The sequence below is a fragment of the Primulina eburnea genome, chromosome 11 (genome assembly GCF_022965805.1).
Source record: "Primulina eburnea isolate SZY01 chromosome 11, ASM2296580v1, whole genome shotgun sequence".
NCBI lineage: Eukaryota > Viridiplantae > Streptophyta > Magnoliopsida > Lamiales > Gesneriaceae > Primulina > Primulina eburnea.
In genome coordinates, this window is record NC_133111.1 from 1,358,183 (window position 1) to 1,492,798 (window position 134,616).

The 134,616-nt window shown below is 34.5% G+C and overlaps 16 protein-coding genes, 1 long non-coding RNA gene and 1 pseudogene across 31 annotated transcripts; 12 read left to right on the top strand and 6 right to left on the bottom strand.

The window, feature by feature from the left end:
* Positions 1-3,693: 3,693 nt before the first annotated feature.
* On the bottom strand, positions 3,694-6,679 carry LOC140805743 (trihelix transcription factor PTL-like). The gene is made up of 2 exons (XM_073162032.1): positions 5,977-6,679; positions 3,694-5,147 (listed from the first exon to the last, which is right to left on the bottom strand). The coding sequence occupies exons 1-2, from the start codon at positions 6,372-6,374 to the stop codon at positions 3,929-3,931; spliced, it is 1,617 nt and encodes a 538-aa protein (XP_073018133.1). The 5' UTR covers positions 6,375-6,679; the 3' UTR covers positions 3,694-3,928.
* A 6,216-nt stretch (positions 6,680-12,895) lies between these two features.
* On the top strand, positions 12,896-15,258 carry LOC140805198 (uncharacterized). Its single transcript, XR_012112290.1, has 4 exons — positions 12,896-13,249; positions 14,466-14,713; positions 14,934-15,000; positions 15,138-15,258. It is a non-coding gene; the product is annotated as an uncharacterized lncRNA (long non-coding RNA).
* A 1,340-nt stretch (positions 15,259-16,598) lies between these two features.
* On the top strand, positions 16,599-22,230 carry LOC140804614 (pyruvate kinase 1, cytosolic). Its single transcript, XM_073160679.1, has 16 exons — positions 16,599-16,808; positions 16,898-16,994; positions 17,080-17,177; positions 17,325-17,480; positions 17,795-17,872; positions 18,291-18,422; positions 18,847-18,927; positions 19,043-19,114; positions 19,255-19,344; positions 19,782-19,926; positions 20,174-20,262; positions 20,544-20,639; positions 20,784-20,851; positions 20,948-21,047; positions 21,452-21,511; positions 21,767-22,230. The coding sequence occupies exons 1-16, from the start codon at positions 16,740-16,742 to the stop codon at positions 21,917-21,919; spliced, it is 1,584 nt and encodes a 527-aa protein (XP_073016780.1). The 5' UTR covers positions 16,599-16,739; the 3' UTR covers positions 21,920-22,230.
* Positions 22,231-34,483: 12,253 nt separating this feature from the next.
* Positions 34,484-37,068, top strand: LOC140804858 (putative homeobox-leucine zipper protein ATHB-51). 2 transcript variants are annotated; one of them, XM_073161010.1, is made up of 3 exons: positions 34,484-34,781; positions 35,409-35,755; positions 36,642-37,068. In XM_073161010.1, exons 1-3 carry the CDS (start codon positions 34,685-34,687, stop codon positions 36,864-36,866), a joined length of 669 nt encoding a protein of 222 aa, XP_073017111.1. In that variant the 5' UTR covers positions 34,484-34,684; the 3' UTR covers positions 36,867-37,068. The 2 variants fall into 2 exon arrangements, with proteins under 2 accessions (XP_073017111.1, XP_073017110.1); XM_073161009.1 differs by having other exon boundaries at positions 35,406-35,755; positions 36,642-37,064.
* A 377-nt stretch (positions 37,069-37,445) lies between these two features.
* LOC140804478 (probable glycosyltransferase At5g03795) lies at positions 37,446-38,751 on the bottom strand (annotated as a pseudogene).
* A 3,909-nt stretch (positions 38,752-42,660) lies between these two features.
* Positions 42,661-44,111, top strand: LOC140805000 (protein RGF1 INDUCIBLE TRANSCRIPTION FACTOR 1-like). Of its 4 annotated transcripts, none has more exons than XM_073161180.1 (4): positions 42,661-42,802; positions 42,941-43,123; positions 43,294-43,509; positions 43,731-44,111. In XM_073161180.1, the coding sequence occupies exons 1-4, from the start codon at positions 42,800-42,802 to the stop codon at positions 43,893-43,895; spliced, it is 567 nt and encodes a 188-aa protein (XP_073017281.1). In that variant the 5' UTR covers positions 42,661-42,799; the 3' UTR covers positions 43,896-44,111. The 4 variants fall into 4 exon arrangements, with proteins under 4 accessions (XP_073017281.1, XP_073017282.1, XP_073017280.1 ...); XM_073161181.1 differs by having other exon boundaries at positions 42,690-42,717; XM_073161179.1 differs by having other exon boundaries at positions 42,706-42,843.
* A 7,079-nt stretch (positions 44,112-51,190) lies between these two features.
* On the top strand, positions 51,191-53,163 carry LOC140804803 (probable 2-oxoglutarate-dependent dioxygenase SLC1). The gene is made up of 5 exons (XM_073160938.1): positions 51,191-51,213; positions 51,463-51,744; positions 51,903-52,150; positions 52,314-52,647; positions 52,746-53,163. The coding sequence occupies exons 2-5, from the start codon at positions 51,490-51,492 to the stop codon at positions 52,986-52,988; spliced, it is 1,080 nt and encodes a 359-aa protein (XP_073017039.1). The 5' UTR covers positions 51,191-51,213; positions 51,463-51,489; the 3' UTR covers positions 52,989-53,163.
* A 2,202-nt stretch (positions 53,164-55,365) lies between these two features.
* LOC140804198 (uncharacterized) lies at positions 55,366-64,347 on the top strand. Of its 2 annotated transcripts, XM_073160047.1 has the most exons (20): positions 55,367-56,265; positions 56,901-56,972; positions 57,092-57,296; positions 57,378-57,477; positions 58,087-58,182; positions 58,289-58,378; positions 58,502-58,708; positions 58,806-58,887; positions 58,963-59,022; positions 59,106-59,158; positions 59,258-59,424; positions 60,709-60,922; positions 61,020-61,077; positions 61,171-61,227; positions 61,329-61,574; positions 62,350-62,414; positions 62,542-62,598; positions 62,689-62,782; positions 63,594-63,734; positions 63,820-64,347. In XM_073160047.1, exons 1-20 carry the CDS (start codon positions 55,735-55,737, stop codon positions 63,952-63,954), a joined length of 2,730 nt encoding a protein of 909 aa, XP_073016148.1. In that variant the 5' UTR covers positions 55,367-55,734; the 3' UTR covers positions 63,955-64,347. The 2 variants fall into 2 exon arrangements, with proteins under 2 accessions (XP_073016149.1, XP_073016148.1); XM_073160048.1 differs by lacking the exon at positions 63,820-64,347 and having other exon boundaries at positions 55,366-56,265; positions 62,542-62,593.
* A 2,663-nt stretch (positions 64,348-67,010) lies between these two features.
* LOC140804178 (phosphatidylinositol 4-phosphate 5-kinase 9-like) lies at positions 67,011-73,041 on the top strand. Its single transcript, XM_073160021.1, is given in 10 exon segments — positions 67,011-67,029; positions 67,740-69,130; positions 70,263-70,430; positions 70,905-71,070; positions 71,220-71,330; positions 71,544-71,731; positions 72,026-72,092; positions 72,094-72,184; positions 72,322-72,484; positions 72,620-73,041. Coding segments are annotated over 9 exon segments (2,502 nt in total). The 5' UTR covers positions 67,011-67,029; positions 67,740-67,859; the 3' UTR covers positions 72,897-73,041.
* A 1,003-nt stretch (positions 73,042-74,044) lies between these two features.
* LOC140805090 (small ribosomal subunit protein bS16m/bS16c) lies at positions 74,045-76,883 on the top strand. 3 transcript variants are annotated; one of them, XM_073161276.1, is made up of 4 exons: positions 74,045-74,246; positions 74,508-74,553; positions 75,926-76,098; positions 76,405-76,883. In XM_073161276.1, the coding sequence occupies exons 1-4, from the start codon at positions 74,114-74,116 to the stop codon at positions 76,416-76,418; spliced, it is 366 nt and encodes a 121-aa protein (XP_073017377.1). In that variant the 5' UTR covers positions 74,045-74,113; the 3' UTR covers positions 76,419-76,883. The 3 variants fall into 3 exon arrangements, with proteins under 3 accessions (XP_073017377.1, XP_073017376.1, XP_073017375.1); XM_073161275.1 differs by having other exon boundaries at positions 76,462-76,883; XM_073161274.1 differs by lacking the exon at positions 76,405-76,883 and having other exon boundaries at positions 75,926-76,345.
* Positions 76,884-77,536: 653 nt separating this feature from the next.
* Positions 77,537-80,655, bottom strand: LOC140804313 (serine/threonine protein phosphatase 2A 57 kDa regulatory subunit B' beta isoform-like). 2 transcript variants are annotated; one of them, XM_073160235.1, is made up of 3 exons: positions 80,056-80,655; positions 79,097-79,950; positions 77,537-78,074 (listed from the first exon to the last, which is right to left on the bottom strand). In XM_073160235.1, exons 1-3 carry the CDS (start codon positions 80,264-80,266, stop codon positions 77,772-77,774), a joined length of 1,368 nt encoding a protein of 455 aa, XP_073016336.1. In that variant the 5' UTR covers positions 80,267-80,655; the 3' UTR covers positions 77,537-77,771. The 2 variants fall into 2 exon arrangements, with proteins under 2 accessions (XP_073016336.1, XP_073016335.1); XM_073160234.1 differs by having other exon boundaries at positions 79,097-80,654.
* Positions 80,656-83,702: 3,047 nt separating this feature from the next.
* LOC140804792 (uncharacterized) lies at positions 83,703-86,534 on the bottom strand. Its single transcript, XM_073160924.1, has 5 exons — positions 86,099-86,534; positions 85,785-85,885; positions 84,685-84,801; positions 84,502-84,603; positions 83,703-84,077 (listed from the first exon to the last, which is right to left on the bottom strand). Exons 1-5 carry the CDS (start codon positions 86,346-86,348, stop codon positions 83,907-83,909), a joined length of 741 nt encoding a protein of 246 aa, XP_073017025.1. The 5' UTR covers positions 86,349-86,534; the 3' UTR covers positions 83,703-83,906.
* A 3,986-nt stretch (positions 86,535-90,520) lies between these two features.
* Positions 90,521-92,471, top strand: LOC140804550 (heavy metal-associated isoprenylated plant protein 3-like). Its single transcript, XM_073160595.1, has 5 exons — positions 90,521-90,654; positions 90,780-90,924; positions 91,019-91,260; positions 91,521-91,611; positions 91,800-92,471. Exons 1-5 carry the CDS (start codon positions 90,646-90,648, stop codon positions 92,339-92,341), a joined length of 1,029 nt encoding a protein of 342 aa, XP_073016696.1. The 5' UTR covers positions 90,521-90,645; the 3' UTR covers positions 92,342-92,471.
* A 16,326-nt stretch (positions 92,472-108,797) lies between these two features.
* LOC140804928 (UDP-glycosyltransferase 86A1-like) lies at positions 108,798-110,637 on the top strand. The gene is made up of 2 exons (XM_073161086.1): positions 108,798-109,380; positions 109,659-110,637. Exons 1-2 carry the CDS (start codon positions 108,846-108,848, stop codon positions 110,555-110,557), a joined length of 1,434 nt encoding a protein of 477 aa, XP_073017187.1. The 5' UTR covers positions 108,798-108,845; the 3' UTR covers positions 110,558-110,637.
* Positions 110,638-112,153: 1,516 nt separating this feature from the next.
* Positions 112,154-115,983, top strand: LOC140804419 (UDP-glycosyltransferase 86A1-like). 5 transcript variants are annotated; one of them, XM_073160434.1, is made up of 7 exons: positions 112,154-112,801; positions 113,216-114,099; positions 114,442-114,536; positions 114,610-114,838; positions 114,939-115,000; positions 115,115-115,485; positions 115,574-115,983. In XM_073160434.1, exons 1-3 carry the CDS (start codon positions 112,270-112,272, stop codon positions 114,520-114,522), a joined length of 1,497 nt encoding a protein of 498 aa, XP_073016535.1. In that variant the 5' UTR covers positions 112,154-112,269; the 3' UTR covers positions 114,523-114,536; positions 114,610-114,838; positions 114,939-115,000; positions 115,115-115,485; positions 115,574-115,983. The 5 variants fall into 5 exon arrangements, with proteins under 5 accessions (XP_073016535.1, XP_073016534.1, XP_073016538.1 ...); XM_073160433.1 differs by having other exon boundaries at positions 114,627-114,838; XM_073160437.1 differs by having other exon boundaries at positions 112,155-112,801; positions 114,446-114,536; positions 114,627-114,838.
* Positions 115,984-116,796: 813 nt separating this feature from the next.
* LOC140804714 (uncharacterized) lies at positions 116,797-119,307 on the top strand. 2 transcript variants are annotated; one of them, XM_073160808.1, is made up of 2 exons: positions 116,848-117,128; positions 117,248-119,307. In XM_073160808.1, the coding sequence occupies exons 1-2, from the start codon at positions 117,085-117,087 to the stop codon at positions 118,770-118,772; spliced, it is 1,569 nt and encodes a 522-aa protein (XP_073016909.1). In that variant the 5' UTR covers positions 116,848-117,084; the 3' UTR covers positions 118,773-119,307. The 2 variants fall into 2 exon arrangements, with proteins under 2 accessions (XP_073016908.1, XP_073016909.1); XM_073160807.1 differs by having other exon boundaries at positions 116,797-119,307.
* Positions 119,308-119,912: 605 nt separating this feature from the next.
* On the bottom strand, positions 119,913-125,920 carry LOC140805086 (OVARIAN TUMOR DOMAIN-containing deubiquitinating enzyme 12-like). The gene is made up of 11 exons (XM_073161272.1): positions 125,762-125,920; positions 123,102-123,511; positions 122,839-123,005; positions 122,509-122,582; positions 121,916-121,970; positions 121,604-121,678; positions 121,421-121,494; positions 121,279-121,327; positions 121,100-121,184; positions 120,764-120,820; positions 119,913-120,182 (listed from the first exon to the last, which is right to left on the bottom strand). Exons 2-11 carry the CDS (start codon positions 123,415-123,417, stop codon positions 120,121-120,123), a joined length of 1,014 nt encoding a protein of 337 aa, XP_073017373.1. The 5' UTR covers positions 123,418-123,511; positions 125,762-125,920; the 3' UTR covers positions 119,913-120,120.
* A 3,427-nt stretch (positions 125,921-129,347) lies between these two features.
* On the bottom strand, positions 129,348-133,098 carry LOC140804736 (serine/threonine-protein kinase PCRK1-like). 2 transcript variants are annotated; one of them, XM_073160840.1, is made up of 5 exons: positions 132,701-133,098; positions 131,414-131,803; positions 130,613-130,873; positions 130,325-130,447; positions 129,348-130,137 (listed from the first exon to the last, which is right to left on the bottom strand). In XM_073160840.1, the coding sequence occupies exons 2-5, from the start codon at positions 131,801-131,803 to the stop codon at positions 129,619-129,621; spliced, it is 1,293 nt and encodes a 430-aa protein (XP_073016941.1). In that variant the 5' UTR covers positions 132,701-133,098; the 3' UTR covers positions 129,348-129,618. The 2 variants fall into 2 exon arrangements, with proteins under 2 accessions (XP_073016941.1, XP_073016940.1); XM_073160839.1 differs by lacking the exon at positions 132,701-133,098 and adding an exon at positions 132,290-132,685.
* Between the last annotated feature and the right edge of the window lie 1,518 nt (positions 133,099-134,616).

Genomic DNA, 134,616 nt, shown 5'->3' on the forward strand with positions numbered 1-134,616 from the left:
TAAAATATAAGCATAACTATAATTGTTGTAACCAATTTGTTAAGTATATTAAAAACATCAAAATAAAATAATAAAAATATAGCTATTATTCTTGTAAGCAATTTGGGTATGTTGATATTGAATAATTGAGTAGGTTTCTTGTGAGACGATCTCACGAATCTTTATCTGTGAGGCAATGTAATACTCTTAGCATAAAAGTAATAATTTTCATGGATGACGCAAATAAGAAATCTGTCTCACAAAATATGACCCGTGAGACCGTCTCACACAAGTTTTTACCTGAATGATTTTATCATTCGATCCATCAAATCCTGCAACAAAAATCCTCATTTGCAGGTAAATAAAAATATCAACTCGAAAAAAATAAGTTTACATAAATTAGTACAACTTAGCATACCTAATTGTAAATCACAACTATATATAAAAAATGCAGGAATTTTTTCCATCATTGATAAAATCTAGAAAATTTTGAAAATGCGTATCATCAAATGATAAGAAAAATTAATATAATTACAACATTTAAAAATATGAGATACTCACCAGATTCAAGTCGCTCAAAAAAATCTAAGTCTTCTTCTATTTTACGAGTAAATATTCATTTCGAAGTCAATCTTGAACACAAACAAGAGTTTGAACCAATTTAGGAGTCAATGAACTTCTAAATATATAAAGTGTTTTTCACTAACTTTTGGCATTCTGAAAGACCTATAACTTTTGGTATTTTGTCGATTATTGAAAGGACAATAACATTTGGTATTTCGAAATGTCAGTTTATGAAAAGATAATAACTTTTAGTATTTCGATAGGTCACCGGACATTTGGAATTTGAAATGGTCAATCTTTTTCTTATTGTGCATATCGATATGGTTGACCCGTTTTACAGATTAGGATCCGTAAGACGGTCTCACATGAGACTCATTCATGAAAGAAACACACTCAACCTGTGCCCGACAAGGCGATTGTCTTTTACTATCTTACCGTGCCCGGAACTCTGTCCTATATTGCTTGAATAATTTTTCAAGTTATGAAACACATCGATTTGTCATAGCGAACACGCCATGTAAGTACCGGATTCCTACTGTTCAGGCTCTTCAAACAAGGGTTTCAGTTCCTCGATCTTGGCCCCCTTGATCGACACTGCTGTCGCATGTATTTAAAGAGTGAAACCCGAGAATCAGAAACAGTTTTTTGTCAGGTTAAGATGGTGGGATCGGTCAAATAAACGCTTCGCTTTTGGTGTATGTGATCACCCTTTTATCTTCTGACAAAATCAGCAAGAATTCGAGAATCCTACGCAAATCCAGAGGAAAAGAAACTTTCGAATCCTGCGATCGAAATCTTCTGGGATTTTTGCCAGGCAAACTTCGAATGGGGACCAGAACCTGTCAACCGTTTTTACTTGGTGATCATACTCGACTCGGAGGTTAGCCTGATTCTTGAAGACATGGAGCAAGAAATACTGGAAATCAAAGAACGTGTTTCCCCTAGGAAGATGGCTGAATCCATTCTTCTTTCAAGCAGGGAAAGCTTCTCAGGCAATGAAGTGTACTCCACCAGGGCCAAATTCTGCGAAAACGGGACGTACTGGCACGACGTTTTGATCACGTGCTTGGGGGACGACGGGGTTGACTTTGAAGAAGAATCCAGCGTACATGTACGTGTACATGGATAAGAAGATGGTGATTGAAGTGAAGAGATTGAGGTGGAACTTTAGAGGGGATCAGACGATTTTCTTGGATGGATTGTTGGTGGATATGATGTCGGGGCCTTCATGACTGGATCCTTAGGCCGTGTTTGGGATGCTGGGTTTTCGTGTTTAGGACAAGGGGTGGATTGGATAGCAGATTGTAGTTGGAGGAGAAAGTTTTGCACAGAATGGAGAGGAAAAGGCTGGATTTTCGTTGCTCATTTCCGTGAGTGTGTGTAATTTTTTAGGACACCTCTTCTTCTTTTTTATCTGTATCCGATTAAATATTATAGAAATGGAATGGCATTAGTCCAAATAGGCTGGATATTAGATGTACAAAAACCTGGGCCAATAATTTGATGGCCCAAAACAAATTTAAATATACTGGCATGTGGGCCCATATACTTTGTCGTTCTCGTGTTTGATGTTAGAAAATGAAATAAACATTGATTTTTTTTTTTCAAAAAAAATTAATACAAATTAAATGACACCCAATTTCTCACGTGAGTTTGGAGAAGGATCTCCTCCATTCTCCACATAAAAATCTCGCAGCAATTAAAAGTTATATATATATATATATATATATATATATGTGTGTGTGTGTGTGTGTGTGTGTGTGTGTGTGTGTGTATCTTGAAATAAAAGAATAAGGAAAAGCCAAAAATTGCGAAATTGGGAAATGAAAGACTATATTGTGGAAAGAAATGACAAGTTTTCAGATGTGTCAGTATTTAGTCTAAATCAAAAAAAATCTGCAAGTTACCGCTGCTACCAATTTAATTTAAGCTGTAAATCCTCCCTTTGATTAATTTGGTTGTTTTTGCAAAATTATCTGACCAAAATAGATATTTGTTGGCAAAAGTTATGAGTTAGTTAATTTTTCATTGTGAATGGTAAAAGGTTATCGTCTGTGTATGATTGAGCCCTTTTGTTCGGTTTTCACATCTACTATTGGAAGTAATTTATGAGTAGGGCAGTGGGCAACCTCTGCAACACAAGAAGATTAATTTTCAGTTTTCACTGTGTGGAATTTATAAATCTTATATATACACGTACATATTAGTATTTCGATCCTACGTTGTTTGCTTATATAATTCGTTTTTAACAAAAAAAAAAAAAACGATACGAAGTAACATTTTAAAAAATACAAAAAATATAGCATTTTCGTCAATAAATAATCACAAAAACGCACATCATTTTTATTATTTTAAAACAGGCTAGTAGTATTTTCGTAAATAAAAAATACCAAATGCCACGAAGGGAGTGTTATTTATAGAATAAAAAACATATAATATTTAAAGAAAGATGAGGTCGTATCAAATGACTAATTTCCCTAATATCTTGGTTTTGTTTCCATTCATGTATCCACAGAGCTTCATGGTATCTAGATATGTACTTAGAACAAAATAATAATAATAATAATAATAATAATAATAATAATAATAATAATAATGCTGTATATGATTGGTAGGTAAGCAATCTATTTCACAGAATGTGATGGAGAGAAAATCATCAAGATTTAAATTATCTTTATTCCTTTCTCGTCTCCTTTTCAAATTATTTTTATTAAATGTTAAAAATGAATTTCAAAAGATATTCTAAAATTTTCAAACTTTCTATTTTATTTGTCACATCGATGTAAAATTGCAATAATCAGTGATCTATGTAGTTTAAAGTAAAAAATTGTGTGAGAAAGATTTTTTATTTGAGTCATCCATGAAAAATATTATTTTTTATTGTGTATATCGGTAGGATTGATCGGTCTCACGAATTTTCCGTCTCATAAATAAAAATTCGTGAGACCGTCTCACAAAAGACCTATTCTATACTTAATTGACCACACAAACATAAATTTTTTTTAATAATCAAATCAAAACTTTAAAAGATCGTAGAATGATATTGAATTTTTTCCAAACCAAAAAAACTCAAATCACGTGTATTTTTTTAATATATATATATATACAAATTCAAAACCCAAAATAAACATCATGGAAAGCTTATAATTCTGCAGAAATAAAATTCTACAACGTATATCATTAATTAAGTGGATTCCCAATATCTCCAAAATAAAATTACAGCAAACAAAATAAACTAAATTACCAAACAACACACACATCGATCAGCCTTAATTCTCCAACAATCTCCAAATTCCACAAGTAAATTTCAATCTAATAAAGTAATCAGAAACAATATGTTTGCTGCAAGTTATCTTCAATTAATATAATAATGCCATGTAGAATTTTAATCCATAATTCTCCCATAGCCATCCCCCATAAAGTACCTAAAGCAGCTATCGCTTGTTGCGATGATTCCTCCATTACTGTTATTATACGGAGAATTCCCATTACCATTTACGCTGACAGGATTATCAATCCCTTGTTCGCTTGTATCACTGTAAGCTCCTCCTGTTGGATTGCAGATAGATTCATTATTCTGATAATTATAACCGCAGATTCTTGAATTCTCTTTCCTTTTCTTGTTCATTGCATAATTATTGACGCTATCCCACTTGTTTCTGCACATCAAGCCAGTCCTGTCATGACCAAAACAAGCCATTTTGTGTGATATCTCATCCCACATAACCTCCTCTCTGATCCCGTTTTGCCGAAACTTTACTTCCATGCCATTTCTCAAATGAACCAGTCTAGTGATCTCGGATTCGGGCCAAACGTCTCCGCGTTTAGCAGAATTAGTCCTCGTTTCACTACTTTTATCGTTTTGATTTTCGCTGCGGCCAGTGAGGTCTTCATGCGGAGAAGCCCTGGATTCTTTTCCTGCCAGTTTTTGCAAAGCACTCATTAAAGTGGCATCACGGGCTTCCATCCATGCCCTTTCACTGGCCCAAAACTTGTGCTCTCTCTCAATTCTAGCTGCATCTTGTTTCCTCCATTCCTCTTCTCGAGTCATTCTCTCTTGTTCCTTGTGCTCAATTGTCCTCAACATTTTCTCCATCCAGGATTCTTGTTTATCCATCAGTTTCTTCATTTTTGAATCAATGAAATCTTTGATCTTGGCCTTCCAACTGTTCTTTCCCTTTCTCTTCTTCTTCTTTGGTGAATCATCATCATAATCATGACCGTTGTTTCTATTGATCCCTACATTTATACCAGTGTCGTCTGATAAATCTGTATCAGAATCAGAAGAATTTGAGAGACCAAGGCTAGTAGTTTCTGAGAGCTTCAAACCCGGATAAGATTCTTGATTATAAGGGGAAACAGTGTTCTTATTTGGAAAACTGTAATGAAAACCTCCACCATTGAAATGGGTTTCGGATACTGAAGCTGCTGAGTGGTTATTTTCTCCATAGAGAGCTTCAAGTTGCCTAAAGAACCTGTAATGCTTCCCATCTTGCCTTCCAGCTTTGCCATCTTTTGTCTTTTTGTAATACTTGTACAAATTCTCGAACTTCTCTCTGCATTTCTTGCCACTCCTCTGATATCCATGGTCTTCAGACATTATCCTAACATTCAATTTTTTTTTAAAAAAAGAAAGGAACAAAAAATATTACTTACTGAGCACTGTAATATAAAAATGAAGATGTTGCAGTAAAATAACCCTAGTTTCGTGAAACTGGTCTAAAATTTAAGTGATAATGACATTTGCTAAGAATGGGCAAACTCGTGTGAATTCTAAGATTAAGTCGTGGAGACAAAACTCATCTGGGAAAATGACAATTCAAAATTTTGCAGAAGCTGTCAGTGAGAAGAAGTGATGTTGCTACTCATGATTCACGTCTTTTAATGAAAGCGAAAAACAGAAAATTTTGTTTACTATAACACCCAAAAGATCGGCATTTTTTGCAGCAAGAAAGTAGTATTAGTTCTTGTCCAAAAAAAGACAATTGCAGAAGTGATTGTGAGGTTACATCATAGAAATCGGATGATGAGGTAAAAGATAAAAGTAACACTCAGGTTCTCGAACTTAACTTCAATAATGTCACTCGCCATTAATTTCTTCAACGCAAAAAACAAAAACGAAAGAAGATTAAATATTAATAAAAGCAACTAATAAACTTGAATCAAGAAAATCAATAAAAACCAATCAGCAGAAAATTGATCATAATAGAAACGTGACAGTTGCCATCATGATTAATTAACACCCGAGTCAATTTCATATTTTCGAAGATTAATCAAGTGCAAGAGTGTGCTGATATATCTGATGTATAGCTAACAACATCATGGATAAATAAATACTTAAACTAGCCAACTCGGATTTGATCTCAAGATCTTGAAGAGTGCTTTGTGAGAACTATGAACTAAGGAATTAGGTCAAGTACATGTGCATAGTACCTCGAAACCTCGTCCCACAACGGACCCTTTTGATTTGCCTCCTTAAACTTAGGATCAAGCCGCGATCTGATCTCAAGAAGAGTAAGGGTCTCTTGTCTCGGCCACCTCGCCGTACAGCTCTCTCCTCCTCCAGCTACTGCTGCAGCCCCGCCGCCAATCTGTACACCAGTTGCCTCGATCTCAAACCCACTAAACCCAGCAGCAGTGACACTGGCACTGTTGGTAGAATCAAAAGGAAAATCGTGATGCATCCCTCTTTGAACCATGAGCGTCTCATAGTGTTGAGATGGGGTCAAACTCCTGTGTGCAGGAAGTAGCTCCGGAGGCGGCGGGAAGAAAGGTCTATCGCTGATGAACTGGCGCAAATCAGCCGGCATCCCGTATTGATCCTCCTCCATGTGAACAAATAAATTTCTTTAGGAATAGTAATTATGAACCAAAGGGAAAAGCGGTTTAAGTGAAGCGATGGCTAAAGGAGCGGTAAACCCGGATCATGTTCTTACAGAAAAAGAGAAGCTTTAAATTCATGAAGAGTACAATGGACCCCCTTTATTTGTTTCTTCTGCTACATCACTGTAAACTACGGTGTCTCTTCCCTCTTCTGTATCTATCTGTGCGTACACTGTATGTATATATTGTGTAGGGTTAGGGTGCATACATCGTTGGTGCAGCGTACAAGATAACACGAATTTAGGGGGGTGGGGAATGAATCAGGAAACACGAATGTCAAAAGGTAATCAGGTTTTAAAAAACAAAACGGGATGCATTAATCTTTTCCAAATATATATATTTTAACAAGCTAGGTAAACTTCAATCTTTAACATCTGAGAGAACGTGTGTCGTGCATAAGCCGAATGTTTTTAAACTCTCAATTTATTTTTTATTCATTGTAATGAATTGAAAAAACCATCTAAATACAGAGTAATTTCAATTTATTCCTCGAATCCAACCCAAGAGAAATTTGTGTAGAGTTGGATTAGGCACAAATTCAGCAAGAGGTTCTCGAATTTCATCAGATATATCTATCTGTTTTAAAATATTCGGAGGTTATTATATAATTTTTTTTTATGAAACATAGCCTTGGAGTTGTATGCCAAAAATACTTAAAAGTTATATTTGAATTGATTGTTTGAAGATAGATATTTCAAGTCTATAATAACAAATCGATTGTTTTATTTGTAGAAATCCATTTTGTAATAGATTCCAAATCTCAAATAGTTATTTTTTAAGTCGTAAATACATCACGACATTGAGTATTTTAAATCATTATTTCAAATATTTCCAAATTATTTAATTCAAACGCAAAATGTGGATAGTTAGTTAGCTATGTAAAATTTGTACCATAGACACTACCGACATTATACAATAAGCCTATTTTAAAAAAATATATTCATTCGGCAAATAAGAGTTTGCCGAGTGATTTTGTTACATTAATTATCGAGGTTGATTTTAAATAGTTATTCGATAAAATTAAGATTTAACGTTCAAATTGCTACCAATATTTTCACAAGAGGCCATCTCATTTGTCTTAAATGAAATAAATAAGAAGTACTGCTACCAAATTTAATGTTTCTTTCAGTTCTAATATTAAACCCTATTCTTAAAGATTCCTGTTTTTTTCCCTACCAAATCTTCAATTAACCGGACGACTGCCACTACCGATCACTTTGCATGTACATTAATTATATAGAAAATAATTAATACCTTTCGAATTTATTTTTTAAAGCCATAAATGCTATATAAATAAATAAAATTTAAATATGGAAAATATATTACTTATTTTTTGTCTTCGACCATAAAATTGTCCAGATATCGATCCTTCTCCAAACAAAAAAATTCCAATTTGGGCTCTAGGATATATATATATAGTCTCCAAGTATAATTCTTTATGGACTCATTTATTTTATATTATTTAATTAATATAATTAATCCATCTCACTGGTCCAGTGAGTTTCGAATTATCAAGTGGTCTATTGCAAAATATCAAGGAAAATTTAAGGTATCTCAAATTTTTTTAAAGATTAGTTTAGAAATAACTATGACTTAGATTAATATTTGGAATTACTCAATTCAATTTCTCAACGGAAAAAAAAAATTTCAAGCTCACTTAAACATAAAATATAACTAGTAAAAGATTCGCATGCGTTGCATGTGTTATTATTACTTTTAATTTGATCAAATAATATTAAACAATTAACATACAATTATATTCAATTTAAAAGAGTTATTCGATTTAAAAAGAAAGATTTGTTTATATTTTTTTATGTAAAATATGGAGTGACTTAGAGAAGTTTTTAGTAGGGAAATATTTTGGTGTCCTCTAAGTTAGTTAATCTAAGAGTATCATATTTAATAATATAGTATAGATAAGTTAATGATAAAATGAAGATTCGATTAGTTATTACTTTCTTTTGACATATGGATTATATATATTTTCACAAAAACATATGTCCCAAATTCATTGCATGTATTTGATCATAGTATCATATTACATCTAATAATATTGTCTGTTCGATTTGTTGATAAGATGATAAATGATATATAATATAATAAAATTATATATTCCGATAAGTTACTGTTGTGTCACTAATATTTTGTAGAACTTGGTCAAACATTAGACAAAATAAGGATAGATGATCAATCAATATTTTATTCTCCGTATCAAGTTGGTGGTACGCAAAATATTCATTTTATGATGGAAAAAGATTTTTCTTGTTATTAAATATACATGGTATTCTCGACTGTTATTAAACAAGTATACTAGCTTGTTTACCATATTTTCATAATTTATGCTTATACTTTATTTGATTTAAAAATCTTCACAGATTTATGTTCCCTGAGTTCGAGGTTTCAATTGGTTCCAGTCCTGGACTCACTGATTAATAAATTGTAATTTGCATTTTAAAATGTCCGTACAGTCTAATTATGCCCACTAAAAAAAGATAGTAAAAAATAATAAATAATGGTCACATATATCTAGAATTATTGTTCTCATGCTACAAAAAAAATTAATTTAAAATTATAGTGTAATAATTGCTTCCAAATTGGAGAGATGCTCCTCACTGAACGCAATCATAGCATTCCCAAATAGGAAGGCATGTCTACTCATAAGTTTTGTATGTATATATTTAAATCAATATACATGCATACATCACAAACTTAAATAAATAACTCGAAAATAACTAGTTTAATATATATTTTTTTAAAAAAAACTGTATTTTTTAATTATACAATTATAATTATTTTCCAAGTTACTTGCAGCTACTTGTTAAACTCGTCTTGAAACATAATATTGTCTTAAAATTCGTCACTCAGAAATCGAGTTGGCGACCTATGATAAAAAAAATATACAACAAATTTGATAACCTAACGTGATACAATATGTTTTAAGAAAGATTTGAATTTGCGATATCAAATCATATAATGATCTATTGATCTATATAATATTATAAAAAAGATGAGAAAAAAAACAAACAATCGACAATAGCCTCAATTTTGGATGGAGCTTTAGACTTTATGATGTGCATACACATTTTTTTTTTGACATTTAAGTTCCTGCATTCACTCGTCGATAGTATGATCGTGCCTATAAATACCTTCTATTGAGATCTCACCTGATCACACACCCCATAAGAACAATATTATATTATTTACATAAAATTTGAGTGTTTACAAAGTTTCAAACGAAGAGGAAAACATAATATTCACAATCATTCCATGATCAGAGCTGATATTCGTTCTACTTCTACATATTGTTTATGATCGATGTGTGCAACATGCTTTTATATATATCTCAGAAGGTTTTAAAATTTCAATAAGAAAGGATCCAGAACTAGCAGTTTTAAATAGAACTTGTCGAAAACAAAAAATATATATCGGACCCCGTATTGAATCTGATCAGTTGCTGCACACTGATCAGTTCTGACTCTGCCGGTGTTCACTGACGTTTGCCCACGTACCAGTATTTAAATTTTTCTCTGGACCCTTTTCACTCTTTCATAATTCGGACCCCATCATTACTTTCTATCTACATTCTTAAATTAATAAAGAGAAATTTCAATTATATAATGATAAAAAAAAAAAAAAAAAACCCATGAATCACGCTTACGTTAAATTTCACCGTCACTCGGTCCGGTTGCAAGAAAAAAAAATCCGCAAACCGTGGGCCGATCGAGCAATCCAACCAAGTTGAGATTCGTACTAGATTGAATTTTTGGGATTATTATAATTTTAGTTTGAACATAAAAAATAAATAAATTATAATGCTGTGGTATCGTCGTATCATCAAATTTCGAATCACCGAAGGTCCCGGCCAACTCAAAAGGTGTCACATGCTCACTCGCATGCTTTTGTTTTCAAAACAAAAGTAGGTATATATGTTTGTTTTGCAGTAATAGAAAATATAATTTTTTTATTTCTCGTAAAGTGAAAGTAACATAAATTAAAGGAAAAAAAAACATTTTAATATTTTACAATCAGTGAAGAAATCAGGATAATTGGATAAAAAATTGAAAATAATATTATATATATTCCATATATGATAAAAAACGGTGGTTGTTAGTCAGGGCCCCATGAATTTCTTTAAAAATCGTGTTCCCTTGGTGTGCGTCAAAACCCATGAACTTGGCAAATCAGTCATTATCCCGTACCAAGTTGGAAATTATTAAAATGCGATTATCGATTTGAACCACCCCCTGGATTACACGCTTATTTACGCATACATTCCATGGCTTAATTTATAAGTCTCTGTATATACATCGTACATACATGTCAAAATATATTATACCATGAGCACTTCAAAATAAATCGATCTCATTTGATGCGACAAATGCCAAATTACCAAATTATCGGTTCAAATACATAGTTAACGAATTGTGACGCCTGCAATGCGTGTCTTTCGTAGAAAAATTAGATAATTAAATAGTTCTTAGTATCTAACTCAACCCCAAAAGCTAACTCAAGAAGAAGGATCGAGACAACTAACGAGTTCTTTAATAAATAGTATAGATTTGTATTCAAAGTCTCTATTATTTAGCTCCGTCCATAATAATTTATTCAAGAAACTTTTTATAACACTTTTTTTAATGAAAATACGTACAATTATAATGCAGTACCACACATAGTAGGTGGAACTAAATCGGATAGTGCTCGCATGGGCTTAGCTCAGTTGGTCAGTAGCAGTGAATCTTGGAGCAATAACCAGGGATCGAGTCTCGCAAGCGGCAGTGTGGGAGTTAAATTCCCTCCAATGAGGGGGAGCTCCTTGTGCGCGGCGTAGCATAAGGTCTAGCTGCTGCTGGTTGGCTGAGTCACCATGATTTACCTCCTCTCACATTCCTGTCTGGCCGGGAATAAGGGGCGCCTAAGGTGAACGATTTCACCTTTTGGAGCAACTAAATCGGATAGTGCATGTTTCCTATTGTGGTTTTATTTAATTTGAGAATAAATTCCACCATGGTAGGCATTGTTAATGTAAGGCCGACAATAAAATTTCTCAATATAAAAATAACGTTGTTGGACATATGATAATTTATTGTCAAACTTTAATGCGTCTTTTTTCTAGATTCTCTAATTTAAAGTGGTATTATATTTATACCTATCTAAAGTGAAATAGATGTTTACCGACTTCTCAAAAAATAATATTTCTATTCTTTAAAACACCCAAAATATGTACTTTCGTTAGGCTTACTTCCTGTAAGATTCAAACAATTCATCCAGGTTGCGTTTTGATTGAAGGGTCTGAATTTGATAAAGTATTTCGAGGGAAAACAAGAAATGACTGTATTTGGATGATTTTGAAATCCTTCACGATGATTCAAAAAATAATTATATGAAACTTGAAATTAGTTGTCAAGTGGATTTGCACAAACAAATTAATAAATACGCGATTATGAATTTGAAATCTCTAACTTCAAATTTATCATGACTTTAAAATATACTATCATTATGAACTTGCAAATGCCATGATAATGCACTGTTTATATACTTACAAATTGTTAGTTCTATGTATATTAGAATCACAACACAAATGATACGTGTGAATGATATAATATATATAATATCACAAAAACTATGATGAGACTATCTTATTTATAATAGTTAGTTAAGAAAAATATGGAATATTATGAGGGAAATTTTGGGGAAAAAAAATTGACGTCTCAACTATTATATATATAGTAAATGTATATTTTAAAATAATTAGAAAAAAATGAATTAATTTGATAAGATGATTTTGTCTGTATACCTAATTATTCAGATTCAAACTTGTTGGTGGAATGATTGTAAAGTACATATGGATTTTTTTTACCTAGTCCAAATTATCATTATTATTTAAAAACTGTGTCTATCTCGTGTTCATGTATACCACCAACCTTAGCTAACGTGTATTTCCTGTTCATGCACGTTATAATCAGAAAAATACACATGTAATCCAATTACTGCTTTTTTAACAATAATAATCACCAAAAAGCTACTAACCATTGCAGCAGAATTAGGGGGAAACACTGTCCTGCAGGCCCATGAAATGTTAAATTCCATCAGACAATGTAGCTTTTAGCAATGTCAATGAATTTGATGACAAGTTCTTGTAATTAATACCATTTTCTTAGCATTACTTACAGAGAAAGCTGCCATCTTTATATATCTAGCTATGGGGAAAACACTATCTTCTAACACCTAGCAATTATGACTAGTTTAGGAAGTAAGTTTATATACATACACATATATTTAAGTATTTATTATTTTTATGTTTGAGGTGTTACAGTAAGGGTGGGGCAATAAGTACTGTTCAAATTCAAAAAGTTGGGAGACCAATTCTGTGCAATTGTGCATATTGAGGATTAGATCTGTTTTAATTTTTGGGTAAATATTAGGGTTTAAATTTTTGACAGATTTTGACCAGTGAGATATAACGTGTATGTTCAATTTGGAAAGTTGAGGAAGCAAATTTGAAAATCGAGGGACTAACCTTTACTTTATTCCCTTTTTTCCTAATAAAGTTCGACACCAAACAATTTCAGCCATGTTAGCAAGTTTGACCATGGATAAATGAGAGGTAATTCTCCAATCTCCACCATAGATCGACTCTAGATGCTGCTGCTAATTTCTTTTAGTACAAGCGGAACTTTATCACAGACTTTTCTAATTTTTTCCGAGGCGAGCTGCTAAAATATTGCAGAACAACACCAATAGCTGTAATAGGAGGTTCATTCTCGCCAGGATTAACAGGCCACAATATAGCAGAAGCTGCGGCATGGCTGTGCTGGTTTGACAGGTGAATTCGGTCTTATATGCTTCATGGAGTAATTTAAATAAGATTTTATTATTTGAGTTCTTGGGTCAGTCAGGTCATCACATTGGTCATTTCAGACACATGGTCTTGGAAATGAAGCGATCAAATCCTCTTAGTGTAGAGAATTAGTTCTAATGTGTATGACTATATTCTTTTGGATTTTATTCTTATGTTATGTATTGCATTTGGAAGTTGACTCAGTTCTCATTGTCTGTGTTTTACTTTCTAATGGTATTGAAAGAGGGGGAGCAACACTCTCGGTCTAGCATGCACTAACTTGACCTGTTCATGGCTAGGCCAACTTCTCGTTTGATCGATTATTTTCAGGAGCTGGTTTAATTTAGATTTTAAGTTGAAAAGATGTGTATATTTCCAATGGGTATATATAAATTAATGGAAGCATTGGTGGTACTCTAAAGCTTCATGTGTTGTAAGCAGGGACCACTCATGTGTAGTTCCTGCTTGGTGGAAGTTCTGCAGAGCAATCTATGTATCTATATATCCTGTGCTTGTTTATGTGATTGCATGCCTCTATTGAATACTTCATAGTTATGTCTGATATCAATGTTCTAAGAAGTGCAAATCGTTGGAGAAAATTTAAAAGTGTGAAAAAATGAGCAATTTTTTGGTCGATCATATTAAGCGTATAAAAAAAGTGAAAAACGAAAAATTTAAAGTTAAGGTTGTTTTAGATAATTAATATTTAATGATATAACCTTTTATATACAAAAAAATCCTAAAAAGCATATAAAATCCTAAATTTTGTATCCAATCTTTCTTTTCTTTGCCACTAAGAATAACACTTGAACCACCAACAATGGACAAAGGTTTTACTCCATACATATATATTTGATATTTTGAAAGTTGTGTTTTCGAAAGTTTGAACATTTATTCAAAAAATTTGTATGTTTATGTGTTTTTAATTAATTATTAATTGACTTGTTATAATACAAATTATACCAAAACCTGAAAGCACGCTTATTTCGTATTAAATCTACTCAAACTTGTAAAGCTTGAAGTTTGATCGTGACGTTTCATTACGGTTTTTGGAACCTTGACTGATATTTCTGTTATTGTAAATTATTGTTTGCTGATGAGAAAATTTTCATTTTCCTTTTCTGAATCAATTTTTGTGTCTCAGGTTAAAATTTTCTTCTTTCGTTGGCATTTGCTGTGACATATGCTTTATTATTTGCAGGTTTCCGGTGAAAAGCTTGTACAAACTATTAGCGAGCTCTTTGGCGATGCAAAACTTCTACAAGCACAGCCGTGAAGCTTCACTGCGAGCATATCATGGTTTGTCCCGTGGAATTGTTGAAAACGTGTGGAGGAGGATGCTGCAGTTGCGCATATTTGAGCAGCTGTGGAGTAGAGATTAATAATGCGGCGCAGAGAAGCTAAACGTGAATGAAAAGGCTCTGAACTAAAGTTCTTCCCATGTTTAACGTAAGAAATCAGATTATCCGGTGCATAAAATTTTCACCCACTTTCCCTTGTTCACGCAGGAGGTTGTGCTGCAAGTGCATGTGTACTTGCTCTCTTCCATGTTTTGAAATACATTATCAAGTACAATTAGAACTGATCACACTTTTGATCATTGCTGACAGCTATTTTTTCCCAAAAAGCAAACAAATGAACAAGGTTTTGAAATCATATGTAATTTCAGAGACACTTCAGAGTAGCAGATGAACGAAGATATTGCAGGTGCTTTTACATGTTACAAATATCTGGAGGTAAGTTTTTCGATTTATTTGCTAATTGTGAATCTTGGATTGCTTTGATGATACACACCCCCTTTTGCCTCTTACTTCTGGAGAAATGATTCTACAAATGCTAATTATGTGGTTTAAATATGTTCGTATCGATGCAGAAGCACTATGTACCTTAATTATGTCTGGAAAACAGTTCCCCCGCTTTTCAGATGAATCTCTTCACGGAAAGAATTTGACCGTGTTCGAATTTTCACAGGATGCTGCGGCGGATCTGACTTTCTAGGTATATATCTCAAATGGAATAGCCAGAATTCCTTAGGTTTTAAGTAACTTTTGTGAAAGAAATATGAGATGCAAGTAAATTGCATGCAATAATTGTTTGAGTTTTGTTTATTTGTTTTAGTGTTTTGGCATAAGAATTGCATATGCATGGTAATTTTGTGATTTAATTATAAACAACAGGAGCAATACACTGTAAAACTAGAATAAATGTTCTCGAAATTAAAAATATATTTATTCTTTGTACCAAGACAACAGCTCGTTCACCAATTAATGCAACTGGGAACACATGGATGAATACTACAAGTTGTGAGTTGGCATTTGAATTTGCGATTTATTTAGATTTTAGAAATAAAAGTTTTGTTGTCGACACTTGTCAAAATACTCGGATGATTTGTCTTATTTTATTTTAATTTAATTTAATTAATAATCGTGTGATATAAGTTATTATTAATTATTATAAATATAAGTTATACGATTGATACAAATAAAAAATTAATTAAAATTTTGATATAGAGGTATTTCGAGAAAGTTGTGTTTGGACCATAAATTTTTAATGCTTGGCATGTAGCAGTTTTCATAAATTCATTTTTCTAATAATTTGTTTCGAAATGAATAATTATATTTAGATAGAAAAATTATTATAGAACTATAGTGATAATATATTATTCATTTTAAAGAAAGATTGAAGGTATAATAAAATGTATACTATATCATGAGATACCTATACAAAAATTTCAAACTATTACAGTATTTTTTTTAATATAAAAACTCTCGTGAGACGGACTCACATGTCAATTTTGTAAAACAGATATTCTATATGGATTATTCACGAAAAAATATTATTTTTTATGTCAAATATATTACTTTTGAGTAGGTCTCTTGTGAGACAATTTTACGAATCTTTATCCGTGAAACGAGTCAACTCTATCGATATTCACAATAAAAATAATATTCTTAGCATAAAAAGTTATACTTTTTCATGGATGACCTAAATAAGATATCCGTCTTACAAAATACGACCGGTGAGACCGTCTTACGCAAGTTTTTGTCATTACTTTTTATTGTAAATATGGACATGATTGATCCGTCTCACCAATAAAGATATATGAGACCATCCATCTTATGAAAACCTACTCGTTTTTTAATCTTTATTCAAAGTTTTGAATTTTTAATCAGATAATGTGCACGCAATGGAACGGTTGTTACTATCAGAGAAAGGGTGTAAAATTATATAATTAATAATTAGAATAAAGTGTTGTGAATTATTGAAATATAATTAATAATTTAAGGAAATTGGAATCATTTTTTTAGGGAAAGTTTTCCCCTTTTGCCTCGAGTCTTCGGGCAATAATTCATTAAAGAGTTTGTGACCTTTTGGTTCTCCATTGGCTGCTGCTCCTTTCTCAACGTAGAACAAAACCAACATATTCCAGATTTTGCAGAGAGAGATTTCTCCGAGGAACTGAAAATCGACAAACATGCATTCGAGTCACTTGCTTCTCGAGGAGCCAATTCGGATGGCATCCATTCTCGAGCCATCAAAGGCTGTAAGTTTTTGTATTTGTTTTTGTTTTCCAGATCTATGTTTGTGTGCGGATTTGCGTTTCGCTAAATAATTTGCCGCGCGCACCTACAGAGCTTCTTTCCGGCCTTGGCGAAGATCGTGGGGACGCTGGGACCACGCTCTCGATCCGTAGAAGTTATTTCCGATTGTCTGAAAGCTGGAATGTCAGGTAATTAAACTAATTTTTTTTCTTCCTGTTTCTACCTTCGTGGAATGCCTCTTATTGTTATTGTTGTTACGATTTGAATGAACAGTGGCTAGATTTGACTTTTCATGGGGAGATGCTGAGTATCATAAGGACACGCTGGAGAACTTGAAGATTGCTATTAAGAGCACTAAAAAACTCTGCGCTGTATGTGCATATTGTGCGTGTGTCTATATATACATATACACACTATAAAGTATCTTTCTGTAATTGTATTGTCATGTTCATGATTTCTCAGAAATATTTTGTTCAATGAAAATGTGAAACATAATGCCTTAGTTTTTAACATTTTAGGTCATGTTGGATACTGTGGGCCCCGAGTTACAAGTTGCTAATAAAAGTGAGAAAGCTATAACACTTATGGGTGACGAGAAGGTTACTCTGACTCCTGATCAAGGTCAAGAAGCATCATCTGAAGTGTTGCCTATCAACTTTACTGGGCTGTCTAAGGTTTGTATGCTGGTTACTGCTATGTCATTACCGCTTATCAGTTCTCAATGTTTCTAAATCATGTCGTTTGCGTATTGCTTATCGAAAACTGTGAATCTTATTGGACAGGTTACCCAAAACGTTCGGAAACTCTCATATTTTCCTCTTATCTTATTTTTGTTGCTTATTTGGCTCATCATAAAAGAAAATTTAACTTCTTGTGGCCAAATCAGAGACATAGTGTGAACCTTATCTAATAGTTTCGGGAATTGAGGCTTTCTGGTCGGGTTTTTTGGATTAGTTTGATCACTTATGATAAATTTACTTATTTGCAGGCCGTGAAGAAGGGAGACACCATTTTTATGGGGCAATACCTATTTACTGGAAGTGAAACAACTTCTGTTTGGCTGGAGGTATGAAGTGGAGATTTGATTTCGCTGAACTCGGTTTGTTTACAGTGTTGTATAATTTATCGTAACTCTACCTTTTAATGCATCTGATTTTGTTGATTTTTTTCTTTATTTTTACAATTTACTTTCTCCTTGAAACTTTTTTCCAAACATGAAAAAACCGCAGAATGCACACAAAACATCTAGCCTGGATTGTGAATAAAATACAGGTTGTTTATTTACATTTAATTTAATTCTTGAAGTATGTGCTTTCTTAGATTCCTCTTGTCTTTTTTTGTCATGCTGGAAGTTCTCCTCAATCACTAATAGAGCAGTCCGTTGACATGAATGTAAATTCTGAGATTGCTATATGTTATGGATAAATCGTCGGCTTTTTTCTTTTCATTATTTGAAAATGAAATTTGTGGATTTGGTTGGGCAGGTGGATGAAGTACAAGGAGATGACGTGGTTTGTGTCATCAAGAATTCTGCAACCTTGTCGGGATCATTGTTTACATTGCATGCTTCTCAAATTCGTATAGACCTTCCTACTCTATCTGACAACGACAAGCAGGTGATCTGCGCCCTAATTTGTGCTGTATAATTATCTGGTCTTTTCTAGGTCCTCGTATCCATGAGGGAGAATTTTGAGGGGTTACTCATTGAACTTCACAATCTATTGTCACCTTCTTTTGGTGTAGTTTTCGTGTGCCACTTCCTCCAAAATAAATTGTAAGAATGAAGAAAAAGTGTGTAACCATCTAATACTGATATTTTTTTTTGCAATTATTCTACTTATGAATCACACTAGTAAAACCAAAATAAATGTATGATGGTATTTAGATTCGGTAATATTTAGTATCAATCAAAACAATTAACACAGTTGCGTGAAAGCTTACATGGCAGAACTTCATTGTCTCGTATTTCTTGTCATACATGATTTTATCTATTTCATTTATTATTTAATTTTATATATCTAGTATTATTTTTAAAATCAGGTTATCAGCTCGTGGGGTGTTCAGAATAAAATCGATTTTCTATCTTTGTCATATACACGTCATGCGGAGGATGTTCGCGAGGTATAATTAAAAAGGTCGAGAAAGCCTTTTGATTCGTTTATTTGGTGAATGTGCCTCTTTTGTGTTTTCCCAGTCATTTGTTACTTGGTCACTAATACTTGTCTAAAAAGGGCAGGCTCGCAACTATCTATCCAAGCTTGGTGATCTTAGCCAGACTCAAATCTTTGCTAAAATTGAAAATGTAGAGGTGAATATTGAGGCTCCCTTTAGTTCTTTATGTTAGATAGTGGAGGGATTTGCATTTCCTTCTTATTTGAGGATGGATTTGTAAAACGAGACACTCTGGATAACTCATCAGCGTACCCTTTTGGCATCCCCTATTTGCAGGGTTTGACCCATTTCGATGAGATCCTACAGGAGGCAGATGGCATCATTCTTTCTCGCGGGAACCTTGGCATAGATCTCCCACCTGAGAAAGTAAGAGGTTAAGTTTTTGCAAAAACAGCTTTGTCAGCTCGCCAATGCTGTATTTTATGTTTCACAGTAGTTCTGTGCCATTTATTGAGAGGACGATTCATTGTTCTGTAGTAGCCAATTATGCACTCAATAGATTTTTTCGTATATTGTCTGAATATTGGTCCTTCATTAACTACACTATACTTTAAGGAGAATCTCCTTTGAGATAACTGTATTACGATCTTTTTTTGCACCACGGATCAGTTAATTCCATGTGAGATCATATGTGGTTACTTCAGTTTGTAGTTATTTGGTTTTGTTTCCAATTTTATTTATTTATTATTGTGCATATATATCTTAATATATCCCCAGTAAGAATTATGGCCGCTTTTTTAACTCTTCGGAACCGATCCACCTCCTTAAAATATTTAGCAGCAGCCTTTTTTCTTTCTTTGCAGGTGTTCTTATTTCAGAAGTCTGCTGTTTATAAATGTAACATGGCTGGAAAGCCTGCAGTTGTTACTCGGGTTGTTGATAGTATGACTGACAATCTCAGGCCCACTCGTGCTGAGGCAACTGATGTTGCTAATGCTGTTTTAGATGGTTAGTCTCTGTCTAAAATGCTTGAAAAGAAGTTTGTTGTGCTTGTTCTCAATTAATACTACTTTCATTAGCACTTATTTATTTGAGGTTTTGATGTTGTTGGATTCGAGGGATATGTTGACAGGTTTCTTATTTTGTAGCTTCATTATTATGCATGTTTCTTTTAACTAATATACTTTATTTGTCGATGCTTGAGCCTGTCCATTTGTCAACTGAACAATATTGACACTAAATGATTGTGTTTCAGGATGTGATGCAATTCTTCTTGGTGCTGAGACATTACGTGGACTGTACCCCGTTGAAACAATTTCTACTGTTGGCAAAATTTGTGCTGAGGTAAAACCTTAATGTGCGTTGTCGTTATCAATTAAGTTGCTTCCAGTTTGTGGTTTTATATCACTTAATATTTTTATTTAGTCCCCTCTCCCTCTTATTTTTATTAATTTTTGTGTTGGGGATGTTAGTGCTTCTGCTTCTCACTTCCAAAAGTTTACAGAATACTTTGTTGAGCGCGTCACTTATTAACAACAATGTCATTCTGTTGGTTGCTTTTAGTGTGGTACGCAACCATAATGCGTTAGCTAAATATATTATCTGTTTTCCACATTAATTCACAGGCAGAAAAGGTATTCAATCAAGACCAATACTTCAAGAGAACTGTAAAATATGTCGGTGAACCCATGACTCACTTGGAATCCATTGCCTCCTCTGCGGTAAGAATAAATTCTACAGAAGGATGAGAAGAAGAAACTAATAGAAAAAAGGAAAAGTGATTATATAAATATTTTGTTGTTGAATTGCTATGTTCAAATATATGCCTTCAATTTAATGAATCACTTTCCGCATTTCGTCTTTAGGTTCGTGCGGCCCTGAAAGTGAAGGCATCTGTTATAATATGTTTTACCTCTTCTGGAAGGGCAGCAAGGTTCAGTATATTTTGTGACTGAATCTGCATTTAATATCCTGAAATGTTGTGAACGTATGGTTCTAACTTGACTTCACACTTTGTCTTTTTATGCAGGTTGATAGCAAAGTATAGGCCGACCATGCCTGTTTTATCAGTTGTTATACCTCGGCTCAAGACAAATCAATTGAAGTGGAGTTTTAGTGGTGCATTTGAGGTCTGTCCTTTATTTCCACAACTTAACTTTGTCGACTTCCATTTTAATGGTTCTATTCCCAATCGCAGAAGCTTGCTTTTATTTTCTGGTTTTACCGTCAGATTTAGATTGTTATTATTGACATTGTGTCAGTGCGAAAGGATTTAAAAATTCTATACTGGCTTTTGGGCATTATAGATCTGATACAAGAACATTGGTACTCCAAGAAATATATTCGTTTATGGTCCAGTAAATAACATAGTTTGTTCTCGTCCCTCATTTGCTAAATGATCGGCTTGGTGTTCCACATGTTCTCTCAATCCATGCCATTATTTTTCTTCTTGCTTCACTATTTTTCTCCTGATATTTTTATTCATATAACTATGTTGCAACCGATGCTGATGGATTTAATTTTGAATTTTCAGGCAAGACAGTCGCTCTTAGTTCGTGGTCTTTTTCCTCTGCTAGCTGATCCTCGACATCCTGTGAGTTTCTCGTAGCTTTATGTGGTGCAATGTTTTTAGTTTGCCATATCAGGGCAGACGGTTATATCATGTACTAGAAGATTCGAAGTCGTATATTGCTGTTGCACCAATTTGTTAATTTCCATAGCATCATTGCTCATTTTATCTTTTGGTGCACGCTCTTGGTTTTATCAAGATACAACCACCTGTTTTGGCATATAGAATTTTGATAAATCAGCTTGATGATGGCTGACTAAATGTGGTCTACAATTGCAGGCCGAGTCAACAAGCGCAACTAATGAATCAGTTCTGAAAGTCGCACTAGATCATGGAAAAGCCTCGGGGGTGATCAAGTCACATGATCGAGTCGTGGTCTGCCAGAAAGTTGGGGATGCATCTGTAGTCAAGATTATAGAGCTTGAAGATTAAATTATTGTTCTGTAATATAGTTTTTGAGCGATGTCCCTCGCATTTTTTTTTTTTGCAATGAATAATAATAATCTGCAATTATCCATACGTATCATAAACTGGGATTTGATGAATATTCCATAGGTTTGACATTTAATTATATACTTTATTTGGCAATTTAATCCTGAGATGGGAAACTGCAGTTTTGGAGAATCGATTGGGAGCCTCGTAGTTGTTTTGATATCGTGTAGTTTGTGAAGGTTTAGTTGTGAAAACGCTCGACTTGGTCTATTAAACTTCAGTGCATAAGTGAATGGTTTGCTCACTTTTAATATGGCCATCAATGTGGGTTTGTCGTCCTGTCAAACAATTTAAGTCGTTTGGTTGAAATTATACTGTCCCGTTCAAAATGGGCTTAAACTGCCTAGGCCATGAGGGTCGCAGGCGGGTAACGCGGGTTGGCCTGTGGGCTGAGAAGAATGAATATATTTATTGTCGGAATGTTTTTGTGCTATTATTTTAGATATAACATATAAAAGTTTGAAATCAAAAATTAAAATTTTTATTTATGAAATGATAAATTTAATTAATTATATCATTTTTTTTTCAAGACTTCCCAACTTAATTCGCAATCTTATGTTATCTTTTCCCATTCTGTCTTCTTGTAAAAAATCACTCACGAATTTATATATGTCACGAAATTCGGACGTTATGGTATATAGTTTAAAGAATTAATAGATCAGAATGCAAGGTTGTTGTTTATTTATTAATTGAATATGTTTTCTCAACATGCTGATTAGAAAAATTGTGGTTCCAAAAAAACTTACAAAGTTGAGAAAGAAATAATTTATAGAAAAACATCTCAACTTAATTCAAATGCTGTGATCCCTTTGTTTCTTTTCTTTATTATTATTATTATTATTATTTTTAAATTATACTGCCGCTGTCTTTTTCAGCCGACAAAACAAAACTGTAATCCAAAAGGAACAAATATCCGTCTGCCTTTTGCTTTACAATGGAAAGGCAGAAGGATACGTATAAAGATCGAAATTTCACCTGAGGATGTATGTCTATACTTTGCGGCACTCTTTGCTTGCGACACGCATCCATGTCCAATGTCCTGACCACAGATGTCGGAAATTCCAAGGTTTGTTTCGTGTAATTTCATTGTCATTGTTATTATTATTGTAATGTCTTTCTTTCACCGTCGACTGCAAATTTAGCCTCAGAAACAAACACAAATCGAAGGTTCTCCTTCAGTGAAGCTTTACTTTTTTTTTTCTTTTTCTTTTTTATGTGAACTGCTGCGTACGATTACATCTAACCATTTCTTCTAATTGAGTTGGCAATACAACGCACGAATCTGGGCCCTTGATTCTGATATTGGCTGTGGACGTAAAATTCGAAATAGAGGGACATTTCGTTTTCGAGATTTTGGGCTTTGACTAACTTTTAGTACATATGAGCCCATTTAAGAGTTGAGAGGCCCAGTATCTAAGCCCATTGATGGTTTTTTGACCTACTATCCATAATTTCGTCTTCTCGTTTCAAATTTTGACTTTTTCCTAGGGACGTCAATTGGGCGGTATGGCTAAACCCAAGATCCGTCTCATTAATAAAATTTCGACCCATTACTCACCCCACCCCGGTTAAATATTCTTTGGCCATGTCCGGCCCCAAATACGAAACAGGGCGGGTTAGACCCATGAGACCCGAATATTTTTAAAATGGAAACATTAATCTTCTTTGAGAGATACATTGAGGCTTGAACCACTAGCATTAGCGTATAGTTATGGTGGTGCAGGCCGCATGGACAGTAGGGCTTTATTTATAATTGGTCTACCTATTTGGATAATAAACTAAAGCCCAACCCAAAACAGAATCAGAAATGTTTATGGTTGAACCTTGAGATGAGATACTAAAAAAATAAAAATTAATAAAACTAAATCTTAGAATATTTATATCCACATATATGGGACGGGGATGGGGCGGGTATTATAGGACCCATGGCCCGCCCCATATCCATACGGGTCTGAAAAACTGGACACGAGACCCACCCCATGACCCATTTAGTATGCCCAAACCCGTCTAGATGGGGCGGGTCCATTTTTACCCAGACCCATTGACATCCCTACTTTTTCCGGACTAATTCATCGGTTTTCAAAGAATCTTTTTTTTCAACACACACACACACACACACACACACACATATATATATATATATATATATATATATATATATATATATATACACAGAGACGGATTTATGCATGGGCTGTACTGGGCTGGAGCCCAGCCCACTTTTTTTTTAGCGACGGTTTTTCAAAAACCGTCGCTAATATTTGCGACAGTTTTAGTAAAACCGTCGCCAATGTGGATCGGCAACGGTTTTAATTCAAACAGTCGCTATTAGCGACCGTTTTTTTAAAAACCGTCGCTAATAGCGACGGTTGTTTCAAAAACCGTCGTACATCAATGTCTTAGTCCAATCAAGTCCCGTCCATTTACAAGGATGAGACCAAATTCATCCCATATCCTCTGATCTGCCCTACCTCAATTCTACAAAATTTCTCTCCCTAGTCCCAAGCCCTTTAGCGACAAAATAGAATTGCTGACTCCCGAAGAAATCGAATTGCTCATCGGCAAGGCAACAATCCAGGTAAGAATCGGCTATACATTTTTTATTTTGTTTTTTATAGCTTCTCTGCGTGATTTGTGGTTTCTTGATTGTTTGTTGTTGAGTTGTTAATTGACTATTACTTGTTTATTTGTTTAATAATTATTTTATTCTTGTTTAGGATTATAACTTGAAGTATTTCAAAATGGAACATTAATTTTGTTTTGACATTACCTGTGTTTACTGCCACTATTGAGCAGGTTTTTTCAACAATGAAGCATGTGAAGACGGCACTTCGCAATAAAATGGAGGATGAGTTTCTTGCCGATTGTTTGGCACTCTATATTGAACGAGATTTACCTAAACATATTGATGTAAATTCTATTATTGATGAATTTTATGTTTTAAAATCTCGTAGAGCACAACTTCGTTGAACGATGATCCGTCCCTGTATATATACACACACACTTGCTTGTCTCATCACCAGTTTTAATTTTTTGGAAAAAAGAAAAAAAAATATATGATTTATCACAGTGTATGCAATTGAAAACAAACTAAATAGTTAGAAACGAGAAAACATAATTCAAACTTGTCGACCACTATTTGCTTGATTTTTAATAAACTCAAATTTTAACTTGCTTCACAAAATTTGTATTTAATTATAATTTTTTTTATGTATCCATAATAATTAATTTTCATCAGTTATTCACACACATTGAATTTTGAAAACAAATATGTTCTACATCCCTATATCCTCACATCCCTATCCTCACATCATGGCTATATATATATATCGACTTATCATCTTATAAGTGGTAAAGTAGTTGCTGTTACGCCAATGCCTTCACAAAATTCATTTGATCTGCTAGCAATATTTAGCTTCTTAGGATACTGTTTGCGGCTAAACATATATATATACACACACACGCGCACACTAACGATATTCGAGGTCGAGTAGGTGATCCAATGCTCTCAAACTTGACATACATGCACACTCAATAGTAGTACTCATCGAGCAGCTAATGAATCTAACCTGCTTAATCCAAACCCAACTCCTGTCAGGTTATGGCTGAACCCATCCATCATCACATGCACCCCTAGCTATAGCTACGTACTCATACAACATGTTTGATTAAATTCTTGCGTTTTGAATTTAGCTATCACAATATAAGTCAGTGATTGATATATAATGAGTTTTGGTGAATTTTATGAGACATGGACAAGTGCATGCCTCTGGTGGTTGAGCGATTGAAGTACTTACAAATTACAATTACATCACCCCCGATTAACATTTAAGTAATGTCTGCGTTATTTATGAAACAGTTGGTGTGTGTATGCACATATTTATACGTTGCATAAATTAATCAATCCTAGCTAAGCTACATGGACTTAGTCTCGATCATCAGCCTATACTTACGGTTGTGTTTGTGTGAGTAACGGGTTTCTCGAGCCACAGGGTTTCGGATGGCAGTCGTACAAGAAATCGAAACGTGTCTGATTGATCGATCAACCATAAATTTTGGCCGATTATGCAGTTGAAAATGAAGATACTATGCCACTGTGTACTGGGATACGAGTCGGAAGATTACACGTTTGACTCAAGTTTTACAAATAATTAGAGTTTCGAGTCATCATCAATTATCAACGATTTTAATTTGAATTCATTAAAATTTACGCAAATCTTTTGAGTTGGGAGTAGTTTAAATACATGAGATTAATTAATATAAATAGTATTTTAGATGAATTTTCTTGGTCCGCTGGAGTCAACTAAATACGACCGATGAATGTAAGGAGTGATGCGTGTATTAAACTTGTTTGTTGGTCGTTGAGGTAGAGTAATGAATTGTGCTTAATAAACTTTATTTCACAACCAAACTAGTAAATATTTTTAAATTATATTATATGATGACTGACGTATATGCATATGTCTCACATTTAATTTTGCTATATCATTTTTATTTTTATTTTTTTGCTTTAATGAGGCGCGTAAAAACTGACCAAGAATTTGAATTTACAAATATATAAATAGCTATATATGAAAACAAAAGTTCAATATGTGAGACTAAAAACCCAGTTTCCCCAGTAAATATTTATTACATGTTTTGTGGACTTAAAAGATCAAGAGAAAGTTTTATTTATTTATTTATTTTTAAAAAAAAATCTATTTTGAAAGCCTTTATTAGCAGTTAACGCCATAGTGATTTTATTGATATTATCTATTTTGAGAAGAATAGGGGATCTCCAAAGCAATTATCTCTTTCATTATTGGAGAAGGATGGTTAGCATAATTACGAACATCATCATTGAAAAACAACTTATTGGAATCCAAAAAACGACTACAAGTAGTAGACAAAAACTTGTGTGAGACTGTCTCACGGGTCGTATGTGTGAGACGGATCTCTTATTTGGGTAACCCATGAAAAAGTATTACTTTTTATGCCTAAAAGTATTACTTTTTATTGTGAATATGTGTAGGGTTGACCCGTCTCAGATTATGATCGGAGACGGTTCACATGAGAGCCACTCCAAGTAGAAAGGTACAATTCAATTTAATTAATTAATAAAGTAAGAGCATAAAATTAAAAATATTAATATTTGTTGATCATCCATAAAATATTTATTTTATTCATCATATATAATGTCAACAGGGATACTCAAAGAGGATATTTTTAAAATATAATTTATGAATCATAAAAAAAATAACTGATTATATATTAAAAAATTCTTGAAATTTAAGAGATTCATAATGTGGTCGATGGGTTTTCAATAACCTATAAATTTTATTATGGATTAAATTGCTATGAATAACCAATAACTCGTCTTCTTTATTTACCCTGAATCAAAATATATTTTAAAAATAATGGAGCATATAGTTCATGGACCATTTCATGTTACATGCTTTATGTACCAGAAATAAATAAATTATATAATTAATATTGAATTTAATTTCTTTTTGGTTATAATTAATTATTTTTTAAAAAAAAAATCTTCATGTTCGGTTCTATTTTACTTAATCCATTTAATCGGTACAATTACTAGGTGGGCAGTTGCACCATCCGTTTAAGTTGTTGTACAATAAGACGACCCCCCTCCCCCTACGGAAACGGCGTGCCCCCAATTTGAACGGACATAAGACTTAGGGATCGGCGCCTTTGTGCCTCAATCCCTATTTAATTTATTTCTTTAATTTATATTACTATTCTTATAATAATAATAATAATAATTTTAATTTTATTTGCAACAACTTGCATATATGCTAAACGTATATTGTGAGAGACGGTCTCACATGTCGTATTTTGTGTGTGAAACGGCAAAAACTTGTGTGAGACGGTCTCACATATCGTATTGTGTGAGACATACATCTTATTTGGGTCATGCATGAAAAACTATTACTTTTTATGCTAAACGTATTACCTTTTATTGTGACTATCGGTAGGGCTGACCCATCTCATAGATAAAGATTCGTGAGACCGTCTCATAAGATACACTTACTCTTGTTTAAGGGACATGAATCAAATACGAGCTATGTTCCTTTGTCCCAACCCAGCCGCCCGATTTTAGCATATACGTTGCGATTCAGTTAAATAATTGAATGCGACAGCAGTAAAAATAAAAGGATTCAGAAGTCAGCAGAAATAAGATTAAGAAGGTTGAATTGATCATCAGTACACGAAATTTAAAACAATTCATTAATCTTGGTGTATATGTGTGTGTGTATATATATATATAGATGTGTGTGTATGTGTACGCGCGCGAGTATATTTGATGACGAGTCTTGAAATCTGTCATTTGGGGGTAGGGTGGTGTTAAAACGTGGCAGTCTGGTGTATACTGATTCCTTGTTTGCATCTTAAGAAAACCACCCAAAGCTTCATCCTCGATTCACAGATTGTTAATATAATGGACCAAAGGGCGCAGCAGTCGGAATCTTTGGATGCATGCATGTCGTTAAAATTGTACTACTCTGAACCATTTTAAATTAATTTCCTGCTATACATACATATATATATCTATATCTATATATATATAAATATAAGATTGAATTGTGAATTTACTCTATTGTTCTTATCTTTATTATTATCTATTAATTACAATTATGCTTTATCCTTATTATTTATTTACTAATTACTAAACTTTTAAATTCAATCCTTATTATTAATTATTAATTACAATTATGCATTTACTCTTTTGTCCTTATCCTTATTATTTATTTACTAATTAATAAACTTTTAATCCTTATCCTTATTATTTATTTACTAATTACTAAACTTTTAAATTCAATAGCCGAGATTAAAATTTGTTTTGTGAAAAAACCTTACAAATAATCTATATCTATCTATACTAATCTATACTAATATAAATATATGAATGTGACCTTCATTTAATAATAATCATTAATATATATTTTTTTAAATCAATTTTCAATATATGATGCTAAATACATATTACTAAATGATATATTATCTATTATTAATCTATTAAGTATATGACTTTCATTTGTTAGCTTACTATTATATTATTTTTTTGTTTTACAATTTGTCATATTAATGGTGTTATTTAATTCATTTTTTTTCTTAGTTTAATAAGATCATTAATAGTGTATTTAACTCAATCAAACTAATTATTATTTTAATTTACTTTAAATTTAATTTTAGTTACTTAAATTTATACATTGTCATCAAATAATAACAGGAAGACAAAGGGAAATGATTCGGATTGAATAAAAATAAATTATTTATAAATATTAATGTCATACAAAATTTCTTTCTCCCATTTAGAATAAAAATATTTTCAGACTCTTTAAGTGTCAATAAAGATATGTGATTGAGAGAAATATTTGTCTTTAAGTGATTTCAAACATTGTTTTTAAGTTATTTAGTTAATTTTTTTATAAATGCTGCTAAATAAATATTACTAAATAATATGCTCCATTTGATCATTTTGTGTTCTTGCAATGAGAGGAGTTTTTTTTTACCCTAGCGTTAACATGTTTGATTGTTATATGTCTTTTGTATTGATCATGTAATTGTGTTTGCATTGTTTATGTGATTTGTTTGTTTGCACAAAGAAAAGAGAAAACAAAATCAAATATCCAACAAAAACGGTTATTTTTCAATTTTTTATTGTTGAGATATTTTGTTAATTTTTAAACACATAATGCATGTTTTCTGTTTGCTTAGATTACTTAGTTTGAAGTGACTTAGAAAATATTAAAAAGATTGAAATATTTATTCGTTTTTACCTTATGTCTCATAATATCAAGAGATAACATTTTTTATTTATTGGGGCAAATGTATTTTCAAACTTCTGTCTATAAATCAATATTTAAATTTTTTACGACATTATTATATTCTCTAATCAATTTTTTTTACTTAAATTGATAGAAGGCATTTTAATTTGAGTTTTTATGTTCTTGCTTATATTATTTTTGTAATATTATTTATCATGAAAATAATAGGTGAACTACAAAACTTGGTAGGTCTAAGAGTCTTCTGGTGAACGACAAATATGGATAAATTATTAAAATATATATCCAGTAGATTTTTGACATGCGATTTTGCTCTAATTCAATGATTATGCATGATTATAAATTTTAATTATATCACAAGTTAACGCATGTTTTGTTGTTGCTAGATATATTTAGTCAATAGTCTAATATGTTTCTATGGTTTAAGAAAAATTGTGTGACTTTGTATTATATTATTACGGCTACTTTTCTAAATGGTTTTATTATGATTTCAAGGCACTATTTTTCATGTGTTTTTTAAAGAAGTGAAATGAATATCTATAAAACGATGACATTAATAAGGCTTCTTCTCTTTATTTGAAAAAAATATTGGAAAATTTATACAAATTGTGAATAATATGAGTTAATATTTAATTTGAGAGTGCTTTATGGTTTTTATTGTTCGTATATACTTCAATTTTTTTGTTATTGTGCTAAATAAATTATTTTTAACCTTTGAGTTATAATTTTTTTTCTTATCGAGGTTGTTTGTGTTATGATTTTTTTATTCGTTTTGGTTAGTATTGTTGGCGGTAATTGATTTTTCTGATATTATATCATGTGTCTTGTTGTTTATATAAAAATAAATATGAGAGTACATCAATCAAAGCCACGTATTTTGAGTCTTCTGTTCTACGAAGAGAATAGTAAATGGTTTCTGTGAATTATATAATTTCTTGGTTTTTCATACATATAATCTATGAAATGCGTCAAATTTTGAACAAAAAAGTTTTGACAAACATAGTTGATGAAAAAAAAGACATGTTAAATAAAAAAATAATGTTGTGTATTACTATGTTGGGTGCGATAATTGTCCCTGCTTGGTAGAGCGGTCGAACCGTGGTGCTTGAGCTGTTGTGCGGTTTAAAAGATTTGAGTTGCACAATTACTACTAGCTATAGCTTTTGGTAAAACGACAAGCGATCGGTCTTACAATTGGTATCAGAGGCAAGGTCACGGGTTCGATTCGCATTGATTGCAAGGAGTGCAATTATTGGGAGGAAGATTGTTGGATGCAATAATTGTCCCTGCTTCTTGAGCGGCCGAACTGTGGTTCTTGAGCTGCTGCGCGATTTAAAAGATTTGAGTTGCACCATTACTACTAGCTATAGCTTTTGGTAAAGCGGCAAGCGTTCTGTCCTACATACTATGTCCTAATTTCTGTATGATATAATTCAAGCACATTTTTTTATAGATATTTGAAATTAGGTCTAATTAAGTAACATGAAACATATACATATATATTAAATCATATTTAAAGCAAAATGTTAAGATCAAGAATGATTCAGATTTAAATTTCAACGAAACATAATGAATAAGGAATTGAAGAATTGTATGTGTACGTTAAGTGTTATATAATGATTATGTTGCTACTTCATGGTTGTGCGACATATGAATGTCATATAAAATGTCAATATTTCTCAATAAAATAGTTTTTTTCAAAAAGAAAAAAATTATTCATTTAGAAAAAGAAATACATGAAAAACAAATTGTGCATAATTCTCATTCTATTTATAATGGTATGAGAACAATTCTAAAACTTTGTTGACACAATATAACAGATCAATTCTGTGCATTTTATTGAGACATTGAGTCAGTTTCACTTTATTTTCTCCAATATTATCTCGATATATTTCGAGGTGATACGAGATTGTTTTTGTCTCTTTTTTTAGTCAAAGTGTCTAACTAGCTAATTTATAACATATATGATGGTAGCATAGAAAAATCCTCGTCAAATAAATTCACTTAACAAAATATTGAAATTCAAATAAAATTCTACAATATTTCATCAAATTAATTTTGACTAACATAAAATGCTCATCAAATCTAAATGGTTATATTATTAGATGAGATATTGAATAAGACAGATACTTTGACATATATTTGAATGATATCTCATATGCATATCTTAATAACATTATTCGTATCTCTTCTCAAGCTTTTTAAAATACAATAATTAATTTTGTATATCGTTCCACAAGATATAAAATATTATAAAACAAAATATAAACTCGATAGAAGAAAATTTGTTTTGTTTCAATGAATAATATAATATTATGTTCTAAACGCAACAAATGAGATTGAAACTATATCATCATCATGACATGATGCTCGCAATCATTATTTCAAAGCTTCCAAAAAATGACGATCAAGATGACTTTCTTGAATTGTGTCAAATTAAATGAGGACACAATTCTAAGATATAGCCATTTGAAAAAATTCAAGTATTTTTCTCACACTGATTGAGAAATAGTTGTTAAAAATTTATTAACCTTACAGCTATATGTTGATAATATGATACTAAATATATAAAAATGATATCACAAATATCACAATATTTGAAGAAGGTGCAACACCATTCATTGGTTATGTTGTTGAAGAATATATAGGTTATAAATACTTTTAGTCACAAGTGAAAACTTATCACGACTAAAAGCATTTTTTCTTAGGAGTTATAGTTGATTATTGTCAAAAGCTGAAAAATCATTTAACAACAAAAAAAATAGTCGGAAAAATAAGATTATCAAATAAAAACAATATAGAAAATCGAAAAAATGTCGTGATAAAGAAGCAAACTACGAGCATGTCAGATCCCGGATAAGGATTGTAAATTACATAATAGATGTTAAAGACGATTAGATACTTGTTGAGCATATCAAAATAATTATATTTATATTATAACAAACTACGACAAAGAGCTGTTGAGTTGTCAAAATCAACCAAGAAGCATATTGGAAAGTGTGTCAAGTGGATAAGATACTTTCTCTGATTTATATACCGTCTATGGTCATGATTTTTTTATTTTTTATGGGTTAGTTTGTTTCAGTTGATAAATGTTAATAACCATGTTTTAATTCATTTAAATATTATTAAAATTTCGTACATATATTTTCAGTAGTTTAGTTTTTTACGTGCAACGCACGTGCATTTTTTCTAGTATATATATATATATCTATATATATTTGAGGATAAATATGTATAAAACGCCCTAAAGTAAAGTTTAAAAAAGAAGAAATTGTTTACAACATTGTAAGAAAAAGTAGGCAGGAGGCGTGAGAAAGGGTAGGCATATTGTCAGCTGCAAAGGACAGGATTTAATGGGACAGATTACGACTTTGATTCTATACGACACATTCTCCGCATTTCTAATTTGAACTTCCAATTCCAATCCCTTTTTCTCTTAGGGCACCGCGTGAATATTCTGTTAATAACTCTCCTCTCATCAAAAATATGGTCCCGAGCCAAATTCATTAATTACTTACCCATTTGAACTTCATTTAATTCAACTTTATATTTATGGTCCACTGTCCACTTTACTCATTTTTTTATTTTTTAATTTTCAATATCTTTCTAATATTTTTAACATTTTACAACAAATATTACTGAAAATAAATAGTATTATTATTTTAAAAATAACTTATTTCCAATATTCATTAAAATATTATTAAGACATTAAAAAATATGTTGGAGTGTGATTGATGAGTAGCAATATGTTGGATGAATGAATAAATTTGTAGAAATTGATTTGTATTTATAGTGATTTTTTATTATTGTTTTATTTAACTAGCCGTTGTACTTTGTATTTTATAATATTATTTTAAAACTAGCCGTTATAGTTTGCTAAATATGATATGTAGTATTTAATTTATGAAAGAACCGTTGGTGAATAATGTTAGCGACGGTTTTTCAAACACTGTCGCCATTACAAAACCGTCGCAAGTTGCAATTTTTTTTTTAAAAAAATAAGAAAGTAGTGACGCTTTTGAATTTGCGACGGTTTTTCAAAAACCGTCGCAAATTTCGGATTAACGGCGTTCATTCTGATGAATTTTTCTGCTGACTTGGCACAAAAAATTAATAACACCTCCACCCACATTGGTGCTTTAATGTTAATGGGTGTTAATAACACCCATTAACATACCAATGTGGGTGCCCTTATGCACACACTGTTTTTCATATATATATATATATATGTATATATATATATATATGTAAGTATATGGTGCCCGCCAGGGGGTCAAAGTTATATATAATATAAAATTACGATTAAAAAAAAGAGATTTTATTTTTACATGCATACTAGTAATATATGTATAAGTGTGTGTATATATACCGATAAACAAAATATTAAAAGAGAGAGTGGACCATCCAATCTGTCTCTGCCTTTTACTTTGTCACTGATCTTTGATATATATCATTTGTGCCAAACTAATTTTTTTTTTTAAAATGATAATTAACTTAGTTGCAATTACGTAATATTTTGGAAGTTAAAATATCCTAGAAATCTTGTGTGTCGTGTAACAAGTATATATTATGTGAAAAATATTTAATAGGAATCGTGTAAAATTAAAAATATGTGAAAAGGAATAGTACGTAGTACTATAGTACTGTTGTGGTGGTAGTAGTATTTATTAGTTGCGTCAAAAGTAAGTGACATGCATGGATCTCGGCCTACAAAAAAGCCATCCCCCTTTTCTCTTTCTCTTGCGGACGATATTCTTGTAACTCTTGGTTCTAACCCTTCAAAAGAGAGCTTCAAAGCAACTTCCATATCTCATTATATATATATATATATATAGATATATATACCCAATTTGGGGATTCTGTATATTATCTGTTTGAAAGGGGTATACGAGAGGGTTCGGTCTAATTTTCTTGAATAATGGATTGGAATGGTAATACGAGAGTTCCCTTTGTTTCTCATCAACCTGAGAATTCTTTTGGTTTTCTCCACAACTATAACTACGACCAATTTTCAGGTAATTTACTTTTGATTTTCTCATGTTGTTCTTGCATGGACGGACTATATAAGCAGCTGTCTCAGACCTAGCAGATACTCATGCCGAAGAAATGCGAAAGTAGATTTATGATGAAGGGATTGTGTTTGTTTGAACTTTCTTTTATATCCGGGTTAAATACTTCGAAAGAAGTTTGTGAACATTTTTCTACACATGTATCTGGTAAGAGATTTATAGAGTAGGTTGATGTTGTAAGTTTAATCACTTTTTCTCTTTTTTATTTTGGTTTTAAAACAAAACTAGTTGAGCTAACATTTGGAATATATATAGGCCAGAATTTTCAAAATTTGAAAAAACCGGTTTATAGGATGTGTATCTGTTGAAAAGCTGGTTCAGAAAATAATAATTTTCTTAAGTAGATGCAAACAAATAGCCACTAAATATTTTGAGTCAAGAAATTATATGAATCAAACATGCGCAGCGTCCTTGATGTTTTATAAGGATCAAACTAACAAAATTTCCTCGGAAAATTATATAAAAATTCAAAATTGTAAGAAGATGGCTCTGACTGACCCTTTAGCTGTTACAAGAATTCTTTATCATAATTGATGATAACTGAAAATGTTGCATATTTTCACATCCCAGCAGGTTTGGAAATGAAGCAGCAATCCATCCATGGGACACACCATGCAGATCTGCTACCAACATTACTAGAGAAAAACAATAGTTACGGGCTGCAGCAGGACTTGAAGAAGAAACGATTGAGCAACGAGCAGCTGGAATCCCTGGAGAACAGTTTTCAGGACGAGATAAAGCTGGACCCTGACAGGAAAATGAAGCTGGCAAGAGATCTGGGGATGCAGCCCCGACAGATTGCTGTATGGTTCCAGAATCGGCGGGCTCGATGGAAGGCCAAACAGCTCGAGCGCTTGTACGATGCGCTTAAGCAAGAGTTTGATAATGTTTCCAGGGAAAAGCAAAAACTTCAACAGGAGGTATGATTTTAAATTTACGAGTAACTTTTTGTAAACTTGTTTTTATCATAAAAGTATATATCAACCTTGTCCTTGGTTGGATTCCTTTAGATTACATTAGCGTATCTAATCTCAAGATTCGGCTCAACCATATAGTCAATTTTTTTGGGCTATGATTTCTCTTAACTCATAATAACCTACAGGATTTAGGGAGTCGAAGATCCATTACTCTAACTGAGATTATAACTTAAAATAGAACATAAATTTTTCCTAAATAATACAACATATTTATCTTTTTCAATTACCAAGAGATAGCAATCCATCTCTCTCACCGGATTCCTCACTGACCAACATATTTAAAAATAAGTTAAATCATGGGAAATTTATTATATTGAAGTTTCCTGCGAATGCATGACTGACGATTTTTAGTATCTAACTTGTTATTTTTAAAAAAAACTTGTTATTTAATAGATCGAGTACCTACTTGGTCGATATGTGCTTCTCCATTGCTTTATGAGGGGACAGACATCATTTATACATGTTTTTATTTGACGTCCTCGGAACACATAAAAAGGTTGTTAGAGATGTCCTCTGCCATCAACCATGAATTTATAAATCTATCTCATGTATTTATGACTCTTGGAATTAAAAAAAAAATCAGATTTCAGAGCTTTACAGTATTTGACCCTCACTTTTATTCTATTTGAAAATTGGGACTAAAAAAAAACTTCAAAATTTTATGCCAACTTTTTAAAAATAATGCAAAACATAAAAACTATATATTTCAGTTAGTCTCAGTTTCAACAAACAAATCCCTGAAATAGTGCACAGTATATATATAATTCTCATATACAATACAAAGTTTTGGGCTCACAAATATCTTTTTCTTTCCACAAATCAACTTTAGGTTTTGGCATTGAGGGCTATTGTACTGAAGCAGCAAGTGGCAAAGAAGCAAGTCTCAACAGGCTACACAGAAGTGTCCGGTGAAGAAACGGTCGAGAGCACGTCGATCCCGGCATCCATTAACCCTGGTGGAGTTCATCAGATTACAGAATGCAACTCTTTGTTGAACATGGAGGACTACAATCAAGCTGTGATGAACCCTCCATATTGGGCTAATATGCCTTAAAACGAAATACCTAATGGCTTGCTATTTCCTTTGTTTGTTTATATTTCCCCTTAAACTAAAGATGTAGTGATGATAATCCTAATCCTAGCTAGGCCCTAACTATACAAGGTACGTACTTTTGAGAGGGATGATTAGTTTGCCGATTCAATCTCTTTTTTTCTTTTTTGCGAGCATGCTCTCATAATTCTTCAAGAAAACATTTAGGTCGCTGATTGGCATAATTCAATAGGTATTGAGGGAAATTTAGAGGTTTACCTTTATAGAGAAAGTCGATGTCAATACATTTAATGGTGTGATAAGTGCATCAATATTCAACAAAAAAAGTAAACTATTCATTGTGTTTGAAATGTTGTAGTGTTGATTTGGCCCATTAATTAGTTGGTCAACTTCGGTAAAACCTAGATGGTTAAGTAATATATACATTCAAAAACTCTATACACGAGCTCTGATAAATTTTGAAGCTTACAATACTTATAAAATAGGCTTATATATGTAAATTTGAACCATAGAATCAAATAATTGCATCCGATTGGTAACTAAAACAACCAAAACCCTCTAAAGGACTAGAAGAACTACTCATCAACTACGTTCTTCATCGTCAAACCTAACATCAAGCCTACGAAGCCAAATCGAATGCGATCATATGAAACACATCGTAACGTTTAGGGGGCGAATTAACCTCAAAATGCCTCCTCATCACTTCCTCAACGGAATAGCCATCATTTTTTTTTTCAAATTTGGAATATCCTTCACAAGAACAATGACCGCGAATGTCTCCCAGTTCAAAACATCGCTGAAAGGGATGACATAACTGTCTTTTATCAGTACAGGAACGCATCCCAGATAGAGCTAGCCCCTCCACCATTCTCGGGCTCGCAACTTCCTAGCCGCTGGGGCAGATGCAGTATCGGCTTTTTAGCATCATGCCGTAGTAGGAGATGTTTTTGGGCAGCTATTTGTAGATTTCAACATCCGGGTCTGTCTTGTTTCATAGAGTTCGAAGAGGATAGGGCGGATTGGACCATAGATGCGGCCGGCGTAAAAGACGAGTATAGTCTTTGGGAGGGCGGCAGGCTACCAATGAGGCCGCTGGTGATCCCTCCAGGGAGGAGGATTTTTGGGATAGATACGTCTTCAGATGGGTTGAAGTTTTCCGAGGTGTTGGCGATGCACAACGCTCAGATGGCGTTCTTATACAGGTTTGGGATTGGAGAAGAACTCTCTGGTCCCTAAATCAAATGGACATCATATTAGTTTGTGTGTCACACTGCAAAACACAATCACTTTATAAGATTTATATATATAATATGCAATCCATGCAGTAAAATTCAAGCATTTCATTACATAAAAAAATAAGTTTTTCACACCCAATCATGGTAGGCAAGCATGAAATGATCAGCACCAAGGCTTCGGATTCCAGTAAGGAAACTTGTGAGAAATGAAATTTGCATAATCCGATGCCGTGTTCTAGATCAGACTACATTCATGGGATTCGCGCACGTAAATCAACTGAGTTATCATGGTTTCGCTGAATGGAAGGAAGAACAGGTGAGCTTTGCGTCGAATGTCCAAAAATTGCTAACTTCCATATTCTGTATAAAAATTCCCTCGATCGCGAATGTATGCTTGCAGGGGAAAAAGTGAAATACCGGGGGCTCCCCTCCCGTTCTTCGTATATGAAAATCTTGAATCTCTTCTCCATTTCCAAACAGTTCCTGCAAATTTTTTATTCAAATAAGCAGGATCTTCTTCGGTTTTGTTCCGGCCGTTAGCTTTCTTGATTGCAGCTCGAGCTTGAATCAAATCGGCCTCTAATTGCTTCGAATCACTACACTTTCTTTGTGAGTTTGGAGCCTTTAACATTTTGATGTCCATCTCCATTTTCGACCTGTCAAATTAACTATCAAAAGATGAGACCCCGCGTCGCCAAATTTATGTTCTGTTTAACATGTTTACAAGTCCGGGGTCCGGGTATTCCATCTTAGCTTTCTAATATTGTAACTCTGGATTTACCGATTCGATATCATAAATGTTTACTTTTCAAAAAAAAAGTCCGGGGTCCGGGTTTTTCTTTCTAACCCAATATTAAATTTTATACTTTTGGGAAAAAATTAAGACAGAAATGAATATTTATTTTTTATTTGGATTTATATATAAATGATCTAAAATCATTGTCATGTGATATACGCAGAATGCATGTTCGAGGTTGTGGAAGGGGCAAAAAGATTTATAACTTGTATTTTTTTTTTTTTAAATGAATTTTATCTCCAAAAATAATAAAAATTTGTGCATTGTATATTCATAAAGCTTTTTTTTTTTTTTACTAAAATATGTAATGTCCATTCCAAACAAAATCTTGAATTACGTCATATTATAATATAATATAATAATGAGAAATACTCAATAGATTTTAAATTTTTAAAATTTTACTAATGTTATATTTTTTTTCTAAAATAATTATGTAGAAGTTGCAAACCTTAATTAGTACAAAGAAAACATCGATTTTAAATTTTTTTTTTTTTTATTCACAATTCAATCACTGGTTTGATTTTGTAAAATCTCCATCAATATTTAAGTGAATTTCGATATATTCTCTAGATTTTTAAGGGTTTTTCGGAATTCAGTGGAAACTATTCAGGAAAGAAACGCAAGTGTGATTTCGTTTCACTATCTCCGGAACCAAAAATTGCGGGATATCGACCATATTTAATGTAAAGATCTTAAATTCTGTCAAATTTTATGCAAAAGAAACTCATCCTTCTATTTTATCGAATTGGGCATATAATTCATATATATACACACACGTAAAAGATGCACATGCATTGCATGTGCTATTATTGTTTTTAATTTGATAAAATAAAACTAAATAATTAACACGAAATTATTTTCGATTCAGAAAAGTTGTTCGATTTAAAAGGGAAGTTTTGTTTTGATTTTTTTATATTTAAACTATGGAGTGACTTGAAAAGGTTTTCGTGGAGTAAGAAGGGTAATTATGGAATTAAGTATTTTGATGTCCTCAAAGGTTATTCTAAGGCACTCACACTTAATATAATAGTATATATATATATATATATATATATATATATATATATATATATATATATATATATATACTATTTTATTAATTTTGAGACATTTAGAGTAACTAACTTTGGTGTCATTGTCTGTTTTAATAATTATATATATTAATAAAATGTTAAAAATTTATTGCAACTTATATGTAGTTTAGCGGATATAGTCATTTTTTCTTGGAGATGGAGATTATGTTGTAGGTTCAATTCTCACTGTGGTCATTCTTTTATTTTTCAATTTATTTTTTAATTTATATATCAAAAGTACAGTATATAGTCCCTACTATTTCTTATAATTATATTTTATTCCTCATTTAAATATAAACCAAATGAATTATAAAAAATATTATAGAAGCACGCAACGCGTGCATCAGTGCATTAGTATATAAAGAAATTCGCATTTAGTACTCTAAATGTTTAGAAGTTTGATTTTAATTTTTAAAATTCAAATATATATTTTTTATTTAACATGACGACTTCTCAATTTTTCATACAATTCAAGATAGCTTCATGGTATCAAACATCATTGAGTGGGTCTCATGTGAGACCATCTCACGGATCTTAATCTGTGAGACGGGTCAACCCTACCCATATTCACAATAAAAAGTAATACTCTTAGCATAAAAAGAATACTTTTTTATGGATGATCCAAATAAGAGATCCGTCTCACAAATATAACCCGTGAGACCGTCTCACACAAGTTTTTGCCAACATCATTTCGTTCGTGGGAGGAAATAATAAAGAATTCATAATACGGTGATAATAAATTGAAATATATTAATAATACAGTTATTTTTAAATCCAACTATTTTAGCTACGAGCCAACCGTTAGATTAAATATTTAGCTTCGAGCCAACACTTAGATAAATAATTAAGGATATAAAGTTTATAGTCGTGTGCCTAAAAAATTACGCATAACTCTAAAACAAAGAATCGAGAGAGGACAAATATATACGTATAAATTTTTAAAAAAGTGACAATAATCCTATTTTGTGGAAGCATTTGGACATATACATCCTTGTGAAAAACATTCCCGAAAGAACTGCCAACTTGGTCTACTGCCGTTGTCTTTACTCACGAGGAAAATCCAAATAATTGGGTTTTCAGTTTGTTGACGTTTACATGTGTAATGTTACATTAGCACTGCGATGAAAAATGATTAAAATGACAACATTTGAAATATACATGACTAAGATCTAAATGATAATATAAAAGACCAAAATAACAATTAGGTAAACATGCTTGATAAAAAAATACAAATTTTCGTATATAAATTATGTTCATTCATATTCTATGTTTTGACGATTCTGTTCCACTAAGAAAGAATATGATTCCATTGATGGCTATATTTATTTTTATTATTCATCGATTATCCCAGGAGGTACATATAGACGTCATAATCACCTCATCAAATAAAAAAAAAGACATTATTGTTATTTTTTTGAAAAATCCTAAGTGCCCAAAATATTAAAGCGCCTCCATTGACAACAATGCATTTAACTCAAAGAACTTATTGTTGATAATAATAAAGCATAAAAATAAGAGTGAAACGGCGAATATCCTAACAAAGACCAAGGAAATAAGACAAACTCGCAATTATCTGTGGTCCTTATCGACTATGTTGGCAGGGGCGGAGCCAAGAATCCAATCCTACTTGGACTAGAATTTTAAACTCTAATATCATTTAATATTTTAAATTGATCTACCCGTACTAATATCATATTTATCCAAAATTATAAAAAAAAATTACATATAAATTTTTTTATATTTTTTTGGACCACCCGGGCTGCAAGCTCTCCCTCCGCCCCTGTATGTTGGTCGTCATACCTACATTAATGTTACTTCCAACATATATATATATATATATATATATATATATATATATATAACAAAACAACATTGTCCATAGAGGAAACATTTATTGATTAGGTAGTTTTCAAAGGTGAATCGTGATTTATTACAATCAAGTGATTTTTTTTGGGTGATTTCTTATCATTATCTATATTTTTATATGAATGAGACGATATATTTCAAAACGAGCTAAACATTTCACATAGTCGATATGACTTGAACCCGATATAATACAATGAAAAAGAAAAATTACAAATATAATGCTTAGACATTACCCTTGGTGCGACGTTTTGTACAAAAAGACAATAGGAAGAGAGAATAAAGTGGTAAGAGAGAACTTATTTTAGGGAACAAATAGTTGTATTGAGGATCTTCCTTCCGACATGACATCGAAGAACTGCCCATTGCCCAACCTAAAAAATTTGGACCAATTATTTAAAAGTAAATAAATAAATACCCCCTTGTAAAAGTCACTCTCGCCCATTTCATCTCATACGTCATCAACAGCTCATGCAGGACCCATCATTCATAGCCATTGATGTCAGAAAGCACCCGAAAGGTCCATCAAACCTAATTAAAGTGTAACGAAATAAATCAAATTTTGGTTTTGGAAAATGTAAATTCTTAAAATTTGAGATTTTTATTAATTTATTTCAAGAGATAAAGCGAAATAGATCCGTTTTGGCTTAATCAGGCCCGATCCAAATAACCATGTATAGAGAAGGTCAATAAAAAAGAGTAAGCGCCAACTCCTTCCTCCTCATCCAATGACTGGTGAGAATCTTGAGCCAGCCCTTTTGATCTCCACCGTTGGTTAGCTAAATATTTTATATGTAATATAATATTAAAACAAATTAGGTTTTAAATTTGTTCTGCCTAGCTTACGTCTTTGTTTCTTGTTGAATTTTAAGTTGCTGGCTGTTTAGGTTAGGCCTCTCTCTCTCTCTCTCCCTTTTCCTCTCCAAATTTTTCGTCAGATTTTCTTTCAATTTCAACCAGTATTCGACAATGGTATGCGTAAGCTGGATCATTGGCATTGTGTACATATAACTGTATTGAATTTCCTTTGTTATTTATCTAGTACTCCGCCGATCGATCACGTTATTTTGATTGATCCAGTTATAGTGTTTAATTCTTGGGCTGTGACAGGACGCAATGCCGGTTCCACCATGGCTAGAAAAACTCCTAGCCACCGCCTTCTTCACCGTCTGCCGGAGCCACGGCGCCGCCGCCAGAAGCGAGTGCAATATGTACTGCTTGGACTGCAGTGTGGATGACGCCTTTTGTCTCTACTGCCGCTCATCTAAACACAGAGATCATCGAGTGATTCAGGTTAGTCGCATTTAATTTTCTTGGTCGAGAATAGTAATTATGTCATATGTATGTATGTATAACCGCAAGTGACACAATTGAATATATATCTAATTTCACTTAGACGGACGAATTTTTGTGGCGTTAGTACTTACGGTATTTCAAGATTATTATTATGATTGATGTTGCAGATAAGGAGATCATCATACCACGATGTTGTAAGAGTTTCGGAGATTCAGAAGGTTTTGGACATAACCGGGGTGCAGACTTATGTAATAAACAGCGCGAGGGTTTTGTTTCTGAACGAGAGACCTCAGCCCAAATTCGGGAAGACGGTTTCTCACGTATGTGAAATATGTGCGAGGAGTCTTTTGGACCCTTTTCGTTTTTGCTCATTGGGATGCAAGGTACGTAATTGGCACGTAAAATCGAATTCTATATCACATTATGTAAGTAGTTTATATTCAAGAATGTGTACACAACATTTGTGGTGAATTCTATATATTCTATATGTATGTATGTATGTATGAAATTGATTGATTCGGGTGAGTGAAATCTACATACCATTTGGTTTTTCTTGATCACTATAATTTTTTAAATTTATTTAAGCTTGAAGAAATTAGTTCAGCTTGTAGGAATAAGGAGGAATGAGGAAGAAAAAGAGAGAAGATTGATATTATCATCAAAAGAGGAGGAAGAATTGCGTGAAGCCTCGCAACAAGACATATACCCGCGCACACCTCCTTCAAGATCAAGAAGAAGAAAAGGAATCCCTCAAAGGGCACCTTTTTAGTTCTTAATTAATCAATTGATTATCGATTCTTTGTATACAACTCATAATTCGGGGTCATTGTCCCCCAAAAAAGAACATATTTTAGGCTTCAATCTATTTAACTTGTGGGTTTTTTGGAGTATATATTATAGAATACATTATGAAATTCGCTTTTTTTAATCACTTTTTTTTTTTGTTTTTGTTGTTTTATATCGTTAACTAGCTTGTATCTTATTCTAATTTCTTTTTTGTATTTATTTCTGTCAATTGATACAATTCCATTAATTTATATGTTGTTAGGAAGTTGGTAACTCTATCATGACTTTTTTGGGGATTGAAACATTTTCTAATTATGAGTGCACGGATAATTATCAATAGTCTGTAGTCAGGATCAAAGTCATATCTACTGTTTTTCATAATTGTAATATCTCTATAGTTAGATTTAGATAATAATATAAAAACTCCTGTGAGACTGTCTCATATGTCAATTTATAAAGACATATCTTCAAATCGACCTGAATCATGAAATTAGTAATATTGATGTGAAAAAAATTATTTTTCATTGTAAATATAGATAATATCGAACCATGTCACAAATATAGATCTCTGAGATCATGTTAAAAGAGTACTTCTCTGAAAGAAATACGAAAAAAAAAAATAAATAGAGAATCTAGAGGGGAGCCAGAGGAAAGATATATTGATCACATTTGTGTTATGTGATTGCGAGGGGATGGGGTCCTAATATAATATATAATATACGTAACAAAATGTGGAAAAAGAAGTGAAGAGCAATAATGCATAATTGTAATTGAAAGTTGAAAGGTGTAAATGTAATTAAGAAATTAAAGCGTGTCTTCGTGGACTCCGTTTTATAGTTTTCATGGGTCCACCCACTCACATGGGCCGTTTGCATAAAGAACAACAACTTTCATTTGTTTAATCAGTATGTATAATTACCATGCAATGGGGGCAAATCAACTTTATTTGATGCTTACCTAGTTTGTATAGCTCCATGAATTCGGGTTAGGATCCTATTTCGTTTGTAATTAATACCTCATCCGCCCTTTTAGATCCAGGCTCAAACAAGATTTTGGACTCCTGACCCATCCCCAACCAAGATAAAAGGCTCATTACATACCAGATATTCTCCTATAAATATCAGGTTTGGGTGTTTAATTTATTCATTCGCGATATTATTTTTCAGCAGCACCCTTAGCTGCTCTTCCTTATATCCTCAGTAACTGACTTGAACGTCGGATAGGCTACGCCGAGACTCCCTCCCGACCCCCTTCTAACGGTCTCCTTCGTGATTTCAGACTCAGGACAAATTCGAAATTTGTTTCTGGACTAGTATCACCGGACCCTAAATTTGAAGTGAGTATCAGTAATAATTATGTATTTTCAAATTTTATGAACAAGTGAAATTCATCTGCGATACTAAAAAAAATAAGATTTTAACAAGATTTAAAGTAGAAGGAAAAAAAACGTATTATTTAAATTTATATAGATGATTGACACGAATGCAAGAAACTAATCTAAGTATAAATTAGCACGCCATTTTGTAATTTATTAAAGATTCTATTTGTTATTCATGGTTAAATAAAAATGGATCTCTAATACATGTAATCAACACAGTTTTTGTTAACTAATAATTAATGATTCTATATTATTTCTTGATATATAAAATCAAATGATTAATCATACAAAACAAACGTTCATCATGCTATCAATTAAACCAAATTGAGTCTTGGAATAAAAATCGAAATATAATTGCAAAACATGAAACAGATCGTCACTAGCTAAAGCTAGCTAATTTTAGCCACCCTTTTGCATACTCAGTACCCTCGTCCAAAAATTATATAGTACGTAAGAGATTAAGTTTGTTGTGAGATGATCTCATAGATCTATATTTATGATAAAGGTTGACCGAACCATATTGTAATGAAAAATAATATGTTTGATATAAAAAATAATATTTTTTCATGATTCGGGCTGGGTCGAAGATCTATCTTATAAAATCGATCTGTAAAATCATCTCATATGAATTTTTGTGATACGCAAAATAAAATTCTTTCGACTCTAAATTTGGTTTTTTTTCCTTCTAATGTCCTAGTAGCTCAAGGGTTGGGAAAGTGAATGCATGCATGCCTAATTTAGATTGGGCCAATAAAAGCTACGCTCCTGGGCCACAAGTACTGTGAAATGAGAAGTCTCTCAAAACCCAGCTCAGCTAGTAAATTTTAAATATCGAGTGCATGCTTTTATTTTGTTTTTCGAGACTATTAGGAGACAATTTTACGGATTTTTTTTATTCGTCAGACGGGTCAGTTCTACTTATTTTTATAATAAAAATTAATATTTTTGATAAAAAATAATATTTTTTTATGATTGATCCAAATAGAATATCCGTCTCACAATTTTACAAGAGTTTTTGTGAAATTTCATTTATGGGCAAGTAAGACTAATAAATTGAAATTTATATGTTATACAACTCTAATAATTAAAATATTAAAAAAATAATATTTTTTGGGGGTTAATTTCAGCCACATGCGTTCTTTTAGTTCTGACTTTTATTTGAAATAATAGACAGATAATTCAACAGTAGGGTTTTGACTTCACAAATCCGTCATTCGTTTCCTCAAAACTTTTGTCTTGTTTTGCTTACGTTACATTTTATTAATCGTATGAAGTCCGCTCCAAAGCTTATATAATGTTTCATCATAAAAATTGCTTATTGGAATTTAGTTTGCTGTACAAATAATTTATAATTTCAACTTGGAATCGTGAAACTTCGAAACCTATGATACTTTGTCTCGAATATATTGAATTTTAAAAATATATATCATTATCCAATAAATATTTTATTCTCTCCGTCCCAATCATATGCTTACATTTCTTTTCTCGATTATCTCAAATATGATAAAAACTTGTGTGAGACGGTCTCACGGGTCGTATTTGTGAGACGAATATCTTATTTGGGTCATCCATGAAAAATTATTACTTTTTTTGCTAAGAGTATTACATTTTATTGTGAATATGGGTGGGGTTGACACATGTCACAGACTAAGATCTGTGAGATAGTCTCACCTGAGATCCACTCCTCAAATATATAGTTCAGTTTCTATATTTAGCAGTATATTTAATTTTTTGATTCGAAATCATTATTAACTAAAACTTACAAACCGTGCCATCATTTTTTGAATAAATTAAATATGTGAATAATCAAATAATCCGAGGCGGGATGATAAAATCTAATAAGAAAATAATATAAAGATTCGGCCGACGAATCATTTCAGCCATATGTATAATTTACACATGGCAGAATACATGGATCGGTTGAAGCATGCAAGAGGAGAAAAATATATTATCCTTATATATGCAAAAAGATTAAATTAAATATGGAAAATGGACATGGATCGTAAGTATGCAATGAATTTAGAATAAACAAACAAAAATATTTGTAAAGATCCGATTTTAGCCATGCAATTATAGTTGTAAGGAAATTATTTTTATTGGATTTTTTGTATAAGATATTCTGAAATCTTGGTCAAGCCAATTTAAATCTACACCTTACAAGCATATTTTCGAAATTAGAAAGGAGATTCTTGCAAAATTTGAATATCCTACAAATTCGAAGAATTGAGGCATGATATTTGCTAGAGAAATTTCGAGATCCTACTAGATTGCATGTCTAGGATTTGAGATGGATAAATACAAAGAACATGGAAGATAAATCATCAAACTTGGGCACAAAATCCTTACTCTTGGCCACATAGATTTCGAATCAATCAAGGACATTGGATCAGGATATAAATCTCACAATATAGGAAGCAGAGTTTTCGAAATATTGGCAAGAAATTGGAGTCAAATATGGAGAGATTTGGAGCAATTTTGGAATGATTTAAGTACCAAGTTTAGACCCACCATCCTCCCCATCAGGCATAGCCATTATCACACCCATAATTTCGAAATCCCTTGCTGAAGTTCACGAAATTCAGCAGCCTCCCCATAGCCAAACTCTGCCCGAAAATCATTCAAGAATTCAAGCCGAAGGTCTGTCCGAAGAAGGAGCAAGAAGCGACCCTATTTTCGAGCCTAGCCACCACGTTTTTAGCATCAATAATCATTGTAAGTGGGCTTATTTTTTTTAAACTTTAAAATTTCAGATTTGAGTATGCATGTTTTCGATTTTTACAAGAAAAATAAATAGTCGAGTACAATCTTCTTTCTACCCTTTTCGTGTAATGGTCATACGATTTTAAAAGCACTGTGAGGAGTCGACTGTATACGGGAGGGAATCCCAACCACGACGTACCCTTACGCGGTGGGGGACATAACCGCTATATGGCCTCGCCCCCTTAGAGGAGTAAAAATTAGGGACTGACGTCAGTAAACCGTAGAAAGTAGATGAGTCGCAGTGCTGTGTCCATGTTATGCATGTTTATGAAGTACGTATGAAACTCATGATTTATGTTTCGAAATTATGCATGTTGTCTTTATTGTGCTTGATTTTCCCCCACTTGCTGAGTATTCCCAAATACTCACCCTCCTTACGACTCTCCCCAGATAAAAACGAGGAACATGTTGAAGAAGAAGAATCCGAGCAGTTTTGGGGATGGTGAACATTCAAGAACTTGGATTAGTTTAAGTTATTTTATTTCAGTGTTTACGTTTCCGCATTTAAAACTCTGTCGTCTTATTTATTTCGGTAATTGTAAAGACAATTGTCATTTTATTGAGACTATGATATATAAACTGGTTTTCGGTTTAAACTGTGCTACGGAAGGCTTGTTGTTTTCAATTGTGTGATTGTTAACGACGCCGGTGTCAATCCCGAGTTTCAGGGCGTGACAATATTTGCCATAAATTATGAATAAAAGTGCATGACACGAGAACAAATATCCATATTTTCTCATCTTGGTAACTGCACGTAGGTCGTCACTCGTTTTAAATAATTTTGGTTTTTGAATTTTCCAGATCGTTCGGACAATGAATAATAATTTTTATTTAATAATAATATCAACAACAACAATTAATTTATATTGTGAATGACTAATTTTTAGTTTCTTAATTTTATTCCTACTGAGGAGGCCAAATAATTTTTGTAATAATGCCCGTATATCATAGGCCCCTACATATTATATTATAGAGTGAGTCTCATGTGAGACCGTCTCACGGATCATAATCCGTGAGACGGGTCAACCCTACCCATATTCACAATAAAAAGTAATACTCTTAGCATAAAAAGTAATACTTTTTCATGGGTGACCCAAATAAGAGATCCGTCTCACGAATATGATCCGTGAGACCGTCTCACACAAGTTTTTGCCTATATTATATGACATAGAGTACATGAATATCAAAGTCAATAAATACTTAATCACACACACACACATATATATATGTATATATATATGTTAATTGTCCCACGTTAGTTGAATAAATAACATTTGAGTGGTATATATGGGATTGGACAATCCTCCCCCTTTGAGCTAGCTTTTGGGGTTGAGTTAGGTCCAAGTTCCAATCTTAACATGGTATCAGAGCCCGGTTTTCATCGTTATGTGTTGGACTGTCTATAATTAGGCCACCTGTTCTACCCATAATTGGGTCATTTGTAAACTCCACGCTCCAGATGTTCATTCATGGGCGTGAAAGTGGTGTGTTAATTGTTCCACATCGGTTGAATAAATAACCTTTGAGTGGTATATATGGGATTGGACAATCCTCCCCTCTTGAGCTAGCTTTTGGGTTTGAGTTAGGTTCAAGTTCCAATCTTAACAATATATATACACGTATATAATATAAAGTCAATTAAAACATAATCACACACACATGGCAGATTCATGGTACGAGTACCGTCACGAAACATTACAAAATAATCGACGCTAGTTGTAGTTGTATAATATTGGTTTAATTTGGTCAATTGCAACTATATGGTCAATTATAGACTTAATTAGTTGTATTATATAATATGCGTCAACATTTCAATTTTAACTTTTAAGATATATATATATATATATATATATATATATATATACGATTTTATTATCAGCATCGTAGATCCATTTCATGAATCCGGTTTTTCATTCATGTAACAAGTCGTAGAGAAACTTTAAAAGATAATATTAATTGAAAAAAAAAAAATATATATATATATATATATATATACCGATGGATGCCCAAAAATAAAAATATAATCTTTGGAAATCGATCCCGTCGCCCAAAACTCACGACTCTCACTTTTAAAATTGAACACACGCAAAGAGACCATAAAATAGCTGACTTTTGGATATCGCCATGGTTGACTTTTATATATATATAAATATAATTAAAGATCACGATGGTTAATTGACATTTTGAATATTGAATTCATATGATCTTTTTGAAATTATTGATCATAAATATATGTTTGTTGTTTGTCAAAATCGTAGGTTACATTTGTTTTTCTCTTGATATTAAACGAGTTGACTTATTATGTGAGAATTAATGCATGGTAGAGCCAAATACCATCTAAATCTATCAAGAGAATGTGTACACCAAAAATTCACTATGTTTTTCGTAAGAATAAGTTTTCTGAGACAGTCTCACAGATTTATTTTTGTGAGACGAATCGACCTTATTCATATCTAGAGAGAAAAATAATATTTTGGCATAAACAATAATACTTTTTCATGTTCAGGTTGAGTAATAAATCTATCTCACAAAATTGATCAATAGAACAATATCACACGACTTTTCGTGTTTTTATAATTTAAACAGCGGAGCCATTGATTTTACACCAGGTATGATAAGATACATCATATTTAATTTTTTTCTAAAAAACAATTATCATATCGTATATTCATGCATGTCATGCTGAATATATTCATGTCATTTTCTAAGACTTAAAACGCAAAAACTAGGACATTTTATACTAAAACATATCAAAGTCAACTCAATATTTGTTAACTTGTTATGATTCAATTATATATATATATATATATATATATATATATATATATATATATGTATGTATGTATATATATATATAGCTACGTCTATTATCCACGCACAAACTTTTGGCCCAGTTTTAATTTATTTAGACTTATTTTGTCAAAATTGTGGGTTCTTCCTTTCTCTGATATTTCACGAGTTGACTTACTTGAGAAATAATTAAAAGCTATGAATATATGGCATGGCTTACATTGTACCTATTGCTCATTTACAAAATTGTCAACGGTTCCCGATGCATAGAAACAACTCACTTGGAAATGTCCCCTCCGGTCTGATTCTTCTATAAATAACATTCAGTTTTCATCATTCCCACCATTCCAGTTTCCAATAACGTTTTTTCCAGGTTGGCACCTAATTCTATCCAAAACCCCTCATCCAAATTTCGACACCACCATCTGTTCTATTTTTCTGTACATGGATATAATATTGATTAATATAATATAATATAATATGTTTCGGGCAATATATGTTCCCTTCAAACTTAAAAAAACTGGAATTCTTCTGTTTCGATCTTCTTTTCAGTTAGAGGAATTGTTGAGATGAATACAGCATAACATAATCAACATGTTCGATTCGTTTTCGTGTGTCACAGGAATCTTTTCGGCATCGTACGTGAACAATGTCTCCAATGCGACACGAGTTGTCACATGAAGCGGAGTACCAGAAAGGAGTGAAGCGCCTGTACGAGAACGGAATCAAGCATGTCCCGAGGAAGTACATATTGCCCGAAACTGATCGCCCCAATGAAAATTCAAGGAGCGCCAAGCTTAACCTCAAGCTCCCGGAGATTGATTGTGCTCAACTCAAAGGTCCTAACCGGGATGGAGTCTTGGCCTCACTCGCATACGCTTGCGAAAACTACGGGTTTTTCCAGGTAGGATGTGAAACATAAGCCAGCTGGTTCAATTAATCTAGTAAACTTGCTGACTTCTATAGAAAAGTTATATTCATTCTTGAAATTGTAAATGTGAAGTTCATATCCGGAGGGGATGACTTATAAATATTCCTCATTGTCTGTGTTGATCGATGCAGCTGACAAATCACGGTATTCCTGAAGAGGTAATAAACCATATGTCGGACATGAGTAAGAGGTTTTTTGAGTTACCCATCGCCGATAGGGAGAAGTACATGTTGTCGGATATGAGGTCTCCTGTCCGGTACGGGACGAGCTTCAATCAGATAAATGACGAGGTGTTCTGCTGGAGGGACTTCCTCAAGTTAGTTTGTGATCCTCAGCCAGATGTCCTGTCTCACTGGCCACGTTCTCCAATTGACTTGAAGTAAGAGTCAACTCAAAATAACATAAAATATCAAGAAAATGAATTTGCACACACGTGCTAGTATATATATTTTTGGATGACATCGATTGTCAATCTTATGTTAATAACGCGTAGTGCTGACTAAATTTCTTTTTGTTGGAATATTGTGGTATAAATTCAACAGGGAGTCCGGGGTTGCTTACGCTAAAGCAACCAAATTGTTGTTTCTATCACTCGTACAAGCCATCCTAGAAAGCCTTGGAATAATAAATAGAGGTGGTGATGATGGAATACTAAAAGAACTGGAAAATGGTAGCCAGATACTGGTTATGAACTGCTATCCGCCATGCCCCGAACCCGAATTGACGGTGGGTATGCTGCCACATTCCGACTATGGGTTCCTAACGCTTCTGCTCCAGGATGAGATCCGTGGATTGCAAATACACCACCAAGATCATTGGGTTACTGTTGAACCCGTACCCGGATCCTTTGTGGTTAACGTTGGAGATCACCTAGAGGCACGCATTAGTGTCCTTGCATAGACGAACAGTCAATATAATATATTAAATATCTATGAATAATCCAATAATGCATTTATTTTGTTGGTATTTTCCAGATATTTAGCAATGGAAGATACAAGAGTGTTCTTCATAGAGTTCTGGTGAACTCTAGCAATTATCGGATATCGATAGCCTCTTTGCATAGTCTCTCTTTCACCAGTACAGTTCAGCCATCTTCTACGCTTATTGATGAGTCAAATCCAAGACGTTACAAAGACACTGATTTCTCGAGTTTTCTCGAGTTCGTGAAATCTCGCGACTCCACAAAGAAGAATTTTATTCAGTCGAGAAAATTATAGCGAAAATAAATAAATAAAAAAAGGTTCTAGAATCATTGGTGGTCTTCAAAGTTCATCTGTGGACAACATGCATACTGTATTGTATCATAAAATTAGAATTAGAAAAAAAAAAGTTGAAGTATTAATGTCAGTAATAAAGGGTGTGATGCCCTTTAGTTGCACCGAATAGCCGGAAATAATCCGTAATAATCCTTTGTTGAGATAGCAATGGAAACTTTTGGCAATTGGAGTAAAATCATTTTATGGTCTATTTACGGGCGAACTTCAGGCCCAGAAGCCCATTTGGTAATTACCAAAGTCTGAATCAAGCCCAATTCGGATTCGGAACCAATGGAAGTATTCAAATCGATAGAAGATGATATTTCATATATTTCGAAACTCAATTGTGGAATATCTGAACAGAATATACTTTCAAGTATGATTCCAATACCATGTTTAGTGCTTACGTACGCCTCCTATGGATCAACTCTTTTCTCTAAAAAAGTGTTGGGAGAGAATCTGAAAAGAATAATTTGCGAACAATACATGTTGTTTTGTCTGTAGTTAGACACTCTAAATTATTATTAATTTTCACAATCCCGACAAAATGTTTCTTTTTCTTTTTTATGCGAAAGGTATAACTTTTGAGCTCTTGAAATCTTAGTCAGATACCTTAGTCAGATACGAAATAGATGACAAACAACGTTAGAAAATCGATTTGCAATGCATCCATAGATCCCATGTTGTATTTTCATATAATATTATTATATTATTATTATTATTATTATGTCTTAGGAGAAAATGACGAGTTGCAGCAAATGGCATATCCTTTGGAAGATGCCAACTTCCCACACTTTGATCTCCCTCTCTTTCCCCACTTTTCCCCTCTCTTTATCCAAAAGTGACCACAAAGTCACCTCACTCACTCTTTTATTGCTTTCAACTTCTTTATAACTTCCCAACATCCCCTCTTCATCAAACCCTCTTGATGTCGCCAACACTTCCACGCACACGCATATATGTGTGCAAAGAATTGGTTGTGCTAGGCTAGGCTAGGCTAGGCTAGCTATCCCCACGACGTATTCTGATCGATGGCTGAGATCGGAAGCATCGAGGAGGGGGCCGGCAGTGGTGGAGTGGGGGTGGCTCCATCAGTTGCGTGACTATGTTTTTATATAGGGCAACTTCTATCCTTTGGCATTCTCGACTCTCTTTATGTAGTACTGTTGTATGGCCGGCGGGGGAAGCTCCAAGTTTGGTCTGAAATGTTATTGTATTTGATTGCTTTTTATTTGAGTAGAGCTAATTAATTAGAGGTCGACTATTTGGGGAATAAACATATTGTTTTCTTCCAAGTCTGTTTGTATTTGATTCATGCAATATCATGAAAGTCACCAGCCTCAATGGCATTGTCGGACTCAAAGATTTACTGAAATCTGCGGCTTTATACTTTTTATTATGTAAGAAAATCAAAGTTTAAATTAATTCATAAAAGTTTGTAACATACTTTTATAAGAACGTGAGTTTACTCTTTTGTAGAACGACGATAAATTTAAAACAATTTTGTTATAAGAGTTTATTGTGCACTCACGTGTGTTTTAACCAGAAGCTATATTTGTGACTATATAAAAAATCAATGATTTGATGATTGTGCATACTGGAGTTTGGTTAAAATATATTTAAATGCGAAGCAATTTAAACTAAATGAAAATCAAAATTTTATAGGTAGGTACGTACTTAGGCCTCGAGTAATTTAAATTTTGGTCTAGAACTTGTTGATCTACCAATTTATACAAATTTAAACTACTCCTAAAATGTTCTTATAGCCTAGATTGAAATTATTAATTCATTAAATTAAGAAACATTCAAAAAATATATATATGTTTAGTTAGCAAGACAAAGGTCGAAATATATCCAATTAGCATGACCAAAGGTAAAATTATACTATATCATACGGTGATTAAGTTTTATGTTGGTCAATTATAGGACAACATCGTAAAAATCCATAGGCAAAAACTTGTGTGAGACGGTCTCACGGGTCGTATATGTGAGACGGATCTCATATTTGGGTCACCCATGAAAAAGTATTACTTTTTATGCTAAGAGTATTACTTTTTATTGTGAATATGGGTAGGGTTGACCCGTCTCACAGATTATGATCCGTGAGACTGGTCTCACATGAGACTCACCCAAATCCATATTCAGTGTTGATCATTCCGTAGAAATATGGAAGCCACGATTTTCTTGTACGATTCGCATAATCTGGTGAATAAGGCGTGTGCCTTTGGTTGTGAATAGCGACTTTAGTTGTAATTGGACCGTACCACACGGTGATCACAGCAGCGAGTCCGTGACTCGGGGTAGACAAGAGGGGTGTTTTTGTATCTCCTCAAAAAATTTAAATTTGTTTATACCAAAAGAGTTGCGTAAGTTGCTTCGCTTCATCGCCAATTCTCTCTCAATTTCGAGGGTTTCCATCTCTAATTTACCCTCTCGGCTACCGAGAAATTCGAATCAACCTACTTTTTTCTTCAATGCATGAAATTCAATCCAGTTTTCCGTAAGCTGAATCCCTTTCTTTCCGTTCGCTGATGCTGTGTTCCCGGGCACGGCATCAGTGAATTTAAAAAACAGATAAAGAGGAAAAAGAAACAGCATTGAAGCCTGAATTTTGTGTTGAAATTGTTTGTTTGGGACAGTTAAAAACGACTGAACTCCGTGTCAGGGAATTCGGGTTCTCGGACCCGAGGCCGACCGGTTGGTTTTTATGGATCACCGCTATGGAACAGGGGTTAGGACGAGTGAGACGAATGGTTACGCCGTTTATTCGAGGAGTGGGCGGTTGAAGAGTGGAAACAGGGGCAGAATTGGATATTTTGATAATGTCCTAGAATGTCCGGGAATCTCCAGTAACGCCGCGGTGGTAGTACGTTCGGACTGTGAGATAATAGCCCGTCGTGGTGACTTTGTAAATGTTGGTGGAGTTGAGGATAAATTAGGCGACATTAGTGGGACTGAAATGAAACGGAAGCCCATGAGGGCGGTGATGAGAGATGGTCACCGGAGATTTACGCGATCGGTACTGAGATCAAAGGTCGAGGATTCTAAAATGGAAGATGGGGTGGATTTTGAGGTCGACGGATCGGAGGGTGCGACAGTGGCTGCACCGGGTAGTCCGGCGAAGAAGATGAAGATGTCCAAAAATATCCTGATAAAAGGACGCCCGACAACTGTTCGAGAGCTCTTAGATACTGGGTCGTTAGAAGGGTATCCAGTTTTCTACAATGGTGGCAAGAAGGTAGTATGATCGGCCACCAGTTTTGTTTTACTTTTATGATTGTTATTATTGTTGTTATTGTGGTGGTTAATTATATTTCTATTGTCATTGTTATCTAGCTTTCACTTCATTTTAATTTTGAAATTTCAAATGGTGGAGGAAAAGATGTTAAGATTATCGTTCTTTGATAGTTTTTCCCACAGAGAATAAATCAAGCTTTTGTTTCCTAGAAATTTGTTGTATTTGAAAAACTTTTTACTTGAAAATAAAAATCGCCAAAAAAATAAATTATCCTGCTGATGCCATTAATGATTCTGTCTCAATGTTATTTTTGTCCATACACAAGAGGCATGGTGAAGGATCACAAAAGCTTTATAACACAACTATTAGCACTATTGCTTAGTACTTTGGATTTGTTCTGCGGATGCTTATGGTGTTATGTGATTAAATTGGGAAGTTGTTATGCATAAATGTTTGTAGGAACGTCTTCAAGAGTTAAAAAAGGGAATTGATTTGTCTCCTCAATGAATTAACATGTGACTCTTGTTATGGTATTACAGATTGTATAAATTACATTTAGCTTTTTGTTTCTCAACCACTATTTATGCATGGGACAGTTTTATTTCAGAGTCTTAATTATTTCTGCTTTCATTTAGGGGTTTCCTCTGCGGGGAACCATAAAAGATGGCGGAATCATTTGTTCTTGCAGTTTGTGCAAAGGAGTTACGGTGAGTGCTTATTTATTGAGTAGTTTGGTGTGATCACCACCATGAAGTCTGGGTGCTATTTTTTTTTGCTTTCATGCTTCTAAATATAATCCTAAGATCCTGATGTGTTAACTTTATAGGTAGTACCTCCTTGTAAATTTGAACTCCATGCCTGTAAATCATATAGACGTGCATCTCAGTATATATGCTTAGAGAACGGTAAAAGCCTCCTGGACATTGTCAAAGAATGCCGCAAAGCTTCTGTGAAGGTGTTAGAAGAAACCATACAAAACTTCATAGGTCCCATGCCCATGAAGGAATCTTTTATCTGTCACAATTGCAAGAGTGAGTGTTGTTTATCATCTCAATCTTCTTGCATTACATGTATTCTTTTGCAAAAGATAACTTGGTGCCTTTTTATGCTAGAGACTTTTCTTGCGACATCATCTGCAAAGGCAGAACAACTTTGTGATGCTTGCATGATTATTGTGAGTTCAGATGCTGTTGCAGAATGTGTAAATTCTGGGTATTCTTTCTATCTGAGAGATCTTGCGACTATTTGCATTTCTTTCAAACTTTGTAGGTGGATATGACCTGCTTGGAAGCTCTAAGCTTTTTTTATTAACTGTTGGACATGTAACATGACTAAAGTACACATGAAGCATGATGGAAGGTGTTTGATTATTTTTGAAAATTAAATAGTTAATCAGTATCGTGTCTGTTCCCTATTTGCAAATTTGATGGTTGCAAGGCATGGAGTTATTGGTAACCAGTTGTTAGATGTATACTCCGGATAGTCCTGAAGTGAGAGCTAGGACCGACAAGAACTACATAATATTTGTGGAAAAATCAGAAGTCTTGTAAATTCAGATTTTTTAACTATTCTTGAATCTCATTTTTACTCTGCAAGTGATCTTTGTACTTGCCTCTTATAACCGTCATTTTTGCAATGTTACTATAACCAAATCTTGAACCATGAATTTGTAGGATTACTGATGAGCTGTTTCAGTCTTTCAGTTTCTCTATTGTGCCTTCCTGATGCAACTATAGAACAATTATCAAATCATTAACTTATAAATCATAATAATTGAAGTTCATCCACTTTTTAACTTAATTTTTTGTTTGTCTCATTCAGCCCTTCTGGGCCAGTTCTTACTTCTACAATTTCTGAGAATACAGAAGGGCACAACACTCCACAATGCAGAAGTCATCGAGGAAGGAAGAAAAGAAAGTGTGTATATTATATGCTTTTCTTATTAGTCCAATAGTGCTTTTCCCTACACTGATCGGAAGGAAATTGTAGATTAAGAATCATGCCACCATGTTTGTGTCTTTAGGAATAATGAGCTGGCTTCTGATTCAAAATCTTCCGGAAGATCATCACCCCCAGTTTCAACAAAGAAGGGAAAAGGGGAGATTACAAATACGTGAGTTTAAATTTTTATTGATCACTTTTCAAGTGAAATGTAATTTTCATTACTTGATTTGAAGTTTTGTATTAGTAGCTGTAATGTCTTCACTTTTGATATGCTTTTGTTTGTTGTGTGAAGGAGGTCACGATCATCTTCTGCGTCTAAATGCCGTGTAAGCGCTTCAGTGAGGTATACAAGGTCTGTGTCTTATGTAAATACAGATGGTTGTGCTTCCTCGCACGGTTTACTGAAGAACAAAAATAGTGGAAGGCTCTCCAAATCCTCAGAAACTGGATCTCCGTCTATCTCACTGCAATCAAAGAGTTCATGGAAGATAACTAAAAAGTTGATTCCACTTGGATATTTATATATCATTTTAGCATTGCATTTCATGTATATATTTTCCACTTTGGCATACAAGAAGTGTTGTACTTTTATCCAGGGATCAGAGGATGCACTGGCTGGTTTTCGAGGATGGTGGATTACCAGATGGAACTGAAGTCGCATATTATTCCCATGGCAAGGTGAGTTAGATAACAGCTAGATGCTTAATCTTATTTTGATTTTTCGGTTTGTTAGCTTCTTTTGTTTGTATGCAGAAATTGCAAGATGGCTATAAAATGGGATCAGGAATAGTTTGCCATTGTTGCAACACTGAGGTATCATTCAATTTTTTTTTTTTGAGTTTGAAAGTTCTGCTTGTTTTAGCCAATGTGTTGATTCTTGTACCTATTTTGAGCAGGTCAGTCCATCTCAGTTTGAAGCTCATGCTGGTTGGGCATCCCGCAGAAAACCGTCAGCCTCTCTATCTGTTTGTCTGTGAAATATCATCATCAAACACTTTCTTTTAATGTATATATTTTTAGCCCTGACGTCTTCCAGTTTTTTCTGCAGCTATATGTATATCTACACATCTAATGGAGTCTCCCTCCATGAATTCGCCATCTCTTTGCTGAAAGGTCGTAATGGTTCTGCAAAGAATAATGATGACTTGTGCATCATTTGTGCGGATGGTGGGAAACTTGTGCTTTGTGATGGATGTCCTAGGGCATTTCACAAAGGTAATTTTAGATTTATATGTAGATTGACATTGATTTATGGCTTGCCACGTTTCACACAAAGAATCCTAATAACAATCGACATTTTATAACCTTTTATTTTCTCTCACCCCAGTCTTGTATTTTGGTGGGCAAGGGGCAGCATTGGATTGTAGAAGCACTTGAAATTTCAATGAGATTTGATACTATCAAGAGGGAATATGCTGCCTGCTTTATTTTGTTCTATGTGGCTCAAGATCCTCTTTTTCTTACCATGTATTGTCAGCGTCATCCTGATTCATTGTTCCCTGTTCTCTTGTCTGGTTTGAGTATGTCTCAAACCGTGTGAGATCAATAGCTTTCAGGAATCAACTATATTGATAACTGGTTTTGATTGTTGTGCCGCATGAACTTCATTAGGTTGTGTTTGAGCTATAAATCTTTTACAGGATTCTGCAGATTTGAACTGCCAAGGTTTTCCTTGATTGTTGGTTTGTTTGTGAGGGAAATTATTTTCTAATGCTTCTGTACTTGTTTCATTTATACAATTTAAAAGATAACATAATTGATCTCAATTATAAAATTATTTGCAAAAGGGACTTCCTCGCGGATGTTGTTTTAGATTATCTGGCACTAATGACAGTTCTTTTCATCAAGTCCCTACTGCTAACACCCTGCCCCCTAGTGTACTTTACGAAACCAATGGCATTTGAAGCCATATATCAACTCATAAGTCTTATCTCAGTTGCTACTTTAAAATAATGTAATAAATTATTCTGCCGAGGAAGATAATTTTCTGCATTATAGGCACAGCTTTTACCAAAAATTAAATGATATGTGGTTCAAAAAGTTTTTTATTTTGGCGCACCTGTTAAGATAAAGCAGCATTTTTGTGGAATATTTGTGGGTAGCAATGCATGTGCATGCATCTGCCTGCATATCTTCCACTTGATAAGCTTTTGTGTTGAAGTAATGAAGGTTTTAGCCTGCAATATCTGCTAGATTTATTTTATATGCAAAATATATAAGGTTTTGCTGTATGTGGCTGGGACCAAAGAGTTGTCATTGATTTAAAAATTGAGCCAGTACCGAATATCAGTGCTGGTCAATGACAGGATAACTGTAATTTATGTGTCCCACACATCCCCCACCCCCCAACCTTGGTGCTGTTCTCTCAACCTGCTCATTTTCAGTGCATCATTTTCTAAAATTTTTTGACGATGATGTGTCATTAATATATAAACGTATGCACATGTGTTCTGTTTCTTATTGAGTTATGTTTAATTGCGTCCACTTGTCGCTTTTCAGAATGTGCATCATTGTCATGTATCCCTCGTGGTAAATGGTATTGCACATACTGCCAAAACATGTTTCAGAGAGAGAGATTTGTTGAATCCAATGCCAATGCTGTTGCAGCTGGAAGAGTTTTAGGTATTGATGCAATAGAGCAGATAAAAAGCCGTTGCATTCGCATTGTCAACAGCCCCGAAGAAACTGAGTTACTAGCATGTGTGATCTGCAGGTAACATATTTTCCCCTAGATAATTGGCTTGGAATTTTGTTTTTGAAACTTGAAGATTAATTTTGTTTGTTTACGTCTGAACTTATTTTGCATGCAGGGGCCATGATTTTAGCAAATCTGGTTTTGGTCCACGCACTGTTATACTGTGTGATCAGGTGTTCTTCCTGCTTCTCATCTTAGTTTGTCCTGTTCAACTGAGTATTGTCAATATGGAGACCATTTTCTGATTATAATGTCATGTTTCGCAGTGCGAAAAGGAGTATCATGTTGGCTGTTTGAAAAAATGCAAGATGTCTGATCTAAAGGTGTACATTAAATAAAAAAGATTACCTGTATGCTGTTCTTTTGTATTATTCCTTTTTGTTCGCCTGTTTCTAGTTCTGAATTTGATCCAATTGTTCAACAGGAACTTCCCAAAGGAAAGTGGTTCTGTTCTGTGAATTGCAAGAGGATATACACTGCACTGCAAAATTTGCTGAATAATGGGGCGGAAAAGCTTCCAGGCGCTACTTTAGATGTTGTAATGAAAAAATGGGAGGGGAAGAATTTAGTTGCTGATACTGATCTTGATGTGAGATGGAGGCTCTTAAATGGGAAAAATACTTCTCGTGAAACCCGAGTGTTGCTATCACAGGCTGTGGCAATATTTCATGTAAGTTTTGTGGAATCTTAACTTGTTTGTGATTTCACTTTTGCATGTGTACAGTGATTAGTTTCTTGTTTTTGAGTTGGTGCGCAAATTGCGTGAGCAAGGTTTAGTTCGCTGTTGGTTTGAAAACATACTGTAGTAGTCTTCCTTTGTGTTATTAAATGGAATTGACATCCAGTTTTCTTAATTGCAATTACTTCTGGAATTCAATTTTCATGACCTTATCTAGCTGAGACTTGAAGCTTCATCATTATACCGAATGTTGGATTTGTGTAGGTTCTGATTATCTATTCTATCCTATGTGGCTGTTGGCAAGGCACATTATCCAACATGTGATGTTTCAGTTATTGTGTTATTACTTATTAAAGAATTTGAATTGCTTCATTACGATGATCTATTTCCCTTGTTAAAATGGTTAATACTTTGTAAGAAAGTAGGTATCTTTGTTGGGCCATGTATTTGTATCTCAAGAGCAGTTGGATCACTGATGATGAAATGGTTTTGCGTCAGCTACAGTTGCCCTCATGTCTTATGTTGCTGTATATGTGAGAATAACAATCAAAGTGTGGTACTTTGGCTACAGTGCAGTTCATAGTATTTGAGCTGATAAATACTATTCATTATAATTTTATTTAGGGACAGATGCTTGGTCCAAAATGATACGTTCTGGTTAACATTTTTCCAGTCAACCTTAGTTTATATGATTCATGATTGGTAGTAGTATTTGTAGTTTAATGTTTTTTCGGGACTTTTCTGTATTAATTTATTCTGTTTCCAGGAATGTTTTGACCCAATTGTGGATTCAGAGACTGGAAGGGACTTCATTCCGTCTATGGTTTATGGGTATGGTTAACATCTTGTGCCTTTTACCATCATGGCTAAACTTGTTGCGATAAATTTCTGTGATGCATCGAGTCATATAACTGTGTGTTTTTCTGTGGGTGTTGCTCCCCTGTCTTCGCATTGACAGGAGGAATATAAGGGGTCAAAACTTCAGTGGAATGCATTGTGCTATATTAACAGTAAAGTTAGACCCATTTCTCACATTCATGCTTTCTTTTCGTCTAGCTACTGCTGATGTAACATTGTATTTTTAACATTTTTGCCTATGTTGCAGTTCAGCAGTTGTATCAGTAGGGATCCTGCGGATATTTGGGCAGGAGATGGCTGAACTTCCATTGGCTGCAACATGTGTCGGTTATCAAGATAGGGTATGTTTTTTCTTTTTATATGACTCATCAAGAATAGTAAGAAAGGTCTTTGGAGGAAAAAATGACTATTAAATGTTGGTGCCTTGTGTCAAAATTGAACTGGTGCCTATGTAAATTGACCGAGGTCTTGTATTTGACATAGAATAAGTGTGTGATTTCTCTATTGGGAATAATGTGAGGAATAACCTAAGCAAATTAGCTATCCAACGATTGTTTTGTTCGACTTAAATAATTTGAGGAAAAATATTAAGTTGCTTTTGGTTCGGAATAATACGAGATAGATAGAGGGATTTGATTTGGAAAAAAGATTCGAAACTCGAATTTCAGATGACATTTGAAATCCAAACATGTAATTATCCAAGAGTGGAAGTTTATAATAGACTTGAACTTGAGGATTTGAAATTTTTATTTCCAATATCTCTGTCCAAATGTAACCTTATGTTAAGTTTGGATAGATGGATTTGTCCAAATCTAACTTGGGTGTTTTTCAAACCTATGCAAATTAGTATAGTATTTGCTTAAATTAATAAAAAGTGGATTTGCAATTCATCTGGTATAAATTCATCCAAACAAATCAAATCAAATAGATATAAAATTTGTCATTTGATCCGATTGTGCCCCTGTGTATTTGAAAACATTTTAGAAATGGTGTTATTTGTTGATCACATTTTAGTTCAATAAATATCAAATCTTGTTCGATAACATCAACTGAAAGAGCGTCTTTGTCCTTTTTTTTTCAACAAGATTTCCCTCGTCAATTTTGCCTGTAAAGATAGTTGATGGCCTGTCTCATGGTTGCATACCTTTGCAGGGATACTTCCAAGTTCTGTACACATGCATTGAAAAATTGCTCGCTTTCTTGAGTGTGAAACTCTTTGTTCTCCCAGCAGCTGATGAGGCAAAATCAATATGGACCAAAAAGTTTGGATTCACAGCGATTACTGAAGAGCAGGTACACTAGCTAGAAGTTAACCAACCCTCGCCAAATTCCCTCTCCCTCAAACAAGTAATGATATTTGATATTCTGTTTGTTGCAGCTCTTGAATTACAAAAAAACATGTTGGCAAATGATAACTTTCAAAGGGACGTCTATGTTAGAAAAACAAGTTCCGAAATGTCGTATTATTAACCAAGATAAATCAGATTCCATGCCTCCCAGCAGTGACGAATAAAGCAAAGCCATTTCTCCTCAATGATTTTCATGATTTGTCCCGCTATCTAGATAGTGTGTGAGTGAGTTAAGTACTTGCAGGTTGGTTGATAGTTAGTCGAGATGGAAAAGGACTCGAACCTGCATAGGTATTTTGCCTAGTCGGCAAAAGGTCGAAGCGTAAAGTTATCGTGAGTGGGTTTGTTATATTGGACAACACAATTCATGGCCCTGCAAGCTAGCTGTTCGTGAGGTAGATTTAATTTATTTATGTTTATTTATGTGGGGTACTATTCTCTCCCTCCCCCGGCTACTCTGCCTCGTATATTCGGTATGATCCCAAATGAAGCACCATCATGATGTAAGAACCAAACAAAAACATGCTATTATTAACAATAAACAAGATTGAATTTTTCTTTGGAGAGGTCATATAGGTGCAATCGAGCTCGAGTATACAATCCAGTTCGACTTGACATAAGTTTAATATGCTCGAACTTGAGCTCGAATCAATCGAGGCTCGAGAGATTAAGCAGTTTGAGTTGATTTTTGATCGAACCACTCACGAGGTACTAATAGCTTAACTCCAACACTCGGAGAATAAAATATAAATGACCATGGAGGCTGCGGTTACCTAACGATAGGATGGATGATTGAGATTTTCGAAAGTGTTGTCAAAATTATAACATAATTAACCATTGTTTTTACGAAATTATTAGCTCATTCCTCAACCATTACGTTTGTCGTGATTTATGGACTAACTCTATTATATGTAGTCTTTGCCGGTGATGATTGTTTTTATTTGATCATAAATAATTATGATATTAGTTGCTTTCACCTAAAATGTGTCGGTAACATGATATATAACTATGAGAATCATAGCTGACCACATAGTTTTACCAATATAAAAATTTTACAAAATAATCCCATATTTATTCTTTCGTCATTTTTATTCCAAAATAATAATTTAAAAAAAAATAGTAATAGCATGTAAATTACAACTCATTCTATAGTATGCTGGGTGTAGCACTTAGTTGAAACTTGGTCAAAATTATTAATACTTGAAAGAATGAAAACATTTTTTTTTTATGTATAGACCTCTAAATTTTATTAAAGAGGGAGTTTGATTTTATTTTCTTTTTTTAAAAAAAATAAATAAATAAAGAATAGTAGGTGGTGATGTCATATCCGTACAGTATGATGAAAACACCATTATTAATTCTTTTTAAGGCATATTATTATATTTTACTCTACGCGCACCAGCTTTGGCCTGTTTAATAAGTACTACAAATTTGACATTGTGAATTGGTATTATTAAATATATATACTAGCAATCTTTAGGGCAGTGGTTCCTCATGCCACTGAATCCCGGATAATTATCCCTACCATAGCATTTCATTTTTAAAGAAATTATCATTGTAATATTTGTATTGCTTCTCCAATATTTAATGATAATATAAAATTTCAAATTATAGTGTATCTAAGAAAATACGAGCCTTCATTCAAATACGAAAGGAGTTTTAACGGAGGAACGAAGGAAATAAACATTGTAATACTTACTTGCAAATTTTATAAGTAATTGTTTTAATATGAGAATGTCATGCTTGGTTTCACATAAATTATTTCACTAATGTCAGAATAAGTGATCAAAGAGTCGTTCTTTACAGGTTAAACATTATTCTCTAATGACATTTGAAGCGGGTAATTATTTTTATATATGAATTAATTCAAAATTTAATAAATCAAATACATTTAGTTCAGACAATGAACCCCACAAATTAAATAATTAATTTAATATTTCCACTGGGGTTTGGTCTGAAAGTGATATATTGTCAGAGTTGAAACCGAGACCCAACTTGCATCGCACCAATAATAACCACGTTTTGATTTTATATTAAAATAAAAATAATATAAAAATATGAGAGATGAAACTAATTATTTAAAATAATAAAATAAAAAACCATTTTTTTTTTATAGAAATTCGAGTAGCTGTAGAACACTTGATTGGCCCAAAATGACTTAAAAAGTGGGATCCATATCTTGAGGTGGATTCATCATTTGCCTCTGACTACTATCCACCTCAAATCCAATCGCTGATTGTCTTTTTAAAAAATATATTTTAATTTTCAATATATTTTATTTTATTTTATTTTCCAATACTTTTTAAATATTTCCAACCTCTCTATTCATCCTAATACTAGTCATACTCTCTGTATTATTTTTTACTAGGTTTCTTATGAGATGATGTCACGAATTTTATTTTTATCTATGAGACGAGTTAATCTTATCGATATTCACAATAAAAAGCATAAAAAGTAATATTTTTTTATGAATGACCCAAATAAGAGATCGGTCTCACAAAATACGATCCGTGAGACTGTGTTACAAATTTTTTTTGTCATTTATAATATTACCATCAAATAGATAAACCCAACCCGGGAAATAATAGTCCAAAAATAGAATTTATTATTGGAATAAAACATGGTGACTGATATGTTTTAAAAAATTCATAATCCGCATGTTGTCCATTCAAATTGCACTAATTATTTAATTATAATGAGAAAGTAAGAATATAATAATATCTTAAAATAGTGAAAATCGAGCAACTTGTGTGAGTTGCCTGCCTTCGTCCTCGTGGGATTGGATCGTTTCTGGGTTCCATTGCTGTTTTTAGCAGATAAATATGATCGTCGAAGCTTAAAAGTCTTAACTTGAATTTTTCTGCAGGAAGTCAAAAATCCCAGATCTTCCTTTTTCTACTTCAATCATCTTATTCAATTTTTTATCTGGACAGAAGGCGAGTCGTTTTACAACTGTGGACTGATATGTTACATGTATGTATTTTGTGTGTTTGTGGATGTGTCGGTGCGTTTGTTATTCTTTGAGACATGATGTTTGGGAGCAAACTTGAGAAATTCGTGTTGGTTTTTTTTTTTTGTGTTGCTATGCAATTCAATCTTAAAATGTTAAGATTTCGTTTTGTGGCGTGATCAAAGTTCAAGTATTTTCTTCTCCTTTCTTTTTGGATATAATAGCACATTGTACTGGCTTCTGATTTCTTGCAGGGAGAAGGTGTAGGAGTTGGAACCTATTGCTAAACGTTGTTAGATTTTTTGTGTTTTGTGTTGATGTTATCCTCCCTTGATGTTCTTCTTTTGTTATGTTTAGTCATTTTATGTTAAGAGGTGCTAATTTATAAACAAGTTTTGAATGAAACTTATTTATCAAGGATTTAAGCTTTGATGGATTAAAACAACCCATGCGTTTCAACAAAATGACAGATTTTTAATCTTTAGGATGTGCTCAGTATTTTGTTATTTTCAGTTGGATATGAAACTTTAAAATATATTGTCATTTACAAATGAAAAATTCGGGATTTGAAATCTACAAAAAAATCATTCAATCCAAACACAATTCTAGAGAATATTGGATGTGCAAACTTGTTTGTTTGAATGTAGGTTGAGCTGAACTAGATTATTGAACATCCAATAATTCTGGAAACACTTGGCATCAGTTACTTTTGCTGCGATTTCTCACCTTCTTTTGTTTTGTTCCCCCCACCCCTCCCCTGGTGGTGGACATCAACTTTTTTTCTATTTTTCTGAATGATTCAGTGAAGGTGGGATATGAACTGCACTTATCAAATTTGGAGAAATTTGTGATGGATTTTTAGTATTGTTGCAGTCAGGAATGTGGCAAACTCTATTTGGATTCCTGTGACCTGTAGCTTTTTGTTTTCTGGATTATATATCCGTACTTAACACCCAAGAAATTATTCAAGTCTAAATATCATTTTGTTTCATCTCCAAGGTATGCAGATGAGAAACTTCAGAGATCTTTTCATTCAGGAGGTGTTTCTCCTAGTCTTGCAAGAGTTATATGGATGCTGGCCGTCTGTTTAGTTTGCAAACAGAGACTTAATAATTGTGCATGTCTGGATTTGAAGCCATTGTCGATAAGGTTGAAAGAGCAATTTCCTTTGCTGATAGGACAAAATCACTTGATTCTATTTTATCTAATGAAAAAAGTGTCTTAAGTGAATTTAGTGGGGAGGATTCTCGAGCTGGATCGGTAACCAATGGCTTTAAAGTTGGTGAGTTATTTCTTCCCAATGGGGAGTCTTATTCTGGATCCCTACTTGGCAGTAAACCTGAGGGTTTTGGGAAATATGCTTGGTCAGATGGTATCAAATATGAGGGTGAATGGAGACATGGGATGAGGCAAGGATATGGCATACTTCACTGGCCTTCAGGTGCGCATTATGAAGGTGAGTTTTCAGGTGATTATATCCATGGAACTGGGACATATACCAGATCTGATGGAATGACCTACAAGGGTCGGTGGAGATTAAATCTCAAACATGGTTTGGGGTATCAAAATTATCCGAATAGAGATGTGTTTGAAGGATCTTGGATTAGGGGAACCCCGGAGGGACCTGGGAAGTATACCTGGGCGAATGGAAACGTGTATCTGGGAAATATGAAGGGGGGTAAAATGTCGGGGAAGGGAACTCTTAATTGGATTAACGGTGATTCGTTTGAAGGTAACTGGTTAAATGGCATGATTCATGGATTTGGAGTATACACATGGGTTGATGGTGGTTGCTACGTTGGAAATTGGACTCAAGGCCTGAAGGATGGGAAAGGAACATTTTATCCGAAAGGCAGTAGCCTTCCAGCTGGTCAGCAACTGTATCTTCATGCCTTGCGAAAGAAAGGGTTGTTACCTGATTTAAGAAAACAAAATCAGGTTTCCCATATTCACCAGGCAACATCAGTAGACATGGGAGATGTTGAGATTGGTGGAATCCGAAATTCTGTTTGGAATTCATCTGATAAACTCTCAGGGGGATTGTTAAATCTTGAGCAATCTCACATGAAAAATGTTTCCCTGAAAAGGAGCTGGAGTCTTGAAGTATCTATTGAGAAAGTTATTGGGCACTACAGATCATCGAGTACATCTGACACAGTTCTAGATGGAGGAGATAGTGGGATCAACATAAACCCTCCAATCTTGGAAAGAGAGTATATCCAGGGGATCCTAATCAGTGAGCTTGTATTAAGTAATCGTTTTTCACCATCATCTAGAAAAGCAAACAGGCGACAAAAAAGGCTTGCAAGAGAAATAAAGAGGCCAGGTGAACAAATTATTAAAGGCCACAGGAGTTATGATTTAATGCTAAGTCTGCAACTTGGGATCAGGTATGATGACTAATGTCAAGTGCTGATTACTTTCACGCCTTTTAGAAGTCCATCATTGGACATTTGTGATTATGCTTTTAGATTTCAAAGTTGGAAAATGTGTTTTGGATTTCTATCTGATTAAGGGGTAATCCTTGTTTTCTTTGTATTGCATGTCCTGACCTCCAGAACTGAACGCAGTTGTTCTTTTGCTAATTGACTGGTTTACTTCGTAAAAATCCTGGATTAAATCAATCAGGAATATAAATGAAGAGCCTTCTGGCATATTCGACTCGCTTGTTGAGTTCCCTTTTGAATCTTTTCGATTAATCTTTATTAGATCATAGAAATTATCAACAATGAAAAACATTCAAGTTTTTAAGGTTCTAGTGGAACTTCTTCTTTGGAAACAAGCTCTAACACTCCATAACTTGTTATTGTTTCGATAATTTCTGGTCAGTATAGACAAGCTCTTAAACTCTTGTCAAATTTAATTTCGTAGAAGAAATGATTTCTGAAAAACGAAGCTCAAACGCCCCATTTATGTGTGATTTTCATCTTGTGTGTAAAGACTAAAGAGGTGAATGAAAACGGACTTGGGAGTTAATGGCTGGTTTCATTGAAGTTATGATAGCGTGAATCATCACATCTCTTGGCTATGAATCATGTATTGCTTAAACAATTATATATCACGAGGAAATGTATACGTGTGAACATATAATAGCAAATGTTTGGAAACGGAAGTTTCGAGTACATGTAAAATGACAACTGATTAGCTATGAAGAAGGAACAGATTGATGAAGTGTTTATCCTTGACTTTTTAGTTTCGCATGACTCATGGATGAAATGCATATACATGAATCACATGCCTGATTTTGTCTCTCTAGCTTGGCAAACCCAGTTAAATTTAACTTGTTGGTTCCTTGACTCCCGAAATTTTTTCCTGTGGATTTATTCTTGTATTTCCTGTGCTTGGTTTGAAGGCTTGTACCATGAATACAATCATTATTCTCATGCCATTAGTTGAGTTTATTTATTTTGAAGCATGCATATTTTATTAACACAATTAGAAAATCCTCTCTATCATATCAATCATTTTTTAAATTGACCCTTTTCTTAAGTAACTTCTGAATAACTTTTGGAAAATGATCAGATATACTGTGGGGAAAATCACTCCCATACAAAGTCGAGAAGTTAGGGCAACAGATTTTGGTCCCCATGCAAGCTTTTGGATGAGTTTTCCTAGAGAAGGCTCACAACTAACACCTCCACATCAGTCTGAGGATTTCAAATGGAAAGACTATTGTCCAATGGTTTTCAGGTGTGTTTCTCTGACAGCAGCTCCTTTACCTGTGTAGACGTGCCTCTCTTGGTTCTGTGTTTTAATCTAAAAGTGTTTCAACTTATTCATAGATATTTTTGTTTTTTATTCACATTTTATGTTAAGCAATCATTTATTAGTTTCATTTTTCGGGCTATTTTTCTTCATTTCTGCAAAGGCACTCACATATTTTCGTTTTGAGAGTCAACTTGATACGCGTCTTACTTGAAATCTCTAGCCCTTTTTCAGCTCCGGATCTTGTTCTTTTGGACTTTTAGTTGCACCCATTTTGTTTTTCACTAACTATATCTGAAACATGTAGGCGTTCATATTGCCAGTTGACCCTATATGAAATGATTTTGTCAAAATATATTTCCTTTAGTTTGCAATTCAACCAGTGATTTCAGTATTATAAGAAGACGAAATTCATTAAAAAATTTATATAAAAATGATGTATTATGTTATTCCTTGTAGGAATCTTAGAGAGATGTTTGAGATTGATGCCGCTGACTACATGATGTCAATATGTGGAAATGATGCCCTCAGGGAACTTTCTTCTCCTGGTAAAAGTGGTAGTGTCTTTTTCCTGTCTCAGGATGATCGGTTCATGATCAAGACATTGCGAAAATCAGAAGTTAAGGTCTAATATTTCAATCTTAATGTTTACTGGTTACCTTGTGTTCTTGCTGTTGTGAGATGTCTAATGTGATATAAAAACTATGATTCCGTGGTTATTAAAATAAGTATATTATCATTGCTAAAATTATGACCCCGTGTTTGCACTTGTAGGTTCTGCTGCGGATGCTCCTAAACTATTATCGCCATGTGTGCACATATGAAAACACCCTGATAACTAAATTTTTTGGTCTTCACAGGATTAAACCTTCTAGCGGTCAAAAGGTAAAGAAAATTAGTTTGAGTACGATTATGTTGGCTTATGACCTCAATGCAATTTATTTGTTATTATCAGAGCTTTTCAAAATCATCTCCTCCTCCCCCACCCCGATGTCTCTCTCTTCCAGAAAACATGTCTTGGAATGCAATTCTCTGCATGTGCTAGTTCAATACTCATTCCCAGCAGAATAACTTTTATGCTCGATTTCTGGTTTGCAGTTCCGTTTTGTCGTCATGGGAAACGTGTTCTGCACAGAGTTAAGAATACATCGGAGATTTGATCTGAAAGGTTCTACATTAGGACGTTCTGCAGACAAGGTTGAAATTGACGAGAATACAATACTTAAGGATCTCGATTTGAAATACTGCTTTTATTTGGAACCTTCTTGGCAAAATGTCCTCCTACAGTAAGTGGCTACTAAATTCAGATTTAGCTTCAGTTCCCTTTACTTTTCATCATTGTCTCCGGGAATTTAGTTAATAATTTCCCTAAACTAACATCCCACAAGACTCGTTATTGCTCTAAGTTTCTTCTAGGAGAATTCCATGTTGTCTAATGGATATTGTTCATCAACCTTACGTTTTTAATGGACATGATATTTCTATTTGCTTCATTCTTTTTAATTTTTCTCTCTCGAATTGAAGTAACGCGTGGTCTATTTGATGGCACTGTAATGTTGCTGTTCTGTTGTACTATACAGGCAGATCGAAATAGATAGCAAATTCTTGGAATCAGAGAATATAATGGATTACAGCCTCTTGGTAGGTAGTACATCACCGAGCACCACATCATCTACGCTCACGTTTGTCTTATAGTCAGCGTATATCGGTAGACGGACTGGGAATTGTGGCAGAAAATGGTAAGTTTTGTTCCCCACGGCATTGCAATTCATGTCAAAATCTGACATACCTTTTTCGTGTTTTCTAGTATCCATGGCGATGATTCTTTAATTTACTTGTATCTTGTCATTTGCAAATGTTGATTTACAACTTCCAGAGTCTATGGAGGATGAAATCTCTCCGCAAGGCCTTGTTTTGGTCCCTCGAGGTGCTGATGACAAAGATGTCATTATCGGCTCTCATGTCAGAGGCAACCGTTTACGAGCATCATCTGCAAGCGGCAACGAGGAAGTAGATCTTCTCCTTCCTGGTACTGCAAGGTATCAGAAAAGCTGATTTTTCTCTGGTACATTATCTGTTTTCCTTAATCAAAAGTCCCTTAAACGGCAGAAGATTGTAGATTGATACATTGATATAATCAACTACAGTAGAGTGAATTTGATGTTTGTTTACAGACTTCAAATCCAGCTTGGTGTGAATATGCCAGCCAGAGCAGAAAACATATCCGGAGGAGACGATGCTCGGATCTTTCATGAGGCATATGACGTTGTCCTGTATTTGGGTATCATCGACATTCTGCAAGAATACAACGTGAGTAAGAAAATTGAACACGCATACAAATCGATTAACTTCAATCCCCTGTTGATCTCCGCCGTCGACCCTAAGTTCTATTCTCAGCGATTTCTAGAGTTCATTCAGAAGGTTTTTCCTCCAAATGCTGTGAGGGGTTGAGAGTGAGAGCCAAATAATTGTCTTCTTTTGTTTTCTGTGGCGCTCATTTTTGTATCTCGTCTACTGCCAAATTAATTTGTTCTGTTTCTTCAACTTTTTTTTTTTATATCAACATATCATAAAGAGAATACAAAATAACTGGGCATACTCAGAGATCATATAATCAGTATTCAAAAACCATAATCGAAGAAAATAGTTATATCAAAAAATAGATACACCCTCAATAATGAAATCCAAATATTGAGAGACAAAATATGAACATCATACAGCAGCCAGTGTTCGATGAACATGAATCAAAATCCTCCGAAAGATAGCCTCCACATCCGGCCTCTCACTGTCAAAAAGTGCCTGTTACGAGTACTCCAAATGTGATAAACCAATGCGGCACCTCCGTGCACGCATGGTAATACCTCTGAATCTCCTACGGAGAAGACGAAGGAAACCTGTCATAGAACACCCTATACACTGAACTTCCAATCACTCCCACAATTTAACCCAAAGCTGTTTCTTCAACTTTGCCTTCTATTTACCTGTGTTTTGTTTTAAGGCCCTCAACGTTTTTTATTTTTTGCAATCTACACCCTATTCAGTTTTTGTAACAATAAGCCAAAATTGAGTTATTACTTGAAGAAAATAATATTTTTCAAAATTACAAAGTCAATAATATATGGTTGTGATTGATGTAAATGCTGACATTTTATTTTGAGAAATGATTTAAATGATTAATTTCAAATTATATTTATTTTAAATATAATTGAAATTTATCATAAACATTGTTAATTTGATATGAAATCGATTTGAAATTCATCGTCTCGAATTCATTGACATGCCATGAGATTGCTCAAGTTTTCGTAAGTTTAATTATTTAATTACTTTTATATAATTTTGTCTTATTTTTTGAGTAATTTTTTTACAATTATCGTACATAATCATTTCAAATTGCCATACGACAACTCATTAATTTTTACAATTATTATATTAAATATATTAATTTCAAAAAACCATTTATGCAATAAAAAATATACACTCATTTGGAAACATTATGTATTTTTTTTATATAAAAAAAATTGAGCTAGTATTTGCGTATCTGGATTGAGAGAGTAATTTCTCAAAATTTGACTTGTTGCGTTTAAAATGACGTCGTTTTATTACCTAGTTAACCAGTAAATTTGATTAAAAGTTAAAACCCCGGAACGCTAGGCAAATCGGAGGAGAAAATGGTGGTGCGTTTACGGCTCTCTATGCTGGGATGCCGTAACAAGCCATTTTACAGAGTAATGGCCGCTGATAGCCGATCCCCTAGAGATGGAAAGCATTTGGAAGTCTTGGGATACTACAACCCTCTTCCTGGTGACTCATTATCCCATACAATTTTTGTCTCGAATTGTGATTTAGCCCCATCATCAGATTTTAATTTCTTATCTTTTCATCTGGATGATAACTGCAATTGATACTTTAGTTTTTTTTGTTTAAAAAAAATATTTAAGGTTTCCGGTTCTTTCTGAATTTTATTGAATTAGTCCCATCAGCAGATTTTAAAGCTAACTGCAATTGTTACTTTAATTTTTTTAATATTTCTGATTCTTTCTGAATTTTTATGGAATCATCCAGGTCAAGATGGCGGTAAAAGAATGGGTCTGAATTTTGATAGAGTGAAGTAAGTGGTTTCAGATTTAGTTTGAGTTTGCGGGAGGGAGATTATTTTTGAGAAATGCTGAATGTGAGGAAATGTGTTTTGAATTTGCGTTTATCCATGGTTTGCGATTACGAGTTTATTTTGGTCAGATATATTATTGTTTGTTCCTTGAATCTGTCTATTGAGGTATGTCTTCGTGAAATTTTAGAGGATCATCTGTTCATCGATGCTTGTGGGGAGCAATTTATTTCATGAAGGATAAGCTGTAGATTTCCTGAATATTGAACTGCATCAATGTTTTTATATAGTTTACGGAGCAACCTTTTAGTCCATTTCTTTTTATCACTCGTTGTGGATAAATGATGTATATATGCATTATTTTACTGACATTCACTGGCATACTGTCATTTTAAATTTTTGCTAGTTTGTACGATTTCATTGAAGATTTGATGATGAGTCGTTATTGATGAAGCAGAAACAGGGAAAGGTTGCTTCATGAATTCATTGTCCATTTTTCTTTGTATGAGAACGACGTGGAACTGTGTATATGTCTTCACGGAATGTTGTGCTGATAAATCTGAGGATATAAATGTTAGTTCAGAGCTTAGTTTTCTTTTTCTATTTCGTAATCCTACTACTCTGTACTTGGCCCTTATTGAGGTTTGGTCTCCAAGCAAAACGAGTTAGCAGAAGCTAATGCATGTTTTAAATCATCCATCAGGTTCATTGTCTGACGTTATATTGTCTTCAAGTCTGGATTTATATGTCCCAGTGGCCTTTCCAAGCTGAATAGGAAGTCCATACTATATTGATGTATAAATGCAGTATTTTTTACCTCCTGGATATTATGGCCATACGACCAAGTGCCAATGTTCTGTATAACACCATTCTGTCCTTGGCCATCTAATTCTATCTTGGGTCATTTATTTATCTTCCTTTATGAACGTGCTGATAACTATGAGAAGACCTTCCTTGCTATTCAGTAGTATGTGTCATGTTAAATACGTTTTTACCTGTTTTTATTAGCTCTTTGTTTAACCATACTGCCGATATAACTTGTGAAAGACCGAAAATTGGAAGGTTCGATATGCATAATTGACTGAAAATTGGAAGGTCCTGATTGGCATAATTTATCCTTTTCTCGGTCTTTTTGAAAGCTGTGTGATTTACCTAATAAATTCCTGAATTTTTATCAATTTACTCTCACGAGCTATTCATTTTAGGGTACATGAATGATTGAAATTTAACATCTGCGCCTGTTATATAATTCTCATTCTCTTAGTTTGAAAAATACAAGAACTTACTTGATATGCTTGTGACCATGAACTGTTTGAACTGTTGTCCCAAAATCGGCTTAATCAACGAAGTGTATGATTTCATCTTTCATGTGCAGGTACTGGCTTTCTGTTGGCGCACAACCTTCAGAACCTGTTCAATGCCTCCTCTTTCGTTCTGGCTTGTTACCCCCACCTCCAATGCTTGCAATGGGACGAAAAGGTGGTCCACGAGATACTCGCCCTGTTGATCCTATGACGGGGCGCAGAATAACACCTGAAATAACAGAAGGTGCGGTGTCCGGCCTGATCCCTGAAGATAGTGAATTTGACCGGAAAGAAATTACCATTTCTTCATGATACTTAAATCATTCGTATTTTTCAAGTACTGAATTGAACCTTTAACATAATACAGAGAAGCGGCAATTTTTTTTAAATTATTAATATCTGAATTTTAGAACAAATTAATTTTGTGTGATAAGATTTTCATGATTTCTTTTTCTGTATTGACTTAATATTTAAAGTTAAGTAAATATTTATACACTTGCACAGGAAAAAAAAAAACATATCAAAGAATGTGATAAATTGTCTTTTGCAGGGTGTAAATTTTAATCAGGGACCCAATTATCTATATTTCCTTTTGTTTTTGAAATAGTATATTTGAATATTTGAAGTTAATGATATATCAAGAATCCGAAGGAGTCGCCAGAAATGAGGGATGTCTTGCCTTCACGGAAGAGCTTGGATGTCTAATTCTTGATTGTTGTGCTTCTCGTCGAAGTTGGCAGTTTATGTCTTGGTCACATCATGTAGCTGAATGAAACACATGTTCCCCAGATTGTTTGAATTGTGACAGAAGCAAAGAAACTCTAGGCAACACCGTCGTTTTTCAATGCTTGTGATGAGTTGTTTCAGCGTTGTTGCTACTGATTTTAGTAAAATATGATAAACTATATAATATTTATGTAACCCCTAGCGTGGATTTAAGCACCCGTATCCGTTTCAGGCGGAATAAGCACCCTGTATTTGTCACACGAACATATTTAGTGTTAAACCTCCATTTTAGTTGGTTGTTTCTGTTCAGTGCCCAAGAAAGAATAAATGTGGAGAGGCTTAATTTTCTATCTATATTATATTAGAATATGCTGCATAAGGCAGTTAAAGAACATGACAATTTTAGAATAAAATCTAATAAAAGTTGAGGGCACAGACAACATGAATCCTCTGCAGTAATTACTGTCAGGCTGCTAGATGGCCCAGGGCATACACACAAATGTCTATCAAATATATCAACTTGACAACTTGGTACCTTCTTTTATTTAACAAACTTTTTTGTAATATATATAACAAAAACTTGTGTGAAATGATTTCACGGATCGTATTTTGTGAGACAGATCTTTTATTTGAGCCATCCATGAAAAATATTATTTTTTATATCAAGAGTATTACTTTTTATTCTGAATATTACAGATAAAGTTTCGTGAGACCGTCTAAAAGATACCTACTCAACATGTATATGGCGAACCTCTATCTATACACGGGATGGATCTAAAAACTTTGACGAGCTGACTTAAACCGTCAAACCTTCAAATAGAATCATTGGTAAGAATTCAAGAAATTTAAAACTTATGAACCTCAGCATAAAGCATGAATTGCCCTCATCAAAAGCCCGAATATATGAGAGGAAAACTAATACCATAGGCAAAGAATGCATAACATATACAAGGGACTTGACAAGCCAATCTTAATTTTCAGCAAATTTAAAAACATAATAATACATCTAAAATCACATTGTCGGCTGCTTTGCACGCATCTTTTAGTTTGGAAAATTCAAGATTGATACAAAATACTTTAAGATGATTACCATTGAAGCCCAGAAAATAGACCTCCAAGGTTTACTCATCCTTCTTTCACATGATCCCACTCATCATAGGTGACGACCAACAAGCAATAAAAATGTCAGTTTCAGCCTCCTTGAGCAGCAGCAGCTGTCAATCGCTGCCACATTAATTCCCGTTGTTCTTCCAGTTCCCTGGTTTTGGACTCCCTCTCTTCATACTGTCTCTGGCACTCTTCAAATAACTCGGTATCCATCTCCACAAACATTTTTCGTATGTTAACAGTTAAACCGTGTACTGCAGGGTTCCAGTGGGACTGGATATTCTTTTCCAATGCCGCAAAGATGATTGGCAAAATGACACTGCGATTTTGAGCAATCAATCCCACAATGTGTTCGTTATTCCATAAAAAGAGAGCTCGTTCTGCAACCTGCAACATCAACAACATAATGAAATAGCACGCCAGTGAGCGAAAAATGGCATTTGCTTCAGCAAGTATAATTTTTAGCATGCGCAGGTATCGAACAAAAGGTCATTAAATATATCTGGAACAAGACGCATATTTGCATTCCCAGAGCTATTTTGTCAAATTTCTCTCCGCTTACATACCTAGTCGTCAAGAATCTAACCCAACTATGACTTTACTTTTGGGCTAAAAAGAACTGGAAGGTTATAATATAGTGGGAGCATTGAACTATTAAAGGTCAAGAAGAAGACGGAAATTAACTTCATATTTCTCATTCCAGACCAACTTTACATGCTCTTAGACAAACTTTCTACTTTCACAAAGTTGAATTTCCATTGAGACTAGGACCGGTAAGCCTTATTCAAATTTATCAATCGCTAAAAAAATTGGATCTTGTGCTACAAAATCTTCCTCTTGAGATTGAGGGGACTCCAATCATAAGGATAAAGAAGAAGCATAAATTCAGGTTCCAATCAGTGAAAAAAATCTAATAAAATAATTAACTAGGTTATTACTCCCTCACGAAGATGGCCAGACTAATCTTAACAACTTGATAGACCAAATTGATAAAACTACATTGTTTAAATTATGAAAAGAGGATGGAGATGGACTCTCTGATTTGAAATCTCATCACTTGGGTTTTGTGTGTTGAAAGAGAGAGTACAAATACGAAAAGAGAACAACAAGCATGGACATCCCTCTCAAAAAATCAAATTCAGTTTTTAGAATATCGAAAAGGTTCAGAACAAAATAAACATATTATAGATGCTAATATACTCTAACTAACATTATAAATTCAGTAGTTAAGGTTATTTATTGTAATAAAAATTTCATTGAAACCATTAATCAACTTTCAGCAGCATTAAACAAGCTACTAACAAAAACAAATACAGCATACAAACAAAAGAAATTAAATAATATAAAACCTAAACTGAGAGCGCCATGCAATTTATCACCAGATAATTATCTCAGTAAATTTCTAGCACCTGAAAATGGGAGCTGTTGAGGCAACGAGCAATCTGTCGGAAAAGAGGGACCATACAGCGCTGAAATTCTGCAGCCTGTGTTGCCTCCAGCACTTCCTCGAGTTCCCCTAGAAAGAGAACCTCCTTTTGGCAGTTGGTCACAGGCCAATATTTCAGTAATCCCCTTATCACGGTATCTGCCAATTTATAGTCCTTTTCCACAAACTGAGTGATGCAATATGACAACTGCTGATGATACATAGCCACCGTCTTAGGTTTGTGGAGTGGTATCAAAGCCCGGACTAGAAACAGCTTGTGCTCTTCCTTCATTGGCAACGCAAACCCATTTATTATACTCCCAAGTATCTCCAAGAGTTCGGCGATTCCACTGTGCCTCTCTGTCTCATATATAAGTCTATAAAAGATATTATTTATCGCCTTTCTGATAAAGGGCCTATGTACCATGAATTTCCCATATATTCTATGCAGAATCGTTTTCAAATACTCCCTCTCCCTCGGATCTTCAGAATCGAACAACTCGAGCAACTTCAAAACAAAGGAATGATCAATGTAACGCTTGGCAACTTTTGTATCCGTATCCGAAGAAACAACATAGCGCAGGAGCAGCTCATAAACTAGTTGCAAATGCGGCCAAGAAGGATCAAGATACGGCTCCTCCTCAGGGTCCGTAGTCTCAGATCCCGAATTTTCGTGTAAGGCCGGGGGCAAGCAACGAAATATATTCACAGAGATCATTTTAACCATTTCCTCCTGATTAGATTCAGTTATTTTACCTGATCCAGATTGAATAAAATCCACGAGCTCCACAAGAGTCTGCCTTTTAATCTCCTTTTCCCTCAGCATCTTTAAGGTCTCTGAGAAATCAAAACAGAAGCAGCAGATTTGCAGTTTCCGCAGAAACAAATTCTGACGCTCGGCAACCATAACATCTCTAAACATAGGTAGATTCTCAATGGTACCCGTGTAAGGAAGAGGAGGAGGCACAACTGCAGCAGAAGCTACATGCTGAGGCTGATGCGAATTTGAAACTGCCCCGCTTCGAGAGGCGTGGTTGATGACAACATCAGACGTAGAAACGGATCCAGAGCTCCGATTCGGTAGCATATAACCATAATCAACATCCGATTTGGCCACCTTGCGGTGTCCCCTCTTCATTATCTTATTAAACATTCTCGCCCCACGATTCACAATCAAAACCCTAACCCTATACAAAACATTTGCTCATTCGTATTTTAATAAAAATTCAAAAATACAGTTAACAACATGCACAATATTCCACAATGATTAATAATGACAGGAAAACAAAGGAGATCAAAAGAAGTAAAATGTTAATTATATATGTAATAAATGAACGAGTCAACAAATCAACGGTAGAAGCCGGAGGAAACAAATGTAAGGCGGAGCCGATAACGGCGAGTCGCCGGCGGTAGGAACATTTCCGGCGATGAAGCGGACAAAAGATACGCGAAGGGCAGAAGAAAGAAGATATACACAGATACAATATATGATTATTATATACAGAGATTTTGTGAAGGAGAGAAGAGAACCAATGTAGAGATAATAAAATAAATGTATTGATTGACCTTTTGCAAATTATTGAATTGTTGCGGATATTGTTTTTTTTAGGTCCGAAAATGAAATAAATTAATAAAGTAAAATTGCAATTGGTCATGTTTATAGTTATTATTATATTGACAAAAATTTGTGTGAGATGATCTCACAGGTCGTATTTTGTGAGACTAAATCTCTTATTTGGGTCATCCACGAAAAAACATTACTTTTTACGCTAAGAGTATTACTTTTTATTGTGATTATCGGTAGGGTTGACTTGTCTCACAGATTAAAATTCGTGACACTATCTCACAAGAGACCTACTCTATTATATTTCTAAAAGTATTTTCATCATAAAATTATAATTCTAAATAATTACAGCATAAGCATATTGATTAATGATCAATTTAAGTAATATAATATTGTTAATTTTATGATAACTTTTTATTAAATAAGTGAAAGGATTATTGTAAATATATATACATTCTTCGTTGAGTGGCCAAGAAATTGAGCAGACATGAATATTACTTTAAATTCAAACGTGAAGTGTACGTAGAGAAAAATGCTGGAGTTGATCCCAAGAATCTTAGATTGCAAGAGAGCCAGGTCAAATTTCTTGTTTTAACATGCTTGTTTCTCGTTTTCGAGAGAATTCAGGTTACATTGGGATCCAGATAACAATTATCCTTACAAAAAAAACATTTAAAAGAAAAAATAAGGTGAAACTACATAAACAAAATCAATATATACGAAATGTTTTTATGCTATTTTAAAGAAATTGTTCCACGCAGTATTGTCAATATCTGTCGAAAGAGTAAACTATAAATGATTTGTGTAAAAAGAAAAAAAAAACAAAGTGGCCTTTGATCGCAAGGGATTAGTGACTGAGGCCAAGTTGAAGCCCGAGGGCTGCATGAACTAGGAACATTGCGCAATCCCGGATTCCCCTACACAACACAAACAAATCCCAGAATCATACATACTATGTATGACCAAGAAAACATGAATCTTGAAATTTCCAAATAAAGTGAATATAACCCCATCTTGGTTTTACATCAAACAATGCTGGTAGTATTGTCTGAACTGTCAAAAGAGTGAGTCCTATGAAACCTGTCACATCATGAGGACTGCAGAATACAAAGTGAATAAAGAAACTGAGTCATATTCGACAATACTTTCAGGTATTCGGAGTGTTTTATTCTTCTGTTGTTGTATTATTCGGGATCATATAGCAAATGTTATGCTGCCATTTTGGGATTGTACTGGTGTTGGCTTTAATATTCGAGCTGAACTTTTGATCATCTTATGAGGATTGGAACTTTGTGACAATTTCTCCTCCCTTTGGATTGAGACGGATTCCTTGATGTCAATATTGATCATTAGAACTGAGAGAACCCACTGGAACATTTGTTGTATTTTACCGCAAAATCAGGTGATTCTTGTATATCACCATGTCTGTCACAGTTAATTTTCCGTCGAGGCAATGCATTTGCAATTTCAACTTTTCAGAGTAAAAGGTACTACTTTCTGAACGAGCAAGAAGCTCCACGATCAAATAATTAGGCTTCAGCAAATTAATAAATGTATTGGGAATTAATGAATACCTTCCAAAAATGGATTTGTCTGGAGTGAGAAGAGACGTGATTCCACCAGTAGCTCCAAGAGCAAAGAAGAAGAACATTCCTTCAATAAGTTTAGGATGCAAAGCTTTGGCCATAGCCTTTTCTTTCGTGAATAATCATGAAGAAACTTCAATGCAAACTAAAGATAATTAGATAAATGAAGAAAATTGTTAATATTTGGTTTTATATATTGGCATATTACAGCAGTCAGAAACAAATACGAAAACCCAAGTATGTCCCGTATCCTCCCAGGGCAAACAGCACAACAGCCTACAATAGTATGTGAACTGCACCATAAAGAGAAGTAAAGAGCCATTCAAGATTATGATTCTAACTTCCATTGCCTACTAAATTCTATTGATTTACTGGCTTGAGTTTCTTATCAAATTTTTTTGATCGTGGAAACAACATTTTGTGCTTTTGATGGAATTCTACATTTACCAACTACTCAAGATATTGCACAGTGGAGTTTCGAAAATCAAAGGGAAAGGAAGATTAGCCAGTCGGGAAGATTCCATGACTTCACAAGTTCGACAAAATGTTCGAAGACAGATGCCACAGTTGCAGCTTAGAAATAATGACCAAAATCAAGATTAATGCAAGTTCAAACATATCGAAAGAATTAAAAATATTGAGAAACGATACTGCTTCACCTTGAAGATATAAGGCTCGGAATAAGTCAATAGCTTTCAGTAAGATAATGTTGAAACAAAATAAGAAGTCATGGCTGCATTACAAAGCTAAACCTAGTATTAATCTGTCCAAAGAAATCTACTAAAGAATTTACTCGACCCTTAACATATAAAAGTTATTTTGCAAACGTGAATGTAGCAGCATTACCTCCTGTAAGAGAAGCTAAAACCAGCAAAGGCAGAGGGGAGAAAGAATACAACTGAGTTTGGACTCCACAGTTTCACAAACACTGCTCTTGTTGTTGATAGCAGAAAGAGAATCCAAAAAACCTTCTTTTTACAGTGGCAGAGGAAGAAAAGTTTGATGGGAAGGTGGTGAAATTTTAACTGAGAAGCATAGGAGAAGCAGGTGACTGGTGTAAAAGAGACACTCCTGCATTCACCACAGCCATCGTAGGTACAAAGTAACCCTCTTGACTTCGTTGGAATATTTCTAATTTTCATCTTTTGAGATTTTTGATAAGTTTCGGGGGAGGTAGGATTGGAGAGATGGAATAGGCATTAGGCAAGAAAGAAGACACGATTTTATTTTCTTCACCGGAAATTTTACAGACAAGATGGAATCAAACGTTTAGCATATATGTTTGGATAAAATAAATGTAAATGCTAATTTTTAAAAAATAATATATAACTGCAATGAATTTAAACAAGTAGTGAAAGAGGTCCAGTTGCATGATTCAAATATGAGACACGCAAACAGTACTAATAAACAAAATTTGATTCACATGTCACACAGAGAAGTGAGGTAACTATATAAATGCATTATTGGTCTACCAAATAAAGGTGGAGAGAAGTTGTTTTAACAAATATATATGGGTTATGGGTACATACAGCTGCTTAAATTTCAAGAATTTTGCAGATAAATTTACAAAAAAAATTACAAGAATAAAGCATTTACATAAGCAGCAATTATGGTTAGAATTGAAAAGTTCTAAGTTAAGTCATTTATAGGAAGTCCCATTGCCAAAAGACCTTGTCCACAATCCCACCTCCACTCCTGACTGCAAGACGAAGAGTCTCGGATGCTGGAGGCACTCCCCATAGCAATGGCACCGCAACAGTCATGGTTAGCTTTTCGTGCAGCCCTTCTCTGCTAGCTTTTCTCGCAGTCACAACCTGAGTTTCAACAGTAACACAATTAGTCGCACCATTTATAAACTGAAGAAATTTGTGTGTTGTTTTTTTTCAAAAAAAAATTGTAAGTTTTGCCAAACAATAAATCACACCTTATCACAAGATTATTGGATTTGCCCACAAAATGTTAATCGATATACACAGTTACATGTTTTGAACCAAAGAAGGATGAAACAACCCGGAGGGAAGATCAGAGGATCCAAATTTTGCAAACATTTCATTATTAGCCAAGACAATCAGCTCAGTAATCGACTCATGGTCTCTTCATCAGAGGGTATGATATGTTTGCCCCAAATGTTGAAGTAAGTTGCCCATTTCATCGAATTTTATTGGACTGGATGATTACAGAGGCGATATATATTCCATCAGATGTTTACGGATATGTGTCAAAGCATAGAACAAGTACCTCCCCACCATGCTCCAGAACAGTATCTTCCACAACATCACAAAGCATCTCAGTTGAACGGCAAAACCCAATAATACAAAGCCGTCTACCCAGATCAAGTCCCTAACATTGATCACTTCACACAAGTTAACAGAAAGTTGCCGAAACAACAGCAATTTGACAAGTAAAAGGGAAAAGAAATACATTTGTTGCCGCTATATCAAATAAAGCACCAAGGCATAGCCTTTGGTTTGGATCCATGTAGTTACTCTCTTTAAACCGCTGGGACCTTTGAAATAATTTGGCCTTCCCTTGCTTCTTCTGAGTGCCAAGAGCATACAACTATTTATTTGTCTTCATTAAGAAATAGAGGATTCGAAGTTTGTTTAAAAATAAAATAAATATTCGAAAAAAGATAAGTTGTTGCCGAGATATTTACATATATCCCCCCAAAGATATTATTAAGAAATAGAGGATTCGAAGTTTGTTTAAAAATAAAATAAATATTCGAAAAAAGATAAGTTGTTGCCGAGATATTTACATATATCCCCCCAAAGATATTATTACATTGCAAATGTCATATTTAACCAAGTACATCATTAACTACAACTAATAGATTATGTAAAAGAAGAAGCAACGCTTCTTATTCTTGCCGTTATTCTGCAAACTAAACAAGCATAAAAATTACTTCAAAACAAGGGAAAAGAGAAGAACTAAACCAACTAAAAATTCAGAACAAAAGGATCTCTAACTTTTTAGAAACAGAATCCTAACTAGAGTATACCCATAGTTAAAGAAGACTTTTGTGCCACACATGAAGTACGACCATAGTCCACAGAGCAAACAATGAACTACTATAGAATTCACAGACCGCACAAGATATACAGCCAAATTAGTATTGAATTTATTTTTAAGCAAATTCTCAAAGCTAAGATCTTTGTAATGGTGGTAAAAACATCCGAGAAAAAATGCTGCAAAATACGATTTCATTATAGTTGGAAGTTTTATTAGCCTAATTCTTCTGCATATATTACTTGAATTTAGTTAGACGGCAAGAGTAAAGGATCTTCTCAATCATTCGAAAGGTTAGATCCATATGTCTGTTGTAGATTTCAGTGCGTACACATTAAAGAAACAATTGTATTTTTAGAAATTAGGTGATAAAGAACATATTAATAAAATACAAACAGCATGCTTCCCCCAAATTCTCAATTTTTTTTTCCAAAACCTGATTAAAATATGATGCGATTCAATCAACAACTTAAGTACAATAAAGCGAGTAATTCAAGCACACAAAAACATACATCAGAAGAAGAAACTCGGCGCGAGACAAGTTTTCCGCCAATTTGGATCAGCCCATCGGCAGTAAATAAAGTAACTCTGTCCTCCCGAATCCACTGAATCGCTGCCAAGAAAACCGCACAAACCCAAGAAACCCCATAAGTAATAAACAGTCCCGTCAAATTTTCAATCAGATACACATGAAATCAAATGGCCATGTCAATCAAATCCTCATGCCACATGCATAACTACAAGGCATAAAAAGCACATACTGAATCAGATTTTTTTTAAAAAAAATGAATAAATTCATGAATCAAGAGGCAAAAATCGGGAATACTTGGATCAGCGGTGTCAGAATTCTGCCAGGGGTACAATCCAAAGGAATCATCGTCATCCGGAAAATACCCCGACCCAGCAGCCCTGGCGAAGAAGCGGCGTGGTGACGATTGGTAGCGATGGATTTGGAAAGGAAATTTTCGAAGTGGGAGAGACGTGGAATGAAAGGAAAAGGTCAAGGACATGGGTTCGCTACAAATAGGAAGAGATGAAGAAAAGGATGAAATACATAGGGTGGACGATTCCACCATTGTTGATTATTCCTCTATATGTTATAGGATGTGGAAGAATTACAAGACGAGAAACGAACGTCAAGAAAATAGAATGAGAGGAATCTTGTCGATGATCGCAGTGGAGAAAGGAGAGGAAAGGGAAATGAAAGCGAGTCAGAGGCCACATGTTCTCCGGGGACGCTTTATTACAATGGTAATGGACAACAATGCCGCACTTGACACGTCTACCCTTTGAGACGAATATTCAAAAATAAAATATAATTAATCAAATAAATATTATATTTTCCATTTTCACACAATTTTTCGAGAGCCTCAAATGAATTTGGGATAATCATTTATCAATTATGGTTTCCATGTGCTCAAATTTTTATCCATTTTTAAAAAAACATCCCAATTTTCATATTTCTTCCCTACCACAAATCTATTATAAAAAACCACATATATCTAATCAATACGAACTTTTGTTAAAAAAATTTCAAGAACATCATTAGAAACGAGTATAAATGTGTTGAAATTATATATTAAAAAAAGGAAGGAAAATGGCACCGGAGTGGAATTTTCAAGAGCAGAAGTAAGAAATTACATGGATTTAATTGGGATGCATGGCATTGAATTAGTCTTGCTTTAATTTAATGGTAGAAAAGAGAGTAGAATTGTCTGAAAGCCTCAAAAAAGTCATATTTTCATGTAGAAGAAGATGGTCAGACACTTGTTTTTGTGTGTGGCAACAAAATTTCAAGTTTTTTGATACGATGATCAATAATTGAAAATGGTTTGAAGCAGCTGCAACTAATGGTGATTGATCTCAAACAACCTTCATATATTCATACATGTATGCATGCAGCTTATATGAATTATATGTTTGAGCTAGACGATTAAGACGCCATCTTCGTCTGCACGGGCATCTGCACCTCCCCTCCCCTCCCCTCCCCTCCCCTCCCCTCCCCTCCCCTGGATCATTCACGTATATAACTAAAGAGGAGGTGCAGGTGCAAATGCAGAAGAACAAAGCCATCTAAGTGTAATAGCTCTTGGCTAATATATGCATATAATACATGCCCCCCACTTATATATATAGACACGCATACATATGGCGGTGAGTGTGTTACTAAATACTTATGCTGGTAATTACAATGGATCCAAAATATATATGCAAGAAGCTCTGTGTGCAATTATCGGTCCAGTACGTACGAATATATACATCATGTTGCTCACATATTTGATCTACTTGCGAACATGCTGTACGTACATATTCATCTGTCCAAGTGCAAAGCAAGTGAAATTGTACTCGTGGACATGCCAGCTGGGGAAAGTGTAATAGAAGTAAATGGAGAAATATGCTTCCAAAAGTCCCTTTTTATCGTCTATCTGACTGCATTTTATAGTTTTTCTGTGTGTATATATATAGATACATATTTAGATTTTTTCCCACGCCTAATACTAACAAATATTTTTTTTAAAAAAAATGTTGTGAACGGCTCTCAAACAGAACAGTGCATCAGGTCCATACCCCATCTCCCGCAACCGGACATATTTCCAAATTCCCACTTGTCGGCGGCTGGCACATTTTCCAATTTACTGGTCTTCTTTTGGTGGCCCTGAGCAATTTTTTAAAGCTCATAAAATGTAACAATAAATAATCATCAATCAAACAAAACTAGCGTTTGATTACATTCAATTAATGTTCCTTTCAGAGAAAAAACAGAAACTTAGCAGAAATTTGTTGCTCCGTGCATTTCATAAACGTGATATCCCAGATGCATGAATCTGAATTATGGCACACAAAGACATGCGCCGGTCGAACTTTAAGTGAATTTGAAATCAGGGACAGCTTCTGTTTAATTTAAGTTTGCAGTGGCGAGTTGGAACTTTAAGTGAATTTGAAATCAGGGACAGCTTCTGTTTAATTTAATTTGCAGTACTGGCGAGTTGAAAGCTGGAAACTTGTGTTCAACATCTGCATGGAAGAATATGCCGCAGACTACCGTTAAGTAACCCACTGGCAAATGTTTCAGAAGATGCTCTGAGAAAAATCAATCTCCATTGTTGATGCTCGATCTGATGGCCTTTTCTCACTCAATCTGAGTGGTTCATCTACTATACTAGGTGATGATTAATTACATTTACGTATTAATGAAAATTGGAGTACAAAACAATTAAAACCATCACAAATGCAGTACTGTTCCATGGAGTCCAGCACGAGGTAACAAGCTTCCACACACATTCACGTTAGGAGTGGCACCTGCAAGCAAACTTGAATTAACTGCAGTGGCGTGGATGAAGTAATTTAGAGTGGCATGTGTAGATTTCGTTGATAATGAGCAAACACGTGGCGAAGGGGAAGAGCTTAAAAGCCCAAAGAGAGTCGTACTAATTGGGCCATGAGAATAAAAAATAGTCTCAAACTGTGTTTCGAAGCCCAAGCTGTACTTGATCTTATTGGGCCTTCAAAAATACCAACAATACGTATAATATTTTTCTATCTGGCAATATTTAAATTTAAAAAAAAAATCGAAGACTGCATGAACAAACATTTTAATGCACAATTTCATGCCACATTAAAAAAAATTTTTGTTAGAAATCGATGAGTACTACGAGTTGGTAACAAATAATCAATCAGTCAAATTCACCAATTGAATCCATGCATTATTATGCAATAATAATACCAATTTATAAGATGTCACCTTTCCTATGCCGTCCTACCCAACTAGGTTAGGCTGGCTTTAATATTTCCAATATATTATACATGATGCCTGTTTTTAATAAGAAAATAAAACACAAAAAACCACCCAATATCAAGTTGCGTGTGTAATTGTCTCCCTTGTCTATATTCATAATTTAAGTTAAAAAAATAATTTTTTTTATATTTTTTATACTCTATGTCTTGTAAATTTTGATATGTAAGACAGTCACGTAAAACTTGTTGTGATTAACAAATATGTGTTTCTGACTTCCACCACTACACTTATTCAGCCATTTAGTGGTTATTATGTCATCTTAGAGTAGGTCTCTTGTAAGACGGTCTCACGAATTTTTATCTGTGAAACGGGTCAACCATGTCGATATTTACGATAAAAAGTAATACTCTAAGCATAAAAAGTAATAATTTTTCATGGATGACTCAAATAAAAGATTTGTCTCACAAAATACGACCCGTGAGACAGACCCGTGAGACCGTCTTCCACAAACTTTTGTCGTCATCCTAATATTAAATATATCAGTTTATGTAATTGGAATTTTGGGAATTTCTGTTTTGTAGTTACCATTGTGGGTTTAGTACTAAAAACCATCGAACGGCGTTTGAAGTGGTCCAGTAAAATGAGGGCCAATATGGACATTTTAGCGGTAGCTGCTTAGTCTAATCCGACGGCAAGATATGGTCATCCTTCCAAGACTAATTTCTAGTATTTGGTTATATAATAATATAATAATACTAAAACTTTATGTTTAATTAATATAATATTTTTTAAAATTATAGTTATCGAAAACCAATTAAGCTATATTTCTAATAGGGAAAAGGCAAAAACTTGTGTGAGACGGTCTCACGGGTCATATTTGTGAGACGGATCTATTATTTGGGTCATCCATGAAAAGGTATTACTTTTTATGCTAAGAGTATTACTTTTTATTGTGAATATGGGTAGGATTGACCCGTCTCATAGATTAAGATCCGTGAGACGGTCTCACATGAGACCCACTCTTCGGAAAAAGTAAATGTATGTGCGAAATTATCACATTAAAAAAACATTCTAAATATTAGAAAATACAATTAAACTAATATTTGTATTTGGTGATATTTGGTATTTTTTATTTATTTTGAGAGAGAAAAAACGAATCATAAAAAAATCAATAGAATATTTAAAAAATATTTTATGTCCCCCAAAACATTTATTACCAAATCAGTTGTTCGGCCGAAAAAATTTCCTAATTAAAATATAATCATAAAAAATACGGACACATTGGGTGGTCTAATTATTTTCCTAAACACAACAACTTATGTGGAATTATTTCATAAATAAATTTTATAAAATAAATTTTCAATTTATATTATTTTTATATTAAAATATTATTTGATCCATTTTTTAAATATGAAATTGTGAACTAGTGCTATTTCTCAAATATTATATTTGTGACCCCACATGGTTTCATAAATAACTCAGCCACCTTATTTATTTTTCCATCTTTTATATATTCCTTCGCTTGCCTCCATATTCCTCTATTCAAACCATTCTTCTTGTTTCAATCCCGTGTGTTAATTCTACGTAAAATTCCCATATTGCTGTAAAATTGTAAGGAAAAAATAACGACACGTAAAATGGGTGAGGTAATTCATATTCCTCTGAATTTCAATTCTGTGGCATGAATATTCATCATGCGTAGGTTTTTCAATTATTTTACCTGCAGTTTCTAATTTGCATTGTTTTAATTTCCGGGTTGAACTATTTCTAGAAAGATGCGAAGAAGAACGAAGACGAGAAGAAGGCCGATGGCGGCGGAAAGAAAGACAACGGACCCGCCACCGTCGTGCTGAAGCTGGACTTGCATTGCGAAGGATGCGCCAAGAAAGTCAAACGCTCCGTCAGCCATTTTGAAGGTACTTTCTACACTTTACCGTACGTTCAAATTCTATTTATTGGATTCTGGAAATCGCTGTACAGAAATTTATTGCGTCCGATTTGATCGTGAAGGTGTGGAGAAAGTAAAGGCAGACAGCGCAGCTAACAAATTAACGGTGGTTGGTAAGGTGGACCCGGCGGGTCTCCGGGAGAGGGTCGAATACAAGACGAAGAAGAAGGTGGAGATCCTCTCTCCTCAACCCAAGAAGGAAGGTGGAGATGGTGGCGCCGGCGCTGGAGGTGACAAGAAGACCGATGGGAAGCCGGAGAGGAAAGCCGAGGAGAAAAAGGGTGATGACAAGAAACCCAAAGAGGTAACGATCATAAATGAAAATATTGAATAATTGTGTAAATGTTAACAAAATATTATTTAATGTTAAAATTATTTCAAAATTGTTTAATATAGCGCTACTTATTCTAATTTTTTTAAATAATTAAACTTAATTTAAGGTTAATTTCTAACCTGTTCGCTGACTTACTATTTTAGTGTAATTTGGCTTAAAAAAGGATAACATATATTTTCAGATTATTTTGATTAATCAGACATTAATCTGCAGTTATTATCGTTGTCCAGGTTGCCGCAAGTACCGTGGTGATGAAAATTAAACTGCATTGTGATGGATGCGCGCACAAGATTAAGCGAATTATTAAGAAGAACATCGATGGTTAGTGTGTGATTAGGATTAATCTCCATTGTTAATAAAGTAATTATTTCTTATTTACTCAATTAACGCTATCTTTTCCTGTGTATATCCATAGCAATATGTCATTAAATTGAGTTATTTCTCAAAGGGCTGAAATTTGTCTTTATTTTAGGTAACAAAAGATTCTAACTTTGCAAATTTTCTTTTAGGGGTTGATTCGGTTACAACGGATTTAGGAAAGGATTTGGTCACTGTGATCGGGACAATGAACATGAAAGAGCTGGTGTCCCTTCTGAAAGAAAAGCTCAATAGAGCCGTCGAGATTGTTCCGGCCAAGAAAGACGAAGCCGGCGGCGGAGACAAAAAATTGAAGGAAGCCGCTGCCGCCAGCAGTACTGGTTCTGGTGACAAAAAGGAAGGCGGTGGAGCTGAGAAAAAGGACGGCGGGGGTGGGGACGAGAAGGCCAAGTCGGAAAGCGGCGGCGGAGGGACCAAGGTTGAGGTCAACAAGATGGAATTCCAGGGATTCAACCCGCATACGTTATATGCCATGCCAATGTACAATAGAAGTTTCACAAATCAAGATTACGGGTTGCCGATGTACCAGAACATTCAAGGTTATCCTAGTACCGGCTACGTGGTACAGTACATGAGTGGGCCGCCGCCGCCGCCGCCACCTCCGCCCACCTATTTAAACATGAACGACCAAATGTTTAGTGATGAAAACCCCAATGGATGCTTCATAATGTGAACGAGAACAGCGCGAAGAGGATCTATATTTTTTTTTTCTACTGTAAAGTATTATTACAACTGAGTGACATATGTACTTATACGAAAAAGTGTATATCATAATACTAATTTTGGGGATTTAATTATCTCTCTTGTATATATATTTTTATTTTGATAATGCTAATATTATAAAATGCAAAATTATTTTAACTCTATTTTTAAAATAGTTTTCCAATTAAAACATGTTTTAAATGCTAATATTATAAAATGCAAGTTGCCTAATTGTTGGTTTAAGGCTATATTAAATACATCACAATCTCATTTTAATTTTTTTAGTTTGCGTTTAAATCACCATTAATCAATTGTTAATTGTTTGTCATGTGTATGTAGGATTTGAATCTTTGGTGTAGTTGAAACACAATATTTAATGTTGTTATTTTTTATCAAGATGATCAGTACTTGATCATCTGAAAGACCTCATATAATGTCAGATAAATTTTAAAAATTATTAGACGAAACGAGATAATCAATTGATCATCTGATATAAAAACAGTAGTGTTTTCAACTAGAACAGAAGATGTAAATGTATGTACGGAGTGGCGGTGGTTGGGTCACATTTCCTACCACATATATATTTGACAAGACGACAGCCCCTCGGGGGGCCTAACCTCGATCCCAAAATTATTCAATTTAATGTCTACCAAATCTTCAGTCCGCAAGTCCTTGTATGTGAAGTTGGACGAATACAAAAGTAACAATTTTTTTTTAAGCAACAAGGAAAAGGGAAATAAAACAATTTTGGGTTTTGTCTATTAAATTTTTAAAATCTGATTTGAGTATATTAATTTTTACTTTTTTTTCCTATTATTTTACTATAATTGCTGACATGACTCTAATTCTGACAAGTCAACAAATTTGATGTCACGTCAACATTTTAATTGTCATGTAAGTATTTTCTCGTTTCACATCAGCATTTGGACCAAAATAGTCGAAAATTTAAAATTTAGTTTATCAAAATCAAATTTTGAAAACTGAATAATTTAGTGAGAAAAAAAAAACTCATTTATGCAAATGGCCGAGAAAATAATATGATGAAATTAATTAATTTGACTTCTGATAACATCTAAAAGTTGCTTTCATCATGGCAATCGATACATAACATGAAATCATTTGAAATTCATTAGCAAAAAATTTGTTGCGAAACAATAAATATCCCATCTAGAAAAATGACGAAACTTGGTATATGGACTTATATAAATACGTTGAGTGGGTTTCATGTGAGACCGTCTCACGGATCTTAATCTGTGAAACGGGTCAACCCTACCTATATTCACAATAAAAAGTGATACTTTTAACATAAAAAGTAATATTTTTTCATGGATGGCCCAAATAAGAGATCCGTCTCACAAACACGACTCGTGAGACCGTCTCACACAAATGTTTGTCAAATACGTTACGGTTTAAAAAATATGAATCGGGTACGTTTAACCATCTATGATAGATTTGATAAAGTGATGTGTCCATTCGGCAAATTAAAAAAATGCAGATATTATAATTATAAGATATAGTTTTCGATCAGGCTGCTTGCTGCTTAAGCGATATTGATATTTGACATTTTATATGTGAAAAAAATGTTCAACTATTCAGTTCGATTATAGGATGGTGATCAATAAATAAGTATAGATTTCCTTTGGTACAATGTTTAATTACTCCATTTTATAATTTCTTATCTCATAAAATAATATTTTTTAACATTTTAAAAAGAAACACTCATCATCGATCCAGTCAACTAGCCTAAATTAACACAATTTTATAAAATTGTCGGTTGACTTAATTAAACGATAAAAATGCATATTAATGAATATTATGCTTTATAAATATTCGTCAAATTGATCGATAGTTCATGACCCGCAGCAATGAATGTACGAAAAAAAATTAAATTTATTGTTAACTTTATCCTTTTAAATCCAGATATCTAATGTGTACACTCGTGACATGAAGTCTGACATGCACCATGTCGTTTCGATATTTATATATACGACGCAATTTTTTTTTAATTATTTACATGTATCGTATAAAATATATTTTTAAAAATTGGAGCTAGTAGTTAGAAGGTCGATAGTTTCGAAGAGGTGACTTTATTGAAATTGCAGTTTACAAATTTACGTGAAATTTAAAAAAAAAATACTCTTGATTTTTTTTAAAAATATTACAAATCAAATTTAAGCATATTTGAAGAAAACGATTATATATATTATGTAATCGTTTTGGCTTGCTTTCATATCAATAATTGATCTGGGAAAACAATATTGGAATTTAGCCGAATTTGGAATGGACCAAGTTGTGTTCAAGATAATAATGTTCTAATATCTCTCATTTTCCATCGTTTCAGTGTCACTCTATTATTACAAAATTACAAAAACTACATTTTCAACATTTAATTAATTAACAGATCTCTTCTAATACAATCTCACGGATTTTTATTCATGAGATATGTCAACTCTGGTCATATTTATAATAAAAATAATACTTTTGACATAAAAGTAATAAAATAATATTCTTTCATGAGTGATTCAAATAAAATACTTGTCTCGTAAATTGACATACAAGATCGTCTCACGTGACTTTTCATGTTAATTCAGTGTTCTACTCTTTCCATTTATCTTATCAACATTTTCATCAGTGGCCTACTATTGACAACAAATTTAATCGTTATTCTTCCATTCTCAATTTCATTTTTCTTTCTTCAATTTAAACCACATATAAATAAACGTCTACAATCTTTGTCATTAAAACAATACCATATAAAATTTTATTCTAAATGCACACAAACAACTCTGTGTATTTTTTTCCAAATATTAAATGTTTTCAAGTTTACAAATTTTACTACTGGATGAGATTTTTTTTTAAAAAAAAAAGAAACTGAACTAAAATGATAAAAAATTAATTACTAAATTAATATAATTAAGAGTGTTGGAATATTATATTCTTTGCAGAGGCATTCTAGTTTATTTTCTCTAAAAATAAGTGTATGCAACTATATATACACAAGGTAAAACCCGGATCGTCGCTGTCAACATTCTCTAATATTATCTCTATTTAATATTTAATATAATAAAGTATATGTAACTAGTGCATGTATCGATGATAAATAAAGGTGGAGGTGCATGCACATTCAAATTTCAGAAAACCGTACGCAAATTGTTTCAATTTTTTATCAACAATTTCTCAAACAAATACGCCGCATGATTTGTCTTGTGTGATTGATATGATTAGCAATTAGCATGATTATTGTATTAGTTCGAAAATTTATTCATGGAAATAACGACGGTGAATTTAATCTGTTTGGGCTAAAAATAATTGATTATGCAAGCCCGATTAAATTATAAGCCCAATCGAATTACAAGCCCATCAAATGTGGCGGAAGAATTTTCATCGATTCAAATTAATTTGGATAAGTCAGAAAGATCGTGGAAAAATGAGAAAATCGTGGAGCGTATAGGAGGAGATCATGGGGGAGTGGGGGAAACGACATCTCACAAGGAAGAAAAAGACATCGGCAGACGACACAAAAAAAAAAAACACAACAGAACTCTACACAGACAAAATCTGCAAATACGCTCTGCAAAATTCAATCTTTCATTGCACTAGTTTTCAAGTATTTCCAGTACATTTCTAGCGTCTTCTAGTTCTAGATTTCAGCAATTATTTGTGTTATATTTCCATATTTTGTAAATTCCTACTGTTTGTTGAAAATATAAATGATGTCAGGAGTTTATTCCCCAAATTCCAGTAGTTTTCTTTATTTTGGCGTCGTAGTCATTTTAGGAGATTAGAACTGACGGTCGAATTTAGGATCCATAATCGTCAAGTTTTTAGAAGTTAGATTTTCGTTGTTTTTACGCAAATTGGTGCACTTCGCACCTGGCACGCCCGCAACACCAAATATTGTGCAAACATATTTTTGGCACGCCCGGTGGGACCGCACTATGCCGCCAAGAAGAAAAGAAAACGTCAGTCAGGAGAGCGGGGAGTCTCTGGCTAATCAAGAGGGAACGTCTCAGGTTTCACAGCCAGAGCAACCTACTGTCGAACCACAGGCTGAAGAAGTAGATCTGCTGCAGATTCCTATTACATATGATCAAGTTTCAGACAAAGTGGTGGAAGAGTTGACCGCCATAAAGATTGAAGAGATCTCAGTGGCATTATCTAAAGCCATGTCTGATTGTTTAAAGACTCTACTGAGTAAACCGAACCAGTCTACCCGAGGGGAGCAAAATACCACTGTCAAAGAGACTGGCCAAGGAGGCAACCAAGTCCAGGAATTCGACCAGGGAGTTGGAAACTCAAGGGCTGGCGATCCTCGCCGCCCGGAGTTCATTCTCCCAAATCATCCAGAGAGAAGGTACACACCACCTCACAAGAGAGAAGAAACTTTAGGTGGAAGATCACAGCCATATCCACGTACTCACGGAGTGGGGAGCTCGAAACAACCAATTACTCAAGTGTACAGTGTGACCAATCTTCTGTACCAACCGGGAGCTTATGATGACATGTCCCACATGGATCATCAAGGAGTGGATGGGGGCGTACCAGGAGGTAATTTTGGTTTAAATGCAGGGTTCCAAGCTCGGGGGGCAAATTACTACCATCACCAACTCCCCGCTCGGAACATGCACGGGATTGATCCAGAAATGGTGAGAGAAGCTGTTCAAGAGTTATATGGGCCGGCCTTGAAACAAATTGGCCGCCCAGAGTTCCACAAACCCTATCCAGACTACATTGACGTGAATAACCCGTACCCAAGGGGTTATAGAGTTCATGATTTCAGTTTGTTCTCCGGAGAAGATGGCCAGTCCAGCATGGAACACATAGCCAGATTCACCATTCAATGCGGGGAGTTAGCCAACTTGGAGAACTTCAACAATCTAAAGTTGCGGCTATTCCCAAATTCCCTCACTGGAACCGCATTCGCTTGGTATGCCTCACTCCCCAGAAATTCCGTGATGAGTTGGCAAGAAATGGAAAGACAATTTCACATTCAATTCTACAGAACAGAACCAGAAGTGTGCATTGCCGACTTATCGAGAGTCACTCAAAAGAAAGGAGAGTCCGTGGAATATTTTATCGACAGATTCAAAAAGATGAAGAATAGATGCAAGGTGTTCTTACCGGAGACAGAGTTCGTGAAAATGGCACAAAAAGGGCTGGATTTTGAACTAAGGAAGAAATTCCAGGGAATGGAGTTCAGGGATTTCTTCGAGCTAGCCGCCAAAGTGGCTGAATACGAAGAACTCTTGCGGGAAGAGTCGTACAAGAAGAAAACTACTATGGGGTCTTATTATCAGGAGGTGGAAGAGGTGGCATTGGCAGAGATGCAATCGGCCGGGTCTTGCACAGTTCCGCTGCTAAAAAAGAAGCCAACAGAGAAGAACAACTCCCAACTCCCCAAAGACATGCAGTATACATTCGATGTATCAAAGACCGAAGAAGTTTTCGACTTCTTGGTGAAAGAAAAGTTCATCACGTTCCCGCCTGATCACAAGATGCCACCTACAGAAGAGCTGAAGGGACGAGAGTATTGTAAATACCACAACTCCTATAATCATGCCACCAAATCTTGTTGGGCGTTCAAGAACATTTTGCAAGATAGGATTAACAAGGGAGTTGTGAAATTCCCAAACAAACAAGAGTCTATGGCGGTGGATGATGATCCTTTCCCCCCGGTAGCTTTGGTTAACGTGAATGTGACAGATTTGAGGGATCTTCTCAATGAGAAAAGAAGCCGATCCTTTGCAGTGAAAGACCGAGTAATCAAGAAATACTGGATTCCAAAGGGTCAAATGTTTGAAGCATCTGGAAGGCATAGTGCCGATCGAATGCGCACAATTCAACCACGTTTCCCCAGAAATGTTGGTGAATCCGCGGCCTTTAGGCCGAGGAATCAACATTTCCCTGAAAGACCAGTGGTGGAGAAACAATGGTTTAGAGGGGAGTCATCTTGCAATCATCGTCAAAGGTATTCAGACAGGGGAAATGCATATGCATTTGAGTCACGAATGGTGGAAACTAGAAAATTATCAGCTGATCAAGGCAGAGAACGGCGTTCATACGAAATCACAAAAAGAAAAATGATTGAGAACAGTGGAGTAAAGCCGAGATACGTCCTTCCAGCCAGAGGGGAGTTCAGTGAGTCTTGGAGAGTGGCCCAACACAAAAAGTTCCCTAGGCCACCGACTAGGACACAAAAGAGACGACTGTTGAGAGAAAGAGCTATTGCAAGAAGAGAGGAGTCCGCTAAGCTGAGGAATGAATCCAAAATTGATGTTCCAGTCTCCAATGAGCCAGTGGGGAGTAAATCAAAGTTTGGAAGATCGGCTACTGAGGACAAGTTTGTTGAAGACGATGATTTATTAAGCGAAGAGGATGATCAAGCGAGGAAGGCATTTCTCTCAAGTGTGGAAGTCTCAGAGGAAACACTATCAGAGAAGCTCAGGTCAAATTGGCCTTCCGGCTCGCCAATGAGACCGAGTCGCGCCCTACGAGATGTAAGATCCTGTCAAATAAACAAAGTCAAGGTTGAGCATGGCAAATACACGGAGGTATTCAAAACAAAGAGAAAAGTTGAAAGAAATTACCATGGAGGGAGTGGCCGCGGCAGACAGTGAACCAAGAGGATTTGGGCTGAACCCAGCACTAGAGGGAAACTCCGGCAAAGTGTCATCCTCAATCAAAGGATCATTGATTCGTTTCTCAGAATCATCAAAATCATGGATGAGTTTAACACCAGAAGTTCCAACATGTGTAGACCCCTCTCCAAGTGTAGCAGTGCCGAGATCAGCATTAGAAACTCCATCACTATCCGACTGTGTGGTAGTAGGATCCTTAGAACTCGACTGCTTCGAGGCAGGGGGTGAATCTTCGTCGGCAAGGACAATTGGATCATCAAGAGTATTACTCCGGCTAGTGATCAATCTAGTCGAACGGCGAGTCGGGTATCGCCGATCCACAGTCTGAAGCTTAGGAACAGTCTTTTTTGCCGGAGCAACCTTAGGAGCTACCTTTGTCTTGGAGGATTGAGATTTGTGGTGCACTTTGACCGGATCCTGATTGATTTTCAGACTCCCCTGAATATCCAATTTTGGAACTTTGAGAGCCCCAGAACTTTCCTCACCGAAAGCCAAGTCTCGCTTACGAGTACCTGCGTAAAACACCAAAAAAGTAAAGAAATGACAAGTATTGGTAACAAATAAGCCATGTGAATACAAACGCAAGTAAAGAGATACCAGACAATACCATACCAGGATGGTGGATCAATGAAGGGATCAAGGCGAGATATAGATATCTCCACCAGGTAGCGAATGGTTCAGTTGTTCCTTTTTCTTGCTGCACAATAGAACCAAGGAATATATGTGGCAGAGTGGAGAGTAGCTGCACAGTGGCCTTAGAAAATCTTCTGGATGCAACTTCCGAAGCTATATGGGTCAGATCCACTGGGAAGGACAGAATAGCTTGAGGAATCGCCGGTGACAGCCAAAATTGATACGCATACAAAGACGGATTGTAAAACTCGAAGGACCAGATGGATTTGTCGTTGTATGGTGGACGGGTAGAAGAACAATCTACCACCAACAACCTTTGATGAATGTACTGAGTCAACAACAAGGCAGCAATATCGTCAAGGGAGCGACCGTGGAAATCAGGATAAACTCCAACCCACAAGGGCTGTGTTAGACAGGAGACAGTGGGTCGCGATGGCAGATTAATGGACTTAAGCTTTTGGTGCTGCAGATATTTCATCAGCTCGGGGGCTGAAAGGATCAAACGACTCTCCATCAAGGAAGTGATACACAGCATGGCCGCGGAGCCGGCTGAAGAATCCATTAAACCAAGGAAATAAGAGAAGGCCCATATCTGCAAAAACCAGGCTACTCCCCCCAGCTTAGAAATAGGATCGTGGCGGACACATTGATTCAGACCACGATATATAGTCCCCAGGAACATGACTGCTAAATTATAGACCCTACCGGTGCTAAGAGAGCATGCTAATGGTAAGTACTCGGAGGACGGCTTGCCGGAAGAAGGGCAAAAAATGTAATGGCAGATTAACACCCAGAGGAACATGGTGTGCTCAAACTCAGAAGGAACACCAGAGCACGAAGACCACTCTTTAACTACAGCCCTATAAGAGGGATAACAATAACGAGTATGGGCCAAAGTAGGAGCAGCAGGGTCGTCAACGAAATAAGGGGAGTCAGGCCCTGCTACCGGTAACCCCAAGAGCAAAGATATGTCATAGAGGGTTATGGACAATGGGCCGAAAGGAAAGATAAAGACGTTGCAAGAGGGGGACCAGAACCGAAGAAGGCAATCAAACAGGACGGACTGTCTGGCTATTTTCATCTTAGATACTAAGATCAGGGGCCATAATCCCTGATGGCGCCACTGTTGCCCGAAGTGGGGTTCCAAGCGTTCTACCCAGTCAACCCAGCTGTCAGGAACCCTCGGCCAAGATTTGAATTGGGATGGCTCACCATGAGGTAATAGAGGTCGAGAGAGCAGTAAATCCCTGGAATGTAACGAAGGCAATGGAAAGAATAACTGATGAACTGGTGGGGGAAATTGATTGTTAGGATAGGAAGGGTGCCGGATAGGGCCAATGGTGGCAGAAGCAAGGAAATCGGCAGCATTAGTCCTGCAATCCGAATAACATACAGATAAGGGCACTACCGTACAAGAGGAAATCAGACGACCTAGAGTAAGAAACGGCTAGTACCTAGGCTTGGCAGTAGCCGCGTGATGGTAGAGGGCCCCAGGACTTGGTGAAAGTTGAGTAATAGCGGGTGCACCTACAAGAAATGTATTGATGACTCACACACTTATGCAAACATTTAAGACTACAAGCCAAAGACATACCAGATGGTGTCGATGCGGTAGGGTGAACCAATGGAGTAGCCATTACTGAAGTGAGGATAGATGTTGAAATAACAGCGGGCATAGATGGAATAACTACTCCTGAGGATAGAGTCGGTTTACTAGAAGCAGTCTGAGGTAGAGATGACGGTGCAGCTGGCAACCTGAGTACCAATAAGGGAGTAAGCAAAAGCATGCGCATACTATATTTCATAAGCAAATACACAACATACCTGGTGTTTGCTGCCCCAATAGGGATGGCGACAGGGACAGATTCAGGGTCAATGGACTGATTGGGGTCAAAGACCACTGCATGCAAGCAAGCAATTTTCAGAAAACCAATGGATACAGTGTATGCTACAGGGCCAAAAGATGGCCAAGCTACCGCACCTACAACGCATAAGCCAATGTATGGCCAGACAACATCCACAGTTAAGCGTAAATGTTTATTGTGCCACTCCTCAAATACAAGACCGGGGAGTCACCCTCTTTTCTCGAACGATCGGGTTTAACCACACAAAGCAAGAGATAGAATCACGAATCAATCAAAACGACAAATAATATTCGATGAGTCAAGAAATACTAAGTGAAATTCAAGGAAGAGGAACAAGAAGATACCCATAGCCGTGGAGAGTGAAATCGATTGCCCTGGCCCGGATAAATCCATGGAAGCCGATGCATCAATTGTGGAAGCCGACACTGGCGGGAGTTGCGTGGGATAAGCAGAGACACCTAGGGGAGAATTTGAAGGTAATATAGCGTCCACCAAATGATCACTCGAGCCGAGAGGGGAACTCGCCTTCGTCGAGGGAAAACTGCCGCCGCCTATTTGAGAGCCCTTGGACGATTCAGAGACTGCGAGGGACGGATTAGGGCCAGTTGCGGAGCCGGCGAATGCGACGAACGGCGAAGCAGAGATACGCCGAGAGTCCGCGGTGGTTGATTCAATCGAGCGCACCGGAGTGGATTCCTGGACCATCGTGGAATCTTCAGAAGCAGCAGTGTAGGGAAGATGATGGCGGAGGCGAGACGAACAGATTTCAGTACGCGCTTCCTCACTCACCGTGGAAAGAAATCGAGCGAGGAGGAGAAAGAACGGGGAGTAGGCGCGATTCAAGCAGGGGGGAATTTCAAAATGAGTACTGAAAGTTAGGTCCAGGGGAAATGAATTGGGATGCTCAGCCCATTAACGAAGCCCAATTCATAAGACATTGGTGGGCTATTATCTCTGGAGGAATTGAAAATTGGGCTCACATCTCGTACACAAGCATTTTGGCCCAATGGGCCAATGCTTGCGGGGAGCAATTGTTTGGGCTAAAAATAATTGATTATGCAAGCCCGATTAAATTATAAGCCCAATCGAATTACAAGCCCATCAAATGTGGCGGAAGAATTTTCATCGATTCAAATTAATTTGGATAAGTCAGAAAGATCGTGGAAAAATGAGAAAATCGTGGAGCGTATAGGAGGAGATCATGGGGGAGTGGGGGAAACGACATCTCACAAGGAAGAAAAAGACATCGGCAGACGACACAAAAAAAAAAAAACACAACAGAACTCTACACAGACAAAATCTGCAAATACGCTCTGCAAAATTCAATCTTTCATTGCACTAGTTTTCAAGTATTTCCAGTACATTTCTAGCGTCTTCTAGTTCTAGATTTCAGCAATTATTTGTGTTATATTTCCATATTTTGTAAATTCCTACTGTTTGTTGAAAATATAAATGATGTCAGGAGTTTATTCCCCAAATTCCAGTAGTTTTCTTTATTTTGGCGTCGTAGTCATTTTAGGAGATTAGAACTGACGGTCGAATTTAGGATCCATAATCGTCAAGTTTTTAGAAGTTAGATTTTCGTTGTTTTTACGCAAATTGGTGCACTTCGCACCTGGCACGCCCGCAACACCAAATATTGTGCAAACATAATCATTATGAAAAAATTAGAGAGTGATAATCTAAATTGAATTGTCCGAAGTTTAATCTCTCATTTGTTTAAATAATGAAAAATTATATAATTCGATAATTTATTATAGAGTGAGTCTCATGTGAGATCGTCTCACGGATATTAATTTGTGAGATAAGTCAACCCTACCCATATTCACGATAAAAAGTAATACTCTTAGCATAAAAAATTATAATTTTTCATGGATAACCCAAATAAGATATCCGTCTCATAAATTCGACCCGTGAAACAGTCTCACACAAGTTTTTGCTTTTATTACTGTTGTTTTTCGTGGTGTATTACGTCACACGAGATAGTGGATAAGTTAAAGATGAAATAACAATGACTCAGATGCGTCTGCCCTAGAAACTCTTGGTTGAAAAACAAAAGGCCACTAATGATTGAAATTGGGTACGCAATGCATACATCATTTTGCATGTTTAATATCAACTTGTTTGACTTTTTAAATATAGTAAAAGTACAACCCAAATTCAAAAGTTTCGATAAATGGATCTTGGAAAATGCCGTAGAATTTAAATTTAAGCCAAAAAAAGGGTAATGTGTATTTAAGAAATTATATTTAATATTTATTGTTTTGAGAAAAAATACTAATCAGTCTTGGTATTATGTGTTTTGGACATATCCAGGGGCGGAGCCAGGATTCGAAATTATCTGGAGCTGGCTCCGTTCTATAATTTATTTAATAAAATAAATAATTAATTAAAAAAATTGAAATAAAAAATATGTAAACATTGACTTCATGAAAATATAGAACAAGAGTATTTATTACCTTAAAAAACAAGGAGCTAAAATACTACTGAAGTTGTGTTCTTCGCTTTTTCTTAGAATAAAACTCATTAATTATTAAATTGTTATCAATTTTTTCAACAAAATCTTGTTCGATGTAAATTACTATAGAATCTCCGACAAACTATGCTTCGATCTTGTTACGAAGAGTTGTTTTAACAAGTTTCATTGATTTTTTAAATTAATTCAGCTTGATAAGTTATTTGGGTTGAAATCGATATTTTTTTCATCCATAGACTAAATTGATATATGACCTTCTCTTAATTCCAAAAAAGATGTTTCAAATTTTTTACATCATTTTGGTCAAAAGCCAAAGTCAGTTTACTTCATTTTTAAAACCAAAGATAAAAAAAATTATATTTACAAACATCAAAAAATAATATAGACATTAATAGAAAACAAAATGCTTGATACATCATTTAAGTCATTATGCACAAAATTCAAATAATTGATAAATCATATAATATCACATACTACGATTCACATGGAAAATTTGCTTAATTTCTCAAAATCAATTCTTATATACATATACCAGTTCATACTAAAAAAATTAAAATTCTATAAAAATTTTAGTATTAATAGAAATTAAATAAAGATATAATAAAATATATAATAACTGCATAATTGTATTATCATATTAGTTAAATTTAACATATTTGTGTGTTATTGTAAATATAGTCTAAAAAATATATTTGGAATTTAAAAGTAATTTTAAAAATCAACTTACATTAAGTTCTTCAATCTTTTGAGCAAAATGCGAACGAAAGTCAAATTTTATTATAAGTATTTGCAGAAGATTATTTTAAAAAAATTACCCATAATTAACAAAAATTCTTCAAATGTACCTCAATAAAATAAAGTTAACAAAACAAAAAAATAAAACAAAAATAAAAAAAATACAGAAAAACAAAAAAAATTTAAAATTTGGGTGGGACTGGAGCCCACCTTTTAAAAACAAAAATACAAAAAACAAAAAAAAAACAAAAAAAAATTAAAATTTGGGTGGGGCTGTAGCCCACCCTAGGCCAAGGGTTGCTCCGCCCCTGGACATATCCTCTATTTGTTTTAAGAAATATTGACTTGGGTTTTGTAAATTATTCCCTCATAAAAATACATGATATGTCATAATTAAAGTAGAGCATGTTTCTTGTGAGAATGTCTCGCGAATTTTTATCTGTGAGATGGATCAATCCTATCGATATTCACAATAAAAAGTAATACCCAAATATGATATCCGTTTTACAAAATACGACTCGTGTAACCGTCTCACACAAGTTTTTTCCATTAAATTAACACGGATTTTTATTGACAACTTTTATCGACAAACATTTTAAATATTTACTTTGAAGAAAACAAAATCATAGTGCAATACGAATAATAAATCGTAAATCTCGTATATAGGAATAAGTTCGATGTACCAAACTATGTCGTCAACTCGATTAAATTTATAATTTGGTCTACTAAATTATAAATTTAAATGAAAAAACTATGACCTACTATACTTTCATATTTAGAATAGGAGGTAAAAATAATTAATGTTTTAATTTCATGCCATGAGATTGGTCCCGTGGAATTCGACGGTCAAATAGTCAATAGTGGGGTCCAGTCCACGTCATGAAGACTTGGTGTTACGGCGACGTTTTGATGGACGCCTAATATACCGCGTTCCATGTCTCCAAACCAGCGGACATGTTCGAGACATGATCCATCAAACCCACGTCTTTAGTCAGCTTTTAGATGTAAACTTTTGTGCTATATATTTTTATAAAAAACATCTTTTAGTGTAGAAAAATATTTATATTAATTATTTAGGACTTTTTAAAATGTTCTTTTTTTCCTAATTTACAAAAGTATTCCATATAATGTCTATTTCCGTGTCTTAATTATTTTGTTTCTCATTTTATTTCGCAAATATGTTTAGTGTTAAATGTTATATATAAGCTGGTTTAATATTTGTTCATTTTTTGGGTCGAGTTATATTCAAGTCTGAATATTAATATGATATAAAAGAAAAAAATATTTCTTATATGTTGGAATGTCCTATAAAGTTATTTATTATATTATATAATATTGTGAAGTTTGAAATGGGAATTGGTCCCTTTGTTGACTTAGCCTCAACTTTTCTTGATCAAAAATGTCAAGAGTGCTATATTTTCAAAAGTTTTGAAAATCTACGGGGCTCTCCTTGATCGGCACATCTTATTCTTTCGGTATGAGATAGACCTTCCTATTTCTTTTCATATAGTTTAGATAATTTGTACTCGTACATCTTAATTTTGCAAAATAGTTACAAAATAGTAACTATTTTGCAAAAATAAACATTGGAAAATAAATGAATGACTGATCAAATCCTCAGTTCTGAATATTCAATAATAGCAACATATGAAATAGTCTTGGTAGACAGTAACATAGAATTGTTTTAAAAAGACCCGTCTAGGCAGCTGGCTGGCCGCTCATCGCTCAATTTTTAGAAGCAGCTCAATGTAATATATAGATTTTTTTTAAAAAAAAAAATATTGGCTGACATATTTTTCAATCAATCTGCAACGTATAACGAAGAAAAAATAACATTGATTTTATGGATAACTATTTGATTAATAAAATTGGATCTTAAATTGGGTCAAAATGATTATTAAAACATCTTAAAATTTTAACGATAAATATTTGACTATTAATCTATCTTTATTTAATCCACTCAACCAAACACACCTTTAGTAAATAGATTACAGTTAGTAAGACAAGATATAAAAAGCTTGACACACACAAGCTAAAGAACGGTTGTACAGATTCATTCCTTTGAGATCAATAAATCATTGAAGAGCAGTTACATGCTAATCCCAATTCATACGCATATTAACAGTAACAAATGCTTCTTTTTTTCTTTTTTTTGAAATTCCTAAACTAAGGGTGGAGACTCGGACTCAAGTAGTTTACAAGGGATATATGGATGAGACCCAACGGAGTCAAGGCCCAGTCTCCAGAGGTAACAAATGTTATGTAACGCGATTATAGTACTTTTGAATATGGACTGTGGATATGATTTATACCCAATATTCATAAACACCAACATTTGGCCAATAATTATATATAATATTTTTATTTATGCAATAGTCTCATTGTTGTGAATTGATTACATTGATGGATTTAAGATGATGTATTTCAATTTTTTTGTCTGGATGGAAAAAAATATCGAGGGTTATATTTGAATTGATAAATTCGAGATTATGAATTTCAAATTCATTGACTTGTTTCGATATACAAAATTGAATTGAATTTCAAATTCATTTTTATCAAATTAAGCAGTTTCAATAATAATTATGATGAATTTTAAATACACCTAAGAGGGGTTCAATTAAAATAATCCTTGGAATCCTTCACAAATAAATATAACTAACAAAATCAAATCAGTACATCCAAACAAATCGAAGTAAATTTCAAATCAACTTCACATTAAGCTATGTAATTTCAATAATAATTATAATAAATTTCAATTGCGCACTATGGATGACAATATTCCAGGTTTTGATAGGATTTCATATGTTTTGTCATCATCATCATTTATTATATTCATCAATATCCACATCTTCATCGGATATTCCATCTCATCATCATCATCATCGTACATGTCGGATGATTGAATATTCATACCCTACCTAAATATTATATTACCAGCTATAATAACATTTTCTTAAATTTAAATTATTTCAAGTAAGTTATAGATATTTACTAAATTGTTGATAACAATGAGAAACAAAAATATAAAATAATAGCAAATTAAATTGTTCCTCACGAAACTTGCAGGGCGTGTCAGGCACGTGATCATGCCAGATATAGAATGATCCGACTTCTTTGTCAAGCGTTGTGTATCCCGATTCGGCCGTTCGTTCTAATTAGGCTTTGTTGCTACTTTGTTGGATGTTTTGTTGTGTCTTTTCTGCTGTTTCTATCTTCTTTTTGTTTAATTATCCAGAGCAGTTTTGCCATCTTCCATGATCACTGGATATGGGTCGTGGCTCATCTTCCTCAACTTCTTCGATCATTAGTGGACCAAGCCCTCAACCGTTCAATTATTTTGACTTGATGAATCTTAATCTCACGGGCCTTCAAATTTTCTGAGTTGACACAATTTGGGCCTAACATAAACATTATAGAAAAAATATCAAAATATTAAAAACATGAGTTTATTCTAACAATATTATCTAACAAAAATAGCATCAACTCTGTACTAATAATTTGTTTCATTATATCCAAATAATATTATTTCAACAACATGTTAGAACTAACGCAATAGCCAAAAAATCATACATATATAAATATATTAATATTAATTTAATAGGATATTCGGATCGGATATGAGTAAAATTCTTTAAGATCCACCTATATTCTCATACCGTTACCCATTTATTTAATCAGATAAAATTCCCATCAATACAATCCTCCATTCAGGTTAGGTATCTGATTTTCATCGAGTGTAGATGAAATTGTCATCCATATCCAACACAACCCTATAAATATTTTTTCGGGGCAAAAAATGAATATATTTCCGTCGCAGACTAATCTCGAATTACTTACACGAACGGAAAAACAAAAAAAGAAAAAAAAGAATTTAAAAGTAAGTTGCGTTGCATGCGAAAGCTACCACAAAAAGGAAAATTATATTTTGCATCCTAAGCACAAAAGGGCAAATTGTATTTTGCATCCAGCCGGCAGCAAGCGAGAGAAAGCTGCGTTTGCAGCGAGTCCAAAAAGATATTTCCAGTGATTTTTTGACTTTGTGGAATAATTTCATTCTTTAATCAATATAATCACAATCGCCATAGAATTTAATCAACAAAAATTACCCGTTAATGCCATAGAAAAAATATGGCTGAAACACTTGAATTAATCAGGCCTCATGCAATCTTGATTCCAATTCCTTACCAGGGCCATATCAATCCACTCGTTGATCTAGCTGTTAATCTTGCTTCAAGAGGCTTCACAATCACATTTGTCAACACACAATACGTTCACCACTTGTTATCAAAATCCCATAATAATACAGGCACAGACAACAGCGATCTCTTCTCCGAGGCTCGTAAATCGGGCCTAGACATTCGATACACGACGATCAGCGATGGTTTTCCTCTGGACTTTGATAGGGACACAAACGTTTACGAGTTTTGGGAATACATGCTCGAAGATTTCGTAGTTGTAGTCGATGAGTTGGTGGGAGATATAGTAAGATCGTGTGCATACAGACCATTCTTGATTACGGACACTTTTAATTCATGGCATGCCCGGATTGCGAAGAAGCATAACATGGTTAACGTTTCTTTCTGGACAGAGCCGGCTTTAGTGTTTGCTCTGGAATATCACTTGGAACATATAAGAAAAAATGGACACTATCCGCCGCCAAAGGGTACTGTTTCTTTCCCCTCTTTATGCTTTTTCTTTTTGGCTTTTATTATGATTTATGAGCATTTATTGCCCAAGGATCGATGTGTTTAATTGGGACAATGAATTAAACATGTTATTTGGTTTAAGTTTCTTGATTTTGGTTTCTGGGACCTAGTGACTTCCGGGGTTGTTCAAAAATGTTTACTTAGAAGTTAGTAAAGTATATTAGTTTTTAATAATAATCTTTCTGTAAAATCTTTTATAATTAGTTTTAAAGAAAATCTTTTGGGAACTTTCCAGAGAAGAGTGAAGACATCACCATAACCTACGTCCCGGGAGTGGACCCGATCAGCACAAAGGACTTGATGTCATTTCTCCAAGAAACGGACATAACAGTGGTTCACAAGATCGTGTTCCGAGCTTTTGAGCAAATTGAAAATGCAGATTTCATCCTGTTAAACACAGCTCAAGAATTAGAACCCAAAACGGTGCCAGCCCTCAACCAAATCCTGCCCACTTATGCAATCGGCCCCGCGATAAATTTCTCCACGAGAAACATCAAGATTTCCTCAACCCTAACACAACAAACAGAATGCACTGAATGGCTCCAATCCAAGCCTCCCGCCTCCGTTCTATACATCTCATTCGGCAGCTTAGTTCAAACAACTAAACAAGTAATCGAAGAAATAGCACACGGGCTTCTGCTTGCAGACATAAACTTCATTTGGGTTGTTCGAAAAAATGTCGTCATAGATTCTGATGCTACGGACGTGTTTCCTAGTGGGTTCCAGCAAAAAGTTAAAGAGAAGGGATTGATCGTGCCATGGTGTGATCAAGATTCCGTACTATCCAACCCCGGGATTGGAGGGTTTTTGACTCATTGCGGGTGGAATTCTGTGCTGGAAAGTATGTGGCATGGTGTCCCGATGTTATGTTACCCGTTGCTCTACGATCAGCCGACGAATCGGAAACTGGTGGTTGATGATTGGAAGATTGGGATTAATCTTTGGGATGGTGAATCTATCACGAAAGAAGAAGTTGCAGAGAAGATAACGAGGTTGATGTGTGGGGAATTCAGGGAGGAAAGCAAGAAAGTGAGGACTGTACTACGGAATTCTTTGGACGATGGCGGGTCTTCGGAGAAGAACCTTGAGCGGTTCATGGAGGATTTGAGGGATAAAATTCATGCATATTACTAGCTTTACGTGTATGTTTAAATCAGGCTTGTTCCTCTTTGAAAATAATTGCCATTGAATAAATTGAAGAATCTTATAAACCATCTGATTAATTATACAAATTTAATCTTTACTTAGGACGTATATTCAAGCAGACGTACAAGTTTAAAATATATAATCTTTATTTAATATATATCATACACAAATTCATACAAGTTGTCCAGTCTCCGATCGATGCTATGACGGATAAGTTATATTTTATATAATGTAATTTAAGATTTTGATATTATCAACCTCCAAACCACGTGGTACGTGTCAAAAATGAACGGTCAAACCTTGACCTTAGATATATGTGAACTTTTGTACTATATATTTTTATAAATTAAAAATTATGAAATCTACGAGAAGGTTTTTATTTACTAGGTCTAGGAGACAATAGAGGTCGAATCCCTTGTTAATTATAACTAATGGAGCCAATTCAAAATAAAAAATATTTAATTAGTAAATTAATATCATTAAGAGAAAGATTTGACAAATATGTCTAATTCTGCTCGCCAGAATTTGACTTCCAAATTTTTTCGATGAATAATTACTTAAAACTATTATTTGTAATATCATTATTTTCTTTTGTATAGTAGGATATATTTTCATCAAACAAGCCAACAACGAAAAGTATTGGCAAATAATTAGTTAGCAAATCCATATTTGATATTAGAGTGGATATTATGTGAGACCGTATCTTGATTTGTGAACGGATCAGCTCTACTTCATATTCACAAGATCAATATTTATCACCTGAAAGGATAAAACAAAAAATATATTTCCTTATTTTTTTTTTTATAATGAAGATTTAAATTATTTACTGAATGGTTTTTCATGGATTAGTTATTTCGTGTGATTTTTATTTTCCATATTATAAAAAAATGTTTTTATCAAGAAATGAAAATGACTCCCCGGAATTTTTTTTTTGTTCAAATAGCACGAGCATACTATTTTTCTTCAAACTACAAAATTTTGTTTTAAAAAAAACTGTCGATGAGTCAGATGGATATAATGATTAATCTCAAGTTAATTATATGAAATTATTTTTCCCTGTAATATTTCATGGTACAAAAAAAAAGACAAAACATATTTTAAAAGGATAAAAGTAATTATGAAACTATTTTACAGTATCAGTTTTGTGAGAAAAATCTTTTATTCGATCCAATCTATACAAATAATATTATTTTTTATATTAAAAATTTTATTTTTGACTATAGTTAAGAATTATTCTTATATGATCATTTAACAAATCAATTTTGTGAGATGACACCGTCGTATAATCAAATGGACTCATGTGATATGTATAAATTCAGTAAACATATGACACATCTCCACCATTCTAAGATAGGTAAAAACTTATGTGAGACGGTCTCACGGGACAATATCTTATTTGGGTCACCCATGAAAAAGTATTACTGTTTATGCTAAGAGTGTTACTTTTTATTGTGAATATGGATAGGATCGACCTCGTGAGACGATCTCACGGATTATGATCCGTGAAACGATCTCACATAAGACTAACTCTTTAAAATAATATTCTAAGTCTTAGCCACTCGTAAACCACCCCCATAGTCCACTCTCAGCCAAAAGATGACAGTCAAACTTTTTGTGGAATCATTTCATTCTTTAATCAATTCACAGCAACCACAATTCATCATCAAATCTAATCAACAATTAATCCCACCAAAAAGAAAATGGCCGAAGCAGTTGAAATCAGGCCTCACGCAATCATGATTCCAGCCCCTTATCAGGGCCATATCAATCCACTGGTTGATCTAGCTCTTAATCTTGCTTCAAGAGGCTTCACAATCACTTTCGTCAACACGGAATTCGTTCACCACTTGTTATCAAAATCCCACAAAAACACAGGCACAGATGAAATCGATCTCTTCTCCGAGGCTCGTAAGTCGGGCCTAGACATTCGATACACGACGTTCAGCGATGGTTTTCCTCTTGATTTTGATAGAGACGCCAACGTTGTGGAGTTTTGGGAATACTTGATCCAAGATTTCGTAGTTCATGTCGATGAGTTGATGGGAAATATAGTAAAATCGTGTGATTACAAGCCGTTTCTTATCACGGACACTTTTAGTTCATGGCATGCCGAGATTGCGAACAAGTATAATATGGTTAATGTTTCGTTCTGGACACAGCCGGCTTTAGTGTTTGCTCTGGATTATCACTTGGACCTTCTGAGAAAAAATGGACACTTTCCTCTTCCAAAGGGTACTGTTTCTTTCTCCCGTTTTGGTCTGATTATGAAATAATTTTTTTGCCCAAGTATGTATTTATTCATTGGGAGAACTAATTAAGTAGGTTCATTGGGTTTAAGTTTCTTGTTTTTGGCTTGTATCTCTAATTACTTTTCTGCAATTTTGATTTTTTTGTTTCAACTTTGGATATATTTCCCTGGAAATGTTTACTTGATTGGACATATTAGAGCGACGCCAACAACACATCAATTTAAACAAAACAAAATTAAGATGTTGAAACCGAAATTTGAAAAAATAAAACATCAAAATTACAAATAAACAAACATAAATATCTGATTTGTAAATTGTCCTTCATTTTTTAATAAATTTTTTTTTGTAAAATTCTTTATAGTATTTTTTCAAGAAAATTTGATGAGAATTTTTTCAGAGAAGAGCGAGGACACCGTAACCTACGTCCCGGGGGTGGAACTGATCAGCACAAAGGACTTCATGACATTTCTCCACGAAACGGACATAACAGTGGAGCACAAGCTCGTGTTCCGAGCATTTGAGCAGATTGAAAATACAGATTTTATCCTGTTAAACACAGTTCAAGAACTAGAACCCGAAACGGTGCCAGCCCTCAACCAAATCCTGCCCACTTATGCAATCGGCCCCGTGATGAATTTCTCCACGAGAAAAATCAAGATTTCCACAACCCTAACACAACAAACAGAATGCACTGAATGGCTCCAATCCAAGCCTCCCGCCTCCGTTCTGTACATCTCATTCGGCAGCTTTGTTCATTCAACTAAGCAAGTAATCCAAGAAATAGCACATGGGCTTCTGCTTGCTGACATAAACTTCATTTGGGTTGTTAGAACAAATGTCGTCATAGATTCTGATGCTACGGACGTGCTCCCTAGTGGGTTCGAGCAAAAAGTTAAGGAGAAGGGATTGATCGTGCCATGGTGTGATCAAGATTCCGTGCTATCCAACCCCGGGATTGGAGGTTTTTTGACGCATTGCGGGTGGAACTCTGTGCTGGAGGGTGCGTGGCATGGTGTCCCGATGCTATGTTATCCTTTGCTCCATGATCAGCCTACGAATCGGAAACTGGTGGTTGATGATTGGAAGATTGGTATTAATCTTTGCGACGGCGAATCTGTCACGAGAGATGAAGTCGCGGGGAAGATAAAGAGGCTGATGTGTGGGGAATTCAGGGAGGAGATCAAGAAAGTGAGTAGTGTAATGCGGAATTCTTTGGATGATGGCGGTTCTTCGGAGAAGAATCTTGAGCGTTTTGTGGTTGATTTGAGGGCTAAAATTCATGTATGTAGCTAGATTTATTCGTGTGATTTGAGCAAAAAAAATAATTGAAATAGATGCGTATACATTATCATAATTGTTATTTTTATTCGGAAATTGCAACTTAAATTTTTGAATTAAATTGCATTCCAATGTAAATTTCTACATTTTCACACTTATTCTCTCTTGACGTATCTTTGAACATAACATGTTTACTTAATAGAAATGGTCTATACAATAAAAAATGTTAATAATTATTCAAATAAATTGTTTAATATCTATATTAATGTTATTATATTGTTAGATAAGAGGTCTTTACAATGCCTAGTTTTTTGTTTCTAAGTCATATTCAATTTTTTTTTTTAGAAAGTCATTTTGAATTTTGCATTGGTGTTCCTGATGAAGTTGGTCGTCTGGAAGTTCTTCGAATCCACACTAAGAATATGAAGCTTGCAGTCGGTGTAAGTTCAAATTTCTTGAACTTTTGATTGAGTTATACAATTATTACTTTACACCATGACCTAGTGATATCAGTTTATCTGCTTTTGCAGGTTGATTTGGAAAGAATTGGCAAGGACAAACATGGCTATGTTGGTGCTGATTTAGCTGCTCTGTGCACTGAAGCCGCCCTCCAATGCATCAGGGAGAAGATGGCTTGGAAGACGATTCCATAGATGCAGAGATTCTGAACTCCATGGCTGTCACCAACGAACATTTCCAGACTGCTCTTGGAACAAGCAATCCTTCTGCACTTCGTGAAACTGTGAGTTTTGATATCATAATTTTTCGTTGTAGTTTGATCTTCTTTGAGTTTGAATGCTAAATCTAATAACATGCATCATGGGTGTTGTTGGTTGTTGAAGTTCCCATTGTCTCCTGGGAAGATGTCGGAGGCCTTGAAAATGTCAAGCGTGAGCTCCAAGAGGTACTTATTCTTCACATTATGATGGGCTATAACTTTTTGTGTGCTTACAACTTTTTGTCTATGAAAGTTTGAATGGTCTCTTCAACTTATCTTTTGACATCATGTGTCACATAGACTGTTCAGTATCCAGTGGAGCATCCCGAGAAGTTTGAAAAGTTCGGAATGTCCGTTCTTTTTATGGCCCTCCCGGTTTTGCGAAGACTATGCTGGCTAAGGCCATTGCCAATGAATGTCAAGCAAACTTTATAAGTGTCAGGGGTCCTGCGCTCCTCCGCCCTGGTCGCGTTGATCAATTGATTTACATCCCTCTTCCTAACGGTGAATCCCGCTATCAGATTTTCAAATCTTGACCACGGAAATTCCCATTATAAAAAGATATCAACCTGAGAGCCCTAGCTCAGTACACTCAAGGCTTCAGCGGTGCTGACATTACTGAAATATGCCAACGTGCCTGCAAGTAAGCCATCAGAGAGAACATTGAGAAGGTAAATATTTTTTACTATCCATTTTTGCGTTCAGCGTGTGATTATTATTAATAGGCTGAAATTTCAAATGTAATTTCTTGGTATGAAGGACATTGAAAAGGAGAGGAGACGAAGCGGGAATCCGGAGGCCATGGAGGAGTATGGTGAAGACGAGGTATCGGAGATCAAGGCAGCTCATTTTGAGGGTAGGAGCGTCAGTGATTCAGATATTCGGAAATATCAGGCATTTGCTGACTTTGCCAGCAATCTAGAGGATTTGGAATAGAGTTCAGGTTCCCTGAAAACAGTGCTGGTGCTGCTGCGACGGACCCTTTTGCAGTTCCCAACAGTGCCGCCGCCGATGCGGATGACCTGTATAGTTAGGTCTGGCTCTCTTATAAATTTAGCGAAGCCCTGCAAATGTGGGCTTTTGCCGTAGTGATTGAATTGGTGCGCATCTTATGATGTTATGGGTGCACTCGACACGCTCTTCTCCATATTTGTTGGATGAAATACGATCGTTCATTTGGTAAGTTCGATCCTGGGTGTGGACGGCAGTGCCACACCCAGGATCAATGGCTGGGATTCAATTTCATGGGGAAATTTTTTTTTTAAAAAATAAAAATTGGACCAGAAAAAATTCTGGCCCTTGGATGTACCCCTGCAGGCACTGCCTGTAGGGGTAGGAAGGAATAAACCCGTTCATTTTCAGTCATCATTTCCTTTTTGTCATCGTAGGTAAAATATTTCAGTTATTCCCGTGCTTGTAGTCAGGGTTGGTGTAGTTAGGGGGTTTATTTCATCGTACACAGACATTGCTCCATGATAGGATGGATGATCAAGATTTATCCATACATATATATGACCTACTTTTTTTAAAAAAAATTGCATATGTGACAAGATCTTACTCGTTGAAATGAAGTGAGAGGTAGTGCCTACATAAGTAAGATCTCATTAACCGTAGTTAGGGGTAGATGTGCTTAGCTAAATCATATTTTATCAATTTACCAAATCAAACCTTCATTAATGATATGATATAAGTAAAAATCAAATAAATAAAAAAAAAGCTTTCATGATTTTTATATTAAAATGTAACCAATTTTGATTGGTTCGAGTTCAATTTAATTTAGTTTATGAAAATCATATCTTACTAGTAGCTCAATGGACAAAAGTTACTACTAAAATAACAATTAGATCAGTGAAGCAACAATCGTCTTTTTGATCGGTACTACGGTCCGATTATGTTTGAGCTATTAACCGAACCGTGAACAAGTCTAAATTTAAAACAACATCGATAAAACTAATCAGGCTGAAACCGTCATTCTTTAGATGGCCTGCGAAGGACTTTTTGAGGTTAGGAGTTTCTTTGCTAAAGTAATGATTATTTAATAACTTTAAATAATTCATTCTGCAACGCAGTTAGTTCCCCGCCGGCCTCTGTTTCGGCCCAAGTGCGGAGTTGGTTCTCCATGTTTCGCCTGAAATTTAGCCTCGCCGCGAAGCAAGTTTTCAGCCCCAACGGTTGTTCAAAATCGAATGAAGTAGCCGCCAATTTAATTGCCAAAACCCGGATTAATTCAAGCTCTAAATCCCTCCATCTCTCAGCATCTTTGATATCAAATGTCAATTCCCGCACAACCAACCTCGTATCATCGAATCCTCGGGTACCTGCTTCTTCTTGCCTGCGTTTTTTCAAATTTGTGCGAAAAAACCTGTCTGAAAATAATCAAAAACAGAGTCTTGAAGCTCGCATAACCCTAATTTTACGGTTATTTGGAGTTAGGAAATTTGCCGAGGCCAAGAATCTATTGACTTCCGCTGTTGCTGAGAATCTCAGATGCCCATTTTCGGATATTGCTTTATCGGTGAGTGCGAATTGCGAAAAAATGGAAGTTAAAGCTAAGTTTTTCGATATGTTATTCAGGGTTTACGCTGATAACAGAATGATTCCCGAGGGTTTAGAGGTTTTTGAGTACATGGTAAATGAAGGGTTCCAGATCGAAGAACGTTCTTGCATGGTTTATTTGGTTGCTTTTAAGAGAAGCAATCAATTCGAGCTGCTGTATGATTTTTTTCAGAGGATGCAGAAGTATAATGTTAAGATTACAGTTTATTCCATGACAATTATGATTGATGGATTGTGTAAAACAAATGAAGTTGATAAAGCAAGAAATTTGATGGATGATTTGATTAACAGAGGTGTTAAACCAAATGCATATACCTTTAACACTTTGATTGATGCTCATGTCAAGAAATCAGATTCTAGGGGTGTTGAAGAAACCTTAGATGAAATGAAGAAATCTGGGGTGGATTTCAATGTTTCTACTTATACGATTTTGATCCAATGGTGTTTGAAATCTAGCAAGGTTGAAGATGCGCAGAAACTGTTTGATGATATGAATAAGAAGGATGTGCCTGCCGATGTCCATGTGTATAGTTTGATGATGAATTTGTATGGTAAGTTGGGTGACCTGAAAAGGGCATTTGCATTATTTGATGAGATGGTGGACAGGGGCATTGTCCCGAATTCCCACACGTATGGATCTTTGATACATGGCTTGTGTAAGACAGGGGAAATGGAGGCGGCAGAAATGTTGCTCAAAGATATGCAAAGGAAAGGAGTAGACATGAATCGGGTAATTTTCACTACATTGATAGATGGTTATTGTAGGCAAGGGATGATGGATGAGGCTTGGAGACTGCAACGTGTTATGGAGAGGAAAGGCCTTGAAGCTGATGTATATGTATATAACATGTTTGCTAATGCCTTATGCAGATCATACCAGCTTGAAGAAGCTAAGATATTGCTATTGTCTATGGTGGATAAAGGTGTCGCACTAAATACTGTTGCTTACACTACTTTGGTTGATATATATAGCAAGCAAGGCAAATTTCAAGAAGCAAAGAGAGTGTTTATTGAGATGGAAAAAATGGGGGAGAAACCGAATGAAGTGACTTATAATGCTTTGATTGACGGATATTGCAAAAAAGGTAGGCTCAGAGACGCATATATGCTTAAAAAGGAGATGGAAGATAAGGGGCTGACGCCAGATGTTTTTACATATACATCTTTCGTACACGGGGAATGTATAATCGGTAATGTCGACGAGGCTATAAAATTGTTCAAAGCGTTGCCAGTAAAGAACTTGATTCCGAGTGTGGTAACTTACACAGCATTGATATCAGGGTTGTCAAAAGAGGGGAGATCGGATGAAGCTTTTGTGTTTTTTGATGAGATGAAAGCGAGCGGTTTAACACCGGATGATACTGTGTATGCTTCCCTTGTTGGCAGCCTCCATGGCACTTGACTGAAACTAAGATGTGATAGTTGGTTCCTCTGGAATCGGATAAATGACTAACCTGTCAAGAATGGTGGCAAACACTCTTGCTGTCATCAATCAAATCTCTTGCTCCAACAAGTTGGTGTAAATTATGGTCAGCCAATTGGCAGAGCATATGATTTCTTGAAACCGCATCTGAGTGCATGTATGCCTAAGAGAAAAATATTTATGAACCAGCCATTCTTTAATGAGATGATTTTCTATCGTCCTTTAACATCGGACTGATCATCCTGAACGGTGGCACAACAGTATAGGGTTGGATTCAAAAATTCGGGAGCATTGGGACAAAAGGGCGATTTCAATGGTTTTAGAAGGTGAAACTTGGCATATATTTGCGGTTTGTTTCTTTTCTGCTTAGCATCTTCTTGTTATCCGCTCACTTGGTGCGAGGCTTGCATTGCCTATCACTCAATTCATGAACTGTGTTGGTTTGCTGTCTTAAAATTCGAGTTGTGTAATGATTTGATTTTGGAAGGAAGTTGAGGTATGAATTCAAACAACACTTCTAATATGAATTTAAAATACATCACAAGTATTATTGAAATGATTAGATTTGAGATAATTTGAAATCCATTTCAATTTTATCTATCCAAACAAGTAAAGAACTTAAAATTCATTAATCTAATGGCAATCTCATATCTTATTTTTCTATGTTCTAAATCACACACTGAATATTACAAGTTTACAACTCGGGAAACCACAATTTATATTACTCGCACTTCCTAAAGCAAATATGAAATTCATAAATGAAATTCTAATCAATGTCTAGTTGAGTCAGTTATAGTCAGATTTTGTCTTGACTTGTAGTCATTAGTAGTCTGAGTAAATTTGTAAATTTATTTTCCTTCTTAATTCTATAGAGTTGAAAGAAGTAATAAAACAAAACTAGAACTGCTGATGATGGCCATAAGATATCTTTGCACATTCTAATATATATGTACCCTTTATTACGTGGACAATTTTGACTGTCGTACACTCGTACTGATTCTTATATTCATGTTTTAGCTTCCTACCTAGTTTGATTTTCATACTGAACTGAAGTAAATTCGACGAAGTAGGAATGAAACACGCAAACAAGAACTACCAAAATTGAAAACTCGACGGTTTGAGGAGTAAGGAGTAACTTTAACAAACCAAGCATAAAAACTAAAACCATGTTTCAGAAAGTCATTTCTAATTGAGTGAATGGTAGCATCGCCAAAAATATGAAGTAACAAAAAAATATATATGACCTTCGCCGTGATTAATATACAGCCTAAGCGAGGGTGCGGCACTATAAAGAATCGGGGTATACAACTCACAAGATTAATAATTTCTAGTGCTGATTTCGGAAGTTCCACCACTTTTTCTTCCTCTTAAAATCAGCTGGTGGCAAATCTGATCAATGAAGATTATTTTTCTGAAATTAGCATATATATATATATATATATATATAGAAACATGAAAAGCTAGTCATTTGAGCTACTATCGACGGTATTAACTTGATAACATGAGGCGGGGTGGGCCTAATATATGGGACAAACAGATACAGTATCCCCTGAAACTCATCAAGTTTCTCGTACCGCTCCTGATTATTAGTATTCAGTCAATATATTTCACGCAAACAACTTGTTGGATTTACCGAGTAAAGATTGCCATTTATTCGGGCTAATTGCAGCACCCATGGTGAAATGTTAAAAATACATAAAACCCTCTAAAAAAATTAATAGATTAATAAATCCTTTCATTAAAAAAAAAAATCAAACACATTTCACTCTTATGTTATAAAAATTCACACATTTACCCTCTGTTAGGGTGTTTTATGCCCGATTTTTAAAAACACTAGGTCTAAAATGCTATTAATTTACATATAGTTTTTTTTTTTTTTTATAAAGAGTGTTGATGCAATTAACCCTCATTTATTCCCCATTCTAGTTTGAAGCATTCTATCGAATCAGGAGATAAAAGAGAGAAATTACCTCCTTGCGGATAGATTGAATTGTAATGCACCTCAGCCCAGAAGCTCAAATACACGACTGCACGAGACATGACCAAAATGTTTAATGACTGGCACGGGACGTTGAAGCAGATTAACATACTTGAAAAATCAAACAAAATAAAGAACTCCTCACGGACTATTTTTGGAAGGCAAGATGTTCAATGTTCCCATTTTTAGGATATAGAAATCAACATCACACAAAGTATTTTGCTGAATAAGAGAGTTGTGAGATCCGAACTTCTTATTAATCGGTATGAGGCAATCATGATTAAGTAATTCACAAGATTTACAATGTATAGAATCATTTAAAAGTAACCTCGTTTTGACTTTTGGTGTTGGGGAAGAATCTCGATGTAGCAGGTGTCCTTGAATGAAGTAACTACAAGAATCCTGACACCGTACTGTCAATAGGAAAATTGCTTCAGATCAGTTCTAGGAAACATATTCTTTGAAATATAAAATCCAAATATAACTAATGTGTATGGAAAATAATACCCAATCCGCAGCTGCCTGCAGCGTAACATGGTCACCCCATTCTCCACTTCTGATTTAATGGTTAAGCAGTGTAAGCAACAATAATGTTCATAAGAGAAGCATTAAGAAGTTAACATTTGAAGGCAAAGTTTTTCCATCATACTCAGATATTCTCTTCAAGTACTCAGCATAATCCATTGGAACATACCCCTCGTACATTTCTGGATGAGCTTTAAGCTGACAATACCAAATCAACACATAGCAAGCCATCGGTTTAAGATAAATAACGTAAAAAAATTATTTGAAGAATACCAGAGACAGGAAGAAAGAGCAAAGCTACAATAACCTGGCAGGTAACTTGTTGTCTCACGAATTTGTGGTGCTCAGGGGTTCGATAGAATTGATCTGATAAAGCACGAAACTGTAGCAAACAGAAGAAAACTGAAGCAGAGTTAATTTATAATACAAATAAATATACAACAATGTCATTGAAATTTGTAGATATGTAAAAGTAGAAGGTGAGTATATTAAAGCAAACATAATTATGTCCCCATACTTTTATGATCACATAAAAGGAAGATTACACCATACCAAAAAAGGTTATATGACTACAATACTATAAGAAAACACAATCATTGTTAAAAACAAATAGACTAACCTGACAGTTACCATCTCCTTGAACTCTGTGCTCAATCAAGTCGTATAACTTTAACCTGAAATATTCAGAACCTTCAAGTTACATCTCGATCGTACTTACTGATTAACCAACAAAATATATCTGGTGTAGACAAGATGTTCAATTGAACCACCATAAATAAAACACAGTTGGACTAGTACACAAGCGATCTAGTCACAACATTGTTTCAGTGTTAGAAGAAAGGAGAATTTAAGATAAAAGGAATAACAGCATCATGCTTAATAAAGCTTGATGAGAAGCAATATTCTTAATTCTTATGATTGAGCCTAGCATAACTCTCTACATGGCTGAAAACTTAGCTTAGCTAGGTTAGAAAGATACAAATAGTGGGTTTTAGCAGTCCCAAAGGGAAATTATACGTGAATAAAAAAAATCAATTCAAATCAGCTAAAATGAACTGGGGCACATGGGTAAGGAAGGATAAGTCAAGATATTCACAGACACACATATGTACGCATAGACGTAGAGGAAGATTCTTGACAACGGACTTGTATAAAAATTCACGATTAGCAGCTAAAATATGTGCAGGAAACAACAATAGGGAACTGATGTACCTGTCTAGTAGCCTTTGATGATCAGAAGTCGCTTCGTCAACTGAAGGTATTTCTCCATTAATTCTAGGAACATGCTGCATGAAATTGGTCATACACTTATTTCCTTCGGTTGTAACATTTTCTAAGGATTAGAATCTTGTTCAAGCACACAAAAGTAAAAGAGTTTGATGGCTAGTATTTCAACGTTTAAGTTTTCTAGACGGAATCAAAGACCTAAAAATGATTGATATTTTAGGAAATTCACAGTTCGGGGCATTGATCTGTCGACCAATGTGATATGCCACAGTGATGATTCCCACATGAGAGAGGACTTATGGGAATTATACGTACAGGAACAGGAAACATCTGGTACAACCTCTTTTCGACTTCTCCATCAATTTCAAACTCATCTGCTATTTCCAAATTATAAGAAGAATCATCACCACCGCAAGATCTATCACCAGGACTGGAACATATACTGCCCACATCACCATTCTCGTATGGGCCACCCTCAAGGCCTACAAATTTTGCAGGTTTTATCAGGCACTTACAATGATACCATCAGGTCCTTTGTATAGGGAGAAAAACAGGAATCAAAAGGAGCGATAGCATACCAAGAAAATAATTATTTGAGGAGTCATGCCAGTTTGGGACAACACTAGAGTTTTGTGAATATTCTTCACCAGAATGTGACAATTCGGGAGATTCTGAAATTGATAACCGTGAAAATTCTTCTTGGAAAAGAGCATGCGCAATAATCTCGTCGTTGTCGATGCTGACATACTCTGGATCACAATGACTATCTCTAATATACTGTTCGTGACAAATTCTTAAATCATGTCGAGTACTATCACCGTAGTAATTATTACTGAATATTTGGTCCACATTGAAAAAACTCCAAGGAGCAGCATCTGATTCCGGCTCATACATAATTACGCCCTATTTTGTCAGAGCTTGCGAACAGCAGTGCCCCTATTTATTAACAATGTTAATATCTACAGCCAGTAAGTTTGCCTTGAAACACCTGCCAGCCAAACAAAAAATGATTTATTGGGATAAGAAACAACATATCAACCTCAACAAGTAAGTTCTCAACAAATCACCATCTTTGAAGAAGATGAGATAGGTTTCTGTCGACTATCTACGAATTTTTTTAAAGGCGAAGATAATCAGTTTCTTGTGTTCAATTCTTGCATATTCATTGGTAGAAAAATAAGGTTGTAGAATAAAAATAATTATGCCATAGAGTACAAATCTTAAGACATTACTAGAGAATTCAATTACATACCAATCCAATTTAATTTCCAGCTACTATATTTTCCAAAAACAAACAAATGTATAGTGCATATATAAATCTAAAAATTCCCTTATCCTATTTTATTCACAACCAAAAAATGTTCAGATGAGTTACATCCGTCAAGTAGGTCAAACGTTCAAACACCAAGTTTATATATGCTTCTGAACTTGGAAAGTTCATATTTTGCAGGTGCTACGCTTAATAGTAATGGTGGCTAGTATTGACAATATACTTTCAACTCTGACTTGCACCATTTTTGTTGAGCATTGATCGATATATTCCAACGTCAAGACAATGAGAAAGAATAATCCCAATATGTGAGTCAAGGAGGAGGAGTTATGGGGCCTATTTAGATACATGCTAATGGGCTGGGCTAAAGGGATTAGTGGGCTGGTTATTAGATTATGTAGTCTTGTATATAATCACCCAATAGTTCTGTTAGCTGGTGATCGTCTTTTTCGTGTTTACTTCATACCTGTAATCAATAAAAGCTTTGCTCCGAGTTCAAAGTGGATGTAGGCATTAAAGCCGAACCACTATAAATCCTTGATATATGCTTGGCTGCTAATCGCTATAATTCTTGTTTCTACGATTCTTGATTGTTTCTAAGAAATCTTGAGGTTGTGGAAGTTTATTTTTCATAACAAACTGGTATCAGAGCCATGTTCTTAGTGCTTCTCGGTGGTAATATTATCAAGAATGGGAAACACTCACGTCGTGATTGAGATATTTGACAGAAAGACGGATTTTTCTATATGGTAGAAGAGGATGAAGGCAATTTTGGTAAAAGTGAAAGTTGTCAAAGCTCTTGAAGGGGAAAAACATATGTCAACATCTCTCACACTCGATCAAAAGGCAAAAATCTTGGAGCAAGCATACAACACTCTCATTCTACATCTAAGTGATCGTGTTCTACGTGAAGTAGATAAAGAAACCAGCGCAGCTAGTGTATGGGTAAAATTAGAATAGTTGTACATGACGAACTCTCTTTACAATCGAATAAAATCCATTGAAGACAACCTTGATGAATTTAATAAGATCATTATCGCCCTGGAGAATCTTGAAATCAACGTCGAAGATAGACATATGTTCAAATGATCACCCACAATGTTTGGTTATCCGTGACTGATAAATGTCCTCACAAGATAGACATGATGTTCAAGGAGTCAAATCACGTATAACCTATGAAAATGTTCACAACATCAACTTTCACTCAATTTAAGGCCCTGGTGAATGTTTCTTCAAAACTTAATTTTTCCTTCAATTTCTTAGTCGCCAAAGCGCTCGCATATCATTCTTTAGAAAAGAAGCCCAAAGCTCATTTTCTTATCCAATCAACGTAGACTAGCTTAGAGGTAACCAACAAGTATAAAAAATTTCTGCTGACAAGCCTGGGTATAGAAACATAAAGGTTGACTTTCAAAGTATGAAATAGTATTTTATCTTAACCTCGTGTGATCTTAACCTCGTGGAACCAACCATATTCAACGAAGAAGAAAAACTTGCATACATTAATTTTCCATCTCCCAATTACCCAAACACAGATCCAACCAATTTTTATACATTAATTTCATTCTCCTACCAATAAGAAACTTCAAAAACAAACCTCCCATGTAAAAAGTTGAAATCAATCAGCATAACTGCCCGTGTCCATAACATGCAAAATCAGACTCATTGCCGCATATAAATTAGATGTCCCCAAAACCAATTCTTTTGATCTCAGAAACGACAAATCAAAAGGTAAAAAATTTGTCTTAGAAAATCTAAACAAGAATTTAGAGATTTTTAAATTCATTTAAGCTGCCGTCGTCACATCCAAGCACATTAAATAGAAATAAAACAAAAGCATAACCGAGAAAAATCCAAAACTTCAGAACAAACCAATTCCAAATCTAAATTGAAAAATCAAACACAACAAAAACAGGAGATCACTCAATGCAAAACCATCAATCAAAAAAAAAGAGAAGAAAAAATCACCTCTGAGCTTCAATCAATCAACGTGCAGCAAAAGAGAATCACAACCCAACAATAGCAATGACGTACGAGAAGCCACAATTGGAAAGAGGAGAAAATAGAGGGTCGGAATTTAAGGGGGTTTATATACAATTGTCAAAGATCAAACAAGTTGTTGCGAAATGGGAGCGTAACCTGTTAGCGGAATGCCCGTTTGTATGCTCTTACATTGTTTACACACATTGCCTCTCTCCCTTTAGTTTAAGCAGTTCTTTTTCTTGAATGATTTACATATTATTTTTGGAAAAATTTGTATAAGACGGTTTCACACATCATATTTTGTGATACAGATCTCTTATTTGAGTCAACTATAAAAAATATTATTTTTTATTATGAATATCAATAGAATTGATATATCATGAGACAGTCTCATAACAAAACCTACTCATTATTTTTAAGCTTGGGAGAATTTCCGCAATTTAGGACATCTACCAATCTTTGAGCAAATTTGTCCTCTTTCAAGAGTCTTCTATTAATTTGTTTTGTCCGAAAATAATAATAATATAAGCAACAGTAAACGTTTTACTATACTCAATTATATTTGATTGTTGAAAATAATCGAATATACAATACTTTTTTGAAGGAAATTTTTATAATATATTTTTACATTGAAACATGCGACATGAAACAATCTATAAATTTCATTGAAAATAACAAATTAAGACATTTTCGGCGCTAAATATGGATTCGGCAGGTCGACCTCGGTGGCTCCAAACGTGTGGACGAAGTATATACGCATTTGAATTTCTGGACTTATTAAATTTCTCCAAAATAAATAAATAATATTTCGTTTCACGAGTCCAAAATACAATCATGACTTGGCATGGAATTCAGCAAATTCTTTATCCTTTCGGCGGCGAATCTGCACGACAAATAAACAATTGCAGGAAATAAAAATTATATTTATTTATTTAAATTCTTTCAATTCAAAATATTTCCTGCAACTTGCAAACCAAATGTTTAATATTAGGTTTTTTGTGAGATGTTCTCACGAATTTTTATTTATAAGATAAGTTAACCCTACCAATATTCACAATAAAAAATAATACTCTTAACATAAAAAGTAATAATTTTTCATGAATGACCCAAATAAGAAATATGTCTCACAAAATACAATATATAAGACCGTTTTACACAAGTTTTTGTCAATGTTTTAAGAGTGAGTCTCATGTGAGACCGTCTCACGGATCTTAATCTGTGAGACGGATTAACCATACCCATATTCACAATAAAATGTAATACTTTTAACATAAAAAGTAATATTTATTCATGGATGACCCAAATAAGAGATCTGTCTCACAAATACGACCCGTGAGATCGTCTCACGTAATTTTTTTGCCATGTTTTAAATACGAGCAACTCCAAATAGTGTCAATAATAATGATTTATGTTTAATAATATAAATAATAATCCGTGTCATTTGTTGCAATTTTAAACATGAAATTTAATTTATATTCAAATTTATATAGTATGATTACAATCGAATTTTTAAAAAATATAAACAACAGAAGATAAAATGTCAATTTTTGTCTCGTATGTATCGTTGGCGGAGAACCCAAACGTGGGCCTCCCCATCCTAATGTCTTTCATTGTCTTATTAATTGTTTTAGTTATAAATAATTTAACTGTATTATTAAAAATTGAATCATAGATGAAATTTAATAAATCTATACAAAAAGTTTTTTTTATATAAATAATTTAACTGTATTATTAAAAATTGAATCATAGATGAAATTTAATAAATCTATACAAAAAGTTTTTTTTTTAAAAAAAACAGCAATTCAAATTCGAGAATAAATATCGTATTATTTATTATTGTTTGATTTTGTTAATGTTTTTGTGTGTTTGATGCACTAGATGTCTCTTGAATGGTTTACACTGTGTACGCACTGAATCCTTTTTTTTTTTTTCTTTCTTTCTTCTTTTTTGAAATTCCACGTAAATTTTAATATGTTGCAACTTCGTGATTCATGCTTCCAATGCCTCAGTATTTATATTAGTGAAAGAATTTTAAATTTTAATATTAAAGTGAACTATTGTCGAGTGAGATATTATTATATATTTATTTATACAACCAATAATTAATTTTATAATTTTTTTAAAAAATTTGGCCTAATCCTTAACGCTTACCAAAAATCATGATGGTCTCTGAGACGAGTCAATCCTACCGATATTCACAATAAAAAGTAGTAATCTAAGCATATAAAAATAATATTTTTTCATGGATAACCCAAATAAGAGATCTGTCTCTCAAATACGACCCGTGAGGAAAATAGGAAGGAAAAAATATTACATTTAATTTTTGTTTTCGTTCACAGTATTAGGGCAAGGAGTGAGTCTCATATGAGACCGTCTCACGGATTTTAATCTGTGAGATGGGTCAACCTTACATATATTCATAATAAAAAATAATACTCATAGCATAAAAAGTAATATTTTTTCATGGATGACCCAAATAAGAGATCCGTCTCACAAATACGATCCAGGAGACCGTCTCACACAAGTTTTTGAGTCAGTTGTGTTTGATGATATGAGGTAGCGTAAGTTGAATTAATTTCGCGTGTGATAGCCACGGATTTTGACTATTTCGTGATGAAATTTGCATTTGCACGAAAACTATTTTTAAAAAAAAATTGACCATTTTTAGAAAACTGACTGCCCATATTTTTGTGATAAAACAAATATTTTTTTCCTGTGATAGGATACTGTAAATCACAGAAACGGACTAACTTCTAATATGTTTCTTGAATATTCTGTATGAACGAACGAATATTATATGCAACAATATACAGTAGAGAAAATGTATGTTTATTTTTGAGTTTATGATAGTATAACCTTATTTCATTACGAGATAGAAGTTTATTTATACTTTTTAGTTTTTCGAGGGTTGTAGAGGTCTTTTCGCAATTAATCGTGTCTCTTGGATGAGATTCAATCTAATCCGTCAAATCTTGATCTAATGGTGTAGATTGCATCCTATTTGGTGAGTCACAATCATGAATAACATTCCTTCTTGATCAGATTTAATATGGTGCGTCCATTAAATTAGACGACCCAAATCGCATATCTTCATGATGATCACAACCTTTGGATGTATATATAGATCTAACATATCTCAACCATCGACGACGACTTAATGATCTAAATTTAATCTTTTTGATCTAGATCATTCTATCTAGAACATCCGATCATCATCCAACGGTCCTGATCACACTCACTCTTGAATAATCACACCCTTAATCGTCACCCTTCTAAAATCATCTACTTGAAATGTCAATTCTAATTTTCAATTCAAATTAACTTTTATCGGACGAGTATCACTCGATAAAATTTGGAAGGCTGATGGACCTCAAAACCAGTTTTTCCAACAATTTTCCCTCCGGCGAGGTTTATGAGCGTGCGATATGTGGTCCTTGCATTTGAAATCATTTGTTCTTGAGATCCAAACTAGTAAGTCTCGAATGCAAAGGCTATCCCAGTTCAGTTACAAACTTGTACATCATTGATTACCGATCCAGGCATCTGTTATCTACATACAACAATCAGAAAATAATAATAATAATAATAATAATAATAATCTGGTTTCAGTGAATATTAAACAAGTTATTAATCTTGTTTCAAAGGCTAGAATCTCCTCTGCAGCTATTTGTTCTCTTTTATTTCCTTGTACATTGGAGTTAGGAGCGGACCGGAAACTCTGGTAGTAGCAATTTTGCAGAAATTTAGATGGGATTCATCTTCTTCCCGTGACCAAAGCATGCATGCAACCTTTGTTTCTTGCAGAATATTCACACGAGAATTGCTTCTAAAATCACAATCTATCAACAACTTTTAACGGCCTTTTGTGACCACACACGGACTAGCCATCCACCATCACCGATTTTCATATCCAAGATCCTCCTTTTACTTTTATCTTCCCGTTCTTCTTCATAACTTTTCGACAACTCTTTACTCTTCAAAGAGGGTTCCGGATTGCCTGTACCTATCGATGCCTCCAGAACTTGATTCACCATTTCCACAACTTCACTCATTTTGGGCCTTGTTTTTGCAAGTCTGGACAAGCAACGGTTGGCCACAAGTGAGAGTTTGTGGGCTGATTTAATAATATCTTTCTCTTCAATTCTTGGATCTATTATCTTCTGAAACTTCCTAGGATCAGATAGATATGGTTTTACCCATTCTAAAAGCTTTTGCTCACTTCTGGGACGGTTTCTATCCAATGGGCGTCTGCCTGTTATTAGTTCGTAAAGGAAGACACCATAGCTCCATACATCACTCTTTGATGTGAGACGACCAGTTTGAATGTATTCGGGAGCTGCATATCCCACGGTCCCCACAACCTGATATTGAGAAAGTATTTATCAAGCATGACTGTAACGACTCTACACATTTATAGTGAAATTCTCCCTTTCAAACCGAGATTATTTTCTCTGGATTTTGGGAGTTTCACAAAATTATACCAACTATTGTTATACTTCTCCCAAAAGACAGATGTAGGAGTCAACAGCACTGCATCATCGAGCTTACCGCAGTTGATACATGAGTTAGTCCTTCCGAAGGGCCCAACCTAGCCAATCCAAAGTCTGACAGCTTAGCATTCCACTGCTCATCCAGGAGAATATTTGAAGATTTGAAATCTCGGAAGATGATCTGAATATAAGAAAAGAAAAAAGAAAAGAAAAAAACCAGTCTTTGCATGATGATCCATGTTACAGATAGAATGATATATTCAAGCTCTAACCATCTGAATATACAAACAAAGGCCCTATGGTCGAATGACAGAATGAAAGATAGGGAGTTGCCATAAAAGTTGACCTGAAAGTCCATTTCTTCATGCAAGTAAGCTAAACCACGGGCAGCATCTAGAGCTATCTTAAGCCTCATATCCCAGGAAAGTGGCGTGACTGACCTAGCTGACAGATGGTCTTCCACGCTCCCGTTTGTCATGTACTCATAAATGAGAAGCCTTTGGATACCTCTTTCATCATCCTCTGCGCAGTAGCCTACAAGTTTCACGAGCTTTGGATGCTCAACAATACCAAGAACATTAACTTCTGTCACCCATTCTTTGTGACCCTGAAATTACACAGAAGGTTCCGCTCACCATTAAGAAACTCTTCCACAAATTTTTTTAGCTCAACTTTCTAAATTAGAGGCACCTGTGCAAGACACTCATATCTAATTTCTCTATTCTGTTTTTTTATAAAACTTATTTATATATTTAAGACAAACAAGAATTAATGTCTTGGAACCAATTTAGCTCAATTCATGGGAATCGGCACAACAGTTTTCTGTTTTAACAAACCCCTCACATGTGCCTGAGCCCGGGAATATATGCACGAAATTAAGACACAATTCATACATGTGGGCAATGGTCGATTATCGGACAATAAAGGCCCAAAAATAAGCAGTCAAGACAAACATAAACTGGATTGCACTGCACCGGTCTTGAGCTTGTCACCCACCACCTATTTTTAAATTCTAATACCATGTCAAACAAAACTTTATACCAAAAGCTTGAGCTCATGACACATGACATAACAATGATTTTATATTCAAAGTACGGAAAGAAATGGAGAAATCTTGAAAACAAGGAAAGCATGAAAGAGAATCTACCTGCAGTCCTCGTTTACCAAGTTGTTTCACAGCCACCTGAATTTTTTCAGATGGATTCTCTGAATTCTTGATCACACCTTTAAAAACGCATCCAAATCCACCCTCACCAAGTTTGGTAGTTCGACCGAAGCTTTTTGTCGCTTGTTTTATCTCTGAAAAGGTAAAAACTCGGAGATTACTAGGTCTATCAGACAAATTTAGGATTTGGCTTCGTCCTCTTGACTCGGTACTTGTATCTGATAAATTCTGAGAATTAACTTCAGATCCTGATTGCCTCATTTCTTGATCAGTAAATGAGGACAATGCTGAATTTGGTGCTGTGATCTTTTCCTCTCCCTTCTTCTCTTCATTGTGAAATTGAAAACATTTCAATGGATTAAACAAATCCATCTGCGAAAAAAGAAGAAGAGAACCTTCTTGAAGAAATCATCACGACATCACCAAAACATCGGTAACTTACCCCGAAAAATATAACAGAGCGACTCAAAATTTTAATAAAGTAGTATTCATGATTCTTTAAACCAAAGTGTGAAATGTTGACAACACAATCACATCAAACAAACGAATCTCCATACACATCATAGTTGACTTGAACAAATATGAAACCATGGGCTTGCCACTGGTTCAAGCTACAAAGGGCAAAAATGATAAAAACGCAACAAATGAGTTAAGAAGGTATAGGAAAGGAAAATCTTGAGGCAATATCATTGACAATACAACAGTTCACATAACAATAATTTCAGTAACTTTTATACAGATTCTCTATCTCACCTGTAAAAAAGGAAACAGTGACAAAGAATTTTACTTGTAATCGAATACAAACAGCAGCAAATCCCCAAACACCCAATTTCATACAGTGAAATAAATTTACATTACCATTTACCATGACTAACGATCATACATGGTCGGCTCGGATTCTTTATGTTTGTTAGTACACGGGGTAGCTCGATCCTAGTGAAAATCGGATATCCAACACGAGGTGGTGGAGCCATAAGAGTATAAGACTCAATACTATGTGGGATCAATCATACACAATCGTAAGTCTTGATCAAGTAACCACTGGATTGTCCAATAGCATCAATACACAGTGAATTTAGTTTTATACAAATCAGCAATACTACATAAAAAAAAAAAAAAACACGAGTCTTACGTTTAGGCTGATTACAAAAACCAACTATTTCCATGATTTCTAGTCTAGGCACTCTTACATTTTCTATCCAAATCACACAATAAATTCAAGAATCCAAATTAAATTAAAAGAAATGATATATATATCAAGTACTTTACCTCCGTAATCTGAAACCAGGGACTCGTATTTATCCTCAGTCTTTTAACACAACCCAGTAAAAATCCAATCTTGAACGACTGCTGAAGAGAATACTTCTAGCCGCAAGAACTCACCAAAGTCTTATGATTGAATAAACAAATAAATAATTGAAGGCCACATAATATTACAGGGACTAGACTTAAATCCACTCAAAAAATGGGAGGGGAGAAATATCGTTTGCATTCACATATATAAACGGCAAGTGAGGACCATAGACAGCACAAAATTGAAGGCCAAGTGTGAAGGCGGCAATTTAATACTGGAAACTTTGTTTGAGAGAAGATTATGACAAGGTAAGAAAGTCGTGGTCTTTGTTTGAATTAGTCACATAACATCCACCCTCAGGTCAAACGAGAGGGTGGTTGGGATTTGGATCGTTATCTGTTCTTGATATATAATAATACCCATGCTTTAGGTTTGTTTAATTTTTTTTTTTTATTATTAATTACAGGTTTATCAGATACCAGAGGCCATTGGATCTAAGTGTTGTATTTAGATCCAAAAGTTTGTGTTGGTAAAAATATTTTTGAAAGATAATATAGTATTTTATTAAATTATAATATTTAAAAAAATTTAAGTCTCGCATGATCGATATTCCTAAACATGATGTTTTTTAGGGAAAATTCTATTTTTTGCTCTATGAAATTTGACAACATAAAAATTCAAAATCATATGATTTTGAGTTTATATGATTTTGAGTTTTTATGTTGTCAAATTTCATGTTTAATTTGTATCTTTATTTGTTTAACAAATTTAATCATTTTTACAACTTGACATTGATCTGACATTAATACGACATCGATGTGAGGATAACGTATTCATCGACACATCAATGTTTCATATTTAAAAAATAAATAAAATTATCAGAAAATGCAAGATATAAAATAACGACTGGAATTCGAAAACAATACGACCAAAATTACAATGAAACAAATATAGGCGACTGGAAATACGATTTTATCTTGTTTTTTACACAACACTTAGCTTACTTTCGAACTTAATATCTATAAATTATAAACTAATCTTTGTATAAATGGGAAGTGCAAAACTCTCTCAATCGGATAAGATATATGGGACAATAAGGCCTTTTTGTTTGATGAATGGTTAAAATAAAGCTTGTCATAAGCGGAATTAGGGACGTCAATGGGTACGGATTTTACCCAAACTTGCAATGGACCCGTGTGTATGGCCGTATGGGGTGAGTTTGGACATACTAAATGGGTCATGGGGCGGGTCTCGGGTCCAATGTTTCAGACCCGTTCGGATATTGGGCGGGTCATGGATCCTATAATACCCGCCTCATACCCACCCCATATATGTGGATATAAATATTCTAGGGTTTTAATTTTATTAATTTTCATTTTTTTAGTAGCTCACCTCAACCATAACGATATTAATTATTCCTATGTCAACTGTTAATCTGCTTTTAGCAACAATGGAAGAATAGTTGGTCATCATCTTAGTAGACTTAATCCAACGACTTTGAAAGCATTGATGTGTTCGCGAAGATGGTTGTGGGGTGAGGTGAAAGGTAATAAGTCACAGTTTAATTTTGTTATGTACCTTCATTTTAATTTTTTTTACTGTATTTTCTTTCTTTAAAGTACTTTTTTTTTTTACAATTTGAAATTACAATTCTACTTTTCCAATGTATTTTTTCTATTTATTTTTGTAGTTAATTCTTCAAGTAGTTTACCAATTTGTCCCACCATTCTTGATGAAGAGGAAAATGATACCGAAGAATGTGTCTGAAATATTGTCTACTCGCTGATTTTATATTGATCTGTTTAAATTATGTTATGACTTATTTTTGGAGATGTCAAGATTTTTTTGGAGAGCTAGTACCTCTTTTTTTATGTAATTATTTCTGTCGTGA

Bases quoted from the DNA above. Each gene is read 5' to 3' on its own strand.
- LOC140805743 (XM_073162032.1), bottom strand. From the start codon at position 6,374: ATGGAGGAGGATCAATACGGGATGCCGGCTGATTTGCGCCAGTTCATC. The intron at 5,148-5,976 runs GTACTATGCACA...ATTGAATGTTAG, and splicing joins TTGTGGGACGAGGTTTCGAG to GATAATGTCTGAAGACCATG.
- LOC140804614 (XM_073160679.1), top strand. From the start codon at position 16,740: ATGCATTCGAGTCACTTGCTTCTCGAGGAGCCAATTCGGATGGCATCC. The intron at 18,928-19,042 runs GTATAATTAAAA...TAAAAAGGGCAG, and splicing joins ATGCGGAGGATGTTCGCGAG to GCTCGCAACTATCTATCCAA. The intron at 19,927-20,173 runs GTTAGTCTCTGT...ATTGTGTTTCAG, and splicing joins TGCTAATGCTGTTTTAGATG to GATGTGATGCAATTCTTCTT.
- LOC140804858 (XM_073161009.1), top strand. From the start codon at position 34,685: ATGGATTGGAATGGTAATACGAGAGTTCCCTTTGTTTCTCATCAACCT. The intron at 34,782-35,405 runs GTAATTTACTTT...TTCACATCCCAG, and splicing joins TAACTACGACCAATTTTCAG to CAGGTTTGGAAATGAAGCAG. The intron at 35,756-36,641 runs GTATGATTTTAA...AATCAACTTTAG, and splicing joins AGCAAAAACTTCAACAGGAG to GTTTTGGCATTGAGGGCTAT.
- LOC140805000 (XM_073161179.1), top strand. From the start codon at position 42,805: ATGCGTAAGCTGGATCATTGGCATTGTGTACATATAACT. The intron at 43,124-43,293 runs GTTAGTCGCATT...TTGATGTTGCAG, and splicing joins GAGATCATCGAGTGATTCAG to ATAAGGAGATCATCATACCA. The intron at 43,510-43,730 runs GTACGTAATTGG...AAATTAGTTCAG, and splicing joins TTTGCTCATTGGGATGCAAG to CTTGTAGGAATAAGGAGGAA.
- LOC140804803 (XM_073160938.1), top strand. From the start codon at position 51,490: ATGTCTCCAATGCGACACGAGTTGTCACATGAAGCGGAGTACCAGAAA. The intron at 51,745-51,902 runs GTAGGATGTGAA...TGATCGATGCAG, and splicing joins AAAACTACGGGTTTTTCCAG to CTGACAAATCACGGTATTCC. The intron at 52,648-52,745 runs GCACGCATTAGT...GGTATTTTCCAG, and splicing joins ACGTTGGAGATCACCTAGAG to ATATTTAGCAATGGAAGATA.
- LOC140804198 (XM_073160047.1), top strand. From the start codon at position 55,735: ATGGATCACCGCTATGGAACAGGGGTTAGGACGAGTGAGACGAATGGT. The intron at 56,266-56,900 runs GTAGTATGATCG...GCTTTCATTTAG, and splicing joins TCTACAATGGTGGCAAGAAG to GGGTTTCCTCTGCGGGGAAC. The intron at 58,888-58,962 runs GTGAGTTAGATA...GTTTGTATGCAG, and splicing joins CATATTATTCCCATGGCAAG to AAATTGCAAGATGGCTATAA.
- LOC140805090 (XM_073161274.1), top strand. From the start codon at position 74,114: ATGGTGGTGCGTTTACGGCTCTCTATGCTGGGATGCCGTAACAAGCCA. The intron at 74,247-74,507 runs GTGACTCATTAT...GGAATCATCCAG, and splicing joins ATACTACAACCCTCTTCCTG to GTCAAGATGGCGGTAAAAGA. The intron at 74,554-75,925 runs GTAAGTGGTTTC...TTTCATGTGCAG, and splicing joins CTGAATTTTGATAGAGTGAA to GTACTGGCTTTCTGTTGGCG.
- LOC140804313 (XM_073160234.1), bottom strand. From the start codon at position 80,266: ATGTTTAATAAGATAATGAAGAGGGGACACCGCAAGGTGGCCAAATCG. The intron at 78,075-79,096 runs GTGCTAGAAATT...TTGATGTTGCAG, and splicing joins TCAACAGCTCCCATTTTCAG to GTTGCAGAACGAGCTCTCTT.
- LOC140804792 (XM_073160924.1), bottom strand. From the start codon at position 86,348: ATGGTGGAATCGTCCACCCTATGTATTTCATCCTTTTCTTCATCTCTT. The intron at 84,604-84,684 runs GTATTTCTTTTC...GATCAATGTTAG, and splicing joins TTGATATAGCGGCAACAAAT to GGACTTGATCTGGGTAGACG. The intron at 84,078-84,501 runs GTACTTGTTCTA...GTTGAAACTCAG, and splicing joins TTCTGGAGCATGGTGGGGAG to GTTGTGACTGCGAGAAAAGC.
- LOC140804550 (XM_073160595.1), top strand. The intron at 90,925-91,018 runs GTACTTTCTACA...TTGATCGTGAAG, and splicing joins CTCCGTCAGCCATTTTGAAG to GTGTGGAGAAAGTAAAGGCA. The intron at 91,612-91,799 runs GTTAGTGTGTGA...ATTTTCTTTTAG, and splicing joins TATTAAGAAGAACATCGATG to GGGTTGATTCGGTTACAACG.
- LOC140804928 (XM_073161086.1), top strand. From the start codon at position 108,846: ATGGCTGAAACACTTGAATTAATCAGGCCTCATGCAATCTTGATTCCA. The intron at 109,381-109,658 runs GTACTGTTTCTT...GGAACTTTCCAG, and splicing joins ACACTATCCGCCGCCAAAGG to AGAAGAGTGAAGACATCACC.
- LOC140804419 (XM_073160434.1), top strand. From the start codon at position 112,270: ATGGCCGAAGCAGTTGAAATCAGGCCTCACGCAATCATGATTCCAGCC. The intron at 112,802-113,215 runs GTACTGTTTCTT...GAATTTTTTCAG, and splicing joins ACACTTTCCTCTTCCAAAGG to AGAAGAGCGAGGACACCGTA. The intron at 114,100-114,441 runs GTATGTAGCTAG...TTTTTTTTTTAG, and splicing joins ATTTGAGGGCTAAAATTCAT to AAAGTCATTTTGAATTTTGC.
- LOC140804714 (XM_073160807.1), top strand. From the start codon at position 116,934: ATGTTTCGCCTGAAATTTAGCCTCGCCGCGAAGCAAGTTTTCAGCCCC.
- LOC140805086 (XM_073161272.1), bottom strand. From the start codon at position 123,417: ATGTATGAGCCGGAATCAGATGCTGCTCCTTGGAGTTTTTTCAATGTG. The intron at 122,583-122,838 runs GTACGTATAATT...AATTTCATGCAG, and splicing joins ACCAGATGTTTCCTGTTCCT to CATGTTCCTAGAATTAATGG. The intron at 121,971-122,508 runs GTACATCAGTTC...TGAATATTTCAG, and splicing joins CATCAAAGGCTACTAGACAG to GTTAAAGTTATACGACTTGA.
- LOC140804736 (XM_073160839.1), bottom strand. The intron at 130,874-131,413 runs GTAGATTCTCTT...GTGTAATTTCAG, and splicing joins TTGGTAAACGAGGACTGCAG to GGTCACAAAGAATGGGTGAC. The intron at 130,448-130,612 runs GTCAACTTTTAT...TCTTATATTCAG, and splicing joins ATGAAGAAATGGACTTTCAG to ATCATCTTCCGAGATTTCAA.